The 144,179-nt window shown below is 41.5% G+C and overlaps 2 protein-coding genes across 3 annotated transcripts in view; both read right to left on the bottom strand.

The window, feature by feature from the left end:
* Positions 1–7,362, bottom strand: part of LOC134218541 (uncharacterized) — a 757,540-nt gene extending 750,178 nt beyond the window's left edge. Inside the window, exon 1 of the mRNA XM_062697669.1 lies at positions 7,195–7,362. The gene's annotated coding sequence lies outside the window, so the exon portion shown is untranslated. The remainder of the gene's footprint in view (positions 1–7,194) is intronic.
* Positions 7,363–55,900: 48,538 nt separating this feature from the next.
* LOC134218538 (neurotrophin 1) lies at positions 55,901–136,327 on the bottom strand. Of its 2 annotated transcripts, none has more exons than XM_062697666.1 (6): positions 136,153–136,327; positions 103,344–103,973; positions 84,619–85,454; positions 60,907–61,047; positions 60,680–60,835; positions 55,901–57,709 (listed from the first exon to the last, which is right to left on the bottom strand). In XM_062697666.1, exons 2-6 carry the CDS (start codon positions 103,875–103,877, stop codon positions 56,593–56,595), a joined length of 2,784 nt encoding a protein of 927 aa, XP_062553650.1. In that variant the 5' UTR covers positions 103,878–103,973; positions 136,153–136,327; the 3' UTR covers positions 55,901–56,592. The 2 variants fall into 2 exon arrangements, with proteins under 2 accessions (XP_062553650.1, XP_062553651.1); XM_062697667.1 differs by having other exon boundaries at positions 136,179–136,327.
* Between the last annotated feature and the right edge of the window lie 7,852 nt (positions 136,328–144,179).

The following is a 144,179-nucleotide window of genomic DNA, read 5'->3' as shown; positions in this document are numbered from 1 at the left end:
CGCCCAATCAAAAAAGGGCCAATAAATTTCGAATCACTACCGGACATTCTCGATTCAAGAAAACCTTTACTTTGGAGATGATTAGATGATCTTCGGAATCGCCATTAGACCTACTCGGCTTGGTTCGAACAACTGGGCTTTCAATATAATTTGGAGTGAGTTGGTCATTGATGGGAATAACGATAGGACCTAAATTAATCAGGAAAATCAAAAATCGGTTTATTCGGATCGAGATATATCAATTTCTGGATTTGGTCTGTCGGTAGTTTGGAAGCACTGGTGGACTTGGTTGGGTCAATAACATCGAACATTTTGAAGTAAAACTTAGTCGATTAGTCCTCGTTTCAACTTTTTGTTAAATCATTTAGTAGTTTGTCAATATATCATTCCAGAGGCTAAATTTTAAAATGTGTTGTATGGTGAACTTTTAGTGCAAAGGTTTTTCTACAACTCTGCCTAACAGGACAATGTTTGAAGTATAAGCTAAGCTAAGCTAACTCTGCATAACAGGTCGATGTTTGAATTACACTATTAACGGAGCTAAAGCGCCTAAGTAACTCATACTAAATGATAACAAAATTTCAATCATTTAGTATAAGTTACTGCTACTAGCGCTACTGCTCCGTTATAAGTGAAATTCAAAGAACGAACAGAACAGTTAGACAGAGTCGTAGAAAAACCTTCGCACTAGAATTTCACCAAACAACACATTTTTAAATTTAGCCCCTGGAATGTGCTATTGACAAACTACTAAATGATAAAACGCAGATTACTAAATGATCGATAACATCCATGCCAAGAGGATATGTCAAATTCAAATTATTACTAGGTATTCACCAAATATTCAACGACTTCGCTTTGTTTTTCACATACATATATGAACTCGTACAAGAGATCGTGGTGCGCCATGCTCCCGATTGAACGTGTTTTCATTTCGCTCCCGTCATTTTCCTTTTCAAATGTATTCAACACTAGCAGACCCGACGAACTTCGTTTCGCTTAAAATTGATTTTCTTGTCCGAGTAGTTCTCGAGTTATGATGAAATTTCTGGTTCATTTGTATGGGAGCCCCCCTTTCCAAAAATGGGAGGGGTCTCGCACCATCTTAAGAACCTTTCCCGGCCCCGGCCCGGCATACAAATTTTCACACCGAACGGTTCAGTAGTTTCCGAGTCTATAAGGGTCAGACAGACATAAATTCAGTTTTATGTATATAGAAGATTTCTCAGGTACTTATTGAAAAGGACGTATGTGATTTTGTAAACAAAGATTCAAACGTCGATTTGTCCAATCTAATGACACTCCCACTAACAGGCAGCCGAAGGCTTCCCCTACCTGTCTGTGGTGATGGCTTGCGTGGGAGTGCTATCAGATTAGACGAATCGACGTTTGAATCTTTGTTTACAAAATCACATACTTATTCAATTTGAATAAGTACCCAAGATTTAGATTTTTTCAAGTGCCTTATAAAGTTAAGTGCAGTGTTTTGTTTGTGTCATACAGAAAAAAGACAACAATCCGGTGAGTTTGTTCCTAGGTATCTCTGTTTAATGTCAAAAAATCAATTGGGGCGTTAGGGGCCCCACACACGCTCCGACGTGTTGTACAACTTTGACTCCGCCCCCAGGAGATTTGGTTCGGTCGGAGCCAAGTCGGACCGTCTGTGGACAAGTTGTACGACTGTCGGACGGACGATTTAAAAGTTGCAAAGTTGGTCGGATGAAATCAAAACAGTTTGATTTTGCTCAGACTTGTGGCGGGCGGAGTAAAATGTTGTACAACCAAGTTGCATTGTGTGTGGTATTGTTGTACCACACTGTTGCATTCAATTTTTCTGGTGGAATATCCAGGAGCAGAAAGTGATTTTTGCGATAATACGGAAAATAAGATAGTTTGCGATAATAATAATAATAATATTATAATAGAATAATAGAATAATAATAAGATAATATTAGACCTGTGTGCCGTCGCGCCACGCCGTCGGTAATTTTTTTTGCGCCGCTGCCGTATGAAAATTTACCATGCCGCTTGGCACTACGCCCCTTGTTATACAGCGTATGCTCGGTCAAATTTTTTTTTTCTAAAACCGCCTGATTATTTAATTATTCAAAAAATGTCCCATATTTATCTTCGGGAATTTATGGAAATGCTCCTATAATGCCAAGAGATATTCCTTAAAAAATTTCAGATTCAGAGATTTTATGAAAAATTCCATATGAACTTCATTTTAAAAATACCTCCACTCATTAGATTTCACTTGGAATTTGGAAACTTTTTTAGAAATTCCTTATAGAATGCCTCCATCGCAAAATCCTCCGGTTGAACAAGAATTCAACCGAAATCCCTTTAAGAATTTATATAACGCTTTCAGTGATTTATTTGAGTATTCTTCCTGGAATTCCATAGAAAGTTTACAGAAATTTATTATCTGAAAGTTTCTTCAGGGACTCATGCGAGGAATTCTTTCGTGAATATCTTCAAGATATTCTCCAATAGCAGTACCAGGATTTTTTAAGCATTCCTTCAGATATTGCACAAAAATTCCGAAATTTTGAATAAAATTGTAATTTCTGAAGGTATTTATCGGATAAAACCTGTAGAACTTTTCTAGTGAACTCTTGGAGAAATTTTGGAGGAACTACCTGGAGATTTTTTTTGGGTTCTTTGGCAGGAAATTAAGGAATAAGTAAGTAATGTTTGTTGAGTTGGAGAAGTAATCTAAAAAGAGTTTAAGGGAATTTTCAGGAGAACTCCCTAGCCAACTTTTGAAGAACTTCTCATAGAAATTGATTGCGGAATTACTGATAGAATTTCCGAGGGACCATATCTAAAAAATCCGGGAAAAATTTCGGAAGAATTCACGCTTGAACTTTAAAAGCAACTTGTAGTGGAATTCATTGACAGATTTACAGAAAAATTTCTAAAAAAAAATTGGAAGTATTTCGTATGGAGAATCCACAGAAAGAAAGTGAAAATTTTTTCCAAAAAATCCACAGAACGAATGCGAAAAAACTTTAAAAAAATACACAGAATGAAAGTGAAGAACTTTCTAGAGGAATACATGGAGGAACTTCTATTTAGAGGACTTTCCGGAGTAATCCCTTGGAAACTTCCGGAGGAATTCCTTCGGAAGAATTTTTGGAAGATTTTTTGGCAGAATTTTTGTAGTTTCTCCATAAGGAATTTCACTCGGAGGAACTTCCGGAGAAAGAACTTCTGGAGGAAACTCTAGGATAACTTCCGGGAGGAACTTGAGAATTCCAGGAGGATCTTCGGAATTCCGGGAGGAACTTCCGGACATATTTAGTAAGGGAACTTCCGGAGGATTTCCTGGAGGAATTTCCGAATGAACTCCGGGATGAATTCCGAGAGGAACTTCCAGAGGAATTCCGAGAGGAACTTCCTCAGGAATTCCGGAAGGAACTTCCGAGAGATTTCCGGAAGAAACTTGCAGGGGATTTCCGGGTAAATTGCGGGAAGAACTTCCGGGGGAATTGCGGGAAGAACTTCCGGAGGAACTCCCGGAGGAATTCCCGGAGGAACTTCAGGAGGAACTCCGGGAGGAATTACGGGAGGAGCTTCCTGATGAACTTCCGGGAGGAACTTCCGGAGGAATCCAAAAAAATGCTTCCGGTGAAGGAATTCGTGGAGGAACCTCAGGAAAAATTCCCGGAGGAATTTTCGGAGGTATTACTGAAGGAACTTCCGGACGAAGTCTTGGAGGAATAATCCAATTCTATTTTCCGGAGGAACTTCCGGTGCAATTACGAGAGGAACTTCCAGAGGAATTCCGGGAGAAGCTTCCTGAGGAACTTCCGAATTCACCCGAAAGTTCCTACTTGAATTCCTCCGGAAGCTCCTCCCGGATCTTCTGGAACTGGGAGGAATATATGGAGGAATTCGGGAGTTGCTTCCGGAGGAATTTCGGAAAAAAATTTCGGAAGAAACTTTTGGAGGATTTCCAGAAACTTCCGATTCCTCTTCGAAACTTCCAATCATAATCAAATTCAATTCCAACTCTAAGCAAAATTCAATCGCATTCCAATCCATTATCACCAAAATTCCAATACCATGCCATTCACGTTCCAATAAAATTCAATTCAATCCACAACCAATCTAATTTTAAACTCATTCCAATTCAAATCCAATCCAATCCTATTTCATTCCAATTCAATTCATACAATTAAGTATTCGTGAAAAAGCAATAAACACATCAGCATATACAGAAAGAAAATGACGAAATGTTACGTTTGTTGGAGTTTTGGTTGTACCAACTGTTCGTCAGACGGTTGTACAAACTAAATTGGTCGCACAAACTTGGGGGCGGAGTCAAAGTTGTACAACATGTCGGAGCGTGTGTGGGGCCCCTTAGATCCGGTGTGACCAGGAGGCAAGTTTAGGATCGTGTCGTTTGAAATACCATTCTACCTCTCCTTTAGGTAGAGATCGCACCGCTGGGAGATCCCAATACTGAACACTTCTCGAAACGACACTAGGGGGATCCACCATCTGCTACTGCTACTGCTATAGCATGAAAAAAGTGTAATCCAGTTTTGTGCCTTTGACCCCAAAATCACCAGAATTGCGTCCGATCGAAAGATACTGGTCTAGAATGAAAATACGAGCTTCGGAAGCCTCCAAAATTGATCATTACGGAACATAAAATGTTGATTTGGCCTTTCGCGTCAACATTTCGTATAATTGGTTTATAGGCTCCCCCAGACCTAAGCGATTCCATCGCCGCGACGGCGACAACCAGTCGCCGCGATTCTATCGTTGGGTCGCAGCAGGCAATGTTTCATTTACGCTTCCATACCAACGGCGACAGAATCGCTGTCGCCAAGCGATAGAATCGCGTCGCAATTGTCGCGTTAAATAATCGACTGAGATAATAAAATAGGTTTTTTTTTTACTTTCGAATGATCGACTGTTTATTGTTATTTTAACTGGGAAGCTTTACCAGACTGATCAAAGCAACGGTGTGAAGATTTCGAACACTCCAGTTCGTTCGAATCGCGCCGGGGACTAAGACAAGGTGATGGACTTTCGTGCCTGTTGTTCAACATTGCGCTAGAAAGTGTCATGCGGAGAGCCGGGTGTAACAGCCGGGGTACGATTTTCAACAGATCCAGTCAATTTATTTGTTTCGCGGATGACATGGACATTGTCGGCCGAACATTTGCAAAGGTGACAGAACTGTACACCCGCGTCAAATTGTAGATTAGATGTAGTATTTTGAACTGAACGCGCATTCTGTTAATATGCTCTTGAGTTCTGTTCATTTTTCCTGAACTCAAATTGAACGCGTTCAAATGCAACACTGATTTTACCTATCGAAGCAGACTTTTTATTTCTTTTACATAATACACAACCTGAGCTAACTCTGTTTACAATAAATAAATAATGAAGAAGTTCTTACTTAACGAGATGCCCCGCTCAAGTATGGAAGCCTTTACTAAATACGAATGAGTATACAACAAAACGTCGCATGGACGAAAGGTCGAAGGATAAAAGGTTGGAAGGGTAAAAGGTGGAAAGATTAAAAAGTTGAAAGGACAAAACGTAGAAACGACAAAAAGTCAAAAAAAAACTGAAGGTCGTAAGAAAAACAGTTCGAAAGGATGAAAGGTCGAAAGGACAAAATGTCGAAAGGACAAAAAGTCGAAACGACAAAATGAGGAAAGGACAAAAGGTTAACGGTTACGGGCCAACGGTCGAAAATAAGAAAAGGTCGAAAAGGACGGAAGGGACGAAGAGCTTATTGCTCTTTATTGATCAAAAAATATATTTTGTGGAAAATTTTGTAAATGTTTATTGGTAATATTGAAATATAGTACTATTTTTTTTCGTGAAACATGTTAACTTTTTCTTACGGAAAATTCTTCTTCTATATGTAATTGAAACTTTTGCTTTTAAAGTGTCAATTTACTTTAGTTTTGTGGAGAATTCTTGATTGTCCATAGAACTTTTTTATTGTTTGTAGAATATTTATAATTATTATATATGCCATTATTTCTCGCTTAACTTTTCAAAAGGACCTAAGTAACATTTTTTTCATGAATTAATTTGAATACTGCAATTAATAGCTTTCATGTTGTTCTGTTAATTGCGCTATTCAAATTAATTCATGAAAAAAATGTTACTTAGGTCCTTTTGAAAAGTTAAGCGAGATTTCTTTATTGGCATTTTCTGAATTTTTTATGGAAAAATTCTAATTCTGCATGGAAATTTTATTTTGCTACCATCTGCAAACATTTTTAACTAATTATCGATTTTAATATTTAGTAATAATTCACACACTTATTTCCCTTGGAGAGTTTTTGTTATTTGAGTCGTAGTCGTTGGCTTGAAGCTGGCAATGCTCCCAGGTGGATTATTAATCCGTATCAGATTACGTAATGGTGTCTATTCAGCGTTATGATACTATTTGAAGTACATTCAGTGAAGTAATCTAATTAGGTGTGCTTTAAGCATGACTCACCTTCGATTGACATTCATCGAAATGGCACAACCACGTCGCTAGGAATTCACCTATTCCAAAGAAACGTCCTCTCTGATTCGTCCTTGGCCTATTTAGTGAGATCCACCCAAACGAGCAAGCCTAGGCACCACCATCAAGTGCATAGTCATCATCCATTCCACTTCATTCCTCTTCACACTTGACAAGTGCCAGCCAAATCCTTGTAAACTGCAATTTCCACACTCCACTGCGCCAAGCAACGACCAACAAGATTATTAATAACCGGTCTTCGGTTTATAATTTTATCACCCTCTTTCAGACAGACGCTCTTGATTTCTGCGATCCGCTTCTTTCCCCTTCCGCAGTACAATTCTTCGACGATCGACGCTTTAGTTAGTCACCGCCACAATTCTTTCTTCTTGGCTGCGTAGGAAATCACATAAAATCACCACAACTTTGAAGACAAAAAAGACATCTCACACATCCTATATGTCAGTCAGGTTTCATTCCGGTCCAACCGACAGACAGATTTTATTTTTGACTGTCACTCTTCAAGGACGTCCACAACCTTGACAAGGCGGAATCGATGATAAGATCACTGAAGTGTGTCGGTTGCAGTTTCCTTGTTAAAATTGGATTAGACTCGATTGAATTCTGAATTCCACTCTGATGATAAATTCTTTAATAGAATTATAATTTCGCCAAGCACTTCTTCAAGAACATTCAAAACCCACCAAGCAGAAGTAGATCACACCGGAGGAGAAATTCTCGCCACCAACAATCCTGGAAAGCAGCACAAAGCACCCGATTACGAACCGCACCACTAAGCCGCAGCACCGATCGACAAAGAGACGACCAACAACAACCGCAAACAACGTCGAGACTCGAGCCGAGACACTAAACTGCCGCCATCAACGGAGAAGGTACACTACGCTTCCCCAAGACTGTCTGGAAGATTTCGCGCGCGGACCTACGAACGATTGTGGAATGGAGTCGGCGCCGCAGCTTAGTCTATTCATCGCAGGCGGTGAGCTTGAAGGTGGCGCCGCGAGGGTCACACCATCGACGTCGCTCACTCTCATTCTCGCCTTTCACGCGGTTTGGTTCACTATGCGAATGTTTGCTCCACTTCTTCAGTTGGTTCGGTTTAGTAGCCTGATGGGTTGGTTTTTCACGAAAAAGGCGCGGCGGAGTTCATCCGAGGCCCTCTTCGCTCTAAGTAACCGCTCGTTGGAACTCACTCTCCAAGCAATTGGACATGAACGAAGCTATCAACTGACAAATTATGCTTTTTTGCTTCCTTCAACATCAACCGCGAAAACGGCGTGCGAATGGTCGCCGTTGGTTTTGCGATGGTGTTTAGATAACTTAACAGTGGTACCTTCATCGCATCGCATCGCATCAATCAGAGGCAAAGTAAGGTAGGCAAAAAGATAGTTTCGGTTCACTTTTTTTTCCGCCACCGAACTATGGCTAATGCTGACACGGATTGCAGTCATTTTGGACAGCTGGAAACTGTCTGCATGCGCACTGGTGCGCGGTCTGGTGTGGCAAGAAGCGATCAATTATTGTGGAGGCTTTTTACGATCGTTTATCACGTACAGCGCGAGAATTGTCGATTTAGCAAAAGGTAAGAGATTTTTTTGCTGCTGTTGGGAAAACTTAATCTGCAGATGCTGAGATGGTGATCGTTGGTTGAGATTGATTCAATATGAGATACCAAGGCAGTTTTTTTTTTCGGAACGAGGTGCAAATACGCTCTTCCAAAATAATCGACTGTTTGCAACGCAATTGAAACAGCTTAGCCGCAGAAAGAAAAATATCTTTTGTTCATTTTGAGTTTTACGAAATCAAATTTGAATCAATCAATTGTAGCCAGTGATGTATAGCGCTTCCTTTTGAAACATTACTTCACAAACTTTCTATAGGACTGATTCCAAATTTATCTTTTTTTATAGTAAGGTCATAGCTTCATACTATTTTGCATACCAATCGATTCAGCTCATTGAATTAAGATGATCTTTTGACGATTTTAGGTGTCAAAGTTTCCATGATTGAAAAATTTGAATATAAAACGTGTTTTCGTTTGGACCATGTGTTGTCTAATGTCCAACCAACCACTACTCTCTTAATGTACATATGTTCAGGGAGAGTTTCTCAATAAGCTATCTCTTTATTTGCAGCAATGATTATCAGAATATCATGTGGGTGTGTCAAAAGCACCATGGACCCCAGATCCAAGCTTTTTTTTTAACTTCGTGAAAGTTGTACTCGTTGGTTTACATTAATAAGTTACGTTTCCATACAGTGTTGTCATGAAGTTCAATACTTTACAAAACAGTGGACCACGAATAAACATTCTTTAAGGTATTAAACATAAATCAGAAAATTGATTTCATCTTGGTCGTTTTTGACGTCTTTTAGAGCGATTTTTGTGCATGAAAAAGAAAAATCACCATCTGGCATTAAGTTCTGGAAGATATTTTGAAAAGCTTCGAAAGCAACTAAAACAAAAATGAAAAACATGTTTATAGGCTTGACACGGACAACATCGCCTCTGTTCTGGGGGGAATCGCTTCGGCAACCAGCATAGCCGCTGACGACTCGACATCCATGCCATCGTATGTTTGGTGAATTTTCTTCAAAATTACGCTCGTGTCTTGTATCCGGTTTCACCAGCTTCTATCGCTCCTTATCCTTATTGAGGCGAAACCCGAGGCGATATCAGCAGCTTTTCCAGTTGCAACGCATCCAAAGAACTCATCCATTGTCTCATCTGGTACTAATTCAACCGATCCCGAAAGGCAGTGCAAGAAATGTGGCCAGATCCGTTATTTGAATTATTGTCCAGACTTCCAGAAGCTCGATGTTAGCCAGCAGACTGAATAAGTACGATCCAAAAACATTTGCATAAATTGCTACGATCGTTGTCTCATTTCGCCCGTCCGAAATTGTACGGGCACCCGCTTCCGAATCTGTTCCCGGAAACACCACACACAACACTGCATAATGACAGCAGTGATATTCAACCCAACTTCGTTAGCCAGTTCAATGAGTCCACGTGTTGCGTTGCTTTCGAGCAAGTCTGTCCGAGTCCGTGCATAAATTTCACCGAGTGTGTATCGCAAACTTTCACCCAGAAAACATCAACGTCCACAACTTCCAAAAACTATGCGTCCAAGATCAAAACATTTCCAAAGATGCACAGTGCACTTTCGTCTCTCAATCCCAAGCTTCAATTGCTGGCACCGTGTACCTTCCAACGGCTCTTATAAACATCCGCAACAGTAAAGGACGCATTACTACTGCCTGTTGTTTATTGCATTGTGCATCCCAGCGAAACTTCGTATCGGCTGCACTGTGTGAAAAGCTTCAATTACCAAAAACGTCGATTATCGCAACCTATAACGATAAGTGGGACTGGAAGAGCGACAACGGTAGTGGAGCACGAAGCTTGCGTGAGCATTTTCTCCCATATCTCAACATTTTCCGTAAAAGGTTCGATGCTACTCCTTCAATCAAACACTGTGAAGCTTCCGCAGTTTTCCGTTGAGGTTCGGTCTATGGTCTAATGGTCTATTTCGCAGCCTGTCAACCTCACTGATCCTACCTTCGCGGTAACTCGGGATATTGACATGATTCTAGGCGATCCTCATTTTTTCCGTGTTCTTCGCTACGGTCGAATCCTTCTCGGGAACGATCTTCCGCTACTCTTTGGGTGGATTGTGCCTGGAGAGTGTTACTAGAGGACCACAACCATGAAGATCCCTGTAGCTGTCGGCTCAGTATCCGAAACTGTTATCAGGTCGAAAATGGTTTGTCTGAAAATGTTGTTTGTACTGGCTGAACTTGTAATTTGACCGAATAAATCGTTAGACCGAATAGATCATTTTACCGAAAATGCCGTTTGGTAGGAATGAACATTTGACAGAAAGAGCCATTTGGCACGAAAAAGTTCTTTCTGCAAAACAATCCTTTCGATCAAACGATATTTTCTGCCAAATGTCTTTTAGATAAACGACTTTTTGGCAAAATAATCAATTCAGCTGAACGACACTTTTCGCAGAAAATGCCATTTGGCTAAAATAGCTGTTTGGACGACTTTACGTTTTTCTGCCAAATGCCCAATCTTAAACGACTTTTTTCGGCCGGACGGCATTTTCAGTCAAATGACCTGTAAGGGCAAACAACTGTTTCAATCAAATTACCAGTTCGGCCGAATGTTCCTACCGGCCAAACTAAATGGAATTTGGCTATATGAGGGAATCCTGACTGGATTCCGGAGGAATCTAACCGGATTCCGGAGGAATCCTAACCGGATTCGGATGGGAATCCTAACCGGATTCCGGAGGAATCATAACCAGATTCCGGAGGGAATCTAACCAGATTCGGAGGAATCTAACCGGATTCGGAGGAATCTAACCGGATTCGGAGGAATCCTAACCGGATTCGGAGGGAATCCTAGCCGGATTCCGGAGGGAATCCTAACCGGATTCCGGAGGGAATCCTAACCGGATTCCGGAGGAATCCTAACCGGATTCGGAGGAATCTAACCGGATTCCGGAGGGAATCCTAACCGGATTCCGGAGGAATCCTAACCGGATTCCGGAGGAATCCTAACCGGATTCCGGAGGAATCCTAACCGGATTCCGGAGGAATCTAACCGGATTCCGGAGGAATCCTAACCGGATTCGGAGGAATCTAACCGGATTCCGGAGTGAATCCTAAACTGGATTCCGGAGGGAATCCTAACCTGATTCCGAAGGGAATCCTAACCGCATTCCGAAGGGAATCCTAACCGGATTCGAAGGAATCCTAACCGGATTCGAAGGAATCCTAACCGGATTCGAAGGGAATCCTAACCGGATTCGAAGGAATCTAACCGGATTCCGAAGGGAGTCCTAACCGGATTGCGAAAGGGAATCTCAACCGGATTCCGAAAGGGAATCCTAACCGGATTCCGGAGGAATCTAACCGGATTCGGAGGAATCCTAACCGGATTCCGGAGGAATCTAACCGGATTCCGGAGGAATCCTAACCGGATTCCGGAGGGAATCCTAACCGGATTCCGAAGGAATCTAACCGGATTCGAAGGAATCCTAACCGGATTCCGAAGGAATCCTAACCCGGATTCGGAGGAATCCTAACCAGATTCCGGAGGAATCCTAACCGGATTCCGGAGGAATCCTAACCGATTCCGGAGGAATCCTAACCGATTCCGGAGGAATCCTAACCGGATTCCGGAGGAATCCTAACCGGATTCCGGAGGAATCCTAACCGGATTCCGGAGGAATCCTAACCGGATTCCGGAGGAATCCTAACCGGATTCCGGAGGAATCCTAACCGGATTCCGGAGGAATCCTAACCGGATTCCGGAGGAATCCTAACCGGATTCCGAGAGGAATCCTAACCGGATTCCGGAGGGAATCCTAACCGGATTCCGGAGGGAATCCTAACCGGATTCCGGAGGGAATCCTAACCGGATTCCGGAGGGAATCCTAACCGGATTCCGGAGGGAATCCTAACCGGATTCCAGAGGGAATCCTAACCGGATTCCGGGGGGAATCCTGACCAGATTCCAGGATGAATCCTGCCGGATTCTGGGGGGAATCCTGACCGGATTCCGGGGGGAATCCTGACCGGATTCCGGGGGGAATCCTGACCGGATTCCGGGGGGAATCCTGACCGGATTCCGGGGGGAATCCTAACCGGATTCCGGAGGAATCCTAACCGGATTCCGGAGGAATCCTAACCGGATTCCGGAGGAATCTAACCGGATTCCGGAGGAATCCTAACCGGATTCCGGAGGAATCCTAACCGGATTCCGGAGGAATCCTAACCGGATTCCGGAGGGAATCCTAACCGGATTCCGGAGGAATCTAACCGGATTCCGGAGGAATCTAACCGGATTCCGGAGGAATCCTAACCGGATTCCGGAGGAATCTAACCCGGATTCCGGAGGAATCCTAACCGGATTCCGGAGGAATCCTAACCGGATTCCGGAGGAATCCTAACCGGATTCCGGAGGAATCCTAACCGGATTCCGGAGGAATCCTAACCGGATTTCGGAGGAATCCTAACCGGATTCCGGAGGAATCCTAACCGGATTCCGGAGGAATCCTAACCGATTCCGGAGGAATCTAACCGGATTCCGGAGGAATCCTAACCGGATTCCGGAGGAATCCTAACCGGATTCCGGAGGAATCCTAACCGGATTCGGAGGAATCTAACCGGATTCCGGAGGAATCCTAACCGGATTCTGGAGGAATCTAACCGGATTCCGGAGGAATCTAACCGGATTCCAGAGGAATCCTAACCGGATTCGGAGGAATCCTAACCGGATTCGGAGGAATCTAACCGGATTCCGGAGGAATCTAACCGGATTCCGGAGGAATCCTAACCGGATTCCGGAGGAATCCTAACCGGATTCCGGAGGAATCCTAACCGGATTTCGGAGGAATCCTAACCGGATTCCGAAGGAATCCTAACCGGATTCCGAAGGAATCCTAACCGGATTCCGGAGGAATCCTAACCGGATTCCGGAGGAATCCTAACCGGATTCCGGAGGAATCCTAACCGATTCCGGAGGAATCCTAACCGGATTCCGGAGGAATCTAACCGGATTCCGGAGGAATCTAACCGGATTCCGGAGGAATCCTAACCGGATTCCGGAGGAATCCTAACCGGATTCCGGAGGAATCCTAACCGGATTCCGGAGGAATCCTAACCGGATTCCGGAGGAATCCTAACCGGATTCCGGAGGAATCTAACCGGATTCCGGAGGAATCCTAACCGGATTCCGGAGGAATCCTAACTGGATTCCGGAGGAATCTAACCGGATTCCGGAGGAATCCTAACCGGATTCGGAGGAATCCTAACCGGATTCCGGAGGAATCCTAACCGGATTCCGGAGGAATCCTAACCGGATTCGGAGGAATCCTAAACGGATTCCGGAGGAATCCCAACCGGATTCCGGAGGAATCCTAACCGGATTCCGGAGAGAATCCTAACCGGATTCGGAGGAATCCTAACCGGATTCGGAGGGAATCCTAACCGGATTCGGAGGAATCCTAAACGGATTCCGGAGAGAATCCTAACCGGATTCCGGAGAGAATCCTAACCGGATTCCGGAGAGAATCCTAACCGGATTCCGGAGGGAATCTTAACCGGATTCCGGAGGGAATCCTAACCGGATTCCGGAGGGAATCCTAACCGGATTCCGGAGGGAATCCTAACCGGATTCCGGAGGGAATCCTAACCGGATTCCGGAGGGAATCCTAACTGGATTCCTGTGTATGAATCATGAGAGAGGGTCTTCCGGCAACCATCTTCAGGCAAGTACACTTCTAGTAGGATCGGCTCACTGCCTGACATCTCACGTGATTCCAGCCGCAGTGTGATTGGTGAACTTCAGGCCGCTCCGTATATCGTCCCAGCCAGCAGGCCACCAAATCACGATTCACCGCCTCTGCCAGTTACGCCTACCAGCGCTCGACATTCCCCGAACCACATGATATCTGTTTACTACCAGAACGTGAGAGGGTTGCGCACAAAAATTAGTCAGCTTCGTTTGGCGTTATTCAGCTGTGAATATGACGTGCTCGTTTTCACGGAAACGTGGCTACGAGCAGATATCAAAAGTAGCGAAATTTCTTCCGATTACATTTTTTTCCGTTGTGATCGCAATGATTTAACTAGTCATCACTCACGAGGTGGTGGCGTTTTAGTCGCAGTCAGAAATTCACTGGAAAATGAATGTGTATCGTTAGCCAATTCGGTTGAACTGGAACAAATCGCAGTCCACATTAAGTCGAAGCCTCGTTCGCTTTTCGTTATTGCTGTGTATCTTCCGTCAAACTCTAGTATGCAGTTATACGTTGCTCATGCGAATGCTGTACGTTCCATAGCAGACAATTCCTCTGAGTCTGATATAGTTCTATCGATTGGTGACTATAACCTTCCATGTTTGCGCTGGAATTTCGATGTTGATATCAACGGGTACGTCCCTTCCAACGTTGAAGTTATCAACACACACATTCCTCGGAGGAAGCGTTCCTCGAAGTCTGATTTTAATCAACCTTGGTGGGCTCCTGAGCTACGTAACCTTCGCAACAATCTCCGCAAGCTGCGTGGCCGATACTTCGTAATAAAGAATATTTCTGACAGGGACAGACTTCGTGATTTCGAGCTGGAATATAAAGCAATTTTTTCTGCTGCCCACGAAAACTATGTGCACAACGTTCAAGCTTCTGTGAAGGAGAATCCTTCCCGTTTCTGGAACTACATCAAAAAGAGGAAGAATGACAACGGCATCCCCAGTTTGGTGAAATTTAATGGAACTACTTCAAGAACAAGCAATGAAGCAGCTAACCTTTTTGCTGCCTACTTCGAAAGTGTTTTCTGTAGAGCATCTCCTGTCCGTCGCCAGAATTGTTTTGGTCAAATACCTTCCTACAACATCAGCTTGTCATCACATAACATAAGTGGATCTTCGAACAAAATCCAATCCAAAAGTTGACCCCTTTTCGATGAGCCAAAACTGTTATAATTGGGAACGGGAACATCGTTCTGTCATTTTCAAGTGTAAACAAATACCATATGATCAGAAAATTATAACACTTTTTTCCAAGACTACAAAGAGCAAGATTTGTAGCCAAAGTATAATGATATTTATTTTTCTATCATCAATTTTTTACATTGTTTTTAAAAATGACGGATTGCATCCAAAAGAAGGTCTCTCCTATGCTGTTTCTAACCAATTTATATTTGATGAAATCTAAATTGATTTATTTGTAGGGTAAACTTCTATTTTCAGGCGATTTTTGATGAAATGTTCGTCTTTTATCCATTTTAACTTATTTATCATACGAAAATAAAATTCCTCTAAAATTGATATAATATTTTCGAGTCAGCATGGTAAAAATCTAGATTTTATTCAACATGTGTTGAAAAGTATATTCCTTAGAACTGTTCTACATTGGGAACGAATCTTTATATACGCAGTCTTCGGGTTTTTCGAAAGGATGACGAGGGATACACCAATGATTGTCTACGATGCGTAACAATCACAAAATAGATAGATTAGAAACAACATTATAAATTATCAATCGTACGAAAGCAAACTCGCTTATCATAATGCAGGAGAGCATCGCAACTGTGAGGTGATTCCAATTTGGATATCATATTAAATGAAAATGTGATGATTCAACATTGAAATCAAGTTATCTTTATCATGCCATGAAGCACGTAATTTGAATAGGTTATTACGATGTACGATATTAATGTCATCTCTTTTCATTATTAGAACATTGCTTTTGGGTTGATAGTATTCCGAATACTCTCTACCAAAAGTAGAGCAATTTCAACGACATGTAAAAACGAAACAGAGGGAAACATTTAACTGAGGGTAAATCCAGGTGAGGCATCACCTTTTTAAAAATCAATATTTCTTCAAAATAATCCGATAAATGAAACTCTACTTGTTTTTTTGTTAAATATCTTGGCTGTGCATATGCACAGCATATGTTTCGAAATGGACAAATTGATATGAAATTTGCGAAAAAGAATCCACGTGTCTTGGAGGGACTCGAACCCTCAACCTCCTACTCTCTAGATAGGCGTGATAACCCCTACACAACAAGACCACTTAAAGGTCACGTTTGCGGAAAAGCCATCAGAATCCGAGTACCAACCTCCACCGCGGTTAGCTCTCTTTTTTGCAAATTGAATATCTTTCGGATGCTTGATTTGCCCAATCTCCACATTTGCTTTACTGTTGTATATCCACAGCCAAGCGAGTGCACATTGTTTATTAAACGAGAGGATCGCACTCCATGCCCCCCAGCAACGGACTGGGCGGGACGGTATAGAATGCGAATTCAATCGCACTCTGCTGTGCCAAAGGCTTGCTTGGCTAAAGCATTTGATGAGTTTGATTGCCTTTACGTAAACGGTCGCGTGTACTCAGACGACTAATGACGGTGAAAGACCGACACTTGATTACAATTAATTGCATATTATTCGGCAACTCGGCCGTACGAAAACCATTTTTTTGTTAAATATCTTGGCTGTGCATATGCACAGCATATGTTTCGAAATGGACAAATTGATATGAAATTTGCGAAAAAGAATCCACGTGTCTTGGAGGGACTCGAACCCTCAACCTCCTACTCTCTAGATAGGCGTGATAACCCCTACACAACAAGACCACTTAAAGGTCACGTTTGCGGAAAAGCCATCAGAATCCGAGTACCAACCTCCACCGCGGTTAGCTCTCTTTTTTGCAAATTGAATATCGGAACGGAGTAATAGGTTTCAGTGATTCCCAATGTGTTACTATTTTACAAATTGATGTTGTTCGACTGACTATGGAAAAAAAATATCAATAGCAATAAAAAATACACTACATGCAAATATGTTAACTCGAGTAAACTCTGGCATTATAATGAGAGAAAATAAAAACATAATCTTTTGTTAACATCAACTGAGTACACGCGACCACACACGTAAGGCAACCAAACTCATCAAATGCTTTAGCCAAGCAAGCCTTTGGCACAGCAGAGTGCGATTGATTTGCATTCTATACCACTCCGCCCAGCCCGTTGTTGGAGGACATGGAGTGTGATCCTCTCGTTTAATAAACAATGTGCACTCGATTGACTGTGGATATACCACAGTAAAGCACATGTGGAGACTGGACAAATCAAGCATCCGAAAGATATTCAATTTGCAAAAAAGAGAGCTAACCGCGGTGGAGGTTGGTACTCGGATTCTGATGGCTTTTCCGCAAACGTGACCTTTAAGTGGTCTTGTTGTGTAGCGGTTATCACGCCTATCTAGAGAGTAGGAGGTTGAGGGTTCGAGTCCCTCCAAGACACGTGGATTCTTTTTCGCAAATTTCATATCAATTTGTCCATTTCGAAACATATGCTGTGCATATGCACAGCCAAGATATTTAACAAAAAAATGGTTTTCGTACGGCCGAGTTGCCGAATAATATGCAATTAATTGTAACTCTACTTGTTGTTATTGATAGTTTAAGGAAACATAGTGTAGAAGACTTTTGAAAGACAAAAAGTCGGTTACATACATGTTAGAAAAAAGTCAAATTCGGGTGCGCTGCCACACCACTGGGAGAGACGGCACACATGGGAAATGTTTGAGAAATGCGGATAATAAATATGCTCATAGCAATGAATGAGCATTTGATACGGTTTTCGAATAAAAACATAATATTTCATGAAATAATTAATATTGATCGTCTTAGGGGAAAATGTTACTTCAAACTTCCATTCTTCCAAACTTCCATTTAGAAGTGAATATAGCGGAAGTAAATGGAAGTTTGAAGTATTTTAACCTTGCATAATATTTCAACCAAACATCAAACAAATTCATCGTTTACTGATTAAGAGCCCGTGCGTGGCGTACGAATGGATTTTGTTCGAGTTTGTCGAATCAATATCAATAATTAAATCAGTTACATACCCTAAACTCCTTTCTTTTCTACTTTAATATTGTTCACCCCAATCTCCAATTAATTATAAAACCCTGATTAATCCACCTAGCGGTGATGATGCCTTTCTCGCTCGTTCAAAATAGTTGATAAACATATATGAAAAGTCTAAAATAACAATTGGTGAATAAGACTTATTTTTCACATTTATTTATACCAGATGAACCGGCCTAGGGTCGAAGATCTCGTAAATAAAGATAGATTGAATTGAAAATTCACATTTGTTATAATTGCTGCCGGATGCAATTTGTTGCAAGCAAATCGGATGAGGTTAAGTGCCCGGAAAATGTGATGAGGTTGTGCAATTGCACAAATCAAGTTTCAGGCATAGTATAAAAATTTGTATTTTGGCCATAACTTTTGAGCCCATAGTGAGTTCGGGCTGATTTTTAATGTGAAACAATGGAACAGAATTCGCCGTTTAAATAATCGGTTCAGGATAAGATTTCGAAAAATGAGTTAGATTTTTTTGCACACATGCACATACACATACTTCTTCTGAAAAAGTTCGTATCGTTTGCTTTGAATACGAGAAAAGCAAAAAACGGTGGAGAGAAAAAACAAATGTTTCCATTTGTCAAACTTTCGAGTGCTTTCCTATTAAACTATTAAATCCAAGGGCCTCATACGCCTGTCACTGGCGAACAAAGCTCGTGTACTCTGCATCGAAGCTTAGAACCGGTGTTAGGGCGCAATCGTTAATGTGAACATTTTTATATTCGATTAGTTACTGTAAATAAATTCTTTTTCGAGTCCCTATAATCAAGCAGGTATCTCAAGCATCCCACATCGTTATATTGCTGCATGATAAAATATCGAAAACAAAAGTGTGCATAAAAATTGCCTCGCCATAACAAAAAGGTGGTAGAGAATTAACAATGTTGTTTATAGTTTGGAACCAAATCCAGATGTCGCACATGTTGGGGTATAGGGATTCAGTGCTCCGCCTTCTCCCCCTGATTAAATCAAAAGATGTTTTAGTTACAAGATAAAGTTTGTCGCTGTCGTCGCTGTCCGGAACATCTTTTGCCGGCGATGATAGGGGAGCTGTCAAAGAAGGAAAATCCATACGATTTGACAGTTTGATACCCAACATATTCCGGACAGCAGAACAAAGGGAACCGAAGCGACAATCTTTATCTAGTAACTAAAATATCTTTTATTAAATCGAAAACAAAAACCGAAAACGTGTACATGTGTGAACCGGTCTGCAAAAATTCACTCGATGTTCGTTCAAAATCGGGTCAATCTTAAAAAACAGCACTTTTTCGATTTTTGTTTTGAATTTAAAAAATATTTAGTGGCGTAAAAAAATATAGGTTAATTGGGAATGTTGACCTTAAATAAGCCAAAGAATCTATTAAGGGAATGAACATTTTTGACGAGAAAGGTAAATTTTTGCTGATGAGCAGTTCCATTTTTGTCATTATCATTCAAACACTTTTCAACAAGATTTATAAATTTGATCCGACTTAAAAAAATCTGAAGAGAATTCTACTGGGGTTGCTTTTCTTTATATGGAAAGCATTTTGCAGTAATTGGTATGAATGTATGGTTAAAATTGAATATTTTAATTTCTAAACTGATCCAAAATTATTTATCAGATCACTCTTTACAGGTAAACGATTCAAGCACAAAATCTGATAGATAACGCGTGACAGAGCTAGTGTTACCAAAATCAGCATTCTTGAGCTCATATTGTGCAATACTTTATATCGTGATGATAACATATATCGGAAAATCGAAAATCGTTGCTTACCTTCGTGTAATTTGTTATGGATTATAGCAAGGCTGTTTTCGATCATTTAGTAAGTATAGTTTCGTTAATCTAGTAGTTTGTCAATAACTTATTCCAGAGGTTAAATTTCAAAAGTGATATGTGGAAGACTTCTAGAGCGAAGGTTTTTACAACTCTGCCTAATTGTTGTTTCTATTGCACTAATAACAGAGTTATAGCGCTAGTTGCAGTAACTTATTATACAGGCTGGTCGAAATTTTGTTATCATTTAGTATTAGCAACTAGTGCTTTAACTCTGTTATTAGTTGAATTAAAACAACAAACTATTAGGCAGAGCTGTAGAAAAATAATCGCACTAGAACTCTGCTGTAACACGTTTTGACATTTAACCTCTGGAATGAGTCATTGTAGTTTGTGAATGATCGAACTAAGACTATTAAATTATCTAAAACATACTTGGATTATAGAAAAGTTTGAATACTTTTTCTACTGACTTCCAAAAATAGAAAATTTTCTCCGAAGTCTACCAAAACTCATTTTCTCCTGCATAATCCGAGTGCTTTTTATTTGAATTCTTCTAACCAGGCCTGGGATTTGTCACCTTCATACAGAAAAACCATGCGACAAAACCAAAGAGAAAACAGTCACCTCCAACTAGACAACACAACCTAACCAACGTAGCTCGATACAGCGTACTACTGGTCTCTCGCTACGACAAGACATTTTGAATCTTGTCACATACTTATTTTGTTACGATATATTTGTCGTGTGACGCTTTCCATCACGACTAAGGTTTTGCACAACCAGACGGATTAGAATAGTTGTCATGGTTATTGACAAACAAGTTCGTCATGTCACTTTCGAATTTTGTCGCGACAAAAATTGTTGTCGTTGTCAGCAAAATGTTGTCATTATGAATTGATGACAAAATGTGGAGAAACCACTGAAATGGTGTGGTTTGTGGGTTTTACAGCAGTTGAAGCCGGCTAATATGTACGGCATAATAATAAGATGTCGAATTTTGGTGATTTTAGTCCTCGTCCTATTTAACCAAAATGCGTCATTTAATATTTAAAATGCATGTTTAAAAATCACGAATGGTTTGAATTGATCTATATCCGGAAATCTTTTAAGCGGGCCATTAACACTCGAGCACACAAGCTGTTGTATTTTGAACAACATAAACCAAAAAACATATCACGCTGTACATAGCATGAACAAGCCCGCTTGAGCGTTTCATGACCGTACACTTATTACGTAAGCACTCATGGGGGAAGTACTATCATTTTCTTACTTTCCATATAAATAAAAAATAATGTGTAAGAAAACAATTTTACATGGGGAGGGGGTTTCGAAAAACACAGAAAAATGCACCGTAATAAGTGTACGGCCCCACAACAGCGCGTGCCTAGCGATTAAAATTTAATACTCCGCCTAATTTAACGTGCAGCAATTCCAATCAATCTAAAATGTATCGAATATTCCTTAATTGCCCCTAATGTAGGATATACGCTTAAAAATAAAATTCCGTATTTCTCTTATACATACAATATTGCAGTCAAATAACCGTCTATCAGCCAATTGCTACAAACGGTGTACCGGTCAAAATCCACTGAAGTCGATATGTACGCGGACAATTGTACTGCGTAAGTCAAAACCACGTAAATCACAAAAAACGCGTAAAAACGACTTTATCAAAAATCGCTGTTTCGTACGCTCCGATTTTTTTCAAAACCACGTGAACAAAATCGGTTTAAAAAACCGCATTAATCCAAAACCCGCTTGAAAAGCACGAAAACTCCATAAACCGCGTGGGTGAAAAGCGATCAAACTTGCGTTGCGTTAAATGGCTCAGTTATTCGACACTGGGGGATCTTTCTCTATGCAAGAGACACTTGTTTTTTTGTTTATGTATTATTATGTACATAACAATGCAAAAATTGAATAAAATTTCTTATTTCTAAACAGAAAATCTGTCAAGAGAACAAAGAAATAATTAATTATAAAGTGCTCTTTTCAAATTTGTTCGCTGCTATTGCTCCTCCTGCACCTCTGCGTGATGGACAACCAGAAGATGCGACATAACTTACTTTCGGGACCAATGTTGTGTCGTGCACAGAGCCGAAAGTGTATGCGTTGTCACACTTTTGTCGCAGATGTGTGCGCTAACAAGACATACAACAAAAGCAAATTGTCGCGGTTGGATAAAGTTGTCATCTGGTCGTGGGGATCCAGTCGTGCGACGGAAAACTGGAAGTTGACAAGTTTTTTTTGGCTGACCATGTTTTTATGTATCTTGTCTGGTATCACTGACAATCGCGACAATTCCCAGGCCTGCTTCTAACAGACATGCTGTCACTATGAACGGGGTTCCAATTATTTGGTCTAGCGAAGTCCAAGATTTAGGACTTATGTATAGCATGAATGAATTAACTATCAAAACCACACAGAAGGTATGCAAGCAAAAAGGTACAAAATAGTAAGTGAGTATTCATAGAAAATCAAAATCTTAAAATATTTTTTGATTTACAAACTAATTGTTAGGCCAGCAATGTTTTACATATACTGTGCCAATATGGGTTATTTGCTACAACGCCAGGAAGAATGCATTTACAGAGGATTCAAAATAAAATGTTGTAATTGATTATGAAGTTGCTTCCCCGCGCACCAAAACAATAAAAATATTACATGTGACTTATTTGAATGAAATGACACAAAAGCTGACTGACGTAAACTCAATCGTACCGTTTTGACTCAAATCCCGAACATGACTTATATTCCGATATAACTAAACTTTTTATCGGTTCAGTTCAGATTATATGCCACCGAACCAAAGCACAGCCCCCGGTGCGTTACCGCACGTATGCACAAGCAGCCTATGTCTTGATGTAGTGAAATAGTTATTTATTGCAAATCGCGTAGCCTCTTGTTCTTCGAACACTAATATTCCGAGAAACAAAGATAGCTGGTAGTGGTAACGTGATAGGCTCTCATTCAGAGGATTTATGTTCGATCCTCGTGTAATCCATCTTTATTTTTTTCAATACTCATATTTTCTAGGTGTGTGGTATAATACGCATTGCAAGAAAAATTTTGAATACTAGAAAATTCAAGCGCCTTTAAAAAAAATGTATTTAATATTTTCCATGCTAATAATCAACGGAACGTAATGCTGTGTATTGTTTATATTTATATTCATGACATTTCTATAATTGAATCCATCTAATTATTTGGAATACATATTTGAAAGAATTCAGGTCTGACTCTGAACTTTAGATTATGGAGGTAGGAAATGGAACATAAATACATAAGTTGAGAATCGATATGTACTCAACAGTTTTCTTTAATGATTGTTAGCAGATCAATATAGCTTTTGATTTATCTTGCCTTATTTACCTGCCCACCGAGTTTCAGTAGACAGTAAACATAAGTAGGAAATTATATTCTATTGCTTCAATGCACAAAAGAAAATATGCTTTACTGAATAGAAAAGACATAATTATTCAATAAAATTAGAAGCTTGCGAGTTTATGGTGCAGCAGACGCTATATCCAAGGAATTGAGACCGGGATTTCCCTCTGCGCGTTATTTCCGCGGAGCTATCCAAAATTTTCTTTTTTCCGTAATACATACTCATGAACCAGTTTCCCCAAATCTCATTTGCTCGGATCAACATTCAACCCATCTGAGCTAAAAATAGAACATTGCCGCCCGCAATGCGATGTGTGTTGGTGATGCTTTCTTCGGCAATATTCATCCGACGGCAAGAGACTGAAGCGAATGCGCATGCGTCCCGCGTCTTCCCGCACACCAGCTGCGCTCCCATATGCTGATTGAACGCCACAAAGAATGATGCATGCATATGCGTAAAAATAGAACAGAAGCACGGCTTGCCGCTGATGCTACGATGGTTAAGCCGACCGATCCACAGTGGCGGAAACCCAGCCAAACCCAAAACAAATCGTTCTTTCGTGAAGCTGATATTATTTTAATTTTGCACATTTAGTCAATGATAATTCCTCAATTTGTTAATTGTAGTTGGTAAATTTAATTTTTGGTGACTTGGTTCAAGTTGATGGTGTAACATATATGTATGGGAAAATTAAATTTGACTAAATTTTGTATCGGGAAAGATTCGGAAAGAACTGATATGATGTAATGAAATATATATTTTGTCACTTAACAGTGGTTAGTTTGGCGAATTGCGCCTTGCTGCACCAAAGCGGGAAATTTACTGTTTCAAGGTTAGAATTAAGACGCTGCTGTGATCCTAAGTCTTCGGCTTCCGGAAGTCTTTGGATAGCATAGCATATGTCGGATAACTATTTAAATTTCAAAATGAATTCAGCGTTACAAAATTACTGTTGCTAAATTTTAAGCGCAATCGTAGGTTTAGTCGAGCATTTGTATGGGGGACCACCACTGCGCGACGGCACATTGACATTCCTTCTTTTAGGCGCATTCAAACGGGAAAGCGTTGAACGTGTTAAACAAAGCACGATGCTTTTTGAAATTGCTATATGACGACTGAGGAATATTTCCAGGCTGTTATATAGGGTATTTGTGCTTTTCTTAGCGCTTGATAGCAATAAGACATTAGAAAAGTTATGTCTAACGTTTAGCAGAAAAGAGGATTTTTAATTATTGAACGGATATCCTATCGTAAAAAGGTCACCCCAAATTACTATTTAGTAATTTGCATAGGGCACCCGTAACCTGATTGGTTCTTATTGATACTTCCCATTATTATACACATATGTGTCTACTAGTTTGGATGTAATTATGCAATTATACCAATATAATTTTGCATTAACATCCTCGCATCAATAGTGAATCTACTTTTATCTCAATTAAAGTAACAGCGTATCCAAGCGATTTCAATAGTTTATCTACTAGAGCATCATTACTGGGCGCGAGTGTTTTGATCATCCTCGCAACGCTGTCATTTTAGTTTAGTCACTCTTTTTCGCACTGGTTACTATTTTCGGTTATCATTTTGGTGGCTGCATTCCGTACAGGTGACGTTTAATAGTTCATCAAATAGCAGCGCTGTTATCGCGCTACCAAATTCGATCACCTGTCCGCTGCGCTACTGTTTTAGCAGCGCGTTTAGTAGCGACCGGAAAAATGTCAAGTAATGATACTGCGCTGCCAAACGGCTTATACTCACCACCGGCAATCTTGCTCTAAAGTAATGTATTGAAACTGTATATTTTAATAACCAACGGTAAAAGCTAATATTTTCTTTTCTCAATCCATTAATACTTCCAGTATAGGAATCGGTACCCTAGCAGGATAAACTCTGATGCTTATAGAGGTAATGAATATATGCCCAATTCGATGATTTATATTTGTATGTATCTTGTCACATGCTGTGTGTATTGATGGTGCTGTGGTGTAGTAGCCGCTTCCCGATCAAGAGATCACGAGTTCGAGTCCAGATTGGAGCATTTTGCTTTTTTTTTGCACGTAAAAACAGTTTTTTGGCCATAACTCCGAAACGCAAATTTCAATCGATCTAATTTTAAATAGGAACCAATGGGACTGCATTCCGCGTCGAATGCAACTTGTTGCGAGCAAATCGGATAATGATAAATGCTCAAAAACTTGTCTCACATTTTTGTACACATACACACACACACACATACATACACACATACAGACATCACCTCAATTCGTCGAGCTGAGTCGATTGGTATATAACACTATGGGTCTCCGAGCCTTCTATAAAAAGTTCGGTTTTGGAGCAGTTCTATAGCCTTTCCGTATACTTAGTATACGAGAAAAGCAAAAAAACAATTTCAGCTCCTAAACACCCAACGCCACTAGGAAAAATCTTTTGTATAATTCCAACGCGAATCGTTTTCAGATATACAATATAAGTCGCGTGACCCCTTGTTAGATCAAATACTGTTATACTATCTTCTGACGTTTCGATGTTCCGTATAACAAATAAAAAGTGTTATAAGGGTACAACTTTTGCTACCCGAGTTACACATATGTTATGTGTTGTCATGCTTTCAGTTTTCTCCTGATGAGATTCGAACAGCTCTGGATGATCTTGACACATCTAAAGGTCCAGGAACAGACCATCTTCCTTCTGCATTTTTTAAGAATTGCGCCGCCACGTTAGCGACCCCAATTGCTGCAGTGTTCAACCGCTCGCTCCAAGTAAGAGTGTTTCCATTTGCTTGGAAAACCGCGTCCATAATACCGATCCATAAATCTGGAAGCCGAAATTGCGTCACCAACTATCGGGAAATATCCATCCTCTGCTGTTTAAGCAAGGTTTTTGAAAAGCTGATCCACGCACGATTGTATAGAGCCACTGCACCGATTATCTCGAGCTGCCAGCATGGATTTATGAAAAACCGCTCAACAACAACAAATTTGATGTGTTACGTGTCAACCATATCTCGAGAGCTTGAAGCCAAGCGACAAGTTGATTCCATATAATGTCGATTTTGCAAAAGCTTTCGACACTGTACCCCATGATATTATTATTGACAAACTGAACCACATAGGATTCCCAGCGTGGATCACAGAATGGCTGCACTCTTACCTATCTGATCGCAAGGCTTTTGTGACGGTGAACTGCAGGCACTCCAATATCTTTTCAATGACATCTGGAGTACCTGAAGGCAGCGTCCTCTATTTGTGACCTAGGAGTTAAACCGTCTAAGACGAATTAAGTACTGTCCATTTAATTCCACCAGTTAATTTTCGTTATCTTTGCAGATACGTATTTCGACCACAACTGTGTGGTCGTCTTCAGTGTCTTGTACTTGACTCGACTCGACAAGTCGAGTCAAGTACAAGACACTGAAGACGACCACACAGTTGTGGTCGAAATACGCATCTGCAAAGATAACGAAAATTAACTGGTGGAATTAAATGGACAGTACTTAATTCGTCTTAGACGGTTTAATACATTCCACTAAACGAGCTTAATATTTTTTTTTTCTGGACCTAGGAGTTACCATCGATGCGAAGTTGAGTTTTAACGAACACATCAGCATCATAACATCTAAGGCATACACTGTTTTTTTTTTTTTTTTCTTCCTAAACAATGGAATGGGAATGGGGAATCTGCTCAACAGACATGGGTTGACTGGGTTGACCAGGAAGTGCTGGGTTAGGGGCCACCTCCAATGAGGGAGGCAGGGCTGCATCCCCGACCAGCTAAACCGTTTCCATTGCCGCCAAGCCCATCGTCCCTTCGGTACAACCAGAAAGTAATGCTTCAAAGGGGGGCCAGTGCATGACGCACCCTCGAGGTTAGCTCCGTGTCCTTGCAGTATCGAACATCGTGACTCGCTTTTTTAGAAGAACACCATGGTATCGTGCCAGCGCATTGCCGGCTTTCCAGGTGGCCTTACCACGCCTAGGGTTTTAGTACCGGGAGTACCGGTACCGGAATTCCCGGGAGTACCGACCAATTTTCAGTACCGAAATACCGGTACTGGCTTAATGAAAGTACCGGTATTTTCGGTACTAAGGAAAAACTTTTGGTTGAAACTTCCAATGGTTAAAACCACATTATTTGAATGCAGCAGCTAGTAAGAAAGATATTATTATTTTTTACTAAATTTTCAAACACCTGACAATAGAGATAATAAACTATGCAGGACGATTGTCGCTGTGGTTCCCTTTGTTATCGTCCCCAAGCATGTTGGCTACCTATCTGTCTAAAACGTACTCATTTTTCCTTCGTTGACATTTAGTGACCTATCCTTGCCAGCAAAAGATGTTTCGCCAATGACGACAGCGACAATCAATTAGAACAAACGTCAGGCGTCCGATGACGTACCTCAAGACAATCAAACCGCAACGACATCGTCACATCCCAAAAAAATCGTCACACTTCATCAGTATTTTCCCAAATCGTCCCCGCTTGAGGCAAGAGTGTTCCTGTAAGTTCGATTACTGCACCAGGATTCGTAAAGAAAAAGCTGAAAGAAAAATACATGTCAATGCTTCATTATTCATAAGCAACAGTTCGCCCTACTTCTGTAGACTCAGAAAGAGCTTTCTCTGTTTCTGGAAGCTTCGCTACTAAAATACGATGCCATATGTCTGACGAAACATTGAATATGCTGTGCATTTTGAAAGCATATTTCAAGAATAAGGACAAGCACCAAGACAAATGTTGAATACATACAAAGCAATGAATAAAGTTTGAATCGTTACCATTAAATCCTTTTTATTGATTTTAATGATTTTCGAAAAAAAAATCTTCCAGTACCGGTATTTTCCCGGTACTCCCGGTACTGAGGGGTTCAGTACCGTAGTACCGGGACTCGCCAAAAAGGGTCGGTACTGAAAACCCTAACCACGCCCTATGTCCTCGGAAGGTGGGCAGGGTCGACTTCGCGCCTGCTTCCCTCTGCACGACTGGTATCAAGAATGATGATGCCGCGTGCACCCCAAATTGACCTTTCTGCGATAGGGCCTATTCGCCAGCACACAGAGGGACTTGCCGACACGAGGCCTACGCCTGCCCCAGCCTTGACGAGGACCCCTTTCCGTCCTCGGGCTCGGAACCCGCCCGGTTGACCGACGCCGCGAAAGCGACGATACCATGTTGTTCTTCGCGCGGCCACTTGTTCGATAAAAGGATCGAGTTCGACCACAGAGCATGACCACCGGTATGACCCATGAAGCCGACTCCGATCCCTTGGACCACCTCTTATTTGCGCCTGAACTAGCCATCCTTGAGTCCACGCGCCACCTTCTGTGTAGCTCCGAGACGATTTGGGCGATAGCCGATAAAACGGCGTTCCAGCCAACTTCGTCTTTACACATCCTCCGAACTAGGTTGTCCGGGGTAGTGTCCTGACCACATGTGGCAAGCATGTGGTCACGCATTGCGCGAAAACGTGAGCACACGAACAACACGTGTTCCGCCGTTTCCTCTAAACCTGCGCACACCAAACACTCGGGCGAAGCCGAGCAAGTCAGCTGCTTTACCTGCACTTTGATTTAGCACCACGCTTAAACGCCGGGCATATCGAGCCCCCCCATAGGGTGCTTGCTGTTCACAGCTTTGCTGGAACAAATCAAACAATTGGGAGGGTTCGTGCAGCATTGTGCCTTATGTCCCTCCAATCCGCAGCGTCGGCAGAGATTGCTTCTGTCAGGGCCTTTGCAGTCCCATTGCTTGTGCCCCGGTTCCAGGCACTTGAAGCAAACTTCGGGTTGCTCGTATATGCGCACAGGGCATACCGACCATCCCACCTTGACGCTCCCTAACTTGACTACCTTGGAGGCGTCCGCTGCAGATAGCCGAACCAATGCTACCTGCGTCCCTGCCGGACCTTTCCGTAGCCGAACGGCTGCGGTGGGCGTCTCCACTTCACACTGTCGCCGCAGTGCCGTGACGAGCTCTTCGACTTCAGTGATCTCGTCCAGGTCTTTAACCCTTAGATTCACCTCCGTCGTGAGTGCCCTCACCTTGACCGTCTCGCCTAGGACCTCCTCCGCCAACTTCTTGTAGGCGGCGCCCTTTGCGAGACGCCCCGCTTCAGCTCGAGTATCATCTCGCCCATCCGGGTACGTCTTATTCGACGTACGTCGGCGCCGAGTTCACCGAGCTTGACGTCACTCCTCATCGCCTTCAAAACATCCGAGTACTTAGCCTCGTCCGCCGTGATGACTAGGGCATCGCCCCTGGAGCGATTGGCGCCTACCCTAGACTTCTTGCTACCCTCATTCGCCTGGGCCTTCTTTTCGGCCCTTGACGTCTTCGGTTTCCTCTTGTTCTTGACCAGGGTCCAGGAGGCGTCATTCCCCTCTATTTCCCTGGTCTGGTCTGAGAACTTTCAGCCTGCCGTAACCCCTTACCACCGTCTTGCCTGAGTGAACGGACCTTTCCAGGTCCTTCCTCCCCCGGTTTTGGAGGTACCTGACCGGGGTTCAGCTTCCCAGCCCCACTCCCCTTGTTCGGGGTAGTAACCCTCCGCGTTTTGGAGCGGCCCCCAGGAGCTCATCCCTGGAGACTGTCTCCCCGTTTTTGTGTCTGCTCCGTTGGAGCAGTCACCCTGACGTACCCGCAAATACTTGGGCCTCAGTCTGGGTAGACTTTGGCACCACCGTCTTAGCTGGCACGCCTTCGGTCGACTCGACCTTGCCCGAGTCCGCGAATCCTTGGGCCTCAGTCTGGGTAGACCTCGACTCCACCGATTTCACGGGTTTACACTTGGCCGTCCCGACCGCCCTCTCCAGCTTGGCGTCCAGCATCGACTTTCGAAGTTTCTGCAAGCTCCTCTTCAGGTCCTTGCTGATATTATGCTTCGATGACGCAAAGTCGATGATGGCGTCCAGCTGTTCCGTCGCCACCTCGAAGGCCGAAAGCCCATCGCGTTTGCGGTTCATCGCCTTCACAAGCCATGGGCCGTCAATAACCCCTTCCGGCGTTTTTATAGCCGAGAGGAAGGTTGAGTGACCCACGCTGGCGCTGCGCACTGAGCTGCCGACTATTGCCTCTGGCCTCCTAGGCGGAGACCTGAACAACCCACCTCTTGCGAAGGGGTTGTCGCCTACACTACTACCACTAATTGAAGAATTGACTTGGTTTTCCATTTTGGTCCCACGAGTTGCTCGGGAAAAGAGGTCCACCACGCCAGAGCCCAGCATAACGCGGTAAGGGACAATTACTGTGGAGGGTGCCCAGGTACCCCACAGGCTCCGTTAAAGGCCTAGCTTATTATTTCACCCCCCTGGCCATGCATCCCCTCGGCACGGGTCGCTTGACGCCTTGGGATTAGGGGTTAGGGACGATGGTCCCGGTCTAACTCGCAGTGGCCATGGGGAGGGGTCGTCAAGCCCTTGGACAAAGTCCCTGCTGCCCCAAAGGCATACACTGTGCTGGGATTTATCCGTCGTCATGCTTCCGGCTTCAGCGATGTTTACTGTATAAAAACACTGTTCTGCTCATTGGTCCGGAGCATTTTAGAATACGCTTCATCAGTCTGGTCTCCATGTTACCTGGTCCATACGCTGGCACTCGAAAGAATTCAGAAAATTTTCATTAGGTTTACTTTAAGACAGCTACCTTGGAACGACTCATTTAACCTTCCGAGCTATCCAAGCCGTTGCAAGCTGATCGACTTTGAAACGCTTTCCGCCAGGCGCCTAAAAATGCAGATTGTTTATCTTCAACCTCTTAATAGGGAATCTGGATTGTCCCGAGCTATTGGAGCTCGTACGTTGGAATGTTCCCTCACGCAAATTGCGAAACTCGCCTTTATTTGTGATCCCTTTTCACAGAACAAACTTTGGCTACAATAATTATTTTGATTTGTGTTTGCATTCTTTTAATGATGTTTGTAACAAGTTCGATTTTATTCTGTCCAAAAATGTGTTTAATGCTAAGATCAGAGAATTAGAATAATTTAGCTATTAAGGAAGCAATCTATGCGACATGGTCGAAGATGATGTACTAATAAATAAATAAATCCTAACCGGATTCCGGAGAGAATCCTAACCGGATTCCGGAAGGGAATCCTAACCGGATTCCGGAAGGGAGTCCTAATCCTAACTGGAAAGATTAGTAGAACTTTGAACGTCGAATTCGGTAATTTCTAAACCTTAAACCATTAACAGATAATAATCAGGGACTCGATAGATAAGAAGAAGTCGCTCTTCATTTTGTATCGAGCGGAGTTGACCTGCTAAACAAATTGGTGAGAATTACTGAGTGATTTTGTGAACCTTGATCATCGTTTTTGCACATATTTGAATCGTAAATCGCATGGCTGCTAAAGGCCTATATGAACACTATGGATTGTTTTTGATTTCGTACTGAGCCCAATTTAATTAGTAGACCAACTGGTATGAGCTTCAGACTGATTTTAAAAACATAGAATATCTGATTTGTACATATTCAAAATGTAAATTAGGCGCATGGCCTCTAAGGGTCTATGGCGACAGCATGGTTTTCTACTGGTTTTAAACCGAGCCTAGTTGACTTGAAAGATCTATTAGTTTAAACCCCACAATGATTTGGAAAACTTCGAACATTCAATTTGGACATAACAAAATCGCAAATCATGGCTATTTTTTTCGTAGCGCGTCCAGTTGACTTGGTAGTTCAATTGGTCTGAACTCCACAGTGATTTGGAGAACTTAGATCATCCGGCTTGGACATATTCAAATCGTAAATCCTGGCCTGGGTGGAGAATATTAATATTGTTTTTGTACCGATCTCAGATGACGTGGTAGATCAATTTGTCTGAACTGCAGAATGATTTGGAGAACCTAAGATCAGGGAATCATTTTTTCTTGGATGCGCTTGCGAAACAAACGACAAAAGAGAGCCAACGACAAAGCTTTGTTTTTGTCGGAGATAATAATGACAAAGATCCGAAAATTTTTGTCAGAAACAAAAAAGGAAGACAATTTTGTTGCTTACTTTTCATACCGTTATTTTGCATTATTTCTACATCAAATTTCATTTTTATGCTATCGTAGTTTCTGCTTTTATGGAAATATTCGAGAATTTAACTTTGATTACGAAAATAGCATCGTATTCTCGGAAATATCAGAGCATGCAAGGGAAATAATTCTTGTCATATTGTGTTCGGGTTCTTACATTTACAAAACAGTTAAAAAAATGATCAATGTTCCCCCGGATTACGGTAACCACATTCACTGGCTGAGACAAAGTGGGACGCCACACGATGCAATCACTAAATTGTTCTCAAAGGCTATTATTCTTAGAGAGACATGTACATCAAAATCTTCTTCTATTTGGGCGGTTTTAACGAAGGCGAGACGCTATTTTGGCTGGGTTTCTCATCGAGGACGCAACTACTTTTAGCATGACACATAAATTGAGCCAAGTCTCGTCCAATGAAAATTTATGGACGATACTGGAGGCCTAACTTCGAAATGTTTAATACTTCACAAAACCTTCCATGTCGATTATTTTTTTCTCAATTATGCCAGCAACAAAAAATAAGAAAGGATACGCTGTACTTTGAATCAATTTTGTGCGGATCCATTCGGACCTACATCGACGAATTCTAATCAAATTTGGAAATCGCAAATAATTCCCCCCCTAATACTGATCATCAACATTCAATTACCCACTTTGCATATTCATAAGAAATCATCAAAACGTCAAAATCAAAGTCATGGCACCGACTCCGCATCGCCGGAACCAGGTTGCGTGCCAATGGAAATTGTTCTTGACTTGAATGCTTCCATTTCTGGTTGCACCTTCCTCTTTTTTTGTCCAATCTCACACCAATCGCATGTCGCTCGAGGGCTCTATAATTATGCCAACAGCTTTATGACCCACTACATGGTCAACTCGGCACCGAACACGATCAGTTCGAAAGAATGAGGGAATCAATTATCGTTACGGGATTTTAACGCGATTTGCTTGTTCCGAGGTGCCGGGAACGTTCTTGCACTTGTTTTAGATTTAGACGCATGGTGATCGATTCAATCGATTGTTCAGATGAGGGGATGTTTAATGGGTTGGGCATAATGTTGGTTCACTGCGCGCTTATTATGAAAAGGTACTTAACCGAAGCCCATGGTACCGTTCAATTTAGACTTCATCTTTTTCCATTATCAATAATAAATGGTGGACGTTCATGACGTGAGACGTGGTCCCATTGGTGATTTTAGCCATAAAAGTCATAATTCAAATATTGTGTCCGAAATCTAAACTTATATTGCTATTTGCAAATGGGCATGTTAACATAACACCTGTAAGAAGAGTATGAATTAGAGTTATGTATATGCTTTATTACGTTGCTATAAAGCCATTAATTTTGAGAACCTTATTCGGCAAACAAAAAGAAATTCTTCCAAAACTCTAATACAGAAGTTCAGTTCTCCAAAACAATATTTTGGCAAGGCACTATGTAGCTTCAACAACACCTTCAACAACGTACTAAGGCTTGTTCGCGACAAAATCTGGACACAAAACTTTAAGAATAAAAATAAACTGCTGTTGGTTTATTTCGGTACGTTTTTTACTTCAAATGGCTTCATTCCTTATCGATGCTTCGATGTATGCACGAAACTTGGTGACATTTGAATTTTCAAAGAAATAATACGTGCCGAAAGATCTGGCATCCTCAGTAGAATTTGTTTCGAGCTCGTATCCTTCTGGTGGCTCATAAAATCCGTTTTTGTTCTACTCTCTAACGTTTTAGACGTTGTCAAACAAGCATCGACAAATTTTAAAACGCTTTGAACAGTGTTCACATGAAATTAAAATGTTTTTAGTCAGTTTCTGGATCGAGAGACCCGAATTTCAATTGCGACTGCACACAATTCTTTCCGAACCTGCAATTCCTCCGACGCCATCTTTCACTACGTACTTGTAACACTTATGAGAAATATATTTTCAGAAAGTACAGACATACATTCATCAATCTACGAAATAATTCACTTGTTGATGAGCTATTTCAAAAGTTATACGTGTTTAAAGGTGTCCAGATTTTGTCGCGTACAAGCCTTAATTCAGTGATCTAATATCGCTATCTGGAATGCAATAATTATTCACAATTATTTCCTGCATTCAAATTAATAACACCTTGGTCTTGGGAAGATTGTCTGATACAATAATTAAAAACACACTCCTCGCAAAAACCACTAAAGTTAAGTATAGTACTCATCGATCAAATGCTCTTCAAGTGGCAAAACTGTATTTAAAAGTCAGTAAAGATAGAGTTGTGCTCCATCGCTGCCACCCACAGCACCGAAAGGCCGTGCGCCACGCCGACAATCAAATCGACTCATTAACAAATTGGCCCAAACTAATGATCGTAAAAATTGGCATCTCTCGTTACATCTCTTATCTCATCTTCTCCTCCCAAGTCGATACCATTGATGATCGTCGTCGCCGCCACTGCCCGTAACATTGAACCGAATGCACAAATTGATCTTGGCTCTGATTTCGGCACATTCCTCGTCAGACCAATTATCCCCCCGCAAAAGAATCGCAATCCATTCGCAAAAGCGCATCAAATTTGGCGCGAAGACAAAAGCTATTAAGCCAACTGAGGTGGCTGTCTCGGTTTGTGGCTGTAGCGACGAGTGCCCAGATTTAGCTGTCAAGATTATCGCCGAACTCAACACATCATAATTCAACCGGGTACAAGCGATTTTCCACCTTGAGATTAGGGATGTAGCCGGCCAGGCGGTCAGTTGCGGCTAGCTTTAGGCATGCTTATTTCGGATCTAACATCTGACTTTATGATTTATTGCGATTTACACGTAAAAATGAAAACCATGAAGAACGATGTAGTTTTTCGGGGCGATCTTGAAAGTAAAAGTACCGGCTAGATAATTCCCAAAAGTGATCGCTATTTTATCTTCACTTGCTTGTCCACGTTATTCCACATCGTATATCGTGCTATCAAGTTTTTGCCACACTTTTGCTTTCCTTTCTATCGAATGGTTTTATAGGTGGTCTGCATTCCTCGAGTTATGCAAACAATTTTCGGCTATTTAATATGTGCGTAAGGGTATGCGATAACAAAATTTAATCCAACGAAACGAAACGAAACGAAATTTAAGATGTCTATGTTGATTCGGATCGAAACGAAACGAAATATAGATTTCTTTCGTGACTTCGAAACGATACGAAATCAAGGCTCATTTAATTCGAAATTTTTCGAAACGAAACGAAATATTATTTTTTTCCGCGGAATTTTTATTTAATTGGTTTTACATTATGTACGCAATTCTGATTTTCCTTTTCGAAGTTGAATAACTGTTTTGGGACCAGAAGAGTTATAATAACTGAAGAGGCAATCTATGATAAATCGTCACATTCTCGCCGCATATACCATTAGTGATAAGGCAATACCCCAGCATTTGTGCCGCTTTCAAAGGAATTCATCTTGGAGCGTGTGCTCCCGAATTTGATCAATTTTATATCAGTAAGTATATAAAAATAAAGAAATTGTGGGATTTTTCATATACGGATTCAAATCTCGTTTAAAACCTTAGTTCACCTAAGAATTATGTAATTATGCTGAAGCTTACTTCATATTGTCTTGTCAGCGTGGTTTTACAGTACACAGATAGAAAAATCCACTGAAATTTACGCTAACAATCATGCACATAAATGGAACATCATATTTAGCGTAGTTCTACACGGGATATGGCCTAAATGTAGACAATATTTGACGTGAATCGACGCAATCGCGATATTGCATACAAGTTGTAAACAATCTTGTTAGGAAGAGGACCGTTTCAGCGCATAATAGCGTAAATTTCCGCATGTCAAGTTTTAGGCGCTGTTTATTTTTCATTATTTTTTTCTGTGTATTGACTTAGTCAAAATTTGAAAAAGAATGCTTAGATTTATTTTATATTTAGTGGGATACTTAATTATGTATCCACATCTGCCAGGCGTATACGCAGTTATCCAGCTTTCCACGATCGCCATAATGGCGGCTACTATAAAAAATCTGACAGTAACTGCTTCCGACGCCAAAACGTTATCGACGCTGTTGTATCTGAGCAACCATTTTCACTTTGTTTGTTGTTATTTGAACAAAACGAAAATGAATTCTGTTTTTCTCACACTTAGGATATTAATCTATTTATATTTTCAGAGGTAAAGCTGGAATCGAAAAGTATTATGATTTTATATACATGAGGATAATCTTTATAGGGCGCTCTTTGTTAATATCGATGCTTAGGATCCAAGACCCTCAAAAGCTGGATACCCCAAGAACACTATGGTTTCGTGAAAATAAACGGTTACAAGGAAATACGTTATTCATAAGTTCAAGAGAGTGCTCGATTCTAGGCTTAGTGAGAATCTGATAGTGAGAATGATGTTTCTGCAAAAACATGGTGGAAATCGGATCATGACTATCTAGAAAGATGCGTCAAAGCCTCGGTCAAAGCATTAAGAGCTACGCAGAATGGATAAGTTTGCTCGGCTTTTTACTCCATTCCTGGGGTCTCCATTCGATTCCTGAGCTCCATTCGAAAGTAATGTAAGGGAATAATAATTTACTAGAAATAAAGGGAAAATATTACCTGATTCAAAGTTTAAAGTTCCCCTTCTAGATTCGTTGTTAACTAAAAAAATTGACTAGCAAGCAACCAAATTTTAGTTTTTTTTTCAACATTTAAGTCCATGTGGTATGATAAACACATTCTGCAGAAAATATTGACGCAGCTTCTGTAATCAGAATGTGTTTCGGAATGTTGAATTACTAAAATAATGTCCTGTGTCCGGCTCCGCTCTACAAGTTTGAGGATTAACTTGGTATCGAAACCATGGGGTCAATGGCAGTAATGGTAAAAGTCGCACTAACTATGTGCTATCGAAAAGATTAAGTAATATCAAATACTGCTTACTTGCGTTACACAATTGAATTACATGCGGAAGAACATTATTGGTAGACTTTATAAAAACTTTATAAGGCCTTCTGGTGATGATTACCCAATAAACTATTAATGAATATACGTGAGTAGCACGAATAATAAGCTTCATTGCTAACGCAATATCGAGCTTGAAATAACAATTTAAAATAACACGGACATCTATATCCATTCCATTCTGAATCCTGCCTAAGATTCATTCACACTCGTTGGATCAATGGAGATGCATGGTGCAGATCCTACAACTAAATTGGAACATGAATTTACCAAAATCAGCCTTGTATTAGACCCGGTGTATAAACGAATAATTTTCCTCAACCTAAAATGCAAAAAAATTTTAGCATATTAAATCTTAAAAATGTTATTCCTAGATTCAAATTTCAGTTCTGTCGAAATGTGATAATTTTCATAAAAGTAAATAAACAATGTGAAAATTGTTGCTTGGATACGACTAGCCAGCGTCGAAAGCAGGTCAGCGTCGGAAACAGTTACTGTCAGATTTATTTATAGCAGCCGCCATTATGGCTAACGTGGAAAGCTGGATAGAGTTGATATTACTAGATCAACATTTGAAAATGACGTATCTGCCAAAATTCATTCCTTCTTATTCTTCGTCTACATTTATAGCATACATTTGCTCACTAGAAGAATCCTGTGCACCTTTCAGATTGAATTCCACAGACCCATACTGCCGCTAACCGCATGGGCGTCCATATACAGATGTCTTATTTACAATCAGCTCGACAAACTGAGCTATTGTGTGTGTTTGTGTGTCCTTGGCATATGAGAACAGCTGTTATGGTCAGTATGTGCTGAAAGCAATCATAAGTAAAGAATTCTCAGCAATTTTAATGATCTTTCAACCCGCCCTGATTTTTTTTGCAAATCCCGTGCGAAGATCTAGAAATGCCCACAAATCTGCAATGTTCCTCGCATATTGTGCAAATAGTCAAAGAAAAGCTTATTAGCTCAATTAACTGTACACATCATAGTTGCTAATCATGATTGGCCGAGAAACAGCAAATATGCCCAGCTCACCAATTAAATAATATTCTTGGGATACAAAAAAGTTATTCTTATTGTATACTGGATTCAGAGTTTCCAGTTCATGACCAATAACGATGCTGTTCACGTGCTTATAGTCAATTTAGGATTAAGAAAGGAAAATTAGTTTAACACTCATTGTTTTAAGAGACCGAGGAATGCTCTGCATCTCCGTGAGCGCTACGGAAAAGGAATCGTTGGTTGAGAAGATAATTCATGTGAAACCCCTTGTTGAGCGACAAAATATTTATTGTAAACGAAGTTATTTTGAAAGCACGAAGATGAAAACTGTGTTTCAAATCAATCCAATGCAAGATCAATGTGCTTCGTTTAATAATCTTCTACAACACGATCGATTCCGCACTAAATAATTTTGTGCTCTTCGATGCAAACATTAGTTTTATCACTTCGTGTTCTCTCACACTAGCTGGCGTGATCATCATCAACACGATCGATTGCACACTAGTTAAACAAATTTCTGCTACGCGAGGTAGATTTTTTTCACTTCGCGTTCTCCTGGACTAGCTGCCGTCCCATGACCAGCAGCAACACGATCGATTTCGCATTCATATTGTGCAAATAGTTTTAAAAAAATATCACTAAATTTTAATCATGGAAACACTGAAGACGTTTAATAGAAGAAAACTTCTTACGTATTTGTCGACTAAGAATGGGGCTTTGTAGTAAGCGTTAATAGAATAAATTGTACAGGCCGGACTCGATTATCCGGAGGCTCGATTATCCGGAGCTCGATTTTCCGGAGAAAATGCCTGTCATAAGACGAGTTTAAACAATCCCATTGAATTCCACCACTTAACACCACTAAAAAGCTCAAAATAATTTTCTTATCGGAGAAAATGGTTCGATTATCCGGAGTAATATTTTTACCCATCTTACAAAAATATAAATATGTATTATCAGTGTGCATCCGTAACGTATCCAATATGTGCGAAACACCTATTAAAGATAGTGCCTTTCTTGCTTTCCTAAGGGACTGTTCACAAATTACGTAACGCTTTAGGGGGAGGGAGGAAGTCAGACCAAGCATTACGGTCCGTACTACAAAATTAAACCTTTCATTAGAAAGGGTTGCGAGAGGGAGAGTGGGGTATCAAAATTATCAAATTCAGCGTTACGAATTTTGAGAAAGAACTTTAAGGGAGCGGAAATCAAGATCATTCAAAAAAATGGCCAATTTATGAATTTTAATTCAAAGTTCCGATATTTTTTTTAAGCATTCGTATGTACATTCTGAGTACAGCATTGACATTGTGATTCATGCTACCAAATGTCCTCCGGAATATCCGGAATGGGTTCGTTCACGTATTACGTAATGCTAAATTTGACGATTTTGAATCTCCATCCCCCCTCGTAACGCTTTTTGTATGAAAGGCTTAATTGGTTTGTATGAATCGTAATGCACGGTCTGACCGGCTGCCTCTCCTTCCAGCGTTTCGTAATTTGTGAACAGCCTCAATATTTATATGAAAAATGGTTATTTCGCCAACGGTGGTCCATGTATAGATTCACACACTGGAACTGGTGTTAGTAGTTACATAAACAAAATCCTTGTGTTTAATTATGAAATGAATATTTTAATTTTCTAAAGAATCACTCGGTGGCCAAGGTGATCCATACACAATGTCATGCTCAGAATGTCGGACAATAACCCGGTGAAAATGGTTCCTGATAGGGATCCGCAGGGGACAAGAAGGCGAGGTGCACAGAGAGCAATGTGGTTAGATTTGAGGTCCCTCCATGGACTACAAAGTTGGCGACGTGCAAATACTGACCGAGCTGAATGTAGACAAATTTTATGTACTGCAGAGGCCTTAGTTTGAATAAATCAAATGAAATAAATTCGTTGTTTGAATGTCAAATGGTGCTATGCAATTAAAATCATTATTTTTTGTTTTATTTTACGGATGTTCCGGAGGGCCACGGCATGTATAAGCCACAACATTAAGTGCATACTCATAATACAAAAACAAATGCATCAGAAAAATCTTGGTGCTTAACGATAAAATTTAGAAGTTTTCATTTTTTGGGATCCTCCAGATTTCCCGGAGGACCACACGGTGGTTAGAGGTGTGCGCCGTCGCCGCCGACAGTTTATGGCAATCCCGTTGAAACTCCAGAGGATTTCTCGTGAAAAGGCTATTTTTCTTGAAAATTCCTTACATTTTTTCGTTCAAAAATCGAAAAAGCTTTTCGTAAAAACTAAGAACTTTTAATGAAAATTCTGAAGAATATCTTTCGAAATCTCGAAAACACTACCGTTGAAATTCTGAGTAAATTTCCTTGAAAATTAAGAAGATCTTTTTGTAGAATTTAAAAGAAAAAAAGATATGATCACCATCTTTGACCAGAACTCGCACAGACTGAACACTTAGCATTAGACAACGGACAGGTCATTCACACAGCACCTAGTGAACAAGTGGAGCGTTTTCCATTTCGCGAATTGTTTTCTCCTTACTAGGGCGGGAATCAAACTCACACTCCATGGCTTGCAAATACGCTTAGGCGCCTGACGCCACTAACGACGCAACTTCCAGAAATTTCCCGAGTAAATTATAAAGAATTTCCTTTGGGATTCTCGAAAAATTTCCTGCGTAAATTTCCAAAGGTTTCCTGTTGAAATCCACAGAATTTCACGTTGAAATCAAATGTTTGGGGAAGGTCCGTTTGTTGTTTGGAATGTTATTAATCTGAAACTCGACTGGCATTAAACCATTTGGCTGAAATAGACAAATGGCCGATAATGTCGTTCGGCCGAACAGGTCATTTGACTGAAAAGTCGTCTAATCGAATAGGTCATTTAGCCAAAAAGGCCTAGATGGTCGTTTGGTAGAAAAGGGCCATTTGGCCGGAATGAACATATGATGTTGTTTGCCCGAGCTGCCGAAAAAAAATCGTTTGACCGAATATGCTGATTGGCCGGACTAGGTGACGTAAGATCGAAAACGGTTTGCGACGTACGGGTGAAGATCATACGGCCTGACTGATAATTTGGCCGAAAAAAAAAACGTTTGCTCCGATAGCTCATTTGTTCGAAAATGGCGTTTGGCTGAACGGGTCGACGTTTTTAGTCGTATAATCCGATCAGCCGATTCACATTTTCCCCCAAATTGCCCTTCTTGCCAAACTACCGTTTCGGTTAAATGGAATTTTCGATGACAAGGCCTATTCGACCAAGCGACCTGTTAGGGCATACGGCTTTTTCGGGCAAATGACTAGTTTGATCGTACCGCCAAACCATTTTTTACATATCATTTTCCGTATAGGGCAAATGGAATTCGGCTAGATAGCTTTTGGCTCAACGTATTATTCGGTCATGTGGTATTCGGTAAAATGACTTTCAACCAAACAACCCTTCGTCTTTTGAAAATTTTCTCGTAGAATTTCCGTAGAATTACTAATAGACAACATAAGGAATTTAACGTAGAAATCCAAAGAATTCCCGTAAAAAATCCAGTTGAAATTCTGTTGGAAACAGTTTTTGAGAAATTTAAAAAGAAATTCTGTTAAATTCGAAGCATGCATGCCCGGTGGCATAGAAAAACTCCTAAACAATTTCCCGTGAAAATTTCAAAGAAATTCCCGTGGAAACTTTAGAGCAACTCCTGTTGAAAAATCGAAAAACTTGGGAGAATCTCCTGGGACAGCTCATTAGATTTTTCCGGGGAAATTAAAAGGATTCTCCCGTTGATGTCTTGAAATATACTGAAAAAAAAACTTTACGTTACGAACGTAATAAAAAAAATCGCTAAGCCATCGCCAACCAAAATTATGACAAACGTTGCCGCCGACGATTTTCGGATCGGCGCTGACCTCTAACGGTAGTTCTTCTTCTTCTTCTTATTGGCATTACATCCCCACACTGAGACAGAGCCGCCTCGCAGCTTAGTGTTCATTAAGCACTTCCACAGTTATTAACTGCGAGGTTTCTAAGCCAGGTTACCATTTTTGCACGATGATACTTTTATGCCCAGGGAAGTCGAGACAATTTCCAATCCGAAAATTGCCTAGACCGGCACCGGGAATCGAACCCAGCCACCCTCAGCATGGTCTTGCTTTGTAGCCGCGCGTCTTGCCGCACGGCTAAGGAAGGCCCCTAACGGTAGTCAGAATGCATGAACGGACCAGCGGGATATTTTATTAGATGTTATATAACCAAAATAAAGATTATTTGAGCAAATGTAAAATTTTTAGTAACAACAAAAAAATGGCTAGATTATCCGGAGTGAACTTTTTTTTCAACCCTCCGGATAATCGAGTCCGGCTTGTATAACATAAATTTTGATAACAACTGAATGATTTTGTTCAGCTGCGCAGCCAAAAATTTTTATAATGTAAAGTATGGATTAGTTTAAATTTGTTTCGGAATTCCGTTAAATTTCGTTAGAAGCTAGTTTTTTTCTAGCGAAATTTTTGTAATTTTACGAAACGAAACAATATCAAGAAACGTTTCGAACCACCTGAAACGAAATTTTTCGAAATACCGCATATGCTTATATGTGCGAACACACAATCCGTCAGATTTGGTTTATTTGGAAGCATAATATTTAAAAACTCGATGCATCATTTCAGTGATGTTGTTGCAGCTACGGGTTTTTGTCTGGTGAAATGCGTTCGATGCAAATCTGATTTTTGGTCAAGTGGGAACTGTGTTTAGGTTGTAGCATCAGGTAAGTAGACTTTGTACATTCGTAGCACTGGTAATGCAGACTGTGTCAACAAACAATGTGACTAAGGATTAAAAGGTGTTATAATACACAATTAGCCTTGTTCCTATATCACAAGACTGAGAACTTGTCTGACTAAAGCTTCGATACAGCTTTGCCCATCGTATTGTAGAGTTTCCTAATTTAAGCTATGTTGCTTCATTTCCAGACCATCGAAGTCTGCTGTATTTTAAACGTTTCAAAATATGTTCTTTTTTGATACAGCTCATGGTTTACGACTGATAACACACTATTCTGCGACACACATCATTTTCTAGTTTCCTAACGAATATTTTGTTCAATAGCACTTGCTTAAAACCTCGAAAAATTTCCGGTTTGTCCCATTTAACGTCAAGTATTCGGATTGCAGACGAAGTGTCAACCTTGTTTGTGACCTTAGACGGATTGAAGCAGGGTGATGCACTTTCGAATTTATTGTTCAACATTGCACTCAAGGGCGCCTTTAGGGGATCTGGCGTGCAAAGGAACGACATTATCATCACACATTCGCATATGCTCCTGGGTAGGGTGGCTCAAAAAACACTTTTTCAAAATTTTTGATGGGCCGCCCTCTTATTCGGTTCTATTTGATGCCCTGATGCTCTGGACAAAATTTCAGCCAAATCGGTCAACGTTTGGGCGGTGCTAAACTCGTTGGAAGTTTATATGGAAAAATGTATGCAAAAACATCCAAAAACAGTGATTTGCAGTTGGACGGCACAATTTACGATCAAGAACCATGATACTCATTCAGTTCTTGTAGAATTAAATGCAGAATGTTATGCTGAAAACCGCGAGAAGATTGGAGTTTATTACGCAAAGATATTAGCATTTTACTGGAGTGTTGTAGGGGTGAATTTATTTCTTTTCAAAGGTAAAAGAAACAAAATTTGCTCAAACCCCACTTCAGAGAAATGCTAATAACTTAGCCGGGCAAACTCTAATCTTCTCGCGGTTTTCTGCATAACATTCTGTATTAAATTCTCCAAGATCTGAATGAGTATCATGGTTCATGTTCTGCATACATTTTTGCATATAAACTTCCAACGAGTTTAGCACCGCCCAAAAGTTGACCGATTTGGCTGAAATTTTGTCCAGAGCATCAGGGCACCAAATAGAACCGAATAAGAGGACGGCCCATCAAAAAATAGAAAAACAGTTTTTTCCATACTAATTTGAGCCACCCTAGCTCCTGGGCTTTGCGGAAGACATCGACCTCATTGGTAGTGGAATCTTTTGTCCCACTGAAGAGGAAAACGGCGAGGATAGGCTAAACCGTTTAACTCTACCAAGCAAAGTACATGGTTGCAGGTAGAGATAGAGGAAAATCAGTGGTGTTGGTGCTGAGGTAGTGCTCGATGGGGATGTGTTTGAAGTTGTTGAAGATTTTGTTTACCTTGGAACGCTTGTGACATGTGACAATGACGTTTACCCATGAAGTGAAAAGACGAATTGCTGCTGCGAATAGGGCCTTTTACGGATTACGTAACCAGCTTAGGTCCCGCAATATGCAGACGGAAACGAAATTTGCTCTATACAAAACTCTGATCCTACCAGTGGCCATGAAGCATGGACGTTAAAAGAGGCGGATCGGAGAGCTTTCAGGGTTTTCGAGCAAAAAGTGCTGCGTACAATACTCGGAGGGAAACTAGAAAATGGTGTGTGGCACAGACGCATGAATCATGAGCTGTATCTGTTGGGATAAACAATGTTTGTTCCTCGTAGAAACTGGCGATCTGGCAACATTGTGAATGTATGTGTTTGTGGCAACAGTGTGAATGTATGTGTTTGTGATGACAAGATGAACCGAATAGATGTAAATAAACATATATTTTTATTTTGCCATCATGGCTCGTACCGCGTAGTTGTTTTTATTTCGTTGTCCCCGTGAAAGTTCCCGTGTTGTGTTTTTCTTTCTCCAGCGGCCGGTTCCGTTTGTGTTTACCCGTTGCGCTGTGTCCACCTGTGCCCAACAGGATATGGTGCCCAGGGAAGTTCCGGATAGAGGAGAAAAAGTTGTGAGAAATTGTGTGTTCGATCGAGTGTAAAAGACTAGTGTTCCGTGCCGTGAAACGAAATGGCGGACGTGAACAAGATTTCGTTTGCCAGATTGAACAATCAAAACTGGCAAATATGGAAGTTTCGAATGGAAATGATGTTAACGCGAGAAGAATTGTGGTACGTCATCGAGGACGAAAAGCCAGAAACGGTGTCGAAACAGTGGACGCGAGACGACAAGAGAGCTCGTGCGGGATTGGAATTGCAAGAATCCCTTCGAATCGCAATGATTCTCCGGAGCGTGCCGGATTCCTACAGTGGGCTAGTGACGGCTTTGGAAAGTCGTGCCGATGCCGACATAACCATGCAACTGGTGAAGTCGAAGCTCCTCGACGAATTCAAGAGGAGAAATGAACGTGCAAGTAAATCGGCGGTGGACATAGGTGAAACAACAGCAATACAAAGTGTTTCAGGGCAACGTGCGGCAACGTCGGAGCGGGTCTTCTGTGGAAAGCAGGGGCATTATATTCGAAACTGCCGGCAGTATTTGGCGAAGAATAAAGAAAAAGAAGAAGACAATGGTAAACCGGAAAACAGATTGAGTGAGAAGCAAATTGCCAAACAAGTGAACAACAACAACAATGGTGCCGGTGTGTGTTTTATGGCTGGATGTGGACAACAAGAGTCGTGGTTTGTGGACAGTTATCACATGACAAGTGATAAAAACTTTTTCAAGTCGCTGAAGAGCGTGGATGGTCCCGATGTGATTTTTTGGCTAACAGGAAGATTGCTGCCTCTGCGGGATGTGGTGAAGGATCTTTGCAAGGTTTTGATGAAAACGGCAACGTGATCCAAGTGAATTTGAGTGATGTGCTGTACGTCCCGTCGCTGACGAGTGGACTAATATCTATTGACAGATTGACGTCCAAGGGTTTCACAGTGAACTTCAAGAAGAACAGCTGTACGATTCGTGATGCAACCGGCAAAGGAGTTGTGATAGGAGAAAAATACGAGTGTTGTTACAAGCTGAAGTTGACCTAAGTTGCAGAGGATGGTGAAGAAAAGAGCTCTTGCAGCAATGATGAATAACGGGTTCGTTCGAGGAAACTGAAGGAACATCGCCCAAGACCAACGATTATGGAGCTCTACAATACGCCAGGCATAGATGTATCGACGCTGTAGCCAACCAGGTACCCAGGTAGGTAATCCTCGATTTGCAGCCGGTTTTGACCGCTTGGAAATGAGGGACAAAAGACAGACAAACTTATGGAAGTTTATGGTTCGAGATCGGATCGACCATAGATCGTATATAAAAAGAGAAGTTTTATCGCATATATTGCTATTTCGTATCACACTCGTATATGGATTAGGGTGGCTCAAAAAACATTTTTTCAATTTTTTTGATGGGCCGCCCTCTTATTCGGTTCTATTTGATTCCCTGATGCTCTGGACAAAATTTCAGCCAAATCGGTCAACGTTTGGGCAGTGCTAAACTCGTTGGAAGTTTATATGGAAAAATGTATGCAGAAACATCCAAAAACAGCGATTTGCAGTTGGACGGCACAATTTACGATCAAGAACCATGATACTCATTCAATTCTTGTAAAATAAAATGCAGAATATTATGCTGAAAACCGCGAGAAGATTAGATATTAGCATTTTACTGGAGTGTTGTAGGGGTGAATTTATTTCTTTTCAAAGGTAAAAGCAACGAAATTTGCTCAAACCCCACTGCAGAGAAATGCTAATAACTTAGCCGGGCAAACTCGAATCTTCTCGCGGTTTTCTGCATAACATTCTGTATTAAACTCTCCAAGACCTGAATGAGTATCACAGTTCTGCATGGTAAGTTGTGTAGTCCAGCTGCAATTTACTGTTTTTGGATGTTTCTGCATACATTTTTCCATATAAACTTCCAACGAGTTTAGCACCGCCCAAACGTTAACCGATTTGTCTGAAATTTTGTCCAGAGCATCAGGGCATCAAATAGAACCGGATAAGAGGGCGGCCCATCAAAAAAAATTGAACAAAGTTTTTCCCTTACTAATTTGAGCCACCCTAATATGGATACTTATAATAATGAGTCAAATATAATTACTATTGTATTTAATACCTGTGCCTGGAATATTTACGATTGTTTTCAAATAATATAAGCCATAATCGCAAATGTTGTTTAGAAATCCCATGTGAATCGTATATTAACGAGCGTTTGACGTATTTAACTTCTTATTTCTGCGCATTGTTTGCAATCCATTGATAAACCTTACCGATTACTTTATTGAATTTTCACTTAGTTTATCCGATATTATGAACTTCTGTTTGACGTTTATCACTATTATGATGTCGATTATCATTCGATTTGATACCACGAATGATTAAAAAAATCAAAATATAACTAAACAAAACAAGCTTGAATGTAAAACCGCGAGCACTGTGAATTAAAACATTTTATCATCGGTTATCTGTGAGCAGAGTCGTTTAGAACACTACGTAATCATTTTTATTTACGAACGCTATAGAAATAATATTAGGCTGTTTTCATATACGATTCAGGCCCCTTCTAAACTTACAACAACAAAGGACACATACAGTCACTCTCAAAATTGAGCGTACAGCAAGGATTAGATGAATATATTCGAAAATTCCAAAGGAAATTTAATTGTTGGCTCGGTTGTTTTTAATGCATTTCAATATTCATTCCTTCCTTCAATGTATGCGCACATAAAATGGTTGAAATGTTTGCTCTAAAGTTCATTTATTTGAAAATAACCTCAAAATACGCCTATTAGATGTGACAAAATTGAGCGTACAGCGAATGTTTTTCTATAAAATTTCTTATTATAAAAGCGATTAATGTCATTTAATGTTATTTTTTCATGATTATATTTATAATAATAAATATCCGCTACTTAAACATTCAATGTTTTTGAATTAAACCATATTTTGGTCAAAATGGCGAACAATCAAGATTTATAAACAAAGCTATTTAACAATTCAATGCTGCTGGGCAAAATAGATGCTTTAAGATATGGATTTCACCGGCATCGTGTCTTATATATGATAGATAATCGAAATCGAGCGAGACATATGATAAATTTAGAAAAAATCAGTCGGTAAATGATGAAAACAGATGTAAACATACAGAGAAAACGACAAATGTTGGGAATGGCATATTTCAAATTAAGTATAACTTTTTTTAAAAGTCGATGTATAGGTAGCTTATAAGCTCAGGACCGTAGGGACAAAGTTGGTTGAATCATTTAAATTCACCAAGATATCATTAAATAAGCTGCCAAACTCTTAAAAAAGTTGATTTTTACTCGCCACATGAAAATCATCCAAATGTATCCCTTATGGTAACAGATCGTGGAGTTTAATCCAAAATTAATTATGAAATTACGATTTTAAGTTATATTTTCAATATTCAATCAGAAGTGCTCTACGAGGTTGAAAAGCTGATTTTTTGTTCGGCACCTTAACATGCACCTTGTACTTTTAGAATTCGACTGTGAATGATTGGATTCAATAATACTACTCTTAATGATATACCTGAGACAATAATCGAGCTTTAAAACAAATTTATGTTAATTCATACTAAATTTGAAAAATGTCATTCCTAACAATTGTCGTTTTCTCTGTATGTTTACATCTGTTTTCATCATTTACCGACTGTATTTTCCCAAAATAAACGTATGTCTTGCTCGATTTCGATTTTCTATCATATATAAGATACGATGCCGGTGAAACATACAAATTAAAGCATCTATTTTGCCCAGCAGCATTGAATTGTTAAATAGCAATGTTCCCACCTCTCACCTGTTCGCCATTTTGACCAAAATATGGTTTAGTTTCAAAACATTGAATGTTTAAGTAGCGGATGTTTATTATTATAAATATAATCATGAAAAAACAATATTAAAATACATTAATCGTGTTTATAATAAGAAATTTTATAGAAAAAAAATCACTGTACGCTCAATTTTGTCACATCTAACAGGCGTATTTTGAAATTATTTTCAAATAAATGGACTTTAGAGAAAAAATTTCAACCATTTTATGCACGCATATATTAAAGGAATAAAGGAATATTGAAATGCATTAAAAACAACCGAGCCAACAATTAAATTTCCTTTGGAATTTTCGAATATATTCATCTAATCCTTGTGTACGCTCAATTTTGAGAGTGACTGTATCGTATAAATGTAGCAAGTATCGAACACTGGACCGTCGAAGCTTATATCAGTATTAAATTTTCCTCTACATTATGAACAGAAAAATGTCGTTGCTTTTCAAGAGTTGCTGAATAGCAAAATGGTAGAGTGTCAGCTTTTAGATCCCGAGGTTAAATGTTCGAGACAGGTTTGTTTTTATTATTTTTAATTATTATAATATTTTCTGGATCGTAATAATGTTTACAAAAACTTTAGAAAATCGTTGCTTTGTACGTATATGGCCTCCACTTTATTAGGTATATACTGCCGCTAATCGCAAGTCGAGCACATCTCTATATGGAGGCCCATATAAAGATGTGCTCGACTTGCGGTTAGCGGCAGTATAGTGCATCTATGCATTACAGTCAAACCTCCATGAGTCGATGTTCTACGACTCGATATCGACTCATGGAAGCAAATTATTCCATATTAAAAAATATTTTCTGGGTTACTATGATGGTCCCTTCAAACAGCTTCCCAATGACTTTATATTCCTTATCTCGATATTTCCATGAGTCGATGGTCCCTTCAATATCGACTCATGGAGGTTTGACTGTATATACGAATCATTTTGTTTCTATATGAGGACCTATATCATTTGCTATACATATCAAAATGTTAACTGGGATGTCGCCCGTTGCAAACATGCGTTCGTGCCGGAGTGTCCTGATGACCACGAGCAGGATGTCGTCCGCGTAGACAAAGACGTAGATGTTCTTTGGTAGGCCATTGAAGGCCCCGTTCATTGCAACAAGAAACAGATGGAACAGACCCCTGCGGGACTCTTGTTTCCTCCTGGTATGTCCTAGAGGTGGAGTTGCCGATAGGGACCCGGAAGTACCGACGGGAGAGATTTAGCATTAGCATTAGCATTAGCATATAGCAGTTCGCACAAATTCGTAGGTGGTACAAGCCAAGACTATTGTATGAGAGTAGCATCACTTTTCATCCGTTACCACAGATATTGATTTGAGACTAATCACTGTCTCTTAGATAGAAGCAATGCACTTTCTAATTGTCGAGATCTATCCTGGCCACGTCCTTGCGAATGCAGATGAAGGGGAGGATGGTTAGTTGGACATCTACTTAAGAAAGATGCAGAGAACCCTACGACTTCTCATAGGTGCCACGAGAGGTTTTGGGATTGTGTGGCATGTTATAAAAGTAGGGATCGTTTTGGTATAAACGTGAAACTCAGAAAGAACTAAGATAGAAATACAAAGTAGGAAAGGGACGAGCCTGGAATTGTACCCACGACATCCCCACGAACCCACGACATCATAAGGCAGAAGCGATAGCTACTAGACCACCGAGTTCTTCTGACCGGCGGGAGAGAGATTTGTGAACAAAAGATAAAATTTTACCGGTGAAACCCCAGTCCGCTAGCTGTTTCAGCACTAGTGGGGTCAAAGTGCAGTTGAACGCCTTCGAGATATCCAGAGAAACTAGATCGTCGTATTTTCTGTGGTCGAAGGCACTTTGGAATATGTCTCCTAATCCGGCGAAGTACGAGGTGACCCCGTACTTCGGGCGAAAGGCGTGTTGGTCGAAGCCAAATCTTCCGTCAGCTTCAAGTTTTTCGCGCAGCCTACGGTTTACCAACCTCTCGACGACCTTCGATACACATGAGGTCAGCGAGATAGGACGGAAATCGGCATTGTCATGTGGAATCGAAACAACGTGACTGAGGCACAACTTCTCGGGAAAGGTTTGATTGGTCCGGGCTGGTTTATTGGAGGAACTAGTTGATCCGGCGGTACTTGAAAGTTCTGAAGCGTAGGGGCATGGTGGCTCTGAACCTTTGAAAATCTGCAAAATATTCCCCGAGTGCATTAGCCACCTCCGATGAGTCCTCCGTACTATCGGTCTTGTGAATCGATTCATTGATTCAGCGGATTGAGTTGGATTTATGGAGTCAAGTAAGTCCTCCCACTGTTTTCTTTTGGTGTCTTGGATGATCGGCTCGGAGTGCCTTCCTTTTGGCTTTGACGTCTCGACGCGTTTCATCCGACCACCAACAGAGAGCTTTTCTTCCAGGCCGAGTACTGGTTTGAGGGATGGAAAAACCAGCGGCCTCAAGGAAGAACTTGGAGAAGTCGGGGAGCGTTAGCGGGGTGCTTCGTTCTAACGCACGTCAAATATTGCCATCGAATGATTCCCAATCAACGGCATCATAGCGTCATCGAGGCTTCTCAGTGACATCGGAGGGAGAAGCGTTCGCAGTGGCCTGGATTGGGTAGCGGTTTCTTCCGTAGAGGTCAGGGGTAACCTCCAATTTTTGCATGGGAAGAAAGTTTGAATTTGTTGATTTCAGCCTTTCTCGTACTCTAAGATGTGTCGAAGACATCCCTTTAACTTCTCGAGCTTAATCGTTTGGTATGTGACACTAAGGATATCGTAAAGCTGTAAAGCGTGTAAAGCTGCGTTTTGGAGAGGAGCTCTAAAAGTCGGCTGAGGACGGCTTCTTTGAGAAATTTGAAATAAAAAAGTTAGAAGGGAAAATTTGTTCTTTGTGGGACCGCCTAAATTTGAAATGGGAAAAATGCTCTAATTTTGTCAATTTAGGAGCTACAGAAACCATTCTTTAGCAAAATTATTGGAATAAGCTGGGCTACAACTTTACAGAAAAATGTTTACACCTATTTTTGGAATTGAAAAAGTTATTTTTTTTGTTTCATGAAAATAAAGACCACGCTAATTTCCATCAACACCCGAATAAGGTCCTTACTATTGGAACAACTTTGTGGAACAAAGTTTTATTCTAACTCTGCTCCTTGTGGCGGAATGACGGTGGCCGAGTGATCGTTGAAAAATGTGGAGATACCATCATTCAGGGGAACGAGATTGGCCTCCTCGAAAGCCTCGAGTAAGGCGATGCCACGGTGATCAAACCTCCTACCACCCCACGTCGGGTGGTGGGCGTTCATGTCTCGCACAAGTAGAAGGAAAGATTACTCCGCAGGAGAGGTAAACATTCACTACGCTGATGGGAATGCTTCCTCGGAGTCGGACTCCTACGACTGGGAGATCTTTGTTAAGGTTCAAATGTCATACATCAAATCGACTTCTTTTTCTTGCTGTTCGCTTCTTTTTTTTTGCGGAGAGCCTACTCATTCGCTCAGATCTGATTTTGTACAAAGTACACAAACATTTCAAAAGGTATCAAACTCTATATATTTCCACAAAATATTAACGTCTTTTCAATACCTGTACAGCGCACAGATTATAGTGATACGCATAAACAACTTCAAACATGCATCTGAGATTGATTTGTTGTGCATCCTTCTCCTAATTACACAATTTCCTACATGCATTTTACATGAATGTAAAATTGTGATGCAGTTGACTACCTTCTCAAATGTTCGTCCAGATTCAATTGATTGTTTACATGACCATATGATCGGTCTTCTCTCTGTGTGCATGAAAAGTGATGCCGTTTTAGCATTATATTATTATTTTAGCATTTCATTACATTATCAACACTTGAATTATGAAAAAATAAATAACCTGCGTTGCTTATGAATGCTTGCGTTTTTACAGTTCTAGCTAACATCTAATATTTAGTGTCAATATATAGCATGAAAAGCATCATTTTCATAGATTATTGCTTGATGTTTACGTACATATTCGAACATTCGAAAACAAGCATAACATATAGAACAAATCAACACGCAATACTGAACGATAATTTTCGAGTATCTGCAAAGTATAAGAGAGTAAATCGACGGTTTCCCCTCCTGGAAAAATACTTTTTCAACTTTGCAATATTTTCTGCAAAAGGCAGTTTTTTCAAATCATATTACGAAATTCATCCAAATGAAGCATCCCACGGATGTATTGTAGTCACCACTATATGCTGATGTAGTTTTTAAACAAGAGTGCTTCCCCGATTCAGCTGGGGAATGCATTTTCTCCTCAGTGGGCGGATTTTTTACTGGGGGTGGTACAAGCACGTGGATGTTTTCTTGCCAATGACTGGATTACGGTAATTGGGCCTTAATCTATTTGAACCTACCTTAAATATCCACTTGTATTTCCCTCCGAGGGACCGATCCAGAGCAGCGGAGGAAACGCGGTTAACCTCTTGGAGAGCAATGGTCCAGGGCAAACTGTTATTCGTCAACAGTTCTAGGTTTGGCAAGTTGTTCCAGAAACCATGGTGAGGCAGAAATTGACCTCCAGTGGAAGCGTAGGAGTTGGAAAGGAAGCAGGAGTATTGCTTGATTCCGAATCCGTTGCAGGTAGGGCGATGATGTCTCAGATGTGTTGCGCTGATCGATGGGGAGGAGAGCGCTTCTTTGGGAGTCCATTTAGGTGTCGTCAAAAGCGCTCAACAGAGCGCTGTGATGGGTGGGGGAGTCTTAATTGGTCGGGCCAAGGTGGCGTTTGGGTCCGTAAGTGGGACCATTAGGGAGAGCTGGACAAAGTTGAGGAAAATGCTGGTAGTGATAGGTCTTACCATCTGGGTTGTAATGCCGGGGTAGCCTGGAACGCTGTGTCTGTTGGGACTTATGACCCGGATCTGGGGCTCGAAATATCGACTCTCTCGCAAGTGCATCACCATCAATGGATCAATCAATAAGCAAAAACTGCCGCTATGAAACGAACAGATCGAGCCACCGTAGACATGTTCTGTCAAAACAACACGAATAGAAATATGCGTATACAGTACCGCCGCTGTTTTGATGCGGTGAGTGCAAAATGAGTTACCTTGATTGATCCATTGGACCGTCATCTCTACTGGGCATCAAACTTCTGGGCGTTACTTTTGATACGCATCTGGCCTTCCGCAATCATTTCAGACCGATCTAGAACTACTGTGAGACGAGAATAAACATCCAGAAAAATATCAATCGCCGGAAGTGATGAACTCTTTATTATAAGACAAATCACTCCATTTAAGGTGGTTATACAACAAAGCCACAAATCGGCCATCTTGGAAACCACGTGCTTTTTCTAGTGATTTTTCAAGAGCACGAATTGAGAGAACCACAACGTCCATGGAGATGAAACATCCGTAGATCGTTTGCTTACTTATGCTTAACAATCGACTTTAATTTCAGCAGTGTACGAAAATTATTACGCTAGATTTGAACTTTTCATAATAGGAGTAGAAACCGTGTGGTGAATTTGAATTCCACCACTTGGCTGTAATTGTGATTGTATAATCACCTTAAGTATTTAAAGAAAAGTCGCCAGCGCACTGGAAGTGATTGCTTGAACGTTGTCAGTGCAGTAGGCAAGAAACACTTTCCCAGGATAGCCGGTCTCGGAACGGTCTTAAAATATACCTCACATTTAACAAAATACACCTCATCAAAAGCCCAGGCCAACTCAAACCTCCAGCTCTTTTCAGTGACAGAGCAGCAAATAATTGCGCAGCATTAAAAATTCCGTTTGGCTGGGTCCAAGACGTACACTAGAGTAGGAAGTGGAGTTTAAATTTGGAGTTTAAATTTGGTCAGTTTTGATTTACATTACAGTCACGAATAAGCAAAACACACTAACTAAACCAACTTGTTATAGCAATCGGAAATGTTCAACAGAATGCGACAACAATTAATAAATAGAATTACCCAGTCAACATTTTGGTACCTATAACTCTTGATATAGGTTATTATATAAGAACTAACTAAATCGTATATAATGCACAGAATGGCTATATACGTACCAAAGTGGAGGCGATATAGGTACATACGAGTTTTATTTCACGATTTTTCCCGACATCATACGAACAGTATTACGATTAAACATTAAAATATAAAAAATAAAAAAAAATCTTACCAGCACCAAGTCTCGAACATGCGATCTTTGGATCTGCAGGCGGATACTCTACCACGGCACCATAGTGCACATCTAAAAGTGAGTCGGATTTTCGTGCAACATAAACTACACAATTTATATCCTTACAACTGCTTGAAACTTCTGCAAGTCACTTGGACTGAGGTGGTTTCGATTGTATTACGATTCACGTAGACATTCATTCGCACTGATATAGGATATTACAAGGAATATAAGTCATTATGAGTTTTTGTTTACACAATTACGATTGATTTCCACTATGGTAAAAATGATCGTTTATGATACGTTCAATACAACATTTGTCGACAATAAACTGATAAAGTTTGATATGCAGTGCGATTTAGATTTTTAATGGACCCAAATGCGTCTTTATTTGCTGTTTGTTATACGATATGTGGTTTACTGGGTAGTTGTCACACCGAATGATACAAAAATATAACGCAAAAAATGTTCATTTTGAACTCCCTCCCCCCTAGTATGAATTATTTGGAAGCTTTGTAAGCACCGTCACACTTCTGGCAACCCCGTTTCTCCTCCAACCGTTACCTAATTTATGGATGATTCCTAAGTAAGATATCTACTGAAAGTCCTTATCGTTAATTTCAATATCATTACAGGTTTAAAAGCGATAATAAGACAATTACCAGGACCTGCAATTTGAGACTGAAAAAAAATCAACGGTTTTTCATTCAACATCTATAAAAATCAGTGTATGTACGTAACGACCAGTGTTGGGAAAAACTCAAAATCTCAAAACTCATAAACGATTCAAATCACTCGTGAGTTGAAACGCACCCAACTCAGCACCTATAAAATCATTACTAACGACGACGATTAGAAATATTCGATTATGATAATAATACTAAGAAAAATTATGACAGGTCAATCCGATCAACAAAAAATATTGACAACTGTAATGGATGAGTATTTATGAGTACTTCTGTATTACTTCATTTTCATAACCGTAACGACTTGCCTATGCCATGTTTGCTACAAACAGGACAAATTTCGGACAGTTGTAGTCAATCAAAGTTAACCGTCGGCTAGAATCACAGCGAATGTATTTCTCCATTCCTTCAACCTACATATTTTCAATCTCAATGTATTTCATAAAACAACGCAAAATTGTTGGTCCTTCTTCAGCGCCACACGCTCGTTTGTGGCGTCGTCGGTTTGTCATAAATAAAATTAAAATTTAACATTACACACTAGGGTAGTCTCCTTACTTAGCTACATATCGGAACACAAAACGTACGATGCATCCCTCGAACAGGTATTTGGGTAGATAGATGGAAATAAGTTAAAGTCAAACAGTGAAATTTGAGCAACAATTCAATGTGCGGGGTTGTGCGCATAACCTAAGGCAATTCGAACAGTTTTCGAACCGTTCGAATACGTTAGTAGCAAAGATAGAGGGCAAAACGCGTTAGAAGCACGTTTTTAGCTATAGGGAACAAGTAAAGCTCAGAAAATTTCTTCGTGATGTGTGCTGCAACCGAAAGCCCAGCCAGCCAAGAGAGAAGAAAGAGAGCGAAACAAGTTCCTCGCTTGAGCGATCGTTGAAATCGCCCAAAAGCAAAGCAAAGAGTATTTTCAAAGAGCTTTCGCGCATCGAAAGCTTTCACCGCAGCGGCGACGTCGGCAAGCAATGCACCGCAAAGCTGTCGCGCGTGGTGAGTTTCAATAAATTAATAAGCTAGAAGAGGTGAAAGATGGTTGGTGCAGGTGGCGGCATATCAGATCGGTATCCTCATGGGTCGGCCTTGGCTTGTGTGCACAACCGGCGTCCAACTGTTCATGGAGGATCCCATGATGGGCCCATTGCCGTTGATATTCAGACCGATACGGTCAATTTGTTCCGGAAGTTCCGGCGCTTCTTGCTCCTCGAAGAAGTCGATGATGGGATGGTAGTTGTAGTTGATCCGCTGGTGACCGTTGGTTGTGGCAGCGGTGGTAGTGGTTGTGGGAGGCGATGTCACCGGGATGATGGAGGTCGGTTTTACCGGCTGTTGTTTGGGTCGTTGTTGGTAATGTGGGGTTTTCTCTTTTTTGTGCACTGGAGTTTGTGGGGGCTGAGTGGTGGTGTATCGTTTCCGCTGTTTCTCGGTAGCTTGCGTTGGTGGAAGCCGATCCTGTTTGTTGGGAGGCAGTACTTGGACTTGGTTGATTCGGATGTCCGTTTCGGCGATATTTTGGTCGACATTGATTTGCTTGCGTAAGGGTAGTCGGTTCCGGCTGGGTTGGATTTGAGCCGTTCGCTTGAGGGAGTTATCGCTGGTGAAATGTGGACCTCGTTTGAAAGGAGTGTAGTGGCTGACATCGTTTGGTGGTGGGCTGAGGTAAGTGTCAAGAATTGGTGGTGGCATGTAGTGCGCCAAATTCTGCTTTTTAGGAAGCATCAGCTTGGGGCGCTCGAAGCGGCTCTTGGAAAACTGATGTGGCGGGGGACTTGGTGGGATCAGAATTCCGTTATCGTATTTTGGCGGTTTCATTCGCTGGAACCCATTGGCAAAGTGGTATGCGATGTTGCCCTCCACGTTTTCTGGTTCATCGTTGTTGTCGAATTTGAGCGTACTGTACTGCGTGTTCCGAATGACGTTGCTGGCAGCGATGTTGGGGTCCTCGTAGGAATCGCTCTTAGTGTCGTACTCGTTTGTAGCAGCTGCTCCGTTGAATGGAGGGAAAGTTTCCCTATATCCGTCAATGTGGCAAGAGCAGCAAGTTGGCACCTTGAAAATGTCGACGTGAAGACCTCGAGCCGTATCCCAACTGAGAAGACGGTGATAGTTGTAAATTTGAACGCAACGGGAACGGAAGTTGTCTGTCAAATAGGTGCAGCTGTCCTGGGGTGTCCTGAGGAGAATAAAGAAACGAATAAAGTTGGGGGTTTTGACTAGATTTTTTGTTATAATTTTGACCAGCGGTTCTCAACCTGGGGTACATGTACCCCTGGGGGTACCTTCGCTGGCCCTAGGGGGTACCTCGGACAAAAATGCGTAATGGCGGACGTATTACAATTCCAATCAAAACTCATTGATATAGTTTTTATAAATGTTTTCAAAAATTTATATTGTACATAATATGCAATGCGATCAATAAATCCCAATTGAATTCTGCCTTCCACAACCAGCACAATGTATAAAGGGCTGCGGAACAAAAGATCGAACGAGCAAAACGTCGAATGAACAAAATGATTTTTTTTTCACTAATGCTCGGTTGCTTCGTTGCAAGAGGATGAGAAGCATCCTTCTACGCATCTCGGAAGCCTTCTTCCAAGCAGCTTGAAGGCCTTCTTACAAGATGCTCGGAAGCCTCCTGGGCACTTCAGAAGCCTCCTTTCAAGTAATTAGGTTGCCTCCTTTCAAGAGGCTCGTAAGCCTTCTTTTAAGAGGCTCGGAAGCCTCCTTTTAAGAGGCATGGAAACCTCCTTTCAAGAGATGAAGTAGCCTCCTTTACGGAAGCTCGGAAGCCTTTTTCAAAAGGCTCCGAAGCCTCCTTTCAAGTGGCTGAGAAGCATCTTTCCAAGAAGTTCGGAAGCCTATTTTCAAGAGGATCGGAAGCTTTCTTTCAAGAGGCTCAAAAATCTCTTTTAAGAGGCCCAAAAGCCTCCTTTCAAGAGGCTCGGAATCCTCCTTTTCAAGAAGCTCAAGAGACTTCTTTTCTAGAGGCTTAAAAGCCTCCTTTTCTAGAGGCTCAAAAGCCTCCTTTCAAGAGGCTCGGAAGCCTCCTTTCAATATCTTTTCAAGAGGCTCGGAAGTCTCTTTTGAAGAGGCTCAGAAGCCTACTTTCAAGAGGCTCAGAAGTCTTCTTTCAAGAGGCTCAAAAACCTCCTTCCAGGCTCAGAAGCCTCCTTCCAAGAGGCTCGGAAGGTTCCTTTCAAGAGGCTCGGAAGCCTCAATTCAAGAGGCTCAAAAGCATCCTTTCAAGAGGCTCAAAAGCCTCCTTCTAAGAGGCTCGGAAGCGTCATTTCAAGAGGCTCGGAAGATTCCTTTCAAGAGGCTCGGAAGCCTTCTTTCAAGAGGCTCGGAAGCCTTACATGAGGCTCGGAAATCTCCTTTCAAGAGGTTCAAAATCCTCTTTTTCTAGAGGCTCGGAAGCCTCCTTTCAAGAGGTTCAAAAATCCCTTTCGAGAGACTCAAAAGCATCCTTTCAAGAGGCTCAAAAGCCTCCCTCTAAAAGGCTCAAAATCCTCTTTTCAAGAGGCTCTTATCAAGAGGCTCGGAAAACTCCTTTAAACATCCTTTTAAGAGGCTGTGAAGCCTTCTTCCAAAAGGCTCGGAAGCCTTCTTTCAAAAGGCTCGGAAGCCTTCTTTCAAAAGGCTCGGAAGCCTTCTTTCAAAAGGCTCGGAAGCCTTCTTTCAAAAGGCTCGGAAGCCTTCTTTCAAAAGGCTCGGAAGCCTTCTTTCAAAAGGCTCGGAAGCCTTCTTTCAAAAGGCTCGGAAGCCTTCTTTCAAAAGGCTCGGAAGCCTTCTTTCAAAAGGCTCGGAAGCCTTCTTTCAAAAGGCTCGGAAGCTTTCTTTCAAAAGGCTCGGAAGCCTTCTTTCAAGATCCTTTCAAGAGGCTCAAAAACCTCCTTCCAGGCTCAAAAGCCTCCTTACAAAAGGCTCGGAAGGCTTTTTTCAAGAGGGTAGAAAGCCACATTTCAAGAGACTTAAAAGCATCCTTTCAAGAGGCTCAAAAGCCTCCTTCTAAGAGGCTCAGAAGCCTCCTCCTTTCAAGAGGCTGGGAAGGCTCCTTTCGAGAGGCTCGGAAGCATTTTTTCAAGAGGCACGGAAGCCCCCATTCAAGAGGCTCAGAATCCTTCTTTCAAAAGGCTCAGAAGCCTTCTTTCAAAGGGCTCGGAAGCCTTCTTTCAAAAGGCTCGGAAGCCTTCTTTCAAGAGGCTCGGAAGCCTTTTTTCAAGAGGTTTAGAAGTCTCCTTTCAAGATCCTTTCAAGAGGCTCAAAAACAACCTTCCAGGCTCAGAAGCCTCATTTCAATAGGCTAAAAAGCCTCCTTACAAAAGACTCGGAAGGCTTTTTTCAAGAGGGTAGGAAGCCACATTTCAAGAGACTTAAAAGCATCCTTTCACGAGGCTCAAAAGCCTCCTTCTAAGAGGCTGAGAAGCCTCCTCCTTTCAAGAAGCTGGGAAGGCTCCTTTCGAGAGGTTCGAAAACCTTCTTTCAAGAGGCTTGGAAGCGTCGTTTTAAGCTGCAAAGGAAGCCTCCGTTTCAGTGGCTCAAAAACCGCCTTCAAGAGGCTCGGAAGCCTCTCTACAAGAGGCTCAGAAGCCTCTAATGAAGAGGCGAGGAAGTCTACTTCAAAGGGATTCAAAAGCTTAAAGGAGCTTCCCTTCAAAGGGCTCGGTATTATTTTTTCAAAGGGATTGGAAGCCTAATTTTGAGAGGGGGTACCTCAATTAATGCAAAAGTTCCAAGGGGTACCTCTCAAGAAAAAGGTTGAGAACCGCTGATTTTGACTATTAATTGGAAAGTGGCATATTGTCGACCAACGTCATATGATGGAAAATCGACCTTTAGTTCCCTTGTAGCCAGTAGTTGATATAATCTTTTCCTAATAACTAGTGAACATGATGCATCGTACCTAGGAAATCGGGGTGTGTTGTAATAAGTTGTAAACAAACATTTCCTAACACTTTCTCTACACCCCAGTGTTTGTATACGTTCGCCAGTTAAACTTATTAAAATGCCTTGTCCAAACTGTAAAACTTTTGTCAAACATTGAAGTTCCGCTTTTCAACAGTGGATCGTTACCCGTTCCCTTAAATATTTCCGGTAGGTGGAAAAAACCCTCCAAAGGAACTACAAATTATAATTCACTTACGTGCACTTCTCCAATCGAAGCGTTTGCGTGTGCTCTCCGGTGTTGACGATGTACTTCCACTCCCCGGTAGCGGACCGAGCCTTCTGCGGTCGTGCATAACGGATGATGCTCGGACACATACCACCACCCGATTTAGATGGATCGTCGGAACGTTTTCTAAAAATAGTTTAAGACCGAATTAACTAATTTGCGTCAATAAAAAATATAATTCTACAAAATGTTCTCACGTTAGTTTAGTATTGATTCCTGCCTCAATGTCCTCCGGTTCGAAGGCATTTTTGTCGAGCTCGTTGCTCTTGTCGATGTACTCCGCCAACAACGCTCCCATAGCCCGCCGGTGTCGACTAATGCTGGTCATGATTTGTGGCCTGCGGAAAATCAATGCAAATGAATAGAAAATTATGTAAAAATCTTTTGAGTCAAATGTCATCAGTGAAATTTTCAGTAGGACCTTTCTTGTTGTCGCAGACCTTACCGCAGATCTTATTTTTTTATTATTTCTGCGAGGTTTCTATGCCAAGTTACATTTTTTTTATGTATTTGTATATCATGAGGCTAAACGATGGTACTTTTATGCCCAGGGTAGTCGAAACAATTTTCAACCCGAAAATTTCCTACACCGAACCGGGAATCGAACCCAGCCACCTTCAGTATGGTATTGCTTATCACGGAGCTTACCGCACGGCTAAGAAAGGCCCCGTCAAGCTATCTATTAACCAGCCTGTTTCAGTAATTACTACACGTACGATAATTCAACATATATCTATAGGGAAAGTTCTCGAAGCACTTTTGTTATTTCGCCGGGTGCATCACGCAATATCAGTTTTAATTAAGATGTCGGTCATCAACGCAGTGCAACCCAGTGCAGCGAGTACTTACATGATCAAATGGAAAATTGAACAATTTAGGATTACAACACTGAGATCAGTCACAGCCGCACCGATGTAAAGGGTCGAACACAATGCTGCGTCATCGCAGACTTCAACTTCATCGCATATGGATCCGGCCATATGCGATGAAGTTGAAGTCTGCGATGACGCAGCATTGTGTTCGCCCCATAAGTCTTGAAACATTATCTAAATTAGTTGGGTGAAGCAAGTAGTTCGATGGGCGCATCCTCTCCATGCGTCAAGCAGATCAATCAAAGTGATTTTATCTCGCACAGCGCATCGCCGTTTTGAAAACGGAAATAATAATGCCTCTCTGGCTAGGCACACTGCACCACACCGACGGATGATGTTAGGCATTTTAGTTTATTACAGTTTAAATATGCACAATGGAGATTCCAGAGAGCAAAATCAAATATTTTAAATTCAGAGCACTGAAAAGTGCTGAAGCAATTCGATGCTGATGCTTAAGATAGGTACTTGTTCAAGGCTACATTGCTTTTCAGTTCAGTTCTCTAGGTATTTTATTTATAAGTTCTTCAGTTCCTTTTATTTTTTAGAGATAGCGCAAGGATCATTGTTATTGAAAACGCAGCCCGAATGCGGATGTCAAATGCACTGGCTGCGTTCGACGGTTGGTACTAGTGGACCAACGTACATCAATTCAAAATTTTACACAAGATTTTCAATAAAATTTGTTCTAGGCAAGGGGCAAGTAACTCTAAACTTTGCGATAATATTACTCATTGTCTTGCAATAGTATTTCGTGATATTTCTAGTATCCATGATTTTCGTCAAACAAAGAATCGATTGCTAGTTCGGTTGTCATGGCGATTGTCAGTTAGTTGATGAAACACTGCTCCCCCGTATTGGAAAACACCTGGGGTCGTATAGTGCATCTCGACTCGAAACGAGCAAACCATGCAAACTGTCATACGAATGAGTTATCGAAAGGAGATGATGTCCACCTTCTACAGATCCTAGAAAACTTTCAAATCGCATTTCATAATTCTAATGTCCTCAAACCAGAACGTGGGCCCTAAAGTTTGCCCAAAAAATTGATAGTAATAAAAATAGTTGTTCAGTGATTTTTAAAGAATTTAAAGGAGACTGGAATCATGTGTTACCTAAAGCTGAGTGGACTGTATCGATTCAATATGATGTAAAGGAGGTGTGGTGATCACTTTGTGTATTACACAGAAGATTACTTGTAGTAGTGCGTCGTTTCTTCCGCGGCTTAGCAACGTCTCAATCACCTGACGACGGCTGACGTCACAAAGTTTGTTACTAAATTTTCTTCTGTTTCCCCTCCAAGCGTTGCGCAGTGCACCGTCGTGTCTAAGGGTAACCAGCGTTTTGTTATTGTTATCCCATCAATAACAGGAAAAAATGTTCCGCGGTGAGGGTAATTCATTCTGTTTCAAATAACTTTTGATCTTTTTTTCAGGATGTCCTCGACAACATTAAACATTCAACATACCAAGGATAATGAGCATTACTTGATTTACATGCTTCAAAATTGGAACCAGAATATAGGACTATGCTGTAAGAAATAATATGAAATTATGTATTAGTGTAGTCTGGAAAATATATGTATGCTCACGGAAGATGGCCGGAATGCTTAATTAATGTTGAAAACCTAATACTTTCAACAAGAAATTGTTCTGATTTGAAGTGCGTATACTGATCTTACCGTTGATGCTAGTATTTAATTTCTTTAAATGATATTTTCGTTTTGTTAGCGGCAAAAAGACGTTAAAGATTAGGTATTTAGACTATGGTTGAATAATTAAATGAAACCGTATGACGTCACAGACATTCCCCTCAAATTGTGTTTACGTTTACAGCTTACTAACACTACTAAGCGCCGAGTTCCTCCACACCTTTCTTTTAGCATATTGGTATCGATTGGGTGGCGTGGTGTTTTATGCTTTCCCAACCAGGGCTCTTCGATCAATTTACCGTAGATACGACGTAGTTTTTCGCTAGTATTTTCTGGATACTGTCGAAAGTTTAGAGTTAGTTGCCCCTTGGTTCTAGGCTAAATATCTGTTATATGTGGTTATTCTGTTTTTCGGTTCTTTATTTCTTCGGTGTTTGAGTACTACTATTTCGTCAATTATTCAGTTCTTTTAGTTCTTCAGTTTTTTAGTTTTTCACTTCTTCAGCTCTTCAACTTTTCAGTTTCAGATTTAATGATTAGTTATTTTAGAGCGTCTTAGGGGAAATGCTACACGGTTAAAAGACTATTATTCTTCCTTTTACTTCCACTATTCACTTTTTATGTATCAACAAACAGATACGTATTTCGTTTCCTACTTGGAAATTTCTTCAGTGTCGATAACAAACACTGAAGAAGTTTCCAAGTAGGAAACGAAATACGTATCTGTTTGTTGATACATAAAAAGTGAATAGTGGATGTAAATGGAAGAATAATAGTCTTTTAACCTTCAGATTTAAGTTTTTTTTAGTTTTCAAGTTTCAAGTTCTGCAGTTTTTTATTTCTTCAGTTTTTCAGTACTTCAGCTCTAAATTTTTTTCAAATTAAAATTTTTATTTGCTCTTTCGATCTTTGACTCTTCAATTATTCGATTCTCCAATTCATCAAATCTCCTGTTTTCCACTTCTTCAGTTCTTTATTTCTGCGACCTTAGTTCTTCATTTCTTCAGTTTTTCAGTTTTTCAACTATGTTAGTTCAGTTGCTCTTCAGTTCTTTTTTTTTCAGACCTTCATTTCTTTAGTTCTTTAGTTATTTTGTTCTTCAGAACTTCAATTCTTCGGTCCTTCGAATATGCATTCCTTTAGTTCCTCAAGTTATTTGAATCTTCGTTTCTCGAGTTCTTTTGCTCTTCACTTCTTCCATTTTTTAGCTCTTCAGTTAAATAAATTTTCAGTTCAGCCTTTCTTCTGCTATTCGTTTTATCTGTTCTTCAGCTTTTCAATTCTTTAGTTTTTCAGTTCTTTAGTACGTCAGTTCATTAATTCTTCAGGTTTTCAGTTTTTCAGTCCTCAGTTCTTAAGCTTCTTTTTTCTTCCATTTTTCAGTTCTTAATTTCCTAAACTTTTCTCTTCTTCAGATCTCCGTTTCTTCAGAACTTCAATTGTTCAGATCTTCTGTTCTTCAGTTATTCAATTCTAAAGATCAACAATTCCTCACTACTCACTTCCCACTCCTATTGAGACGTCTCACTTGTCACTCCTCATTTATCACTTCTCGCTTTAAAAAGTGAGAAGTGCGAAGTCCGTAGTGAGAAGTGAGAATTGAGACTCCTACTCCTAATTTCTCACCTATTCGGCCGAATGTCCCTTTCCAAATCCAATCCAAATCCAATCCAAATCAATCCAGTCCAATCAAATCCAATCCAAATCAATCCAAATCAATCCAAATCCAATCAAATCAATCCAAATCTAATCCAAATCAATCCAAATCAATCCAATCAATCCAAATCAATCCAAATCAATCCAAATCAATCCAAATCAATCAAATCAATCCAAATCAATCAAATCCAAATCCAGTCAATCAAGTCAATCCAAATCGGTCCAGGTCAGTCCAGTCGGTCAGATCCAGTCCAGGTCAGTCAGATCCAGTCCAGATCAGTCAGTCCAAGTCCAGGTCAGTCAAGATCAGTCCAGATCCAGTCAGGTCCAGTCCAGGTCAGTCCAAGTCCAGTCAGTCAGTCCAGATCCAGTCCAAATCAATCCAAATCAATCAGATCCAGTCAAATCAGTCGGAGTCCAGATCCAGTAAATCCAGTCCAGATCCAGTCAAATTCAGGCCAGATCCGTTCTGGAGTCCGTTCCAAAGTCAGATCCAGATCCAGTCCAGATCCAGGTCAGTCCAGGTCAGTCCAGGTCGATCCAGTCAGTCCAGGTCCAGTCCAGAGTCAGTCCAGGTCAGTCCAGTCCAGTCCAGGTCCAGTCCAGGTCAGTCAGGTCAGTCAGGTCAGTCCAGTCCAGTCCAGTCAGGTCAGTCAGATCCAGTCCAAGTCAGTCAGATCCAGTCGATCCAGTCCAGTCCAGTCCAGTCAGGTCCAGTCCAGATCCAGTCCAGATCAGGTCCAGGTCAGGTCAGTCCAGTCAGTCCAGTCAGTCAGATCAGTCCAGATCCAGTCCAGGTCAGTCAGATCCAGTCCAGGTCAGTCCAAGTCCAAGTCCAGTCAGGTCCAGGTCAGTCAGATCAGTCAGGTCAGTCAGGTCAGTCCAGGTCCAGTCCAGATCCAGTCCAGGTCAGTCAGATCAGTCCAGGTCAGTCCAAGATCAGTCCAAGATCTGATCTGGAGTCAGTCCAGGTCAGATCAGTCAGTCAGGAGATCCAGTCCAGGTCGTCAGTCAGATCCAGTCCAAGTCAGTCCAGATCCAGTCCAGATCCAGTCCAGATCCAGTCCAGATCAGTCAGGTCCAGTCCAGGTCAGTCCAGATCCAGTCCAGGTCAGTCCAGTCAGTCCAGGTCAGATCCAGTCAGGTCAGGTCCAGGTCAGTCCAGAGTCAGTCCAGATCCAGTCAGTCAGATCCAGTCCAGATCCAGTCAGGTCCAGGTCAGTCGAGTCAGTCCAGTCCAGGTCAGTCCAGATCGGTCAGATCCAGTCCAAGTCAGTCCAGATCGATCCAGGTCAAGGTCAGGTCAGTCAGGTCCAGTCCAGATCCAGTCCAGTCCAGTCCAGGTCAGTCAGGTCCAGGTCGATCCAGTCGGTCAGGTCAGGTCCAGTCCAGATCCAGTCCAGATCCAGTCAGGTCAGTCCAGATCCAGTCCAGGTCAGTCCAGATCAGTCCAGATCCAGTCCAGATCAGTCCAGGTCAGTCCAGATCCAGTCCAGTCCAGTCCAGATCAGGTCAAGTCAGATCCAGTCAGGTCAGTCCAGTCGGTCCAGATCCAGTCCAAGGTCCAGTCCAGGTCCAGTCCAAATCCAGTCAGTCAGGTCGGTCCAAGGTCAGTCCAGATCGGTCAGATCCAGTCAGGTCAGTCCAGTCCAGTCCAGATCGATCCAGGTCAGTCCAGGTCAGTCCAGGTCCAGATCCAGTCCAGATCAGTCCAGATCCAGTCCAGATCCAGTCCAGGTCAGTCAGGTCAGTCCAGATCCAGTTCAGGTACGGTCAGTCCAGATCAGTCCAGGTCCAGTCAGGTCAGTCAGGTCAGTCAGGAGTCCAGTCAAGATCCAGTCCAGATCCAGTCAGGTCAGTCCAGGTCAGTCAGGTCAGTCCAGGTCAGGTCAGTCAGATCGGGTCAGATCCAGTCAGATCCAGTCCAGAGTCAGTCCAGATCCAGTCCAGGTCAGTCAGGTCGGTCCAGATCAGTCCAGGTCAGTCCAGGTCCAGTCCAGGTCCAGTCCAGGTCAGTCCAGGTCGGTCAGTCCAGTCAGGTCCAGTCCAGATCCAGTCCAGGTCAGTCAGTCAAGTCCAGATCCAGTCCAGAGTCAGTCAGGTCAGTCAGATCGGTCAGATCCAGGTCAGGTCCAGTCCAGGTCAGTCCAGGTCAGTTCAGGTCAGTCCAGATCGGTCAAGTCCAGTCAAGTCAGTCAGGTCAGTCCAGGTCCAGTCGAGTCAGTCCAGATCCAGTCAGATCCAGTCCAGGTCCAGTCCAGGTCAGTCGGTCAGATCAGTCCAGATCCAGTCAGGTCCAGTCCAGATCCAGTCCAGGTCGGTCCAGATCAGTCAGATCCAGTCCAGGTCAGTCCAGATCCAGTCCAGGTCCAGTCCAGGTCAGTCAGATCCAGTCCAGGTCAGTCCAGGTCCAGTCCAGGTCAGTCCAGATCCAGTCCAGTCAGGTCCAGTCCAGGTCAGTCAGATCAGTCCAGATCCAGTCCAGATCCAGTCCAGATCGATCCAGTCCAGGTCAGTCAGGTCAGTCAGATCAGTCCAGATCAGTCAGGTCCAGTCGGGATCCGTTCCAGATCCAGTCCAGAGTCTAGTCCAGTCAGGTCCAGTCCAGATCCAGTCAGATCAGTCCAAGATCCAGTCCAGGTCGGTCCAGAGTCCAGATCAGTCCAGATCCAGTCCAGGTCAGTCCAGGTCAGTCCAGATCCAGTCCAGATCCAGTCCAGTCCAGGTCAGTCCAGTCAGTTCGGTTCCAGGTCGGTCCAGGTCGGTTCAGATCGGTCCAGTCCAGTCAAGTCGATCCCAGGTTCCAGGTCAGTCCAAATCCAGTCAGGTCAGATCCAGGTCAGATCCAGGTCAGTCCAGATCCAGTCAGGTCAGTCCAGGTCCGGTCCAGATCCAGTCCAGGTCCAGTCCAGATCGGTCCAGATCCAGTCAGATCCAGTCCAGGTCAGTCAGGTCAGTCCAGGTCCAGTCCAGGTCAGTCCAAGATCAGTCCAGGTCAGTCCAGATCCAGTCCAGATCCAGTCCAGATCCAGTCAGATCCAGTCCAGGTCAGTCAGGTCAGTCCAGATCCAGTCAGATCCAGTCCAGGTCAGTCAGTCAGGTCAGTCAGATCCAGTCAGTCCAGATCCAGTCCAGGTCAGTCCAGATCCAGTCCAGGTCCAGTCGGTCCAGTCCAGTCAGTCCAGATCCAGTCCAGATCCAGTCAGTCCAGGTCCAGTCCAGGTCAGTCAAATTGGTCGATCGGTCGGTCCAAGTCCGGTCCAGATCCAGTCAGTCAGTCCAGATCCAGGTCCGATCAGGTCCAGTCCAGATCCAGTCCAGGTCAGTCCAGGTCAGTCAGGTCAGTCCAGATCCAGTCCAGATCGGTTCCAGTCCACGGTCAGATCAAGATCCAGTCAGGTCAGTCCAGATCAGTCCAGGTCAGTCCAGGTCAGTCCAGGTCCAGTCCGATCCAGTCCAGATCCAGTCCAGGTCAGTCAGTCAGGTCAGTCCAGATCCAGTCCAGATCCAGTCCAAGTCAGTCCAGGTCAGTCGATCCAGTCCAGTCAGTCCAGTCAGGTCCAGTCAAGTCAGTCCAGATCGGTCAGATCAGTCCAGTCAGTCCAGATCCAGTCAAGATCAGTCCAGGTCAGTCAGTCCAGGTCCAGTCCAGTCCAGTCCAGGTCCAGTCCAGATCAGTCCAGGTCAGTCAGTCAGATCCAGTCCAGATCCAGTCCAGGTCAGTCCAGGTTCAGTCCAGATCCAGTCCAGGTCAGTCCAGTCCAGATCAGTCCAGGTCAGTCAGTCCAGGTCAGTCAAGAGTCCAAGTCCAGGTCAGTCCAGGTCAGTCAGTCCAAGTCAGATCCAGGTCCAGTCCAGATCGGTCAGGTCAGTCCAGATCCAGGTCAGTCCAGATCCAGTCAGGTCAGTCCAGGTCAGTCCAGTCAGTCCAGTCCAGATCGGTCCAGGTCAGTCAGAGTCCAGTCCAGATCCAGTCCAGATCCAGTCCAGGTCAGTCCAGATCAGTCCAGGTCAGTCCAGATCCAGTCCAGGTCAGTCCAGTCCGATCAGGTCCAGTCAGTCGGTCCAGTCAGTCAGTCAGTCCAGGTCGGTCAGTCCAGTCCATCTGATCCGGGTCCAGTCAGTCCAGGTCGGTCAGGTCCAGGTCGATCCAGTCAGTCAGGTCAGTCCAGATCCAGTCCAGATCCAGTCAGGTCAGTCCAGGTCCAGTCCAGGTCAGTCCAGATCCAGTCAGATCCAGTCCAGGTCGGTCCAGATCAGTCCAGAGTCAGTCCAGATCCAGTCCAGATCAGTCCAGATCCAGTCAGTCCAGTCAGTCCAGATCCAGTCCAAGTCAGATCAGTCAGTCCAGATCCAGTCCAGGTCAGTCCAGATCAGTCAAGGTCAAATCAGATCCAGTCCAGGTCAGTCAGGTCCAGTCCAGATCCAGTCCAGATCAGTCCAGGTCCAGTCCAGTCGGTCAGTCAGTCAGGTCAGTCCAGATCAGTCCAGGTCCAGTCCAGATCAGTCGATCAGGTCAGAATCAGTCAGGTCAGTCCAGATCCAGTCCAGATCCAGTCAAGTCAAGTCCAGTCCAAAGTCAGTCCAGGTCAGTCAGGTCCAGTCAGATCAGTCCAGGTCAGTCGGTCAGATCCAGTCCAGATCCAGTCCAGATCCAGTCCAGGTCAGTCCAGATCGGTCAGTCCAGGTCAGTCCAGTCAGTCAGAGTCAGTCCAGAGTCCAGTCCAGATCAGTCCAGATCGGTCCAGATCCAGTCAGGTCAGTCCAGGTCAGTCCAGATCCAGTCAGATCAGTCCAGGTCAGTCAGATCCAGTCCAGTCAGTCAGATCAGTCCAGATCAGTCCAGATCCAGTCCAGGTCAGTCAGGTCCAGTCCAGGTCAGTCCAGGTCAGTCCAGATCCAGTCCAGATCCAGTCCAGGTCAGTCCAGGTCCAGTCCAGGTCAGTCCAGGAGTCAGTCCAAGATCCAAGGAGTCGGTCAGGTCGGTCCAGATCCAGTCCAGGTCAGTCCAGATCCAGTCCAGAGTCAGTCCAGATCAGTCCAGATCCAGTCCAGGTCAGTCCAGATCCAGTCCAGATCCAGTCCAGGTCAGTCCAGGTCAGTCCAGTCCAGTCAAGTCAGTCCAGATCCAGTCCAGATCCAGTCCAGGTCAGTCCAGATCCAGTCCAGATCCAGTCCAGGTCAGTCCAGATCCAGTCCGATCCAGGTCGAGTCCAGGTCGGTCAGGTCGGTCAGGTCAGATCCAGATCAGTCCAGGTCAGTCCAGATCCAGTCCAGGTCCAGTCCAGGTCGGTCCAGGTCCAGTCCAGGTCAGTCAGGTCTGATCCAGATCAGTCCAGGTCGAGTCAAGTCGATCCAGGTCAGTCCAGATCGGTCAGATCCAGTCAGTCAGGTCGATCCAGGTCAGTCCAGATCCAGTCCAGATCCAGTCCAGGTCAGTCCAGTCAGTCCAGGTCCAGTCCAGGTCAGTCCAGATCCAGTCCAGATCCAGTCAAGTCAGTCAGGTCAGTCCAGATCCAGTCCGATCCAGTCAGGTCAGTCCAGGTCAGTCCCAGGTCCAGTCCAGATCAGTCCAGGTCGGTCCAAGATCAGATCCAGTCCAGGAGTCAGTCAGATCCAGTCCAGGTCAGTCCAGATCCAGTCAGATCCAGTCCAGATCCAGTCAGATCCAGTCAAGTCAGTCAGATCCAGTCCAGATCCAGTCAGATCGGTCAGATCCAGTCCAGGTCAGTCCAGATCCAGTCCAGGTCAGTCCAGGTCCAGTCAGATCCAGATCCAGTCCAGATCAGTCAGGTCAGGTCCAGATCCAGTCCAGATCCAGTCCAGGTCAGTCCAGGTCCAGTCCAGATCAGTCAGGTCAGTCCAGTCAGTCAGGTCAGTCCAAAATCAGTCCAAGGTCAGGTCAGTCAGATCAGTCCAGTCAAGTCAGTCCAGTCAGTCCAGATCCAGTCCAGGTCCAGTCAGATCCAGTCCAGATCCAGTCCAGGTCAGTCCAGGTCCAGTCGGTCAGGTCCAGTCCAAGTCGGTCCAGGTCAGTCCAGATCCAGTCCAGGTCAGTCCAGATCAGTCCAGTCGGTCAGTCCAGTCAGTCCAGTCCGATCCAGTCCAGATCAGTCAGGTCCAGTCCAGGTCAGTCCAGATCCAGTCCAAGGTCAGTCCAGTCAGTCAGATCCAGATCCAGGTCCAGATCAGGTCAGTCCAGATCCAGTCCAGATCCAGTCCAGGTCAGTCCAGATCCAGTCCAGATCCAGTCAGGTCAGTCCAAGATCCAGTCAGGTCAGTCCAGTCAGTCCAGTCCAGTCCAGGTCAGTCCAGAGTCAATTGAGTCCAGTCCAGAGTCAGTCCAGATCCAGTCCAGATCAGTCAGATCCAGTCCAAGTCAGTCCAGATCCAGTCCAGAGTCCAGTCCAGGTCAGTCCAGATCAGTCCAGATCCAGTCCAGGTCAGTCCAGATCCAGTCCAGATCAGTCAGATCCAGTCCAGGTCAGTCAGATCCAGTCAGATCCAGTCCAGATCCAGTCAGGTCAGTCCAGGTCAGTCCAAGATCCAGTCCAGGTCAGTCAGGTCAGTCCAGATCCAGTCCAGATCAGTCCAGGTCAGTCCAGGTCAGTCCAGGTCAGTCCAGGTCGGTCAGGTCGGTCCAGATCCAGTCGGTCGGTCAGTCAGGTCAGTCCAGATCCAGTCCAGATCCAGTCCAGATCCAGTCCAGGTCAGTCCAGGTCAGTCCAGATCAGTCCAGATCAAGTCAGTCAGGTCCAGTCAGATCAGTCCAGGTCAGTCAGGTCAGTCCAGGTCAGTCCAGATCCAGTCAGGTCAGTCCAGTCCAGTCAGATCCAGTCCAGGTCAGTCCAGATCAGTCCAGGTCAGTCCAGTCCAGATCCAGTCAGATCCAGGTCAGTCCAGATCCAGTCCAGATCCAGTCCAGATCCAGTCCAGGTCAGTCCAGATCCAGTCTGATCAGTCCAGATCCAGTCCAGGTCAGTCCAAGATCAGTCAGGTCAGTCCAGGTCCAGTCCAGATCCAGTCCAGATCAGTCAGATCCAGTCAGTCAGTCCAGATCCAGTCCAGTCAGATCCAGTCCAGATCCAGTCCAGGTCAGTCCAGATCGGTCAGATCAGTCCAGATCCAGTCCAGATCCAGTCCAGATCCAGTCCAGATCCAGTCCAGGTCAGTCCAGGTCAGTCCAGGTCAGTCCAGATCCAGTCAGATCCAGGTCAGTCAGGTCAGTCCAGTCCAGTCAGGTCAGTCCAGATCCAGTCCAGGTCAGTCCAGTCAGTCCAGGTCAGTCCAGTCAGTCAATCCAGTCAGTCCAGGTCGGTCCAGATCCAGTCAGGTCAGTCCAGATCCAGTCCAGGTCAGTCCAGGTCGGTCCAGGTCCAGTCCAGGTCAGTCCAGGTCGGTCAGGTCAGTCCAGATCAGTCCAGGTCAGTCCAGGTCAGTCCAGATCCAGTCCAGGTCCAGTCCAGATCCAGTCAGATCCAGTCCAGGTCAGTCAGGTCAGTCCAGATCCAGTCAGGTCAGTCGGTCAGATCCAGATCCAGTCAGATCGGTCAGTCCAGATCCAGTCAGGTCAGTCCAGGTCCAGTCCAGAGTCAGTCAGGTCCAGTCCAGGTCAGTCCAGATCCAGTCCAGATCAGTCCAGATCCAGATCAGGTCAGTCAGATCCAGTCCAGGTCCAGTCAGGTCAGTCCAGATCCAGTCCAGGTCAGTCCAGATCAGTCGGTCCAGTCAGTCCAGTCAGTCCAGGTCAGTCCAGATCCAGTCAGATCGGTCAGTCAGGTCAGTCCAGATCCAGTCCAGATCCAGTCCAGATCAGTCCAGTCAGATCCAGTCCAAGGTCAGTCCAGATCCAGTCCAGGTCAGTCCAGATCCAGTCGATCAGATCCAGTCAGTCCAGGTCCAAGTCCAGTCCAGATCAGGTCAGTCGGTCAGATCAGTCCAGATCCAGTCCAGATCCAGTCCAAGATCCAGTCCAGGTCGGTTCAGATCAGTCCAGGTCAGTCCAGGTCGGTCAGATCCAGTCCAGATCCAGGTTCCAGGTCAGTCAGTCAGTCCAGGTCAGTCCAGGTCAGTCCAGGTCCAGTCAGATCGGTCCAGGTCAGTCCAGGTCAGTCCAGGTCCAGTCCAGGTCAGGTCAGTCAGTCCAGGTCAGATCCAGTCCAGGTCAGTCCAGGTCAGTCAGTCAGGTCCAGTCCAGGTCAGTCCAGGTCAGTCAGGTCGGTCCAGATCCAGTCCAGTCAGGTCAGATCCAGTCCAGGTCAATCAGTCCAGATCCAGTCCAGATCAGTCCAGGTCGGTCCAGATCAGTCCAAAGATCAGTCCAGATCCAGTCCAGGTCAGTCCAGGTCAGTCAGGTCCAGTCCAGGTCAGTCCAGGTCAGTCCAGATCCAGTCCAGGTCCAGTCAGGTCAGTCCAGATCCAGTCCAGGTCAGTCCAGGTCCAGTCAGGTCAGTCAGATCCAGTCAGGTCCAGTCCAGGTCAGTCCAGTCAGTCCAGGTCCAGTCAGTCCAGATCCAGTCCAGATCAGTCAAGTCAGTCCAGTCCCAGTCCAGGTCAGTCCAGTCAGATCCAGTCAGATCAGTCCAGGTCAGTCAGATCCAGTCCAGTCAGTCCAGGTCAGTCAGTCAAGTCCAGTCAGGTCCAGTCCCAGATCAGTCCAAGTCAGTCCAGATCCAGTCCAGGTCAGGTCCAAGTCCAGTCCAAGTCAGTCACGGTCCAGGTTGATCAGTCCAGATCAGTCCAAGGTCAGTCAGATCCAGTCAGGTCAGTCAGGTCCAGTCCAAGATCCAGTCCAGTCAGTCCAGATCCAGTCCAGGTCAGTCCAGATCAGTCGGTCAGGTCAGTCCAGATCCAGTCCAGATCAGTCAGTCCAGGTCAGTCCAAGTCCAGTCCAGGTCAGTCCAGTCAGTCCAGTCCAGATCCAGTCAGGTCGGTCAGTCCAGTCCAGATCGGTCCAGGTCAGTCCAGATCCAGTCCAGGTCAGTCCAGGTCAGTCCAGGTCAGTCCAGATCAGTCCAAGTCAGTCCAGATCCAGTCCAGGTCAGTCAGGTCAGTCCAGATCCAGTCCAGATCAGTCCAGGTCAGTCCGGTCCAGTCCAGTCAGTCAGTCCAGGTCAGTCAGGTCAGTCCAGGTCAGTCCAAGATCAGTCCAGGTCAGTCAGATCCAGTCCAGGTCAGTCCAGGTCAGTCAGTCCAAGTCCAGTCCAGGTCAGTCCAGATCCAGTCCAGGTCCAGTCAGATCCAGTCCAGTCAGTCCAGATCCAGTCAGGTCAGTCCAGGTCAGTCCAGTCAGTCCAGGTCAGATCCAGTCCAGATCCAGTCAGGTCAGTCGATCAGTCCAGATCCAGTCCAGATCCAGTCAGTCAGTCAGGTCCAGTCAGGTCAGTCAGATCCAGTCCAGGTCAGTCCAGTCAGTCAGGTCAGTCCAGATCCAGTCCAGGTCCAGTCCAGGTCAGTCCAGGTCAGTCAGGTCCAGTCCAGGTCAGTCCAGGTCAGTCAGTCCAGATCGGTCCAGATCCAGTCCAGATCCAGTCCAGATCCAGTCCAGGTCAGTCCAGGTCAGTCAGATCCAGGTCGGTCAGGTCAGTCCAGTCGGTCAGGTCAGTCCAGGTCAGGTCCAGTCGGTCCAGGTCAGTCCAGGTCGGTCCAAGTCCAGTCCAGATCCAGTCAGGTCAGTCCAGGTCAGTCAGGTCAGTCCAGGTCCAGGTCAGTCCAGGTCAGTCCAGGTCAGTCCAGGTCCAGTCCAGATCCAGTCAGGTCGGTCCAGATCCAGTCCAGGTCAGTCAGGTCCAGTCCAGGTCCAGTCAGGTCCGAATCAGGTCAGTCCAGTCCAGGTCAGTCAGGTCCAGTCCAGGTCAGTCCAGGTCCAGTCAGGTCCAGTCCAGGTCAGTCCAGGTCCAGTCCAGGTCCAGTCCAGGTCGGTCAGATCCAGTCCAGGTCAGTCCAGGTCCAGTCAGTCCAGTCAGTCCAGGTCCAGTCCAGATCCAGTCCAGGTCAGTCCAGATCAGTCCAGATCCAGTCCAGGTCAGTCCAGTCCAGTCAGTCCAGTCAGGTCAGTCCAGATCCAGTCCAGATCCAGTCCAGGTCCAGTCCAGTCAGTCCAGATCAGTCAGTCCAGATCAGTCCAAGTCGGTCAGGTCAGTCCAAGGTCAGAGTCAGTCCAGGTCAGTCCAGTCAGATCCAGTCCAGTCCAAGTCAGTCCAGGTCCAGTCCAGGTCAGTCCAGGTCAGTCCAGTCCAGTCCAGATCAGTCCAGGTCAGGTCCAGGTCGGTCAGAGTCAGTCCAAGTCGGTCCAGATCCAGTCCAGATCCAGTCCAGGTCAGTCCAGTCAGATCAGGTCAGTCCAGGTCCAGGTCAGATCCAGTCAGATCAGTCCAGGTCAGTCCAGATCCAGTCCAAGTCCAGTCAGGTCAGTCCAGGTCCAGTCCAGATCAGGTCAGTCCAGTCCAGATCCAGTCCAGGTCCAGTCCAGGTCGGTCCAGTCAGTCAGGTCAGTCCAGGTCAGTCAAGTCCAGTCAGGTCCAGTCCAGGTCAGTCCAGATCCAGTCCAGGTCAGTCAGGTCAGTCAGGTCAGTCCAGGTCAGTCCAGATCCAGTCCAGGTCAGTCCAGATCCAGTCCAGATCCAGTCAGATCCAGTCCAGATCCAGTCCAGGTCAGTCCAGATCCAGTCAGATCCAGGTCAGATCCAGTCCAGGTCCAGTCCAGGTCAGTCCAGTCCAGTCAGTCAGTCCAGATCAGTCCAGATCCAGTCCAGGTCCAGTCCAGGTCAGTCAGGTCAAGTCCAGTCCAGTCCAGTCCAGGTCAGTCCAGGTCCAGTCAGGTCAGTCAGGTCAGTCCAGGTCAGTCCAGATCCAGTCCAGGTCAGTCAGGTCAGTCCAGGTCAGTCAGGTCGGTCCAGGTCGGTCCAGGTCCAGGTCAGGTCAGGTCAGTCAGGTCCAGGTCAGTCAGGTCAGTCCAGTCAGATCAGGTCCAGGTCAGTCCAGGTCCAGTCGATCCGGTCAGTCAGGTCAGTCCAGTCAGATCAGTCCAGTCCAGTCCAGTCAGGTCAGGTCAGTCCAGGTCCAGTCCAGGTCCAGTCCAGGTCAGTCAAGATCAGTCCAGATCCAGTCCAGGTCAGTCCAGTCAGTCCAGTCCAGGTCCAGTCAGGTCAGATCCAGTCCAGGTCAGTCCAGATCCAGGTCAGATCAGTCCAGATCCAGTCAGGTCAGTCCAGGTCAGTCAGGTCAGTCCAGGTCCAGATCAGTCCAGGTCAGGTCGGTCAGATCCAGGTCCAGGTCAGGTCAGTCAGTCAGATCCAGTCAGATCGGTCAGGTCCAGGTCAAGTCAGGTCAGGTCCAGATCCAGTCAGGTCAGTCCAGGTCCAGTCCAGATCAGTCCAGGTCAGTCCAGATCAGTCAGATCCAGTCCAGATCAGTCCAGTCCAGATCCAGTCAGAGTCCAGTCCAAGATCCAGTCCAGGTCAGTCCAGATCCAGTCCAGATCCAGTCCAGGTCAGTCCAGTCGATCCAGTCAGTCAGGTCAGTCAAGTCAGTCCAGGTCAGTCAGATCCAGTCCAGATCAGTCCAGATCGGTCAGTCCAGATCCAGTCCAGGTCAGTCAGTCCAGATCCAGTCCAGTCAGTCAGTCCGGTCAGTCCAGGTCAGTCCAGGTCGGTCCAGATCCAGTCAGGTTCAGTCCAGATCGGTCCAGATCCAGGTCAGGTCAGTCCAGGTCAGTCCAGATCCAGTCCAGGTCGGTCAGTCCAGTCAGGTCAGTCAGATCAGTCCAGATCCAGTCCAGGTCCAGTCCAGGTCAGTCCAGGTCAGTCCAGATCCAGTCCAGGTCCAGTCCAGGTCAGTCCAGGTCGGTCAGATCAGTCAGTCCAGTCAGGTCCAGTCCAGATCCAGTCCAGGTCAGTCAAGGTCAGTCCAAGTCAGTCCAGATCCAGTCAGATCCAGTCCAGGTCAGTCCAGATCAGTCCAAGTCAGTCCAGGTCCAGTCAGGTCAGTCAGAGTCAGTCAGGTCAGTCCAGATCCAGTCCAGGTCCAGTCCAGGTCAGTCAGGTCCAGTCCAGATCCAGTCCCAGGTCAGTCCAGATCCAGGTCCAGTCAGGTCAGGTCAGGTCCAGTCAGGTCAGTCCAGGTCCAGTCAGATCCAGGTCAGTCCAAGTCAGTCCAGATCCAGTCCAGGTCAGTCAGTCCAGTCCAGTCAAGTCAGTCCAGGTCAGTCCAGATCCAGTCAGGTCCAGTCCAGGTCCAGTCCAGGTCAGATCCAGTCCAGTCCAGATCCAGTCCAGGTCAGGTCCAGATCCAGTCCAGGTCAGTCCAGATCCAGTCAGGTCAGTCCAGGTCAGTCCAGATCGGTCAAGTCAGTCAGGTCAGTCCAGATCCAGTCAGGTCAGTCCAGGTCAGTCAGATCGGTCCAGGTTCCAGTCCAGGTCAGGTCAGGTCAGTCCAGGTCCAGTCCAGTCCAGATCAGATCCAGTCAGGTCAGTCCAGGTCCAGTCCAGGTCAGTCAGGTCAGTCCAGATCAGTCAGGTCAGTCCAGTCCAGGTCAGTCCAGTCAGGTCAGTCCAGATCGGTCCAGATCCAGTCCAGGTCAGTCCAGGTCAGTCCAGATCCAGTCCAGGTCGGTCCAGATCAGTCCAGATCCAGTCCAGATCCAGTCCAGGTCAGTCCAGAGTCCAGTCAAGTCAGTCCAGTCAGTCGGTCAATCCAGTCCAGATCCAGTCAGGTCAGTCCAGAGTCGGTCCAGGTCAGGTCAGGTCAGTCCAGGTCAGTCAGATCAGTCCAGGTCAGTCCAGGTCCAGTCCAGATCAGTCCAGGTCAGTCCAGGTCCAGTCCAGGTCAGTCAAGATCCAGTCCAGGTCAGTCAGGTCCAGTCAGTCCAGTCCAGATCCAGTCAGGTCAGTCCAGGTCCAGTCCAGATCCAGTCCAGGTCAGTCCAGGTCCAGTCCAGGTCCAGTCAGGTCAGTCCAGGTCAGTCAGATCCAGGTCAGTCCAGTCAGATCAGTCCAGGTCCAGTCCAGAGTCAGTCCAAGTCAGTCCAGATCCAGTCCAGATCCAGTCCAGGTCAGGTCAAGATCAGATCCAGTCCCAGATCCAGTCCAGGTCAGTCCAGGTCAGTCAGATCCAGTCCAGATCGGTCAGGTCAGTCCAGGTCAGTCCAGGTCAGTCCAGGTCAGTCCAGGTCGGTCAGGTCCAGTCAGATCCAGTCCAGGTCAGTCAGGTCCAGTCCAGGTCGGTCAAGTCAGTCCAGGTCAGTCCAGGTCCAGTCCAGATCCAGTCAGGTCAGTCCAGGTCAGTCCAGATCAGTCCAGTCCAGATCCAGTCCAGATCCAGTCCAGGTCAGTCCAGATCCAGTCAGATCGGTCAAGTCAGTCCAGGTCAGTCAGTCCAGGTCCGGTCCAGATCCAGTCCAGGTCGGTCCAGAGTCCAGTCCAGGTCAGTCAGGTTCGGTCAGTCAGTCCAGTCAGGTCAGTTCAGTCCAGATCAGTCAGATCCAGTCCAGGTCCAGTCCAGTCCAGTCCAGATCAGTCAGGTCAGGTCCAGATCCAGTCCAGGTCAGTCCAGGTCAGTCCAGGTCAGTCCAGATCCAGTCCAGTCCAGTCCAGGTCAGTCAGGTCAGTCCAGGTCCGGTCCAGATCCAGGTCAGATCCAGTCAGGTCCAGTCCAAGATCCAGTCCAGGTCAGTCCAGGTCAGTCCAGTCCAGATCCAGTCCAGTCAGGTCAGTCCAGGTCAGTCAGTCGGTCAGATCCAGTCCAGGTCAGTCCAGGTCAGTCCAGATCCAGTCCAGGTCAGTCCAGATCCAGTCCAGATCAGTCCAGATCCAGTCAGGTCAGTCCAGGTCAGTCAGATCCAGTCCAGATCGGTCCAGATCAGTCAGATCAGTCCAGATCCAGTCCAGGTCGGTCCAGATCCAGTCCAGGTCAGTCAGGTCAGTCCAGTCCAGATCCAGTCAGGTCAGTCCAGATCCAGTCCAGATCCAGTCAGGTCAGTCCAGGTCAGTCAGATCCAGTCAGATCCAGTCAGATCCAGTCCAGGTCCAGTCAGGTCAGTCCAGATCCAGTCAGATCCAGTCAGGTCAGTCAGTCCAGGTCCAGTCAGATCCAGTCAGATCAGTCAGATCCAGTCAGGTCAGTCAGGTCCAGTCAGGTCAGTCCAGATCCAGTCCAGATCGGTCCAGGTCAGGTCAGATCCAGTCCAGGTCAGTCCAGGTCAGTCCAGATCCAGTCCAGGTCAGTCAGGTTCAGTCCAGGTCCAGTCCAGGTCAGTCCAGATCCAGTCCAGGTCCAGTCCAGGTCAGTCCAGGTCGGTCCAGATCAGATCAGTCAGATCCAGTCAGGTCCAGTCCAGATCCAGTCAGATCCAGTCAGGTCCAGTCAGGTCCAGTCCAGGTCAGTCCAGATCAGTCCAGAGTCAGTCCAGGTCAGATCAAGTCCAGTCAGGTCGGTCAGGTCAGTCCAGATCCAGTCCAGGTCCAGTCCAGATCCAGTCCAGGTCGGTCAGGTCCAGTCCAGATCCAGTCCAGTCAGTCCAGATCAGTCCAGATCCAGTCCAGGTCAGTCCAGGTTCAGTCAGGTCCAGTCCAGGTCGGTCAGGTCAGTCAGATCAGTCCAGATCCAGTCCCAGTCCAGTCCAGGTCCAGTCCAGGTCAGTCAGGCTCAGTCCAGATCAGTCAGGTCAGTCCAGTCAGTCAGGTTCAGTCCAGGTCCAGTCCAGGTCAGTCAGATCGGTCCCAGGTCCAGTCAGGTCAGTCAGGTCCAGTCCAGGTCAGTCCAGGTCAGTCCAGGTTCAGTCCAGTCCAGGTCAGTCCAGGTCAGTCAGTCAGTCCAGTCCAGATCGGTCAGATCCAGTCCAAGTCAGTCAGGTCAGTCCAGATCCGGTCAGGTCGGTCCCAGATCCAGTCAGGTCAGTCCAGGTCCAGTCAGGTCAGTCAGGTCAGTCCAGATCAGTCCAGGTCGGTCCAGATTCCAGTCGGTCAGGTCAGGTCAGATCAGTCCAGGTCCAGTCCAGTCCAGGTCAGTCCAGGTCAGTCAGGTTCAGTCGGTCAGGTCCAGTCAGTCCAGGTCCAGTCCAGTTCAGTCAGTCCAGATCGGTCAGGTCAGTCCAGTCAGGTCAGTCCAGATCAGTCCAGGTCAGTCCAGATCCAGTCCAGATCCAGTCCAGTCAGATCAGTCCAGATCCAGTCCAGTCCAAGTCAGATCCAGTCCAGGTCAGTCCAGGTCCAGTCCAGGTCCAGGTCCAGATCCAGTCCAGGTCAGTCCAGATCCAGTCCAGGTCAGTCCAGAGTCAGTCCAGATCCAGTCAGATCCAGGTCAGTCAGATCCAGTCAGGTCAGTCCAGATCCAGATCCAGGTCAGTCCAGATCCGGTCCAGGTCAGTCCAAGGTCGGTCCAGATCCAGTCCAGGTCAGTCCAGGTCAGTCCAGGTCCAGTCCAGGTCAGTCCAGGTCAGTCCAGGTCAGTCCAGATCCAGTCAGGTCAGTCAAGGTCCAGTCCAGATCCAGTCCCAGGTCAGTCAGATCCAGTCCAGGTCAGTCCAGGTCCAGTCAGTCCCAGAGTCAGTCAGGTCCGAGTCAAGATCCAGTCCAGGTCCAGGTCAGGTCGGTCCAGGTCAGTCCAGGTCAGTCCAGATCGGTCCAGAGTCAGTCAGAGTCAGTCCAGGTCCAGTCCAGGTCAGTCCAGGTCGGTCCAGATCCAGTCCAGGTCCAGTCCAGGTCCAGTCCAGATCCAGTCCAGGTCAGTCAGATCCAGTCAAGATCCAGTCCAGGTCCAGTCCCAGGTCAGTCAGGTCAGTCCCAGGTCGGTCCAGATCCAGTCCAGGTCAGTCCAGATCGGTCCAGGTCGGTCCAGATCCAGTCCAGTCAGTCCAGATCCAGTCCAGGTCCAGTCAGGTCAGTCCAGGTCCAGTCCAGATCCAGTCCAGATCCAGTCAGGTCAGTCCAGATCAGTCCAGGTCCAGTCCAGGTCAGTCCAGATCCAGTCAGGTCCAGTCCAGATCCAGTCAGTCAGTCCAGATCAGGTCCAGATCAGTCAAGTCAGTCCAGTCCAGATCCAGTCCAGGTCCAGTCCAGGTCAGTCCAGGTCCAGTCCAGGTCCGGTCAGATCGGTCAGATCCAGTCCAGGTCGGTCCAGGTCAGTCAGGTCAGGTCCAGGTCAGTCGGTCAGATCCAGTCCAGGTCCAGTCCAGGTCGGTCAGGTCCAGTCAAGATCCGGTCAGGTCAGTCCAGATCCAGGTCCAGATCCGGTCAGTCAGTCAGTCGGTCAGATCAGGTCAGTCAGATCGGTCAGGTCGATCCAGTCGAGTCAGTCCAGAGTCAGTCCAGGTCAGTCCAGGTCAGTCAGTCAGTCAGATCGGTCCAGGTCAGGTCCAGATCCAGTCAGGTCCAGTCAGGTCAGTCAGATCAGTCAGGTCAGTCCAGGTCGGTCAGTCAGTCAGGTCAGTCCAGTCCAGATCGGTCCAGGTCCAGTCCAATCCCGTCCAGATCCAGTCCAAGTCAGTCCAGATCGTCAGTCAGTCAGATCCAGTCCAGATCAGTCCAGTCCAGGAATCTTGTCCAGATCCAGTCAAGTCGATCAGGTCCAGTCGGTCAGAGTCAGTCCAGAGTCAGTCCAGATCCAGTCCAGGTCAGTCCAGGTCAGTCAGTCCAGTCCAGGTCTAGTCCAGATCCAGTCAGGATCAGTCCAGGTCAGTTCCAGGTCAGTCCAGGTCCAGATCCAAGTCAGTCCAGGTCTAGTCCAGGTCGGTTCAGTTCAGATCCAGTCCGTCAGTTCTAGTCCAGTCCAGTCCAGTCGGTCCAGGTCAGTCCAGAGATCCAGTCCAAGGTCCAGTCCAGGTCAGTCCAGGTCCAGTCCAAGTCAGTCCAGATCCAGTCAGATCAGTCAAGGTCCAGTCAGAGTCCAGTCAGATCCGGTCCAGGTCCAGTCCAGGTCAGATCAGTCCAGGTCCAGTCGATCCAGTCATCCAGGTCAGTCCAGATCGGTCCAGGTCAGGTCCAGTCGGTCAGGTCAGTCCGTCCAGATCAGTCCAGTCAGTCAAGATCAGTCCAGGTCAGTCCAGGTCAGTCCAGATCCGTCGGTCCAGATCTAGTCCAGGTCAGTCCAGATACAGTCCAGATCCGGTTCTGATCGGTCAGGTCAGTCCAGGTCGGTTCCTGATCAGTTCAGGTCCAGTCCAGTCAGTCGATCCAGTCCAGATCAGTCCCGGTCCAGTCAAGTCCAGGTCCAGTCCAGTCCAGATCAGTCAGATCCAGGAGTCTAGTCTAATCCAGTCCAGAGTCCAGGTCAGTCAAGTCAGTCCAGATCCAGGTCTAATCCAAGTCAGTCCAAATTCATTCCAAATTCAATCCAAATCCAATCCGAATCCAATCCAAATCTAATCCTAAATTCAAGTTTTTATCTTCCCTCAGTTCTTCAATATTTTATTTTTTTAGCTGATCAGTTGTTCAATTCCTCATTTTGTTCTCCATTTCTTACGTTTTTCAGTTTTCCAGTTTTTTAGATCTCGAGTTTGTCACTTAGAGTACAATTCTTCAGTTTTTAAGTGAAGCTATTTTGTATTCGTTTTTTTTTTCATATAAAAAAATCATATAAAAGGATAATCTTATGAAAAATTTATTCCCCAGTTACAAGTTACTCGAAATCATACAAAGTATCTATAATTAAACCTAAATAGCACTGCCACTAGCCTTTTTGGTCCAACAACACATTGAACTACAACCATTGTGATTTCACCGAGTGCTCCTCTCATTTATTAGCTATTAAAGATAAGTGTGACGTTAGGGGTGCAAAGATGCGCTCAATCATTCATCGCATAGCAGACCAGATGTAGCTTTCCACTGACGCACAATGTGCATGAGGTAATGCTTTTTTTGTGCTTGGCTATTGCGCTCACTTATGGGATAATCACTCTTCGGAGATCATGTAGTACTTGCTTCGATAGATAAATGCATCAATCAGATTAGGTATGGACGAACCATTATGAAGCATAAAAATGGTCACTACATTTGAGCACGATATGCAACATATTTATTGGTCTGACGTTTCAATTTAACTTGACTATTCAAAGATTGACTTATTTAATTTAATAAATCACTCATAATTACACCTATGAGAAATTCCTTCAAGCGAAAGCAATACGTTACGATACTAATTCGATGTTTTGACAGCTCCCACTGTTATTTATATGCAAATGAGTACAAAACTGTTCCAGCGATAATTGCACCCTACAAGTTCAACAAACATTTACACAGCATACATCCGGGAGCTTCTGTTTCCATGATAGAAACAACCTTTCTTTTGATTTTTCCGTTTATGCTAATAATATGGTAAGGCAGAAAAACCATAGAAGTATGCATTCCACTAACGATAACGCGGCTGTTCTTTTTTCTAAGTTTTGATTCCGTTACAAATGAAACATAGATAAATTTTATGTAATTGTGTGCAAATGAGGGTACTGGAAATAAGTATGTGTCCAGCAATCTATTTTTAATTATGATACGGTCTCCAAATTCTAACGTTTCCACTTTGTACAAATATTATGATTTTTTTCCTAATCGTGGAATCTCCATTTTTCAAATTTCTTTCAAGTGGGACGCATACGATTAAAATGAAACATATTTTAATGTTTGGTTCATTAACCTTTCGGTCTATCTACAAGAGTACTAGCAAGATAAAAATAAAAGCTGTGAAAATCAGACACCTGCTGCACGAATGGGTCGGAATGTAACACTTCCATCCCAAACCACAAACATCCAATCCGCAAGTATCGAATTTCAGTAGGTATGGACTCTGTGTTACAACATGAGTATGCATAGTAAAATCTGAAGTTATTTAACGCGCTCGCACTTGTACAATTACCGTAACTCGATAGCCAAACACTTGCCGGTCGGGCGGTGGTGACTGCCGCCGGCTTGAAGGAAGTTCACTTCTGCTTTCAATTGGTCCGCACGGTCCGGACCACGAAAAAAATGTGTCGGAGTGCGTGCTATCGACAAGCAGCTTGTTTGAAGTGCAGTGAAAGTGAGTTTGTGCATTTTGCTCAGCACAGAGCGGTCGATGTTTCAGTTCGGCGATTATTGTGTTTTATTTTTTTGTTTCTTCGAGCGTTTAGTTCAATATGTATGGATTCTCGATCAACTGTGAACGATTCAGCGGGCAAGCGGACTGGCTATTCAGTTTACAATAAATTAGTCGTTTGAAGGAATTAACTTGTCGACGCAGGCAATTAAGGTGCGAAAAATACCAAATGTGTGAAAGTGAGAAATTTACTGTTAGTTAATATCAAGGTATTTGATTTCCGTTTCCCGCTTCAACAGATGTTTTGTGTCTTTGCAATGTTTGCCTCAAACTGAAATACATGAAGTAACGTGTGTTACATAATCTAAGGTTCATGTATTGCTTTGTAATTATTTAAAAATGTTTCGAACGGTCTTGTATGACTCCGTAATAAACACATTCTTATCTCTTCCACAATGGTGAGGTACGTACATATTTTGGGAAGTTGGGTTCTGTGAGATCATTTAAACCATAATCCAAAAACAAATACTGCTTCCTATCTGTGTTCCAGCAGAAAAATGGAACAAATTACCATTCGACCACAACAAAAAACTTAATAGGTCAAAGCCGTAATTTATCCTATTTGCACAGAAAAAAATCGTTAAAACTGAAACAATTCAAATCAACCATTCATATAAGCCTGGATAACTCACGATTTAGATCAATAGGTTAAGAGCCGACGCCCGCTTACTTACGATGGATAATTCTCCACCCGGATGCACACGCCCGACGAAAAGTGATCACACCTCTCGCTCGGTAGCAGCATGTGAATCTGATTCGCCCGGTTTCGATAGCCGCCACCAATCAACATTTCCGCCACCGGACCGGACCCATTCCCATGCGCCAGGCTGCTTTCCACCGCATCCAGTTCGGTTCCATTTAGTCCCGACAAGGCCAGATCTTCAATCTCCTCCATCGTTAGGGTGGTGGTTTCGACTTCCGGTTGGGTGGTTGAGGCAGTCACTACGGCGCTGGTTGGCTGCACTTTCTGATAACTGTTGGAGTATCCTGCTTTCGGCAATGTTACTGGAATTGGGCCATCCGATGCCATCGCCAGTTGGTCTTTCTGATTCCTCGTGGAGTTGAAAGCCGTCATGTTCAGTTTTCTCTCATGGTAAGTCATCCGCTCTTCGGTTTTATCTTTCGTCCTGGTCATCTGCATGTTGTACCGCGGCTTGGACTGAATCAATTTCGCAAAAACGGGCGCATCAGACATCGATCTGGCTTCCGGTCCATTTTCAGCACTCTCGACTGTTTTCGCTTCATCATCCTTCAGATCTACCACCAATCGGTCATCCTTCAAATTTGAATCTACCGAATTTATCGTATTAACTTTGAACCCGGATGGCTCTGACCGAATGGAAAAGCTCCTCCGCAGCAATTGATTCGTGGGAATGCGCTCCTCTTCATCCACCGTGGGGAATCGCTCATCCAGTAAGCTTTCCTGCTTGGCCACCGAACGGATCATATTCGCTATGTCATACACCAGAGGGAGGATCAGTTCCTGCCTATTGCCGAACATCTGTTTAACCTGTGAATGGGAATGAAAGAAATAATGGTAGATTAATTGATTATCGGAACGGTAGGTTTCGCTGTCTGTTTGCGTCTCTCAACTGTGGAACGGAGGCGTAACGAAATCGCCCCCTTTAGGAGCTCAAACACCATGCGGGTAGTCCGTTAGATCCCTTTTCAAAGCAGGCTGGCTTGGAACAGATCGCGAATGGCAAACATAATAATAGCATTATAAACGCGGTGGCATGGGTGGGGGATGATGGTCTTATATGTGCATAATATGTAAATGTCTCTTCTCAAGTTTTTCTTATTGGTAAACTGCGGATTTTGAGAATTATCAACTACTCCGGACGTAAATGACCTCCTCGGGCTCGTAATACAGCATATAAATTTATGCATTGGTTATAACGTTTAAGGTTCTGGGATAGCACCTTGCGAACTACGGCAGCTTTTCTCTCATTCTATCATCAAAATGTACATCTAATTTTTAAAATGACATTAACATCTTCATCTTCTAGTAGCTTATTTATTTGAAATGCTCAAACGCCCGGAGGCTTTACTGAGCCGAAACACTAGTCTTATATTGTTACAATATAAAAATGTATAATAAAAAAAATCACTTTTTGGACTTTCCCTTATCCAGAAATCCACTAGTTGTGCATTCGTTCTGGGAACGCTGGCTAGAGCACATCTTTTTTCGCTCTTTCGTGCGGGCTCGGGCTTTCGCGTTGACATCCGTCGCTTATTATTGCCATCAGCTTCGTGTGGCGATGAACTATCGTTCTCGTCATCGTTGCCGTCATCGCGCTATGGGGAAAGTGGTGGCAAAAATTTTTGACTTGCTTTGAATGACTTGTCTTGGATACCATTTAATAGACAGATAGTTCAAACTTAGATTCCCAAATTTTCAGCCCTCTGCGATGAAAACTCATTGTGCCACAGACATCAGACTTAAGAAAATTGTGAAAATTGTAATTGTAATTCAAACAAATGCAAATTTCTCAGCGAATAATGGTCCAATTTTAGAAATTAATACAACGTGAATGGAAAGATAATTGTCTAAACTTTAAAATGGGTATGTTGTTGAGCTTACACGCGTGATTAAAATTAGTGAAAAGTGAGTAATTATTGAAAAAAAAAGTGTTTTTCTGCCTAAGCAGGGCCGAGCTTACTATCTATCTATATACAACAAAAGCATTCGAATATATCAAGACAAAATATAATATTGATCTTGCCAAAGAAGAACGACTTCTTAAAAAGATGCAATACGTAGCACGACGTTTTTACAGTGCGCGGCAAAAGGCTCACCGTAAACAAGAGTGCTTTGAGAAGTACAATAAGGATTGACTCGATGGTCATTTGGAACTTGTAGAGTACATCGCGGAAACACCTCCAACGTCAACTGGTCGTGAACTTAGTGATAGAAGTAAGCGAAGGGAAACCGATGAAATGTTCGGCGGTCATGTTGACACTATAGAGAGCGCTCTTTTAGCCACAAGAAAAAAATCATATTGACATGGCGATTCAAATATGGTGAATTTGATTGGCCATGTTATCAAAAATCGTGAAAGTGCATCTAAAATGTTTACGACTCTCAAAGATTCACATGGAATGATGTCACCTGAAGAGGCATTCGAATATTTTTTAGACTACGATTTTACCAAATATGCATATGAGCAAACAGGGAAAAAGAACCCATCAAGGTTGCCGAGCTACCATGTAATCAAGAGCATGAAAAAAGTTTGCTCCCCTTTAGCAGAGTCAATCGAAGAGTCATCATCAAAAAATCAGGTAGACATAAATATCCACATGTTTTTCCAGTACACCAACTTTAAATGCTTCTTTTTTTTCAGGTGAAACTACAGGCACTCATGAACTATACAGCAGAAAGAATTATTAAGATCATCGATGCGGAAATCGTCCAACAAATGAATACCAACGATGACACAGAGCTAGTGCTTTTAAGCAGCTGGGGTATGGATGGCTCTACAGGCTATTTACAATACCACCAAGCGCTATCAACGCCAATCGACGAAGATCTTATTGTTAGATTTCGTAATATTTTAATAGTAATCAATTGCCAAGATCCGATCAATCCTAAAAAAAATGAATGACTATTGTGAAGAAACATATCGACGATATATTAAATTGTATGATTGGTATAAAATTCCAGCATCAGTGCTTAAAGTACTCGCTCACGCTGGAAGCATAATAATCCATTCACCGGCTCCTCTTGACATGTTAGCTGAAGAAGCAGTAGAATGCCAACATAAACTATTAAAAAAATGTCGTACCCATCATGCTAGGAAAAGATCACGAGTTGATAATTTGCATGACGTCTTTATTCGAGCTATGAACTCATCTGATCCTTTGATAAGTTCAATAAATATAGAAAGCAGAATGCGAAAGAAGGTACCCGGATAAAAGTGTACCATAGGCTCAACAGTGTAAACAATTGAATCACCATATGCTCTACGGTATACAATAGGATATATTGTTTCTTGATGGTTGTCCATATTGTATCAACACCGTGGATATAATACGTCAACATTGTTCTCTAATGTAACAATACTTCCAATTGTTTTTAGAACATTTTAGTGCATAAATTTTAATCATTGATAACTTCTAAAGATTTTGTTCAAATTGCATATAAGCAATATAACGATATTTATCCCATTGCCGCAAATATGCATTATTTTTCTTAAAATTTCATTTTTGAACGGTAAAGCCGTCATAATTAAGAAATCCAATATCGTATCGTTTTACTATAAAAATACAATTCAACCTAATGTCATTTGAACGGTTTTCTTCGGATATTTCAACAATATATTTACGATACACTCTATTGTTTAACAAAAAAAAGTGTATGAAAAAATCTCAGATTTTGTATAGTTACGATACTTAACAACCCGTACGTTCTAATGCGAAAACTTCATTTACAATAAGAAAATTATTTTGAGCTTTTTAGTGGAATGTTTTCACCTGTCATAAGACGAGTTTAAACAATCCCATTGAATTCCACCACTTAATTGTATCCTGACAGATGCGTATTTCGACCTCAACAGTACGGCCGGCTGCAGTGTCCTGTACTTGCCTTGAGTCGAGTCAAGTACCAGAACCTGAACACGGCCTTACTGTTGAGGTCGAAATACGTATCTGTCAGGATACAATTATGTGGTTGAATTCAATGGGATTGTTTAAACTCGTCTTATGACAGGTTCATTTACAATTTAATGAATGGTTCATAACAATACATTCTAATGTATTGCTATTATTTCAACTACATTCAAATTTATTGTAACTTTATTGTGTTTTATAGTAATGTTACAATAAATTATATTGTTTTTCTATAATATTTTTTATTCGGGTATTGTGAGGGTGAGATATATTGCAAATTGGGTATTACACATTCAGTGTGTATTGATGACAGATATGCAACCATCTTCCGTATAACGAATCTTTGGTTATCATTGATCAGTGAATAGCAGGCCATGAGTCGGTCTCTCTCTTCATCGGGCAATCATAAAGCACGGACGCGCGACCAGCACACCAGCCGGCTTGCTCGTGACTAGAAGGGGAATGTGAGGGTGACATTTTCAGCAATTGTAGCTACAGATGGTATGGGGTGCTTTATCTTCATATGAAGAATTCTTACCCCATTATAAACTCCCGGAAAAAACTTCTTCCATCGCTCTCGTGTCACGGAAAAGACATCACCATACTTCTCTAAGAACGCAATGACTGTGGTGTGCTTCATCGCCGGCGGAAGATCGTGTACACGCACCGGGATAGCCTCACTCTCCACGTACACTGGTATCTTGAAACCTTTGTCTCCGTGATAAATAACATGCCTGTTATTATGCAGTTTTTGGCAGCGAGCAGCAGCTTCACTATCCTTAAATTCAATATATAAACAATTACGAATATTGTGAAGTTGAATGTTTTCAGTCTCCGCCAGTTGAAGTTGAATTTCTTTCTCCAGGAACTGGTGGACTTTCACTGCATTGGGCCTTTCTGGCAGAATGTTAAAATTAAGCATATGCGGTATTTCGAAAAATTTCGTTTCAGGTGGTTCGAAACGAAATTCCGCGGAATTTCGCGGAATTCGAGCATGGCGAAATCTGATTTCTTGATTTCGTTTCGTTTCGTAAAATATTTCGCTAGAAAAAAACTAGCTTTTAACGAAATTTAACGGAACTCCGCGGAATTTCGAAACAAATTTAAACTTAATCCATACTGCCTTGTACGGGTATTATTAATAATATTGGCTGCCCAGCTGAACAAAATCATAAAGCTGTTTTCAAAACTAAATGTTAAACATATATTTCTATTAACGTTTACGACATAATATCATTCTGAGTCGACTAATACGTATTGAGTTTTCTTCTGTAAAACGTCATTAGTGTTTTGTTAGAAATGTCTAACAGAAAACGAAAAGTATTTTTAATATTCAATCTTATCTTTTTCAAAGGTAATCTGACTCAATATTTAAGACGTCAGGCTCAGCACGCAAATGTAATCAAATATGAATCAGATCAGTACTGCCCATGATCGCATATTTGTAACATTTGCATTTTGGTTGATTTTGTAAACGATTTGTCAATCCGCCCCACAAACTCAATCATTTACAGCTATTTTACTATTGTGGGATTAGATGCAGTAAATTTAGCTTTCTGAACGACTCACAGGCTTTTTACAAAATGAACAAAATATGCGATCATGGGCAGAGTATAACTTTGTCAAAAAAGCAAAGCCGTGATGCGGATTCCTAAGGCTCTTATGAAGTTTTTTTTAGAGCGCCTCTTTCTTATTAAAGGCCGATTTCTTCACCTCCGCTTAGGCCTCAAACCAGGTTCAGGCGCAAGCTTAAGAGTTAGGAAGGCCCTAAGGAAAACAAAATGCAACATTTTACGTGCAAACAACAAATTGAACCTGCTGGTGCGGGAGAACACTACAAAATTATTTAGTGCAAAATCGATTACTAGAATTTAGTGCAGAATCGAACGTTGTATGAGCTTATTAAACGAAGCACAAGCACATTTTGCGTTGGATTGATTTGAAACACGCAGAGCTCCTCATTTTAACAGATATTTAATAAATATGAACAAGTTTTCTGTAATATTCTCCACAAGCGAACGTAATGTTCTCAAGGCCCGAAAAGCAGTGTGCTCTTGGCAGTGGTAAACTCGATGTCTCTTTAAAAAAATCCCTTTAACAAAGTCTTAAAAAAATAGCTCTTGAAAACATAATGGAATAAAATATGACCTTACAATTACTCAACAAATTCACTCGTGTTTAAATGTTTTTAGCATAAATCATTCAAGAGAGCAGCAGAAAACATATGTTCTATGCTTTCCATTCACAAATATTTTTTTATTACAAAATTCATAAGTAAAAATAGAACTGAAAAGTAACGTACATGCGTTTGAAGCCCCTTTCCCACTAATAACTGCGACCGCAAACAAACTGATCCAAAAGCAATTGGAAAACCAATCTCGCATCGGGCTGAAGCACGAAGCACTGTGCATGACTGTGAAATGGGATCCAATTGGGGAAGGTCGGGCGGGATACGATAAAGCTCCTATAATAATAATTGGCGATGTTCGGGTTGGTTTGAAGCTAATGGATCGGCCGACTAAACGTCGGTGCGCGTGTGGGGTGGATTATTTTGTTCTCCATTCTGCGCTTTCTTCTATGATTTATTTTTGCCGGATTAGCACGCCGGCCGCACGCAGCCAGGCTGTTGATTTGATTTGGAACAAACGAAGCGTGTGCTATGCACAAGAATGAAAGTTCGTTGAAGGCCGTTGATACAATAACCCAGTTCAGGGACAGCGGCAGCTATTATGGTTTTTGGTGAGATTTTTTTTTGTTTTCTTTTGATAGCATCGAATATATGGGTACGGAATTAGATAGATTAATTGTGCCGGTAGTTGAAATACAATTTTATAATAACTTTTAAAATCTTGCTCCTTTCGAGGTTTGATAGGTTAGCACTCTTTGTCGCTCGAATAAATATGAGTGGTAAGATGATGAACAGGAATAGCATATTGTGTGAGCATCCTTCCGTATTATTATGTGTATGTTTTCATACCCGTTGACACTCCATAAGTATGAAGTGGACATCAACTACTATTATGAAAGTGAATGCACTTTAATAACGACAATCAACGATGATGCTATGCCATCAGTACCATTGATGCTTTATGCATCGGACCATCGCAGATTGAGGGAGTGTGCTGCTTGCTAAGTACAGCTAGCGTCACTATATTAATGACACAATTAGGATATTATGATCATCACAAAACGAAAGGTAATAAAATAATGAGATATATCCGGGTTCGTACGTAACTCACTGTAATAATTTTGTCGTAGTTTATTGAAATCGGGAAAGATTGCTCCACCCGCGAAAAGTGTATATTTGGCACGACCGTTAACCAATTTGCATACCAATCAATGCGAAAATGTGCGAAAAATGCTTATTTATTGATCATTGTCGGCGCACAGTTCGTGTGAGTTCTGTCCAAACAATAGAACCATGTACGTGATTTGTTTGAAATTATGTGTTTTGGTAGGTGCCAGTATTTTGGATGATTGTATTTGCAACGGAATAGGAATAATACAGAAGCGTGGCATCTGACGAATAAGAATAAGTTTCCTTCTATTATTATGCCGAATTGATTGTCTTAAATCGTGCTTGAATAGCATATTGCCTATTCTATAAAATTTTATGTTTCTAGGTTGCTTTTCTCGATCACAGGAATACAATAATGAAGTGAATTATAATGAACCAACTGACCCGGGCAACTTCGTCATGTCCCAAATTGTTTGTTTTAAATGGATCCTAGCATTCGTTATTTTATTGTTATAACGGAAATACTTCAAACGCCAGCGTTTTTTGTATCTTTATTAAGGAGACTTTCAACCCTAGGCTGGCTCATCTCCAAACGCCAGCGTTGTTTATAAAATGCACTCCGTATAAAAGAGGTCTTCTTGAGTTTGTTCTTCTTCTTCTTCTTCTTCTTCTTCTTCTTCTTCTTCTTCTTCTTCTTCTTCTTCTTCTTCTTCTTCTTCTTCTTCTTCTTCTTCTTCTTCTTCTTCTTCTTCTTCTTCTTCTTCTTCTATGGCTTCACGTTTACGTTGGACCTGTTCGCGGAAGTAAAATTCCGATAAGCGACACTGCAAGGACACCGTTTTGGGAAAAAAAACCTCTTAGAAGGTCACGTCTCCACGCTCAGCAATGAGCTTTAATAAAAACAAGAGGAAAGGTGAGTCTCTGAATTCTTCACTTCCTTCCAAGAAACAAGGTTTCAAGACCGTCCTGCCAAAGCGCGGATAAAATAGAAGGAAGCTGGAGACTTCAGATATTCCTCCTAACTTGAATAAAGGGAATAATTGATCAATCAGTTCGATTTGATTCATGACAAAATCGAGCAAATCGAATCTACCTCTAGCCCAGGTGATTCGATCCATGCGATTAAGCAATAGATTCCGCCAATTGTGGTATCTGTTTCCGAATTGTCTGGCTTTAGGAATGAGATTTTGAGTAACCTTCAGGGGATCAAAGTTTCATTTCAGATTGCCAGAAAGGGTGACTGCCGCGTTTTGCCGGGATCCTTTGACGATCGTAAACGTCTTCTTCATTATTCAACTGAGAAGCGCCATAAATTCTTCACGTACGACGACAAAACTGAGCGATTGTTCAAAATTGTCTTGAAAGGTTGTAACCTACCCTCTTTGCTTGGTGGCTGTAGGCACCATTGCCTTCGCGGATCGAGTATCTGATTACGCTCACAGCCTCGCCAACCGACAAAGAAGTCTGAGTCAAATGCAGTACTATTGTCAGACCACTACACTACATCAAACATAACAACAGAACAAAGTTCGTCATCGGGTTGATCGTTGTTGACCGTCGATCAACTGCGCCGCATGCCTCATTGCATGCCCCGCTGGGCAGGGGGCAGCAGGGACAGTAGGGACAGCATGGACCATGTTCAAGGGCTTGACGACCCCTCCCCAGCTGTCTGCGAGTCAGGGAGAACTGCCTAGGGCGTGGTGGGATTTAGCAGTGGGCTCTGCTAAAATCCCTCCCAAAAAAACCACAAGTGCCCGTAAGCGGACTCTATCAAAGCGACTGTGTGCCGCTTCAAAAGCACAAGCCCAGGGAGTGCCAATTGGCATGTGGAGTGTCCCTACTTCGGTAGGGTAGTGCGTGAGCTGCTTCGGCAGGGAGTGAGTGATCTGTTTGTGCTGAGGCAGGAGTGTCACAGCGCGTCACCGCTATTGTCACCTCGAAGCGCAGCAGAAGTCTGAGTATGGACTGCACATGCTAAGGTAAGAGTGTCGTAGCGTAGTATCGTTGATTGGTCCCTACATACCGCTATCGACACCTCGAGGCATGGCAGTGGAGTGTTAGAGTGAGTTGGGGAGTGTCCCTACTTCGGTAGGGTAGCGCGTGAGCTGCTTCGGCAGGGAGTGAGTGATCTGGTTGTGCTGAGGCAGGAGTGTCATAGCGTGTCGCCGCTATTGTCACCTCGAAGCGCAGCAGAAGTCTGAGTATGGACTGCACATGCTGAGGTAGGAGTCGAGGTACCTTCTCGACACCTCGAGGCATGGCAGTGGAGTGTTAGAGTGAGCACCCGAAAAAGGGTCACATGGAGCGAATGGTCTTTGGAGAAGCTGCTTCGGCGGCAGGGTAGCAGTGGGTTGTACCCACACACCTACAGTTGTGCACATGTGGTGCATGGGGAGTGTCCCTGCTTCGGCAGGGTAGCGTGTGGTCTGCTTCGGCAGTGGTGTGATTGATCTGCTCGTGCTGAGGCAGGAGTGTCGTAGCGTAATATCTGTAGGCCCAGGCAGTTACCGCTATTGACACCTCGAGGCATGGCAGCGGAGCGCCCGGGAGAGCATCCAAGTAAGACTCAAATGAAGTGAATGGTGTGCGAGCACCCAGGTCAGTCTCGCGTGGGACGAGTGCCTGTGTGAGCGATAATGAGCGAGTACGCTTAGTACTGCCGTCCCCCCAGAAGTAGTCCTGCGAGGTAGTTCCTGGGGGAAACGATGGTGGCGGCCAAGGGAGTTTAGTCGGTATTACCGGTATGGTCGAGTCCGACACTCCAGTACACTTCCGTGTGGTAGTTTGGCAACTACAATGCACGTGTACTGGGTTAGTGTGTAAATGCATTCTCCCTTGTAAAAAAAAAAAAAAAAAAAAATGCCCCGCTGGGCGCAAGCTGCTTTCTCAGGCCAATCTTAACTCGGCCTGATATCATGCACTAGCAGTTGACCACTCCACTCACCGCCATACGAGATAAGGGATATTTCCAAAGGAAGCCCGAAGTACGTTTTTTCTAGCACGATCCACTCACTCTCGATGATCACAACTATCCACCACGATGCTCCCGTTAAAATGGGTAGAAAATACAGCACTCATCCACGTTCGTCACGTAGGTCCCCGACCGATAAAATAAGAGATGATTGCAAACAGAATTCAGTTCTCGGTTTAACTTCCATCCAATCGTTTGCCTTTGAAAGGTTGTAGCTCGTAGAAAAGATTTCGAGTTCGCGGTAAACAGTGCAGAGGAAAAGTGAAACCAATCATTAGGACAAGTGGTGCTCTGCCTGTAGTAAATAAGTTGTACGGTGCGGAAACGAGGACGTGCTAATTTACCAACTGTTTCTACTCCATAGTGCCGAGAATACGTGATGGATGAAATTATGAGAACGATGAGTAGGCAGGAGTAAACATAGTACTTTGAGATCGGTAAGATTTTTAAAACGAATGGTATCTGAGACATGTTCCCAAAGTGCAGTGATAGACAGCATACTAATCGTTCATTGGCTTAAGGCCTTTTCTTTGAACCAGCATGATTCGCGATGATGCATCCTCCAGACTGATGTGTGATGTGGTGATGTAATTGCTAATGGCGTGCAAAGCAGCGGGGTGGCCAGCATGGCGCTGGTGGTCTATAACCAAAATCTGTCCGGACAGTGTGTCATTATTGCAGACGCCGAGGGATACACAGCCACACTATCGCCACACCAACAGAACCTTAGGCTAAGTAGGGTAAAAATATATGTAAGTACACTATCTTATCACTCCATTTTTTTATTGTGAGGCTGAAATTTCCTTTTTGGTTTGGGATGGCTCGTTAATTCTAGTGGGTGGTTCTGCTTGTAATCGAACCATATAGTTGCCACAGCTCAAGTTAGGGATTGGGAGATCATGTCCTGTGTGCCTCTTTTGATTTACTATATTTTGTCTCCGTGTCTCATGCGCCCCCTTGGACTGGGGTCCGAGGGGTGGATGACAAGGTCTCCCCAGTGATGATAAATCACTGTATGAGATTAAAATTGAAATTTCTCAATTACTTGGATTTTCACCAGTCCAATTAATTAAAATGAAAAAGAATTCTCGCTCTGGTATTTCACAGAGGGGTATTTCACAAGAATTTTATTTAGTTCACTTTAACAACAGTTATGTTAAGTTAGGTTAAGTTTAGTTAAAAAAAGAAAAGATGCTTCATACACTTCTAGTAGGAAGCATCTGAAAATTTTGCATGGATGGTCACACTCCGTAACGTAATTTATTAACACTCAAATCTGCAGGTGAAAATGAAATAAAAATAAACTTGAGCTAGCTGACCTGGCGAACTTTGTCTCGCAAAAATATTATCAATTTTCTGATAATATTTTTTTTTTGAGTACACTGTTTAAAACAAAGCGGGTCTAATTATTTAAAAACAAGAATATTATGATAAAACTTTAAAAAAACCCATTCCGAAACTTGAAAACAAAGCGGGTCTTGGGAATGTTTTTTTTTATAGTTTTATCATAATATTCTTGCTTTTAATATAGTAAATTTCGGGTTTATAGATGATCAAGATCAGTACTGCAAAAGGTCGTGATCGTCATAAGGCAGAGAGCAAAGCGCCTTTTTTTTCTATTTCAGGCGACCAAATGAAAGAATTGTGGGTTCTTTGATCAATTTCGCATGAGAAGCAGTCATGAAAATGTGTTGTGCTTATTTTGAAATTAAAATTTTTAAATCATTTTAATAGACATATGCAAAAAATAGTGACTAGTCGATAAAATAATCATATTTTTTAATTCACCGAGTTGAAAGTGACAATAAACACAAAAATTAAGCAGATATTGCACACTTTCATGCTCTGTCACGGGACAAATATTTTTAGAGATTTTTGTAGCATGTCATCTATCCTTCGATTTTCAAAAGATATTGAAAAAGGCAGATATGTAAACATCGCGTGACATCTTTCATTGAAAATCAGGATTGAAAATCCCTATACAAAATGTACAAAAAACCATATAAACGAAGAAATTTGATTTTATTTTTATTTTTTGCCAGTTTTTTCGTAAATAGAAGAAAAACGAAAAACGAAAAAAATAGACTGTTTATTCTTAAGGACAAGCATCACAGAATCCAAAACTAAATTCACTCACATTTTCCAGGGCACACTACTCGAAAAAAAAGGCAGCGGACAACTTTTGTTTTTATTATTTCAGCTTTGCTGCGTCGCAGCATGCGTGGAATAATGAAAATAACAATTGTGCGATGCTTCATATTGAGTAGTGTGCCTTTGAGAACGCGAGTGAATTTTGTTTTGGATTCTGTTATGCTTGTCCTTAAATGATTCGCGGTCGTACAAACGCCAAATTTGATTTTTATATATAGATATGTACAACTGACCTTTCCCATTATTTTTTCATTAACTCAATAAATTCTATATTTTATTTTAGGCCAACTTTTCCAAAAAAAAAACTATATTGAAAAAAATAAAATAAAACTCAAAACGAAAAAGGTGTTTTTCAAGATTATATATTTGCCCGATTTTAAACAAACATCGAACATGATTTTTTCAAGCCAAGTCCACACGTGCAGCACTTTTTCACCTTTGTTTTTGATTTTATAAATAGTAAGCTTAACAAAATATGGGTTCTTTGAAAGAGTTGACCTTAAATGAGCCAGTAAATCAATTGAGACAATTTTTTTTTTCCTTGTTGGGTATTTTAATCACTGCGACCATTTGTTAGATCTATTGTGATATATGCCCCATTTGATCTAGCTTTGTCAAGTTGACGCATCATTACTATTTAGAGCAATTGCATTACCTTAACTACCAGCGTTAACCCAATGCGGTATTATGGTTCTATTGAATCGTACTACCATATTGGGACTTGTTCTCCAAACTTCTGAGGGTTCTATCAGCCCCTTGTTGAAGAACTGTAATCTCTTTCTAAAAGTTGCCGGACAATGGCATAACAGATGTACATGTATGCCGCAGAAACGACATACATCATCTTGAAGTTTTCCTAACAGCTTCAAGTGATATCGGCTCGGGCAATGGCCTGTTATAAGGCCTGTGTATGTGTTAAGATCTTTTTTTGAAAGATCTAAAATTTTGCGAGTGATAGATACGTTTGGTGTGATGAAAAGTTTAGAGTGCCTCGCAATCAATGTGTTTTTCCAAATGTCCTCTATTTTAGAATGTTCCCAAGATTTGAGTTCCACTCAAAGAGAACACGCAGATACGCCACAAAATGGTTCGGGACCTATGAATTGTCGAGATGAACCAAGTCTGGCCAGCATATCAGCTTGTTCATTGCCTTCAATGCCACAATGACCAGGAACCCAATACAGGTTCACTTTGTTACGACTACCCAAGGTTTGGAGTGACTGAACACATTCCCAAACGAGTTTAGATCTACATATTGCTGATTTCAAAGCATTCAATGCTGCTTGACTGTCAGACATTATGCAAATATTTGAATGCCTATAATTTCTGCGTAAGCATAATTTAGAGCATTCAAGAATAGCCGCTTGGAAAACAGTTAGCCATTTGCCCATGGGAATCGAAATATTTATCCCTGGGCCAGTCACGCCTGCTCCAACTTGATTGTTCAGCTTTGAACCATCGGTGTAAAATACAATTGATCCTGAGCGAAGATTTGGTCCACCGTTTGCCCATGTATTTCGCTCAAGATTAATTACATCAAAACATCAACAAAAGTTGTATTCTAGTCATCATTATTGTTTGTGATAAGTGAGTTGATATTTATTTTGTTTAGAATACTAAGATGTCCTTTTTGGCCACCTTTGAAGAGGTTTGAATCTCTTTTGATCTTCAAAGCTCTCTTCTCTGCTTCTAACTGAATAAATTGATCCAATGGTAGCACGTGGAGCAAAGCGTCTAGTGCTTTATTGGGCGTGCTTCTCATTGCACCAGTTAGTGAAAAAGTAGCCAATCTTTGAAGTCTTTCCAACTTTTTCTGAACCACCCTTTCTATTGTTTTTGGCCACCATATTAATGCGGCATATGAGATTCTGGGTTTCACAATCGCCATATAAATCCATTGAATCATTTTTGGCTTCAGTCCCCACTTTTTACCGAATGTCGCCTTACTTATCCATAAAGCCTTTGTAGTCCTACTCAATGCTTCCTCAAGGTGTAAGTTCCAATTCAGCTTACTGTCAAGTCTAACTCCAAGATGCTTGACTGAGTTTGAAAGTTTCAAATCTGCTCCTTTGAATTTTAAAGTAGGAAAAGAATAATTTCTTCTCCTTGTAAACGCCACCAATGTGGCCTTTAAAGGATTTATGTTTAATCCTTCTTTTTCACACCATAGTGTGGTGAAATTTAGGGCAATTTGCATTCGGTTAGAAATAACACAGTCATATTTTCCTCTCACCAATATAACTATATCATCCGCGAAGCCAACTACTTCGAAGCCACGAGCCTCCAGTTGTTTGAGAAGATCATCAACGATTAAAGACCACAATAGAGGTGATAGTACGCCTCCTTGGGGACACCCTTTTACTGCTCTTACACTAATTGATGAGCTTCCAAGGTTGGCTGATATTTCTCTTTTTGATAACATCTCGCCAATCCAATCAACAATGCATACATCGAAACCTCGTTTCAACATAGCATCCTTCATTGAACTGTGAGATGTGTTATCGAATGCTCCTTCAATGTCAAGGAACGCTGCAAGTGAGATTTCTTTTGCTTCAAAAGATCTTTCCAACTTTGTAACTAGCTTGTGAAGCGCTGTTACTGAAGATTTTCCCTCCTGATACGCGAACTGATTTCCGCTTAGAGGAGTTTTCGTTAAATAGGATGATTTTAAATGCTTATCTATTAGTTTTATTCATTTTAGTCATTATTTTTAATTTGATGGACGATAAGCTAATTGGTCTGAAGGATTTTGGGGATGATTTATCCTTCTTATTAGCTTTTGGGATAAATGTGACACGTACTCCCCGTCCATGTAGTCGGTATATAGCCTAATATTAAGCTTGATCGGAACATCTTAGTCAGAATGGGAGCTAAGATATTGAGACAATAAAACGAGATGCAATTTTTGACAATCAATTGATTATTTGATTTAGATTTTTGGGTGAGATTATATAAACTTTTTTATTACTCAAACTCAGTTTCATTAAATACCTGCTGACGAACTAGACAACCGTAGATGTCGCTGGCTGAGCGGGTCATATGACCGAAAAAGTCCTTTGGCCGAACAACAGTGAATGTAGAAATGTACCCACTTCTCACCCTTCATTTTTCCATTCCTTCTTCTCGTATCACATCTTATCTTGTTACTTCTCATCTATCTCTTCTCATTCTCATTTCATACAGTAAAGTAAGTAAAACGACTCACATCTCACTATTTTGACGTAGGACTTACGTCTTTCTTTAATATACTGGGTGTCATTTAGATTTTTGGAAATCGAGAGCGTTACGCTGGAAGGGAAGATTTTGAACGTTACTAGCGCCTTTATCCTTCGATGGGTTTTTAAGATTTATATATCAATCGACTCGGACACTCTCCACCATTTTGCCTATTTTATTGAAATTTAAGATTATTAACGATAAGCTATTGAAAATTTCAATTCTTGTCAAAGCCAGCCAAAATTTCATATGTAACCAATCCCGTACATTCCTAACACGGACATCAGAATGCGGTATGTCACGAGCCTTCGGGTCTACCGGAAGATTTTCTGTGTGTATAAAAGAAGCAGTGCCTGGCGTGTGCGAGTCATTACAATTTGTAACAGCAGCGCGTACTGACGTGCTTTTTGCTCCCGCATTTTTCGTTTCGATCGTTCGCTGTGTTTACCTACACAGCGACAGCATACACTCACCAGCGGAAGAACTGCCGGTGGGTTTGCGAATATGCATGAAAGAAGTGGGCGCATTTTTTTGTCATTCTGTGCTTGATGGTCGGATGCAGTGGTGTCGGTTGCGATGGATGAAATCGCCCATCACATCGCTCGGAGTTCACGGCTACAGGCCGATGATGGCTGTGGTAGCGAGGGCAGCGGTGGTGGATGAAGAAGAATAAAATTAGAGAGATTTGGTCTGCTCATACAAGTGATTAGTTTCATAATCCATATGATCCCGGGATGGGTACGAGTCATGTCATATGACTAAACCACACGTACATTGAAACATGGTTATACTATAACAGTTTTGATTCTCTAGAAAAAAATAACTACACTGATGAAAATAAAAATTCGATTAAAATAATTGCTTTCATTTATTTGCAAAAGGCATCAGCAATTAAAGATGCACAATCAGCAATAGTGTTAATATCAATTTTGGATTAGAAAATTTCGCTGTATTACATGTAAATGTTTTAAAAAAGTCCGTAAAAAATAATTTCTAGAAGAATATTTAAATAAACTTTATCTTATTTTTTGTTTTTCATTTTCTGAGAAATTGTATTTTTAAACTTGACGTAGACTCGGAGTTTGGGATCAAAACATTAAATAATTTTTCGTTGACGTATTAGCAGTACCTCCTCTATTTTAGTAGGGTTACTGCTCCTTGACTTGTTTCTTATTGTTGTGATTTTTTCAGCAGTAAGCACGCATGTTAGCAAAAAGAAGCAACGAAATTGGTGCTGTATTTCTTTGTTTGGAAAACGGGACAGTTCCCCTAAAATAGCACATTTTGCCCAAGTCTAGAAATTTTATAAATAGAATTTTTAAACTTCAAATACTATCATCAATAAGAAATCTATAAATGCCCTACATGTGCTTGAGTAAATAAGGGCTTAATAGTAAAACAAAGCAATTCTAATTATGTATTTAATTATTAGTTTTATTTCCAGAAGTTTTGAAAAAACAAATTGCTAATAATTCTACACAGCATGGAAGGTGTCGTTTCTAATATCAATACCTATAATCAATCTCTATAGATCCAAACGATAGAAGTTAAATGTAAATACGTTACATTTATACAAGTCCTACGTCTACTCGCGGTTATGTTGAAAACATTACCCATTGCTCGTTTTTTTTTTTCACTTTTCAGGTTTTCTCCAGCGAAAAGTTACACTACTAAAAATCCACACATATTTATTGACAAAAATCCATAGATTTAACTTATGATGTATATCAGCGCACACATAACCATTCTTCACGCGAACTACTTATAAAATATATATCAAAATAAACTTTATGTGTGGTCTCGAATTAGTAATTACCGCCAACGGGGGTGTCATTGGGCCAAAATGTGGTATGCTTCAAGTAAATGTTACAAAGCTCTAGTAGTTAATATTGGAATCAAGTTTTAATTAGTTTGGTACAAGCTTGAATAATAAATTTACCGCTGTGTGGGGAAAAAATAATGAATTACGGAAAATATTCAAAGTTGTAAGTATTACATTTCAGTTGATATTTTAAAAGGAATTTGCGAAGATTTTTCAAAAGGTGTATTCGAATTTCTGAACGAAGTCTTGACGAAACGTCTAAAGGAATTTAAAACTGTTGGAAGTTGCGTCTGAAGTTACTTTGAAAAATCCTTCAGGAATTTCTTCAGGTATTCCTTCAGGAACTTGTTCCGGAATTCTTAAGCTAATTTCGTCCTAGAATTTTGCAAGGAGCTCCAAAAGAGTTCTCAAAAAAATTGCCGAAGGAATTTTTGGAAGAATAGCTTAACGATAGAAATTCTGAACTAATTCCTGAGAAAAATTCCAAGAAATACCTGAAATAATTTTCGAAAGACTTTCTTGAATTCGTTTCCGGAGAAGTTTTTGTAGAACTCCTTGAGGCAGTTTCCAAGGGAATTCCTGGACGAATCTCCAAAGGAATTTCTGGAGGAATTTGCGAACCAATTACCTACTGGAAAAAAGCTTCGAAAGTATTTCTGTAAAAATCTAGGAATTACTACAGAAAGACCAGTAGAGATTTCCTGTGAAATTATATTAGGATTATTTTCATGAATTCCTTTGAGAATTCCTCCGAAAATTCCTTCAACAAATTCAGAAATTCCTTTATGGATTCCGATGGAAATTCCTCTAGGAATTTTTTTGGAAAGTATTTTAGAAATACTTTCAAAAACTCTTTTAACAGTTCCAACAGGAATTAGTTTTGAAAATCTATTCGGGCTCTTTTTTGAACATGCCTTTGAAAATTCATTTGGAAATTACTGCAAAACCCTCCAGGAAACTCTTTAAAAACTCCTCCAAAAAAAATTTTTTCTTAAGTAATCTAAAAAATCCACCATGAATTCCTTCGAATATTTCTCCAGGGATTTCTTTAAAAGTTTCTTCGAAAAGCTTCAAATATTCCTTCGTGAATTTCTTCCAAAAAATCTTCCGGAATTTCTTCAACACATATCAAACTGTTAAATAATAATTACAGCTTGTATGAGCTTCAAACTGTTATCAGCATCGACCCGAAAGAGCACATGTTATGTAAGGTTCCTTCAACTACATATATTTGAAATTCAATTCACGGTTGCCCAACGCATCTGCTATCTTTCCGGCCGAGCACCCAATCGTCAAATCAGAAACAAAGCAATTATTTTCGATACGGATGGCCAAATGCCATCCCCGTAATCATAAATCATATCCCCGATTCCCTTTCACATATTGAACTCACCTGATCGAGTGACAAAGTTTTCCCCTCCTTGGAGCTGACCTGGGCCGAAATCAGCGCCGCCAGCGTCGCCTTCTGCGGCTTAGTCATCACCTTCAGCAGGGGCAGCACCTGGCCGAACTTTCTCTGCATATCGCGATTGGCGAAAGCCCGCAGCATAATCCGTCGCATCGCCGCCTGCTTACGCTGGAAATTGCTCTCGGCGGCGTCCTCGACGAAGTCCACATCGTCCATCATGTCGAAGCTGGTGTCGTCGTCCTCCATGAGGAACGGACCGCCACCGCCCCCTCGATCACCGCCCGTATCCTCCAGGGATCGGTTGTAGCTGAGGATCTTGTGCGAGGGCTGCATCTGCTGATCATCCTCCCCCTCGTTCACGTAATAATAATCGTCGTCATCGACAGCATCATCGTTTTCGCTGCCCTTCTGGGCATCGAAGTCAAAGTCAGGCAGTTCCGACTCCGCGCATTCCACTAAGGTGACCACCAGCAGCAACAGCACTAGCCCCGACGAGCTCAACACTGTGCCAATCTGCATATTTTCTTAAATAATTTTATGACACTATATTGCACTCTCTTCACACGGCAATTCTTCTTTTATAGCACGAGGCCACACGAATTAGGAACCCATTCACTGCAACAAAAGAACCAATAAAAGTCGTAAAATATGCAAATCGATATTCGTTAAAATTTCTCCCCGAGCTGTTTGGTCACTTTTGATTTCACCGAAAATAAATCCAATTTTCATCCGTATTCCCCTTTATAGCTCGTCACCAACCAACGGGATGACCAGATGCCGCAAAAGCACGAGACACTCTGCCGACCAGGCGTGAAATCTTCCCATTCAATGTGCGATTTTTATCACTTTCGCTGCCATTATGCGGCGGAACGATGAGGTAAGCGGTTGGGTTGCGTTGAAAATGTGTCAACCGACGCGTGACGACCGCGGGGGGAAAGGTGAATGATTTCTCTCATTCCCAGTCGGGGTGGCACATTTGATAGATAGGCGACACGACGGAGTGGATTTCCGACCGGAGCTACGTGATGATGCGTTGATGGAAAGGAAGTTGATCAGTGGCTGGTAGATATTTATGGAAACAAACGACAATAATGTTAAGAGACGATTTGATGGCGATGTGCGATATGGTTTAAGGCCACTAATGGGAAAAATATTACAGTAAGTCTTAAAAGTGAAAGGATGAACGTCCATTCGGATAAAATCTCTGATCTACAAAACATCAATTCATAAATTCTTCAATTGATACTTCAATACTTATAATTAATAAATAAATTCTCTATTATACTGTATCAATCTTTTGTAACAATCGCCGGCGTAACATATTATCCATTGATCATCAGCGCTCTAAGTCAAGTTTCCATGTTCCAAAATCTCTTGATTGATGACTTGTGAGGGAAGTCAGATTTTTACTTTTTTGAAAAGATGTTTAATTTTGATACCCAAAGTTAAGTTTGCCATTTAAAAGTGTTTTAAGAGATATTCCGAAAAAAGATACGTACACGAACGTATTACCAATTATACAACAGCTGCCTTTGTGAGAAGTTGTTCCATAACCAGCTAATAACGATGGGATATGTTGGTTGTTGTTGGAAGCTGTTGTATAATTGGTAATACGTCCGAGTACTTAATGAAATAGTGCGGGTTCAAGTCTCATCGGCAGCCGAATCTTTTTGATTCTGTCTTTTTGATGGTAAGTGAAATGAAAATTCAAAGCTCTCATGAAAACTTGAGGTGAGGTTTCGTTATGAGCCAACTTTCACCTTAACGTATTTAATTGCCTATAAAGTCCACTATATTCATTGATTCCATCGTGGTTCATCATATCAATAGCAGCCAAAGTTTTACATATCTTCGCACTATTCCCATAAAATCCTTTATATAAAACTGAAACTGTGCATAGGACTATCCATTGAACATGATACGACACCTCTTCTACGAGAAAACCTACGATGCGATTAACGTTGGCGCTGATGTAGATTCAATATTCTTCTTCTATGATTAAGTCGATTGCACTGAACCTCAACTCAATGCTTGATTTTGAAAGGTAAACAAATGATTGATTAACGTTAACCATCCTGATACTGAATGCGTTGATTAAAGCGAAATTACTTATTTCAAATGAGTAGCTGCGTTACTACTTCATTAGCAACTAATAGTAGCTTACTGACCAAACACAGTCGGTCGGATTTACACGCAGTTTAGAAAGTAATCTACCCTGCCAATAGGCATATCAAACTGTCGTTGGATTAAAGGTGTAAGTCACGGAAGAGAGGAATTTCGAATAAACCTGATAAGTTTTGTGTTGATTAGATTAAAAAAAAAAAAAACAAACCAAAAAACAAGCCCGCCGTTTGACTCATTTATGCAGTACAGGAGAAATGGACGCATGGATCGAATCAACGCTCCTATGCACCTTACGCCCTTACTTGTACGAGAGCTTGATAATGCCAAGAAAAGTACGGCACGGACGAGAGACGCGTAAGATCACGGTTAGGAAAATTACCGAGGGCAGACGTTTTGTTTCCATTGCTTCGGAGACGCACGCAGATCGTTCACCGTTTGCTGGGCCTCAGCCTCTCGTCAACATGCGCCTCATCAGTGCGCTGTCGGTGTAGAACAACTTATTGCAGGAAAAGTGAAATTATGCGTACGCTATGTAGGCACTTCGGTCGTTACCGTAAGATAGGGCTTAGTTGTACGCAGAACTATGAAAATGTTTTACCAAGCCTGGTGATGCTGGAGAAAAGAACGAAACAACCTTCCCGAAAAAAAATAATTTTTTGGAGATCTATCCGACCTAAGCAAAAGAACAGGTCAAGAAGTAATGCTAATGAGCAGATCTTGACTGTATTATGTATTGTAGTAAATCTCAAAAGGTCAATCCGTAAATTCTTGGAATAAAAATAAATGCACGGCAATGAACAGGATTTCTGTTGGATATTTGTACTTATTATATTAATTCCTTAAGAATTACTGGAAATCAGCGGTTTTTGACTGTTTATAATTATTCCTGAAAGTATGTAAGAGTATCTCGTGATCATGTCTGGCACTGGATCATTCCCAATTTTATCAAACCAAAAAATTTAATGATGATAATCCAAGCGATGCCATTGAATTTTCGAAGAGCAATAATAATTTACATTTGACTTTTTTCACTTGACTCTACATAGGTATACGAGTTGTTGAAGTTGAAGTCAAAAAGGATTTCGTTCCGATTCCCTTTTGATAAAAACTAACTTCGTAACGGACCTCCTTTTGGGTCACAAATGGGGATTTTTTGGAAATTCGAGCAGGGTTATTTGTGCTTCCGAAAAAAAATCCCTTTGGGCTTTCGAACAAAATGCTTTTGACAAATGCTGAACGGAATTTATTTGGGTAGTCTAACAAAATCCCTTCTGGCTTCTAAACGGCATTCTGACAATAATAGCACCAGAAGGGTTCTATTCGGAGCCCAAAAGGGTTATATTTGATTGCCCAAAAGGATTTCGCTCGAAAGCCCAGAAGCTGCCCAAAAATAATTCGTTCAAAGTCCCAAAAGATTTCTATTCAAAAGTCCAAAAGGATTCCGAGATAGGAAACGGAAAAAGAATTCCGTTCGGAAACGGAAAACGATTCCTTCAAGAATCTTAAAAGGATTCAACTCGAAAGACCAAAATGTTCGGCAACCCAAAATGATTCCTTTCGGAATTCCAAAAAAATTCCGTTGGGAACCAAAGATTTGATTTGATAGCCAAAAATGATTCCGGTTGATTTCCTTCTTTAAAAAAAATCAACTTTGAAACAGAAAAAGCCCACAAGTTATGAAAGGAAAACTGTTGAGCTTCCAATCAGAATTATTTTTGGTTTCCAAGCGGAATAATTCGTGCTACCAAACAAAATCCTTCTGAGCTTCGGAATGAAATGCTTTTGAGCTTCTAAACGGAAATCTATTAAGCTTTCGGAATTTTTTTTTTGAGCTTCTGAACGAAAAACCCCATTCAGAAGCTCAAAATGGTTTCGTTCGGAAACCCAAAGGAAGCTGTTAAGTAGCCCAAAAGGATTTTGTTCGAAAGATCAAAGTGATTTCGTTGGGAATCCCTAAAGGACTCCGTTCGAAAGCCTTGGAAGAATCCGTTCAGAAGCTAAAGATGGCCTTATTCGGAAGCTCAAAATAATTCTGTCCGTAAGCCCAAGTGTTTATTTCGGAATCCTGAAATAATTCCGTTCACATGTCCAAAAGAATTTCTTCTAAAATTCCAAAAGACTTCCATTCTGAATCTCAAAATAATTTCTTTCGGAATCACAAAAACACTTTATTCGAAAGCTTAAAATAATCTGTTGAGAAGTCCAAAAGAATTTCTTTCGGAAGCCAAAAAGTACTCCATTCGGAAGCTCAAAATTATTTCGTTTTAAATCCCAAAAAGATTCTGTTCGAAAACCCATAACAAAATTTTATAGAAGCGTAACACAAAAATTATTTCATCTAATCCCAAAAATTTCAGATCGTAAGCTCAAAAGTATTTCGGTCGGAATCACAAAACGAAGTTTTTTTCTGAAATCCCAAAAAAAAATGCTTTCTTAAACCCAAAATATTTCAATACTTCTTATGGAAGCACAAAAGAACTTCATTCGAAAGCTAAAACTGGCCGAAAGCATTCGGTTCGAAAGCCAAAAATAAATTCGCTTGGCGATTGAATACCAAAAGAACCATTCGGAAGCTCAAAAGGATTCCGTTCGGGAGCTCACAACTATTTTTTTCGTAATCTCAAAAGGGTTCTGATCGAAAGACCAAAAGAATTCCTTTCAGAAGCCCAAAAAAATTTCGTTTAAAAAACGAAAATTAGTTCGTTCGGTATATTAAAAGGATTCTGTTCTAAAGCCCAAAATAACTCCATTTGGAAGCCCAAAATGATTCCGTTTGTAAACCCTGAAGAAAATCGTTCCGTAAAGTAACCCAAAAGAGTTTAGTTCTAAAGCCCAAAAAAAAATATGTTTTGAAAGCCGAAAAACTCCATTCAGAAGCTCAAGATGGATTCGTTCGGAATCCCAGAAGGATGCTGTTAAGCAGTTCAAAAGATTTTTTTTTTTCGAAAGACCAAAATGATTTCGTTAGCAATCACAAAAGCATTCTGTTCAGAAGCTCAAAAAGACTCTGTTCCAAATCCTAGAAACATTCCGTTCAAAAGCTTAAAGTGACTTCAATTGGAAACTCCAAAAAATTCTGTCCGTTAACCCGACTGCTTTTCTTCGGATTTAGGAATCCCGAAATCATTTCATAAACATGTCCAAAAGAAATTCTTTTGAAACCCTAAAGGACTTCCATTTGGAATCTCTAAATGATTTCTTACGAAATCATTAAAAGACTCTGTACGGAAGCTTAAAAAATCTGTTGGAAAGTCCAAAAGTATTTCTTCCGGAAGCCCAAAAGTACTCCATTCGGAAGCTCAAAATGATTTCATTCGGAAGCCCAAAACAATTCTGATCGTAAGCCCAAAAGTATTTTGGTCGGAAGCACAAAATGATTTCTTCTGAAATCCAAAACAAAAACAAAACTGTCAAAAACCCAGAAGGATTTCCATTCGGAATCTCTAAATGATTTCTTACGAAATCCCAAAAACACTTTGTTCGGAAGATTGAAAAATCTGTTGGAAAATCCAAAAGAATTTCTTTCGGAAGCCCATTCGGGAGTTCAAAATGATTTCGTTCGCAATCCTAAAAGTCTATTCGGTAACCCAAAAGAGTTCTCTTTGGAAGCCCAAAAGGAAGGCACAGAAACAGAAACCAATAATTACCTCATTCGGAAGTTCAAAACATTTCTGATCGTAAGCTCAAAGGTATTTCAGTCGGAAACACAAATGGACTTCTTTTGAAATCCCAAAAAAAAATGCTTCCGGATGCTTCCTTTCGGATTCCGTTCGGAGGTCTAAAAAAACTTTTTTTTGGAAGCTCTAAAAATGATTTCGTTCGAAATCCCAAAGGGATTCTGTTCGGAGGCCCTAAAAGATTTCGTTCGGAAGCTCAAAAAGATTCCATCGAAAAGTCCAAAATAAATCCGTGCAATATCCAGAAGAATTTCTTTTGAAAGCCCAAAAGTAATATGTTCGGAGGTCTGAAAGAATTCCGGCCAGACAATTAAAATAATTCGTTTGAAAGTCCAGAAGGATGCCACTGAGAAGTTAAAAAAAAATCTGTTCGGAAGTTCAAAAGGACTTCAGTCAGAGGCTCAGATAATCCAAAAGAATTTATTATGAAAGCTCTACGGAATTTTCTTCCATTTACTTCCAATAATTAGTGGAAGTAAATGGAAAAAAATAATCGTTTAACCGTGTAACATTTCCCATAAAACGCTCTCGAATAATTAATCATTAATCACTCCAATGAATGTTCAAAACAATTTCTTTCGGAATCTCAGAAGGATTCTGTTTGGAAGCCCGGGAAGATTACACACTTAAAATAAATCGCCGACTTCGGTAAAATTTTACCGAAATCTCAACCGCTGAACTGTTCGGTAAATTATTTTACTGATTTTCGGTGATTTTGACAGTTGAGCAATGGAAAAAATTACAAAAAATCTGTAAATTAATTTACCGAACAGTTCAGCGGTTGAGATTTCGGTAAAATTTACCGAATACTGTAAAATGAGCTAAGTGTGTACGTTCGGAAATTTATAAAAATTCCGTCCATAAACCCAAAAGAATTTCGTTTGAAACCCCAAATTACCTCCTTACGTAGACTTTAATGGACTCCATTCGAAAGCTCAAAGTGATTTTGTTAGCATTCCTTCCGTTCGGAAGCCCAAAAGGAGTCCGTCCGATAGTCCAAGAAATTCCGTTCAGTCCGAAAAGAATTTTGAAAGTACAAAAGAATTCCATTCGGAAGCTTAAAAGAATTCCAATCATAGGCTCAAAAGTATTCTGTTCGGAACCTCAGAAGGAACCCCTGAAGCCCAACACGGATTCCGTTGGGAAGTCCCAAAGAATTCCGTTCAGAAACCCAAAAGACTTCATTAGAAAGCTGAAAATGATATCTAATTGGGAAAGTTTTTTGATCACCGTACATGACTCAATCATTATTGATTTATTGGCATTTATCGGTGAGTACAACATCTAAAGCTCAAAGTAAGAGGGAGCGCAACAATGAAGAACAGTATGGATAGGTGTCACAAGCGAGCGACGAGTATGAAGCGAACAGAAATTGAATTTTTTTTTTAGTAGAGGGCCAGTTGTGAGAACAGCATTGTTGAAATCGCTGTTATTCTGCCTAACGTCCACTCAGGAACGGCTTGGGTAGTAGCATGGTGACTACTCTTACCAAGACAGGCAAAATAACAGCGATTTCAACCTACCATTATGCTGTTCGGCGCATGAGAACAGTTCTAGCGATCGGTGGCTTGTTCGGAGATTCATACGAAAGTCGCGCTACTTTGCCTCTCGCCTCATCCCGCATCTTGGGCAAAGTAAGAGCTGCAGGATGAGGCGTGAAGCAAAGTAGCGCGACTTTCGAATCTCGAACGCTCGATCTATCAACAACATAATAGTAAGTTGAAATCAATTTCCGTTCGCTTCATACTCACCGTGCTAAACAATAAATATCGTTCAGGATCTCAAAAGGGTTACGTTCGGAAGTCCAAAAGAAGCCCAAAACAATTTCGATTAAAAACCCAAACTAATTTCTTTCGGAAGCCTAGAAGGACTCCATTCGGAAGCCCTTAGTGATTTCGTTAAGAATCTCGAAAATATTCTATCGAAAGCACATTGCGGAAGTCGAAAAGGATTCCGTCCGGAAGTTGACAAAAAAAATCCGTTCAGATGTGTAAGTAACAGAATTTGTTTCGAAAGCTTAAAACAATTTAATTTGAAAGCTCACAAGGATTCAGTTCAGAAGCTCAAAATGATTTCTTTCGAATCTGAAAAGGATTCTGTTTGGAGGCGCAAAAGCAGTCGAACCGAAAGCTCAAAAGAATTTCGTTTGAAAACACACAAAAAAATCCCAAAGGGATTCTATTCTGTTCTGAAGCCCAAAAGGATTTGGATCGGAAGTACAAAAGAGTTCGGTACAGATGTCAAAATGAATTTAGTTTGAAAGCCCAAAAGGATTATCTTCGGAAATCAGAAAGGATTTCGTTCGGAACCCTGACAGAATTTCGACTCTTTTCGGAAGCTCAAAATGTTTTCTTTCGGAATATCGAAAAGATTTTGTTCAGAATCCCAAAAAGATTCTAATTGGAAGGTGAAAAGAATTTGGTTGGAAGCCGAAAGGATTCTGTTTGGAAGCTCAAAAATTAGGTTCGGAATCCCGAAAGAATTTTGTTTGGAAGCCCAAAGAGATCGCCTTTTGAAGTCTCGGAAAGTCCGTTCAGATGCCCAAAAGAATGTATTTATGAAGCCCAAAAGGACTCCATTGAGAGCTCAAAGGGATTTCGTTCGAAAGCTCTAAATTACTCTTTTTGGAATCACAAAAGGATTTTGTTCGGAATCCCAAAAGAATTCCGTTGGGAAGTCCCAAAGAATTCCGTTCAATTTTTTTAGAAAGCATTAGAAAGAACTTGAAAATGATATCGTTCGGAATATCAAAAGGGTTACGTTCGGAACTTTAAACGATTTTTTTCCTGAAGCTCAGGAGGATTACATTCGGAGGTCCTAATAGAATTCCGTTCGGAAGTTCAAAAAATTCCGTTGAAATGTTCAACCGAATTTGTTTTGAAAGCCCAAAAGAATTCCATTTGGAAGCTCAAAACTATTCCGTTCGGAAGCTCCTATTTTTTTCTGTAGTGGGGTCGACGATCAGTAATAAAACGGCTACGCAATCTCATCTAATTAAAACGAGTTTTATTATCCGTCCGACGTTTCGACACGATAGTAGTGTCTTCATTAGGGAAAGAGTAAATTGAATAAGACATTAATCCCGTATCGAAACGTCGGATGATCAATTTCAGAATCCCAGAAGGATTCTCTTCGGAAGCCAAAAGGATTCCGTTCGGAAGCTCAACAGAATCTTAAACGAAAAAAAGGCTCCAAGTGGCCTCAGCTCAGAATCTTTTCTTTCGGAATCCCAAACGCATTCTGTTCGGAATCCCAAAAAGATTTTAATGGAAATCCCGAAAGGATTTTATTCGAAAGCCGGAATGGATTCTGTTCGGAAGCTCAAAAAGATTTAGTTCGGAATCCCAAAAGGATTCCGCTGGGAAGTCTAAAATAATTTCGTTCAGAAGCCCAAGAGATTTTCTTCGGAAGTTCAAAAAGACTCCATTCGAAAACTCAAAATGATTTCGTTTGGAATCCCAAAAGAATTTTGTTCGGAGAATTCCGTTGGGAAGTCTCAAGAAACCTTGAAGAATTTTTCCTAGAAGCCCAAAAGGACTTTATTGAGAGCATAAAATGATTTCGTTCGAAAGCTCCAAATTATTCTTTTCGGAATTCCAAAAGGATTCTCTTAGGAAGCCAAAAAGTATTCCGATCGGAAACCCAACAGAATTTCGTTTGCAAATCCAAAATGCAATCTTTCGGAATCCCTAAAAGATTATGTATGCATACATATGCATATGGGAGCCTAAAAAAACTCCATTCGGAAGTTCAAAACGATTTCGCTCGGAAAACCAAAAGCATTCTGTTGGAAAGCCCAAAATGATTCTGTTCGGAAGCCCTAAAAGATTCTGTTCGGAAGCCGAAAAGAATTTCGATCGAAGGCTCAAACAGTTTTCATACGGAATCCCAAAAGGATACCGCTGGGAAGTCCAAAAGATTTCCGTACAGAAATCCAAAAGATTTTTCTTCAAGCTAAACAGGACTCTTTTTGAATGCTCAAATATAGTTCAGATATACAAAAGAATTTCTTTTGAGAGCTCAAAAGGATTCTCTTGGGGAGCTTAAAGGATTTCTTTCGGAATCTCAAATTAATTAGATAGGAAGCCCAAAAATATTTCGTCCTGAAGTCCAAAACAATTCCATTCAGATATCCAAAAGAGTTTCTTTTGAATTCCCAAAAGAATTGCATTCGGAAGCTCAAAATTTCTTTCGGAAGCCCAGAAGGATTCATATCGAACACCCAAAAGAATTGCGTTCAGAAGCCCAAAAGAATTTAAGTTTGGATGCAAGAATCTGTTTGGAAACTCAAAAGGAAGTCCAAGTTAAGTAGCCCAAATGATTTATTTTACCGGAAGCCCAAAAGAGCTCCAATCGAAAATTCAAAATATTTATGTTTTGAAAGCTCAAAAAACTCGGTTCTGACTCCCAAACGAAATTCGTTTGAAAGCACAAATGAGTTCCATTCAGAAGCTGAAAATAGTGGGGTCGACGGTAACGTTCAATCATACATCATGGGTTCTTCAGGGAAAGCGTAATTTGAATAAGACACTAATCCCGTGACGAATGAAAAAACTCGTTTTAATTAGATGAGACTTGCGTAGCCGTTTTACTCATGATTTTTTTTTCGGAATATCAAAAGGATTCTTTTCGTAAACCAACAAATATTCCGATTCGGGAGCCCGACCGAATTTCGTTTGAAATCCTTAAATGATTTCGTTCGGAATCCCAGAAAGATTTTGTTTAGAAGCCCAAAAAACTCCATTCAGAACTTGTCATAAGACGAGTTAATACAATCCCATTGAATTCCACTACTTAATTGTATCTTGACAGATACGTATTTCGACCTCAACAGTAAGGCCGTCTTCAGTGTCTCGTACTTGACTCGACTCAATGGGATTGTATTAACTCGTCTTATGACAAGTGAAGACATTCCACTAAAAAGCTCAAAATAATTTTCTTATCCATTCAGAAGTTCTAAATATTTTCTTTCGGATTCCCAAAAGGATTCTATTCGGAAATCCAAAAAGTTTTTGTTCGGAAGCCGAAAAGAATTCTGTTCGGAAGCTCAAAAGGATTCTGTTCTGAAGCCGAAAAGGGCTCTGTTCAGAAGCTTAAAGGGATTTTGTTCGGAAACCCAAAAAAAAATCGCTGGAAAGTTTTGAAACCCAAAATAAAAAGTTTAAGCTTTAAAGGACTCCATTCGAAAGCTTAAAACTATTTCGTTCGGAATCACAGAAGAATTCTGTTTAGAAGCGCAAAGGAATCCGTTTGGAAGTCTAAAACATTTCGTTCAGAGGCCCAAAATAATTTGTTTAAGAAGCACATAAGGACACCATTCGGAAGCTCAAAGGGATTTTGCTCGAAATCTCCAAATTATTGTTTTTGGAATCCCAAAAGGATTCTCTTCGAGGTCTAAAAAAGATTTCTTTCGGAAGCCCAACAAAATTTCGTTAAAAAACCCTAAATGTTTTCGTTCGAAATCCCAAAAAGATTTTGTTTGGAACCCCAGAAAGGCTCTGTTTGGAAGCCCAAAGTGTTACCATTAGGAATCCCAAAACGGTTCCGCCTGGAAGTCCAAAAGAATTTCATTCAGATGTCGAAAAGAGTTCTTTTGAGAGTTCAAAAGAATTCCATTCGGAAGCTCAAAATTTCTTTCGGAAGTCGTAAAGAATTGCGTTCAGAAGCCTAAAAGAATTTCGTTTTGAATTTGGGTTTTGACCAAAATGATTTCGCCCCACCGAAGAGAAGCCCCACAAGAATCTGTTTGGAAGCCCAAAAGGATTCCGTAAAGAAGTTTTTTTTTCGAAGGCTCAAAATGATTGTGTTCGAAATCCCAAAAGGGCTCGGTTCGAAAGCCCAATAGAACTCGGTTCAGATGCCCAAAAGAATTTCGTTCATCAGCTTAATATTTGTATTTGTATTTACAAATCTTTTTCATCAATATAATTCCTTTCGGCATCCCAAAAGCATTATATTCTTAAACCCAACCTATTCCGTTTGGAAGCCCAAAAGAATTCCGCGCAGAAGTCCGAAATAATTCTAATCTGAAGCCCAGGAGGATTCTGTTCAAAATCCCAAAAAGATTACGTTAAAAATAATGAAACAAAAATCAAACAGAAGAAAACGCATGGTTTGAGATAAGAGATTATGGAGAAGTGTGAATGATTCTCAAATTGCTATAGAAGGAAAAGTAAATTATTTAACTTTTCATTCAGTTGTTGAAGGGGAACTATTTCAAAAGAATGCGTCTATTTATTTTTTAAAAATGAAAGACAAATGAAATGTCTGCGATTGAAGTTAGACCTTCCATTCGCCCGATTTTAGGCCAACATTAGGCCGATTGATATTTAGCTCGCATCACACTGCCGCATTTTTTTGATTACCTATTTGTTTTAAATAAGGATAAGGAACCGACTGAGAATTAATTTTGATAGTTTTGAAATAGTTTCGGAAAATGCTTCTACACCCGATTCTTTTTTTACACGGGGGATGCGTTCCGTGTAAAAAAAATTTCAGTTCAAAATTTGGAAATCCGTGTAAAAAAGTTTTATGATTTCTCGACAAACCATGCAAAATGGAGCAACTCTGCAAAAATTTTGTATGGGATTTTTTACACGGACGTATAAAAAAAATCCGTGTAAAAACAGAATCGGGTGTATTTCGAATATCACTAAAAATGAACAATTGTGTGATCTATTTCCATCAAATGAGTTAATTTTTATCGAATTGCATGAATCATGATTTATAAGTCCGATAGACAGGCATTCCTTAAATGCTCATTTAAGGTTCCCCCAAACACACGCGACGAGACAGTCGCGACGCGATTCTATCGCTTGGCAACAGCGATTCTGTTGCCGTTGGTATGGAAGCGTAAATAAAACATTGCCTGCAGCGACCCAACGATAAAATCGCGGCGACTAGTTGTCGCCGTCGCGGCGATGAAATCGCTTAGGTCTGGGGGAGCCTTTAGCAATGGGAAACAATTCTAAGAATCGATTACTGATATAGTCACTGCTTTAGTCACTTTTTTTTATTTACAGAAAACTGGCTGTGATATATTTTTGTGGAGGATACCTATTTATTTCTAGATATCCAACAATCCTTTAAAAGTCTCTAGAAAATAGAAATTGCAAATGAAACGTTTGTCATTGATACAGGAGCATAGAGCATAAAGGGTTCTACTTTTGAAGTGTTTCACATTAACACATTAAAAACTACGAAAAACATGATAAATTAATAAATACGCACCTTGAGAAGCGATCCCTTCGATTTGTATATTCCGTTTATCTTAAGTAATGATTCGCAATTAGTAATTAAAACACATTTACTTTTGGTGAAATTATGCCCTACCTGCAAAAAGATGGCTACAGAAACTCCGCATTTTGTGGGTGGCGATTTGTTTTTTTTTTTGTTTTAATTTCAAAGCCTACTTTCCATTTCAATGCCCTAAAAGCTTAATGCACAAACTAACTGTCAAATATCTGAACTGGATGAGATAAATTATTTCTTAATTAATTACCTTTATTCCCTTTTAATTTATTGATAATATCAATAATGATAATATCAATAAATTAAAAGGGAATAAAGGTAATTAAAAGGGAATAAAGGTAATTAATTAAGAAATAATTTATCTCATCCAGTTCAGATATTTGACAGTTAGTTTGTGCATCTTATGAAGTGGATGGATCTCGGCGCTGTGCGGCTTTAGGTCCCACATGGTTCTAATGAACTTGAATAAAAGGCTGAAATCTAACTCCAAAAAAGTTGATAGAAGCCTTATATTATAAAGTCTAGCACTAAACCGGATGATGTCAAGCGAATGTCTTTCAGTCGGAACTAGAAATTTTGAGCTTATAGCGAGAAATACAGTAGCACTACAATCAGACGAATAAATTTGATTTTTATTTATCTATTTAAGTTTACTGCTTTTAAGAACCAGTTCAAATACTTTTATTATTTTTGCTAGCCTAAACAATGCTATTTAAAAAAAAAAATGAAAAGCATTAAATGCGCGACTTACTGCATACAGCACCACTCTACGGTACCGAAGAGCCTACCAAGGGATCGAACAACCTGCCAACAGCGCATTCCTCGCGTGCACTGGTCCAACGAGGAACACACTGGCGGAAAAACTGGTTGCCAAGAGAGCGGCTCGCGGATTGCTCGCGCACCTTGGTTGCCCGTTTGACCACAGGAGTAGAAAGTTCTCCTGAAAACGAAATCATGCAAAACAACACTCGATAGCAGATTTTCTCGCTTTAGGACCTAATCGTGCGCGACGGAAGAACAGGTGTTTCGCCGGAGTGAACAATACGGTAAACTGTCTGACGGCAACAGCAAGGTAGAAAGAAGCAGAGAGGCGTTGAATGTTGTTTTTGTACCAAAAATGAACGGATCGTCGGTACGCAAAACCACGACGGGAAATTCCGAGGCGTAATCGATCTCGCGCCACGCCACGCCAGGTGCAATGCCTACGGCGCGGCAGTGCTTGTAGGCAGAGAGCAAAGTGGGCGGTTTTTTAAACGATGGTAATTTTTCCTTGACATGTGGTGTTTCTTTATGGCTTGCGAATTAGGTGAATTAGGAAGTTGGAAATGGCTTACGCGGAATCGGAAGTAATAGGTACATTTGAGGCACAAAAAATGTAGAATTCGAATACAGACGCAATTTTACATCTCAGTATTGAAGTGACATTTCTCTAATTCTAATCTAATTTAAATCTCGTTACTAGATTTTAAAACGTTCTAAATACTTCATAGCGCAGAAAGTGCAATGTTTTGTAATGTTTTACAAAATTTGAATTTTCGTATTAAGTTGTTACCTATTGGAAGTTATAACATACGCATATTACATATTACAAGACTAATAGAAGAAACATGGAAAACTGTATACAACAGTATGAAAACAGTGCTCTATCTAAAATAATCGTGATTAGCGAAATGACCACAATTCAAATTATGATTATTATGGTCATTATCATTGCAACGCACTGCTTTGTCTATTTTACTATCACCATGCTTTTTCATTTGCGAAACTGTGGTCTACTGCACTTCAGTCACAACAATTTAGACCAGCGAGCAAGCAAAAACTTCCGTTTATCATCCATCATTTTTCCGTGGCTTTTTTGCCATGGAAATATCATATCTGCTACTTTCCTGCTCAACACAACTTCTCTTGGTTCATGCACGACCCAATGTTAATCTGATCTTCTTTGGTGCCACAGCATCCCATATTTTGTGGTTTCTGCAAACCCACCGAGAAAGTTTTGTCTGATCCGCCAACTGTTGTTTGACTTCCTGCACAGTTTCGCATTTTTCATTGTCCATTTACGCTTCACGCTAATAACTTCTACTCAACTCGAGAGTAGGTTAAGGTTTCGACTTCAAATTATGGGTTATCGCTAGTCACCGAAAACTACTTCACTTTCCGTGGAGCTTGGAATCGAGCCGTTCGGAACGTGCTCTTTGTGCAGATTCCATCCTCAACCACTTGTTGCTGATTTTGGTTTGGTGCTTTCGGTTCAATATTTGCTCACAATTTCCTGCTCATTACCCTTCGAACCGTTAAGGTCATGAGCGCGCGAACGCTTTTTGATGTTTGGTGCCAAGCTTCGCTTGTTTGTGTTTATTGAATGTTCCACACAAGTACCATGAAGCAAGAAAACGAAACAAAAAACAGAAATGCTGTAAAATTCAAGTACCTTCGTACACTCTGTTCAAAAGTTGGATACTGTTAAAGCATCACCGTCCTCGGGGCCATCATCAAGTGGAGCATCAGTGTGAAGCTCAGAGTGAGGTTGCACTTACGGAAAAGTTGCAGTTATGCGTTGGATTGCGTCTTACGTCTAGTGCATCTAAAATTAAGTGAACAACACAACGGAAAATGCTTCTAATATGTGGCAGTAATCATTTATAGCTTACGGTGCGAGGTATAGATGAAAATTACACAGTGCCTTGTGCTAATGACGATTCCATGAGAGTGCAACGAACCTCATGAAAATGGAAACGAGAAAGATGTCACGTTTTTCTTCGTATTTTAGTATATGGTATATGGCTCAAACCTTAGTCTAATAGGTTGTGGTTAAGCACATCTATCGTTCTAATTCTTCATATATTAGCATATTGCTACAGCCAAGTAGTAAAAACAATAATTGTGCACAATCTCTTATTTAGGCCGTCAACAGTCTCGAGCGAAATGGACTTTAGCAAATTTTCCTAAATCTTTGCCTTGATAGTGGATGCTTTTTCAGCCCCTGAAAGGTTTATGCCGATGTGCTTTACTATATGTGTGGGTAAAGTGACCAGACGTCGGATTGTGCGGGACAGCGGAACAGTTGAATTATAAGGTAATGGGATGTCTAGAAAAACTGTAAAAGACCGAACTATTCAGAGGAGTTTTGAATTTTTTGAGGATTTAAATTATTTATGTAATTTTAAATCGGAGGCGGGATAAATGATTTTTTGTGTCGAAATCTTTTCACTCCCGCCACTAAAAATATACTGGGACAAAATCCGTGGACCAGATGACCAGGCTATCTTAAATGTTAAAGATCCCCAGCCTTTTTAAAAAGTCAATAAAAGTTGAGTTGATTTGTCAGCCTTTAAATAGCGCAGAAATCTCAGAAATCTTAGTCGTTTCAATGTGGGAATGTTAAGGATTTTTATTATCTAGGTAAAATTCAAAATGTCTAGTGATATTCTGAGAAGTTTAGGCCAGCTCTAGAATCTAGAATAAAATCATCAGACATCAGAAAATGTGTAGAATCTGGTGTATTCTTAAATCTGCAAAGATCTAAAAATCTTAAAGAAAATACTTGAAACATGCGAAATTTCACAATCAACAGAATCTGATTTGCACGTTAGAATGTCCAAAGCACCCCTGACAATCAGTGTTAAGAAATGTCACAAAAATATCATTGGATTGCTTTTGCTCTTTATCAATAACTTTTTTCAGAATTTATTTACTATCCATGATTTTTATGCGTATGTAACACAAAGGATAACAGAACCTTGTCTAACAAATCTCGCTTAACTTTTCAACACGACTTAAGTAACATTTTTTTCATGAATTAATTTGAATATTGCAATCAACAGAACAAAATGAAAACTTTTGATTGCAGTATTCAAATTAATTCTTGAAAAAATGTTACTTAGGTGCTTTTGAAAAGTTAAGCGAGAAATCATTGTTTTAAATACAAAGCGTGAGACATGAAAGCGAAATTACAAAAAAAACACGGAATGTCATGACATTAATGCCCTTTGGCTCTAACGCCGCCAATTTCTAATTCAGAGCAATGACCTGATAAACAAAGTTATAGAATCATTTGAACGATACACGTTCATAAAAAATACAGAAAACCATGTGGAAATAGTTATAAGAAAATTAGTCCCCAGACATGGCATTTTCCAACAGTGCCGAGAACAGATAAATTGCTTGCTGACCGACGCATGGCATATTTCGGACGTCATGAATGTTGAGTCTTTCAGAGGCCTGAACGTTGAGTCCGATCACTACCTCGTACGGTGCCCCACAGTCATGAGACGCACACAGATATGGGACACTTTTGTATTTCAAGCTGAATGACTAACTGAAAAGAATTTTTTTGTTTCTACAATCTAACATTTTTGTAACATTATTTCATCATTATTCTATAATCTCATGCAGTTAGCTTAGATTTTGACGGGAATTAAATGTTCTTTTTGGGCAAATAAATAATTTTATTAATTACCAAACCTGTGTCTATAAGCAATCGGTTTCCCACTCTCTTTGTAAGTATTTTTCATTTGAACATGTTCGTACATTTTTGCTGACAATGTATTTGACGTTTAATTTTAGTGCAAAACTTCACGATTTATAAGTGTCCCCTAGTACCGGACATGTGACGGTATATTATGATAATAATCCCATTTCTTTGGTGAAGAAACTATTTAGTAATATGGGTCCCTTCACTATATAGTAGAGTATTCGGTATTAGCTATTTTTAAAAAATACCTGTATATGGTAATTGGTAGTTAATACCGGTGTACCAATATTTTCGAAAATTTCAGAAAGAAGAAGAAAAAACCCTGATTAATCCACCTAGCGGTGTTGGTGCCTTTTTTTTCCAAAAAAATACTGAAAAATATGAGTGAGTGTTTTTTAGCGTGTTTTGCGCATAGAAAATAGTATTTTGGCCATAACTTCTGATCCCATCCAATGCTAAGTTCCAAATAGTGTGTCTACAAAATTTTGAACACATACACACATACACACACACATACATACATACACACGAACATACATCACCTCAATTCGTCGAGCTGAGTGTGATTTTGGAGTGATCATATAGCCTTTACGTATACTTAAAATACGAGAAAGGCAAAAACGTTTGGTTTGGACATTTGGGTGATGAACAATACTTATTGGAAAGTTGGAAATATTAAAATCATTGCCTATCGAGCTGGGCAAAGTGAAACTTAAGTAGACATAACATACTGAGCAATTCATCCGCACAATCCGCACCGGATTTATTTGGCAATGTTACCAGCTGCTGAGAATGTCCTCTCTGATTCAACAGAAGTTGGTCGAATGTCTCTAAGAGCTTCATACTGGAAACGAGCCATCCTAGGGCTGAAAGTCTCCTAAACAAAGATACTAAAGAAAAGTTTGGAAAATCAGTGTCAAGTACTTGCACTTAATCCCTTTAGATCCATAGGAGGAAAATGTATTACGGATTGCTTTCAAGATTCCTGGTGTCAACGAAGTTGATTAGATGCTTCAAGAGCTCGAATTTTGTTGTAAAAAACAACGTAGTTGACCTGGAAGAACGCGCGCAGGACATAATTTTACGGGCTCCGGATATCCAGGAAATCCAGGAGGAGATTAGCCGGCTGAAGAACAACAAAGCCCCTGGGATTGACCAACTACCAGGAGAGCTATTTAAACACGGTGGTGGGGCATTGGCCAGAGCGCTGCACTGGGTCATTACCAAGATTTGGGAGGAGGAAGTTTTACCGCAGGAGTAGATGGAAGGTGTCGTGTGTCCCATCTACAAAAAGGGCAATAAGCTGGATTGTAGCAACTACCGCAACTACTAATCACATTGCTGAATGCCGCCTACAAGGTACTCTCCCAAATTTTATGCCGCCGACTAATGCCAATTGCAATGATGGTGAAGGTCTTTCGTGTCTGCTATTCAACATCGCTTTGGAAGGGCAGGGATTGACACGAGTGGTACGATTCTTACGAAGTCCGTCCAGTTATTTGGTTTCGCCGACGACATAGATATTATGACACGTAACTTTGAGAGGATGGAGGAAGCCTACATCAGACTGAAAAGCGAAGCTAAACGGATTGGACTAGTCATCAACAAGTAGAAGACGAAATACATGATAGGAAGAGGCTCAAGAGAGGACAACATAAGCCACCCACCACGAGTTTGTATTGGTGGTGACGAAATCGAGATGGTTGAAGAATTCGTGTACTTGGGCTCACTGGTGACCTCCGATTACGATACCAGCAGAGAAATTCGGAGACGCATCATGGCAGGAAATCATACACATATTTTTGACGTAGGACTTACGTCTCTCTTTACTATACCGGGTGTCATTTCAAAATTTCTAAATCGACCGCGTTACGTTGTGTTGAAAGATTGTAATCGTTAATATCGTTCGTCTCAGTGAACGAATTTATACGGTAAGCCCCTATATCGACAGATTATGAGTATGCCTTTCATGTCCATACTTGATAAGATCCGAAAACATTGTTTCAATAGGCCTAAAACTGTTTTCAATGCAAAACATTGAGTTCAAGGGAACCTATAAATATGGGTACCGTATCATTCTTGCATCATTCCTTTAGCATCTTCTGATTGGTATAGACTCCAGCGAATAAGCTGCCGCTGGGTGTGCCGAAAAGGCATAAAATAGCGCAACGCTATTCTTTTTTGTTCCATTCTGACTGGGACAAGCGGAGCAAGCAGCATCGATTCGACAGCAGATTGGCACTCGAGCCTTTTAGCCAGGTAGCACCGTACCCATCGTCCGCTTTTTCGGATCGGCAGCGTCGGGGCCAGCATCAGCAGCAGAAGAAGATGCAGAAGCAGGTCACCCTGTAGACCCGATCGGCAGCAGTCGCAGAGTCGAGCCGTGACCGGACGGCATTATTGGCATCGAGCCGAGACAGGCTGAAGAAAAGCAAGAGAAGGAATTGCAATGTGCTTTAAAAGAAATTGTATGGGTTTGGTTTCGAGCAAGAAACTCACTCGGTCAACCAGTTGCCCCTGGATAAGTTAATTTTCGGCCCTTATCAGGGCCAAGAGAGTTAATGATAATTTTCTCAATTTTTTGCAATTCATCACTGGTTCGTCGGTCACTGCATTAAGGCAGTTCGCGTCCTACTGGCTGCATACGGAGAACTAGCACACATCGGCGGATATGCCTCATGAAGGCTGCTTTCTTTTCGTGCTCCAGCCCGTAGCACCCATTATAAGTTTTACAGTCCACTACAATAATAGACAACATATGAAGTTAGAAAGTGTATGTTTTCAAAGCAAACGATTCTTCTGAGAATCACTGACTTAGAATAGACTTGATATTACTTACTATGAATAGACTTCAATGTCAAAGTTTTCAATACTCTTCGCGTTAGAAATTGTACTTGGGTGCCAAATCCAATATTCTAAAGATAATATTTTATACGCGAAGAGCAGATTATCAATATTTTTTTTTATAAATAATTTCAAAACGAACAGTGGGAAAGGGGCTCAAAGATACCTTATATGTCCAAATCTCTCATATAATGAAATACATTTTGAAATATAAAAATCGGAGATAACACGCCAAATATTATCAATAACATTTCATCAAATCCCGAGTCGACTGCGGGTATTTCGGTCCCCTACTACTAACGATGTTGTACGATGATGTACTAAATAGACGCCAACAGCAAGTAACAAGAGTAAAAAAGAAGAAACCCATCACGAACGCATCGATAATGAAGGGAAAACAAAACGTTCACTGATTGTTCGACCTATCGGGAAGCAGAGACAATTCAAAATTAAGTGTAAAAGAAAAGTGCATTCGCTCGCAGAGGATTCAGTCTTTTTTATACCATCTCGCGAAATACATCATTATTTGAAAATACCGCTTACTTATTTGAACTAGGCCGAAACAAACAGCTTTTTTTCAATGCTATAAGAGTTAAATAATTTTCTCCTTCTGTCGCTATAGTACGGACTTGGAAACCTTTGAGATACAGCAGAGATACAGTCTACATCCCTGCTGAGCCAACTAGTGGCTCATTACAAGCAGTTCCACCGCTTCCCGTCCGTGACCGGATGTATACTTCCTGGAAAGTTTTTGAATATTCACGTTCGAAGTAGTTTTTTGATGAACAGGTCTTGCCAAAGAAGGGAATATAATGTATTTTGTATTTGAGTAAGGTGACCAGACGTCCCGCGTTTCGCGGGACAGTCCCGCTTTTTCGCCATTTGTCCCGCGCTGAAAAGAGTACCGCGAAATGTCCCGCGTTTCACTTATTTCAAGATAATGTCCCGCGAAATAAAGAAATATTTAATAAATAGCAGTAATTTAGTAAACGTTCTTCAAGAAGATTTTTAAAATGTATTACATTGATTAATGATTTCCGATTTTCGATACAAAGCATCGCTCCGGAGGCTTCATGAGTGGTCTTTCACCCAATGTCACGGCCACACTCGCATGTGGTTCAAACCTCTTTTCTGCGTCCAAATTATATTTCTTACATCTTAAATAAAATTACCATCAGTAACAAATAGAGTAAGAAAGAGCTAAACAAAAGCTCTCTCCTACTCTGTTTGTTACTGATGATAATTTTATTTAAGATGTAAGAAATATAATTTGGACGCAGAAAAGAGGTTTCTCGAAGGGTTTCTCATATTATCATCAACGTCATTTGTATCTTCCCGTCTTCCACAAAATTATAACTGTGGTAGTGCAACGCCGAGCGGCAGCACAAGCGCTCACTAAAAACACGTGTTTGTCGGTTTACAATTTTATTTCGTCCAAAAATCTCGCGAGTTTGAGGAATTTTGACAAGCCTGCTTTGGTGTATTCTAGGGATCCTAGTCAAATCCTCATGGACACGAGAACGAGGAAAGATTCAATTGGATATCTACTAAAAGAGCTATAATAAGTGAAATGGAAGGTTTGAACGTGCTATTGAGGAATATTTTACTCAATCTGCAACAATAACAATACTTTTAAAAGTGAAGAACTGAAATCATTTCAAAATTCACAGAAATAATAAATTTTCGAGATTTTTAGGCTGTACAGTCTGATTTATTAGAACAAATTTTTGAATTTTGTCCAACGTTTCGACATCGGGTTCGATGTCTTCTTCAGGGAAAAAAATGGTTTGCTCTTTGTTACGGAACGCCTATCATACTTAACAAAAAGCGATCAATATTTTTCTCCTGGAAGAAGATATCGAACCCGATGACGAAACGCTGGACAAAATTTAAAAATATGTTCTAATAAATCAGACTGCATCGCCGAAAAATCTCGAAAATCAACACTACAGTAGAAGTCAACAACTAGAAATAATAAAAAAAATAACAATAATCCTTTGGCCCAGATTCTGACAGTTCTGAAAGGATAGTTGGCTAAAGATCTCTGAATGTAGGATCCCTAGCTCAACAATTTCGTCTTACATCGTGTTCGTATGCTGTTATTATTTCAGTAAAATCTTTACTTGAAATCTAAGCAAGTTCGACGAATTTTAAGTAACTCGTATCTTTTTTTGTTTCAAGCTTATGGAAAAATTTATGATAAATCGTCAGTCAGTTTGCGGGGAATAATAAAAAACCTGAGTAAGATGTAGGCATTTTAAGCAAATTTGAGCGCTCTGCCTAAATGCATAAAACGAATAATACGATCACTTTGAATGTTAGCTAAAAGAATCATGCAACCAATACAAATAAGTTTAATCATCAGAAACTCGCACCGTTGTGAAAAGTTGAACAGATTCATTCACAAGAGAGGGGAGATTGTGTGATTGATCCAGGGCCAAGCGAGTCCCAGTGGGGTTTATCAAATTTTAAAATTTTGACTTAAGCACATTTTTGAATAAAAACAAGGATTTAACAAATTTTGTCCCGCGCTGGCACAAAATATATCTGGTCACATTATATTTGAAATATTTTTTCTGAATGGCTCACGAAAACTATTATATTAATGTTTGGGCTGTTATCGTTGATATTTTCTACAAATTAGTTGATGTGAGAGATTAGGACATACATATTATGTATATTTGAAGGCATGTTCAAGTCAAGTCCTACGTCCACTTCGCGGTTGTGTCAAAGACATTACCCACTGTTCGTTTTTTTTATCCGGGATCTCAACAAAATTTAACATTTACCGAGTTTCGTACAGCCGTGCCCCAGCAAACATGTTTTTGTCGAGATTCCTGTCAAAGTTGCTGAAAATCAACAAATAAGTTGCCGAAAATCAGCAAACAAACGTCATCTTTGCCGGGGCTTCAGTTTTTATGTTGCTGGGCAGACGGCTCTGCAGATTTTTGCCGAGCCGCAGAAATAAAAAAATGAGTTTGTACGTAATTTGAACTCTGCAAAACGCTCCGATCAAATAGAGTTCGCCGCCGTACCAAACTACAATCTATCTACAAAACCCTTATTAGACCGGTAGTCCTCTACGGACATTAGACTTGGACGATGCTCGTGGAGGACCAACGCGCACTGGGAGTTTTCGAAATGAAAGTGCTGCGTACGGTACGTGGATGGCGGACGGTATATGGAGGGGGCGAATGAACACCGTGAAAATCGTAAGACTGCGGTGGGTCGGGCACGTAGCCAGAATGTCGGACAGTAATCCGGTGAAAATGGTTCTCGATAATGAACCGACGGGAACAAGAAGGCGAGGTGCACAACGGACAAGGTGGATCGATCAGGTGGAGTATGACTTGCGGACACTCCGTAGACTGCGTGGTTGGCGACGTGCAGCCATGGACCGAGCTGAATGGAGAAGACTTTTATGTATTGCACAGGCCATTCCGGCCTTAGTCTGGTAATAAATAAATAACTAAGAGAATGAAGCTACACGTTTGATTAATCACGATGATGATCGTTTTTTGTTGTAGCATTAACGTCGTCAATGATACTTACTTGTACAATTTAAAATTTGCACATTATCGTTACCTAGCACCTGTATATCTTCAGTTGAATTAGACGATAAAGTTTCGTGACGTCGGTTTTGGATGTGGATACATAGCAATGAATACATAATTATGTTATAAACAAACATACAATTGAATGTCTGAGATTTGCCTAATGAAGATCATCAACCATGTTTGATTTCATTCCAAATTTGAGATGTTTTAGATTTTGGATGAGGGTCTAGTTACAATGTTCCATTCTGTAGCGATAAATTATATTGAAGAAAGTCAAGACCGAACACTGCTTGCCTGTGCTATAAGTATTTATTGTAGTCCCTTGTACTCGTAATATGGCTTTGACTAACAAAGCAATTGGTATTTCACGCAAAACTTTGTAATTCGATCTAATCTGCACTGTCCCATAATAGGAATTGTCCCATCATTGTGACCTCCTCCAATAGAGTCTCATTCAAGGATCTATGGAGTTTGATTATAGGTATTGATATTGGAAACGACAACTTCCATTCTATGGAGAATTATTAGCAATTTGTTTACTAAAACCTCCTGGAAATAAAACTAAAAATTAAATACATAATTAGAACTGCTTTGTTTCTTACTATTGAGCCCTTATTTACTCAAGCAAATGTAGGGCGTTTATAGATTTCTTATTGATGATAGTATTTGAAGTTTAAAAAATCTATTTATAAAATTTTCAGACTTGATCAAAATGTGCTATTTTAGGGGAACTATCCCGTTTCCAAACAAAGAAATACAGCACCAATTTCGTTGCTTCTTTTTGCTAACATACGTGCTTACTGCTGAAAAAAAATCACAACAATAAGAAACAAGTCAAGTAGCAGTAACACTACTAAAATAAAGGAGGTACTGCTAATACGTCAACGAAAAATTATTCAAGTTTAATAAGTCTACGTTAAGTTAAATAATACAATTCCTCAGAAAATTCAAAACAAAGAATAAGATAGTTTATTTAAATATTCTTTTGGAAATTATTTTTTGCGAACTTTTTTAAAACATTTCCAAGTAATACAGCGAAATTTTCTAATCTAAAATGAATATTAACACTATTGCTGATTGTGCATCCTTAATTGCTAATGCCTTCTGCAAACAACTGAAAGTAATTATTTTATTATAACATTGTAGTTGATTTTGTTTACAGAACTGTTACAGTATAACCATGTTTTAATGTACGTGTCGTTTAGTACCAAGCACAACTTAACATATGGTCAGTCATATGACATGACTCGTACCCATCCCGGGATCATGTGGATTATGAAACCAATCACCTGGATGAGCAGACCAAATCTCTCTAATTTTATTCTTCTTTATCCACCACCGCTGCCCTCGCTGCCTCAGCCATCATCGGCCTCTAGCCGTGAGCTCCGAGCGATACGATGCGCGATTGCATACAACGCAACCGACACCACTACATCCGACCATCATCAAGCCTGAATGACAAAAATATCCGCCCACTTCTTTCATGCATATTCGCAGACCCATCGGCAGTTCTATCGCTGGTGACTGCATGCTGTCGCTGTGTAGGTAACGAACGAACGAAACGAAAAAATGCGCGAACAAAAAGCACGTCAGTACGCGCTGCTGTCATAAATTGTAGTGACTCGCACACGGCAGACACTGCTTCTTTTATACACAAAGAAAATCTTCCGATAGACCCGAAGGCCCGTAATATATCGCATTCTGATGTCCGTGTTAGGAATGTACGGGATTGGTTACATATGAAATTTTTACTGGATTTGACAAGAATTGAAATTTTCAATAGCTTATCGTCAATAATCTTGAGTTTCAATGAAATAGGCAAATTGCTGGAGAGTGTCCGAGTCGATTGATATATAAATCTTGAAAATCCATCGAAAGATAATGGCGCTAGTAACGTTCAAAATCTTCCCTTCCAGCGTAACGCTCTCGATTTCCAAAAATCTAAATGACACCCAGTATAGTAAAGAAAGACGTAAGTCCTACGTCAAAAGTCAAATCCAACGTCCTGAAGTGCTATTTTTGACCTTTCTTAAGTGATTGGTTTCGTTACCTTCTTCAATGCATGAGAAAGGCATTATCACTGCTAGGTGGATAAATCTGAGTGTAGCACACAGCGATGGGTAGCAGCGGTGATGGCGAGCAAAGGCGTAAAAAGTTGAAGAACAGCCCAGATATGATTATAATACTTACTCGGAAGTCGAGTCAAGTACGAGACACTGAAAACGACCACACAGTTGTGGTCGAAATACGTATCTGCAAAGATATCGAAAATAATTGGTGGAATTAAATGGAGAGTACTTAATTCGTCTTAGACGGTTGAATACATTCCACTAAAAGAGCTTAATATATTTTTCCATTAAAATGAACTTTAAATGAACGTGCCTGCCCGGTATAAGACGACGGTACTGCCGTAATCAGGCAAAGTGACGTACACCATTTACACTAAAAATTGTCTTGTCATAAGACGAGTTTATACAATCCCATTGAATTCCACCACTTAATTATATCTACATATACAAGTCGAGTCAAGTACAAGACACTGAAGACGGCCTTACTGTTGAGGTCGAAATACGTATCTGTCAAGATACAATTAAGTGGTGGAATTCAATGGGATTGTATAAACTCGTCTTATGACAAGTGAAGACATTCCACTAAAAAGCACAAAATAATTTTCTTAACTAAAAGTTGTGTTAACGAGTAGTACTAATCGTACATGAAACATGTATGTTGTAAAATGTCGCAAACGTCACATTTTCAGATTACGGCAGGGTAGGAGATAATGCCTTCTTAAGCATCGCCCGGTATTAGGGGAAAGGAAGTGATAATGCCTTCCTCAAATGAACGTATTTGCCCGGTATAAGGCAAAGAGGATAGATAATCCCTTCTTCAAATGAGCTCGATTGTCTGAAATACAGTGAAAGAATGAGACAATGCCTTCTTTAAATTGCCGCGTCTGCCAGTGTAATGCGAATGGAGGAGATAATGTTTTCTTTAAATAAACTCGTCTCTCCGGTATAAAGAGTCTCGGGAGAGAGGAGACATCTGTCCGTAATAAGGCAAGAATAGGAGATAATTCGTTCGCTAAAGGAGCACGCTTGCCAGGTATAATTAATAAAGGATAGATATGGAGCAATTATATGTTTCAAAACTGCTGCTATTTTACACCACACTTATCTAAGAAACTGTTAATTTGTTTAATATAACATTCTAAAAACGGTATTCCGCCAAAGGTCAATCTGAAAAAGGTATAATCCATTAAATGTCATACCGCGTAATGCTATTGTGAGAAAATGGATTCGGCAAAATGTGTTTTGGTGAAATATTATAAATTCAATGCATATTGCATAGGAATCTCATATATTTTTAGCGAAATTCGCTTACATCAAACAAAGAGACTACATCACATAATCCTTATTCTAATTCTCAATTTATACTTCTTTGCCTTATTTTGAGCTAAGCCAGATTCTGAAGAATGGATCACATCTCCCATTATATTATTCCAGGCATACACATGTTATCAAAGAAAGAATAATAACCTTTATTATCTGGGGAAGCACATACTGAAGAAGGGACACATTTACGATTGCATTATTCCGAGCAGATGCATTCTTTTAAAAGAAGGAATCACATTCACCATTGCCTCATTCCGGGCAAACGCATTATTTTTGTTTACAAGGATTCAATTTCGAAAATGGAAAAAAATATTTACCAAAACGCCTCCAATCGGAATTGCCATTTGAGATTTTTTTTTTTTTTCAAATACAGCCTATGTTCGACTATTAAAAAAAAACCATGGAAAACACTGTACTCTGATATCTTTATAATTTAACACACATATCATGGAGGATCAAGAACATCTAATACTACCAAAGGATATTGAGCTGATAATCTACAATAAGACACTCTTGAACGTATCTTTGAACGCTGCTCTTATCGGACGCATACAGTCGAATGCGAAGGTGTGTTTGGAAGAGGTACTTTATTTTCGGGGAAATGTTCCATTCGGGGAAATAATCCATTCGGGGAATTGTTACATTCGTGGGAATTGCATTCGGGGAAATTACATTCGGGGGAATTGCATTCGGGGAGTTGGTTTTCGGGGAATTGTCGTACAATCTCATTTGATTGTACGACAATTCCCCGAAAACCAATTCCCCGAATGCAATTTCTCCGAATGTAACATTTCCCCGAATGCTTCTCTCTTCTTTATGAATGCGGGACAAAGCAATGGGTATCCAAATAGCCATGCAAACAAAGGCGTAGGATTGCCGATCCGGAGGTTGCGAGTTCGATTCTTGGTTCGGCCTAGGATGTTTTCGGGTGGGAAGTATGTTCGGCTCCTTGAACATAGTGTAACCATTGTGCTGCCACACAAGATATTCTAGCAACTGGCAGGCACGGGAATGCTTTCAATAACTGTGGAAATGCTAGTAAAACACTAAGTTGAAAAACAGCACAAGGCTAAATGAGGAGATATTGCTTTCTTTATATGTATATGTTTGTTTGGTATGATGAACGTATCTGCTCGTTTTAAGGAAAAGATGATGTCTTCTTAAAATGGACATGTCTGCCCGGTATGAGACAAAGGGAGGAGATATTGACTTCTTTAGATGATAACATCGCCTGGTATTAGGAGAAAGGAAGTGAATTTGCCTTTCTCATATAAATACGTTTGCCCGGTATAAGGCAAAGAAGATAGTAAGTCCCATCTTTATTTGAACTCGTTTGTCCTAGGACAGGATGCGCCAAGTAGTCAGTAAAAATCGTACCGATTTGCTGTCAAAATCGTACCGGTTGCTGATTGGTTGGAAATGACAATCGATTACTTCGATTGGTGGCGGCGCGTTTTTCGTAGGGCAGCATGTTGTTAGTTAGACCGTGTTTAACCTGGTAATACCAGGTTTATAAAGTTGATATTAAGCGAAATACGTAAATGTTTGAGTTCCAGTTTTTTGGTAGACAGTAAATTTATATTGAACTGCAAACACCATATAAAATATTCTCAAGGGTTTTAAAGGTTGAAAAATGTTGATTTTAAGCATTATGATTCACCTTTGTGTCATTTGGGATTTCGAAGTCATATTTTCATTAGCGAAAACTTCTCTCTATTAGTCTTTCACTTCTCTTACATAAATAATGGATGGAACGGAAAGAAAAACATCAAGTTTTGATACATAATAATTGGAAGATTTTGTACCAAATTACTTTGACTGCACTGGCGACCACCTCGTCAGAGCAATCGACTAAAGAACAACAAGGCAGTCTCAATTGAGTTGTCACATCCTATCCTAGCGTTTGTTTGGGATAAAGTAAAAGAATGAGACAATGCCTTCTTTAAATTATCACGTCTACCCGGTGTAATGCGAATGGAGGAGATACTGCCTTCTTGATAATCTATAATAAACTCGTCTGTCTGGTATAAAGCGTCTGTCCGCAATAAGGCAAGAAGAGGAGATAATTCGTTCACTAAAGGAGCGCGCTTGCCAGCTATAATAAAGGATTTATATAGAGCAATTATATGTTTCAAAAGAACATTCTGAAAAAACGGCATTCCGCCAAAGGTCATTCTGAAAAAGATATAATCCATCAAATGTCATACTGCGAAAATTTAATACCGCCTAATACTATTCTGAGAAAATGAATTCGGCAAATGTTGTTTCGGTAAATTATTATGCATTCAATACATATTGCTTTATTTTATTTAACATTTTTACTTTATCCTTCGTTGAACCCAATAGAGACTTGAGTTGGTTGCTTCTAAGGCAGCAGAGCATGTGTATAAGAAAAATCACCCAATAACAGCATCATATATTAAAATCTTAAGAAATGTCTCTTCCCCATGGAAACTCGATGTAGCTGAGAGTTTGGAAATCTACCGACAGGTACAAACTTCGCTGTTGAATAAGGATCAGGGAAACGGCAGCTCTTGGCTCTTCAAGTTTCTACCTAAGCAATAAGGTAATTAACTGTATAGGTAAATAAAGTAGGCAAATAAGATTAGATTAGATTCCTAGCGTAGTATACATAGTGTAAGTTGCGATTGTTTTCTTCAAGTCGAGTCAAGTACGAGACACTGAAGACGATCACACAGTTGTGGTCGAAATACGTATCTGCAAAGATATCGAAATAATTGGTGGAATTAAATGGAGGTTACCTAACTCGTCTTAGACGGTTAAAAAACATATGTGGTCATTCTGACATTTGCCATACGTGTGCGATCTTGTTGTATCAATTTCCGAAGCATATAGATGTCTATGCTTCGTTTTACAGAGAAAACACTTTTTTGTCAAGTGAAAACCCACTCCAAAGTTCTTTTTTGTCATTTTTTTGTCAAAGCAAATTTACTCCATTTTGTGATTCATAATTGAATGCCACCATAGCGGTCGCAGTTTAACTGTTATTTTCACTTTTCAAAAGGGTTACTTATTTCGGTTGTCGGCACCCCGGTGATTATCAAGGGAAATCATCAGTTTATTGCCTTATTTCAGGCTATAAGCCAAGTTGTTAGCAAAACCAACAATTTTTAAAATGTTGATTAAATGTCATAAATTTCATTGCTATTGCCACAATAAATCTTGATCTTTCCAGCCATAACTCTCCCACTTTATAGTTTTTCATTTTGAGTGTTTTTTTAGGGTGCCGACCACCGACCTCCTTTTTTGAAATGACATAAAATCAACGCTTAACAAAATTGTTAATAAAAATTTTCCGATAGATGAAATAAAACAAATTTCTCCACCAGTTATTAACTTATGCCTATATGCTTCTATTGATATGCAAACATCACCACATTGTGCAATTGGACGAAAGTTATGGATCAAAAACAAAAGGATGCCGACAACCGACCACCTTCCCCTACTGCTTGCAGTTTTTGTACTGGAACTGCCCCAGAGTGTTGAGTTTTGTCAAAAACTATTGATCTGTATCGAAAAAATTAAAAGACTCGGTTCCAACTTGTTCAATACAGTTTTTTGTTCGAAATTGAGTAAAATGGATATATGCAGTTTCTCAAACAAATGATTCAAGTGTTATCAATTTCTTAAAAGAACGGAATGGCATAATTGACTGTTTTACTGAAATTGCAATAATTATGAAAACCTTTGTGATTGGAAGATTGCAATATGCATTTACCGAGAACCTTCCCGGATGTAATGAAAAATTATATTTTATGGTTGTTCACTGTACTACTCTTGTGAGGAAATTGAAATAATTGAGCGCAATTAAATTGTTTAACTGATTGTTTTCTTTTTATAAATAGCACCGACATATACATCCTCATGAAGCTTTTCGAGCTATTCGATGTACTTTAAAATTTTCCAGCAACCTTGTTGTTTCCTCATCTCATAAAAGGGGATGCGGTTTCCTGTGTCAGATTTAATGCACAGTAGACTGGCCCAGGAAACAAAAAGTTGTCTAATTCCACGGGGCACCCCCAGGATTGTGTCTTTGGGTGAGAAAATCAATCTCTGAAAATTTCAGCTCAATCGCTTGTTGCATAAGCTGGCGCATTTGATTTGAAGTTTGTATGGGGATTTCAGCCAAAATGTATAGGAAAATACACCTCCGTCACTCATTTGATCTGGAAATTGGTTCTGATTGCTCGATTGACCTCAGAATTGCAAAAACGGCAGTTGGTATGCTACAGAACAATTTCACAGAACATTGTATGATGATTAAATGAACTTTTACCTAGGTTTCGGCTGATGCGATTCGATCAAAAAACCCAAAAATACACAAATCAGCTCCTAATAAATCAGCCGAAAATTATATAAAAGTTCATTTGATCATCTTGCAATGTTCTGTGAAATTGTTCTGTTGCATACCAACTGCCGTTTTTGCAATTCTGAGGTCAATCGAGCAATCAGAACCAATTTCCAGATCGAATGAGTGACGGAGGTGTATTTTTCTATACATTTTGGCTGAAATCCCCATACAAACTTCAAATCAAATGCGCCAGCTTATGCAACAAGCGATTGAGCTGAAATTTTCAGAGATTGATTTTCTCACCCAAAGACACAATTCTGGGGGGTGCCCCGTGGAATTCAACAACATTTTTTTCTCCCCATAGTAATCTGGGCCAGTCTAATGCACAGCCACTTTCAGACGCTTTGTTTCCATATTTTTACCACATCAACAAGCTTTCTTTCCATGATTAAACCAATAAAAATCCACATCAAATATCTCCAGTGTTGCAGAAGAAAGCAACGTTCCGCTCCATTGATGAATGGTCCGGCGGGGAGCCAACGATTTGATGTGCACAATTCAAACCAAACAATATGAATTCATTTGATTAATGTCGATTCTCTATCGGATCCGTAGCCAGAGGCATCCAGTTCGCTTTTGCAGGCCATCAGATTCCACCGACAAATGGCACACATCACCGTTTTGTTTGGACCTCTATCGCGGCCGCGTTGAAGCTCTGTTTCTTTATTTCGAGATCTTTCAACGCTTCTGAAAGCGAACCTCCACTTACTCCCTCGTTTCTCCTGGCAGCACACGCCAATTGACACATTTTCACATACCCAGCCACTTGCAACAATAACAAAAAAGTCTTCCCTCGGCACAGTTCCAGCTTTGTCGAAAATCCCACGATCAATGCCTCCAAATTAAAACTTCATCATAAACTTTATGACAGTTTTCTTTTAATACGGTCGTTATTCAGTTCTCTGTGTTCTTCTTTGTCATCCAATGTGTAGCAGTTTTATGGGAATTCCTCTTCACACCAAGCTGGTTACGTTACTCAGCGATCTAAATCTCAGAGTCATCAAGTTGTTTCACGGTCACTTTCATCCGCACTTGGTTCCCCAAAACAATGGTCATTAAACCTAATTGCACTAGTGCCCATTCCACCCTTAAAACTGTTGCACCTTGTTGTTACTCCTATTGCAGTTACTTCACGATTAAGTTTCCTCGCTGCACTCGCGCACAAGTCTCTCAAACTGTTCAATCTACTGAAAACCAACGGCACAAATCGACGCGTCCGAGTTTTTTTTTATTATCGTTCCTTGGATTAGAGAGCGTTTCACCTGCGATTCCGATCGAGTCTCGTCAATGACTGACGGCGGAGGATTCGCCTTGGGGAGGCCACGGTCAAATCCCCAAACAGCCCGCGTTCAGCAGCTCAGCGAAAGCATCCGGGGAGAACCGCGTGAGCAGCTACGGATAGCGAAACAATGGAAAACATGCTCAGTTGCCATCATCAGTTGGAGCTTTCGTGGAGAGTGAGTGTCGATGCCACTCAACGGAATTTATTGCCATTTGTGGGGATTCCTTATCGTAGGTTTGCACAAGAGGAAGCTTTAGTCCGCTATGCTATTGGGGGTCCGGATGCGCCGCGAAAGGAAATGGAGACATAAACAAGTTGCCTCTTTGGTTGAAATGGAAGCGCGGTGGATCGTCCGTGACCTACAGACAGAGAGAGCGAGAGTGTTGTCAAGTGAGTTGCTGATAAGGCAATGAACTTGGAATGCTGCATCATCACTGCTGAAACTGATTTCAATTTATGCATCCAGGTAAAGTAAGAAGTAACTATAATATGTATAACTAGTTAATTTGTGGACGCAGTAGCGCCCGTGGCAAGTGTTTTTTTTTTTCAATCAAAATTTTCAACGTCTCTTGTCTGTGATTTTTTTTATCAAATGCTGTGTCTGGTTGTCTAAGGTTGTCACTGGTTTTGTTTTCTGCATCTGATAGAAAAAAAGAATTGAAGTGTCAACTATTTTATTTTTTGTGAGAATTTCCCCGCGTGCTGCGTCTGGTTGGCTAGTCACCGGACAGACAAACAGGACTATTATATATATGATATGTACTGTACTGTGTCTGTCATTGGTAAGAGGCATTTGTTGAAAACAAAATTTGAAGCTCATTTACAGAATGCCAATTTAATTAACCAGAAACCTCAGTGGATAAAATATGTTTTCAAGAATGTTATCAATCATTCAGTAATCTGCGTTCGATCATTTAGTAGTTTGCCAATAGCTCATTTCAGAGGCTTAATTACAAAATGTGTTGTATGGCGGACTTCTAGTGCGAAGATTTTTCTACAACTCTGCCTGATAGGTCAATGCTCGAATTTCACTATTGAAGTAGTTAAGACGCTAATTGCAGTAACTCATACTAAAGGATAACAAAATTTCAATCATTTAGTATAAGTTACTAATACTAAGGCTATAGCTCCGTTATTAGTGAAATTGAAACAACGAACTGTTAGTGAGAATTGTAGATAAACCTTTGCACTAGAAGTCCACCATACAACACATTTTGAAACTTTGCCTCTGGAATGAGCTATTTACAAACTACTAAATGATCGAACGAAGATTACTAAATGATCAATAACATCATTGTAATGTATTAAAATTGTATTTTGATGTCCTTGTTTACATGAAAAAATGTTAAATTCATTGTTTTGGTTTGCATGCGCTTGTCCAAGCAGAGCCCTGTAGCATAATCAGACTAATAATATTAGCCCACAAAGTACGTCACGCCTCTGGGGGGGGGGGGGGGGGGTTCAGAGCAGCGTGGCGATCTATACAAAAATTTTAGAGGTTTATTACAAAAAGTGTGACGAAGGGGGGAGGGGGTGGTTGAAAATCGCCGATTTTTGCGTCACGTACTTTATGGATCTTCCCCAAGTTACAAGTCAAAGGTTATCTAAGGAGATGTGGAAAACATTAAAACATCGTTATGGTGAATCTAGGATTGCATGCAGATGGACAGTACGTCCATAAGAATTCCCTGGAAAAAAGTATCTGGTGAGATCCTTCTAATTTGGCTTTTTCTACTATTATGTACCTTCATTCCTCGAAAGTATGAATCGAATGATCGACACGATTCCGTGGGAATTAATGTATGATGTCAGTCTAGCATAAGAAACTGGATTCGTAATGTAGAATGCGTGAATATTGTTCACATTCAAGCTAACCAGATTCACAACCTTCCCTACATTTGTTTCCACTGCAGTTATTTATATCAACAGTTTTTTTTTATTTTCCATTAATATTTTTATTTATATAAATATGACCAGAAGGGCCTCCTTAGCCGTGCGGTAAGACGCGCGGCTGCAAAGCAAGACCATGCTGAGGGTGGCTGGGTTCGATTCCCGATGCCGGTCTAGGCAATTTTCGGATTGGAAATTGTCTCGACTTCCCTGGGCATAAAAGTATCATCGTGCTAGCCTCAAGATATACGAATGCAAAAATGGTAACCTGACTTGGAAACCTCGCAGTTAATAACTGTGGAAGTGCTTAGTGAACACTAAGCTGCGAGGCGGCTCTGTCCTAGTGTGGGGACGAAATGCCAATAAGAAGAAGAAGAAGAAGAAATATGACCAGAACATCTGAATATTCAACTGTAAATTTTTATGTTTTGTTTTCTCATCATTTTACGCTATATTCTTCATGATTCGATATTCTATAACTTAACACCGGCCCCAGTAATGCAGATACTGTTATACAAAAACATAATTCAACTATTGGTTCCATTTGTTTTCCCGCTTCAAGTTTTTCAATTCTTCTGAATTTTCTCAAATTTTATTTAAAGTTAAGTTTATTAGAAAACAGGCGTTCAAGCCCCTATAACAAGAGACTGGCGGAGTGAAAAACCGTTGAAATGGCAATGTAAGAAAATGCATGAAATCGTGATAATAATACTAGCAGCACTTGAAGTTTTTGCTTGCTTTTTTGGTTGCAAAATGTAAACAAGTTGAATTGGAACCGCTTTTGACGGTTCGATTGGAAAAAGTTTATATGTAGGAAATATAAACATGTAAGGAGAAAGGGGGGCAATTTGGCCACTCTAAGGAAATTACTAGCCACAGGTCTTACAAGAACACATTTTTCATCGTTGATTCATTAAAACCAATGTGTGGAGTATTACCATTCATATCCAACTTTTGAAAAATAATTCATTTTAGTTCATTTGAGATCATGTAAGAAATATGTTATTTTCAACCTGCTTAAGAACTGATGGGGGTAATATGAGCACCATGTTGGGGAAATTTGAGCAAGTGTGAATTTTCAATCAAAACTTTACTTACAATTCTGGTTACGATTTTTTCTATCGTTTTTGTTAACTTTTTTAGTGTAACGCCAGTAAAATTTAAAAATGCTTAGTATATAAATTGCATTCAATATATTGATATATTTATAAATACTTGTATTGAATCGGCTGACATCCATAAAAAAACACAAAAACAATCTAGTTGGTGTTCCAGAATTCTGATATTGCGGTGCCCCCACTTAGTTAGTTCGTTGAAATTTCTATTCATCCCTATGTAAATGAAAACCAGCAACTATTCATTAGTTTCTCTAACGGGTAACGAGTAAACTGTACATTTCTCGCTTAACTTTTCAAAGGACCTAGTTAGCATTTTTTTCATGCATTGGTTTGAGTATTGTAAGCAACAGACTAATGTGAAAGCTTTTGATTGCAGTACTCAAATTGATTTGTAAGAAGGTGTTTTTTTTTTCTTTTGAGAAGTTAAGCAAGATTTATTTTGTGATGTCCGCTCGGTTAATTTTTTTTATTTTTATCATGTACTCGTTAATCCACACTCCCGGTAATCCATAACAAATGTATCACTGCATGGAAAACATTCTCTTTTATTGTTCCCAATCACAACTCGTATTTAACATTCTTTATGACGATTAGATAAACTTTTTTTTCTATTAAACATATACATCAAATTGTTTTGTGAGAAACAGTGTAGAACATGATATGCCAAATATACGGTAAGCTAATCGTTCTGAACATAAAGTGTACTGCCGTCTTTCTACGTTTTCGTGCTAACCAAACCGAGTACACGTTTTCATACCGAGATTTAGGTATATGTTGAAAATATTGCAGGCCAGTTTTTCTTTTCACTTCTTGCGCGCAGAACGATCCCACGATCACCAAAATGTTTTGTTCTACGTTGTGCAAATGAGTAAATTAATTAACAAATACAGAACAATCACGCGATCTTCGAAATCTCGCGCTTAGTTTCATGGGGGCGTGTCTGTGTGGATCAATTTCTCTACGTCGATGTTTTCTTTTTATTATTGTACCGAATTGCGCTAGTTTGTCGATGATTTAATGGTTCGGTGTGATAAAGGATGATTGTATCTTGCACCAGAATCTATAATCACGGTTGTAGCTTTTGAAACAATTGAGTTATTAACAAACTATAAAATCGATTAAGAGAGGTCGGTTAATACAGTTGCGCCCCTGTTTGTTTGTTTAAATTAATTAGCAAATGAAATATTAGTGCGCGTCCGATCGTGTTTCCTTTAATAAGCAGAACGATCGCGCGATCATAGAGATATTAGGCTTTGCGTTGTGCGGGTCATTAAATTAATTACCAAATAAAAATTTAGTGCGTGTTCTATCGTGTTTCTATTAGTACGCAAAGCAATCGCGCGATCATCGAAATATTTTGTTCTGCTAAGTGCGGTCGTCATCAAACTACACGCTACACACGGCAAACCGTTTACCAAAACGAACCCTGCTACACTTCCTACCCCATATATCCAACATCCCAGTGATTTCTCGTGGAAGTGCAGATGACTCGTCGGCTTCCATCAAAGCGAGTATCCCGTCAACAATTTCCTACCCATTCCCTAATTGACCTGCATTCGGACACGGCCGGCGCTGGTATTGCTTGACTTTGGGTCACCAGTTTTTACACATTGAGGATAATGTTAGTCCCAAACATCATCTGTTGGTTCTCTGTGTAATGACAGCTGACCTGGCAATAACGGAGTAGCAACCGTGGGCGGTCAATCATGCTCATGCTCATGCATGCTGCTTCCCCAAGTTACAAGTCAAAAAATTACAAGTACTTGTAATTTGTGTTGCATAAAAGTGATGCTCCAACTAATAATATTAGTACATGTATTATTAGTAAGGTTGAAATGACAAGTCAGTCAGGTTCATTTACCTGTCAAAATTCATCCGACAGTTCACTGTCAATGCGGCTATAAATGATTTGTTTATGTTTTTCTGCAAGTTTTTGTATAGAATACTGCGATAGGTATACACGGATCAAAAATTCATTATCCTTCTCTTTTAATTTATTGATTCCGCGGTCCAATCCGGTTTCGTGGTAGGGACACGGCAGGTATTTCCGTCAATCGTCATAGGGGCTAAAACCATCGAAAACAACGTCCATTTACTAGAACTCCACTATAGCAGAACGTATCTCCTGAGTTTACAATTTGATACGGATAAGTTTGTCAAAAAAGTGTCTCTTTTATTAGTTTTCGAGACTATGACGAAAAGACGAAAATGCCTGCCTTAACCCTACTGGCATTTTTTACAAAGAAAAAATAATGCACACTAGAGTGGTTTTTTACGTGGTTTTTTAGGCGGGTTTTGGGATTGACATGGATTTTAATTTGGGCGATTTGTATTCAATCGAACGTATCTTCCACGACAAATCTAATTTCGCTAGACTCGTTTGACGCGTGTTCTTGAAGCGGGTTTCAATTTACGGGACATATGCGGGTTTGGATTTTGTTTATAGTCCAATTATGAAATTAAGGCGGTTTCTTGACAGATAAATCATCTCAAAATTTTAGTTCAAAATACTTACTAATGATAATATCGCATCAAATTTTACTAAAAATTTAAGTAGTTTTTCCTTTCTTTTTAATGATTGTTTTCAAAAATAGGGCAAGATGCATGGTCCCACCCGAGATTGATCAGTACAACAACCCACATTTGAGTATAATAAAGTCAACTTTAGGTAAACTAAAGTTACTAAACTCTAAAATTTCTAAAATTATCAGTTTTATATTGGAACGAGAAATTTATTCTTAGTGCATAGTATTTCACTGTCTGGTAATTTAAAGCACTTTGAATAATAGTTTCTTTCTCTGTTAAGTCGTTATAAACAATAAAACGATGTATATTTACCATACACAGCTGAAAAAAATAAAATAAAAGCTACTTGTAAATTGAATTACAGTTCCTTTCATACTTGTAGAAGAAACTACAAGCCAACGTTAATAATTTGTACTTGTATTCTCTGTCTGTTGCATAAGACACTTGTAAATTCTGCTAATATTATTATTATTACTTGTAATATTACTTGTAATATTAGACTTGTAAATTTATACTTGTAGGTTCATTATGCAACGGAAAAATACAAGTTACAAGCTATTCTACAAATATTATTAGTAAAATTTCGATTATGCTACAGGCCCCAGGAGAAAATAATTCAATAATAGAGGAAGAGGTTGCATTGAAGAAAGTAACTTAAACATCACTTGAGAAAAGTCCAAAATAGCACGTTAGGTAGTGGGATTTGAATTTTTTCATTATTTTACATTTACTGCATTCATTTATTTACATAACTTCTCATTCCTAACTGCAAAAAAAAATGTGTTTTTCTTCGGAATCAGTGCAAGACTTATTATTTCGATAAATTATGTCTATGTCTATTATGTGGAAGTCGGGCCTACTACGGGCTCCAGAAGAAACTGCGGTCGAAAAAGATTCGCCACCGCACCAAATGTGTCATGTACAAGACGTTTATAAGACCGGTTGTCCTCTACGGACATGAAACATGGACAATGCTCGAGGAGGACTTGCAAGCACTCGGAGTATTCGAGAGACGGGTGCTTAGGACCATCTTTGGCGGTGTGCATGAAGACGGTGTGTGGCGGCGAAGAATGAACCATGAGCTCGCCCAGCTCTACGGCGAACCCAGTATCCAGAAGGTAGCTAAAGCAGGAAGGATACGATGGGCAGTTGCCGGACAGCAACCTTGCAAAGATGGTATTCGCTTCAGATCCGGCAGGTACGAAACGGCGTGGAGTGAGCTAGGTGGGCAGACCAGGTGCAAAACGACTTGGCGAGCGTGGGGCGTATCCGAGGATGGAGAGATGCGGCCTCGAACCGTGCATTGTGGCGTCAAATTGTTGATTCAGTGTTATATGTTTAGATGTTAACTAAATAAATGAATAAATGTCTAAATAATTCTAAGATAATTCACAAAAACGTTTTTAATGAGCTTGTTAATAAGTTTGTCCATAACTGAACCAATAAAGGTGCCCACAACCGAATTTAGCAGCGTGCTTGGAATGTGTTAGAAATAACAGATTAAATTTACCGCGAAATATAAATATATAAATAAAATACGCATTAGAACTCACGTTTTCAATTACATCAATTCACTTTATGACGCTTTGAAAAGCTCAAACATAACATTCGTGTTGATTTTCATGTAGAAAATAGTTGTTTTCTTCATAGGACAAATTAGGGGAGACCGGGGCTGGTTGGTCGAGTTTTGCTTTCAGAATGTCTGGATAGACTTTTTTGCACTGTCATAAATATACAAATCTTTTATTTGGAAGGGTCATTTGTGTTACAATAAGTGAAATACATCGAATCAATCAGTGGGCAATGTTTAGAAGTGGGAAAAAGGTAGTGAAAAAATCTTTTATCTTTTTAGTCTTTTTTAACATTTTTAAACTGCTACTGCTATTACTACACCCAACCAGCGGATGGCAGATATTAATACAGTTCTGCATAAGAACCTTACAGAAACTGTATGATAATTTGGCATATACAATTTTGGAAGATTTAAATACAATCAGATCAGATAAAATCATACAGATTTGTTAATACAATATCTGTATAAAAATCTTACAGAATTGTACATGCCAAAGGTGTCCTTGGGTTTACTACTACTACTACTACTACTACTACTACTACTACTAACCACTCTCTTCGGTGGGATTTGATCCCACGAAACCAGAACGCTAGACAGGTGCTTTCCCTTCGTAGGTCCTTCGTAGCTTAGTTGGGAAAACACCTGTCTAGCATACTGGTTTCGTGGGATCAAACCCCACCAAGGGAGTGGTTACCCTCCAATACCTTTTCCGAACTAAATCTATCACATGTTGTGCATATA

This window comes from Armigeres subalbatus, chromosome 2, assembly GCF_024139115.2.
Source record: "Armigeres subalbatus isolate Guangzhou_Male chromosome 2, GZ_Asu_2, whole genome shotgun sequence".
NCBI lineage: Eukaryota > Metazoa > Arthropoda > Insecta > Diptera > Culicidae > Armigeres > Armigeres subalbatus.
Note: the sequence above shows the minus strand (reverse complement) of the source record. Positions and strands in the feature narration are given on the sequence as shown.

Bases quoted from the DNA above. Each gene is read 5' to 3' on its own strand.
- LOC134218538 (XM_062697666.1), bottom strand. From the start codon at position 103,877: ATGCAGATTGGCACAGTGTTGAGCTCGTCGGGGCTAGTGCTGTTGCTG. The intron at 85,455-103,343 runs GTGAGTTCAATA...TCCCATTCACAG, and splicing joins AAACTTTGTCACTCGATCAG to GTTAAACAGATGTTCGGCAA. The intron at 60,836-60,906 runs GTGAGAACATTT...AACTATTTTTAG, and splicing joins GGAATCAATACTAAACTAAC to AAAACGTTCCGACGATCCAT.